Source organism: Achroia grisella, unplaced genomic scaffold (genome assembly GCF_030625045.1).
Source record: "Achroia grisella isolate CSIRO2021 unplaced genomic scaffold, CSIRO_AGI_Agris_v1 utg770, whole genome shotgun sequence".
In the NCBI taxonomy this organism is placed as follows: domain Eukaryota; kingdom Metazoa; phylum Arthropoda; class Insecta; order Lepidoptera; family Pyralidae; genus Achroia; species Achroia grisella.
The window spans coordinates 99,831-244,009 of record NW_026713016.1 but is presented as its reverse complement, the minus strand read 5'-3'; the positions used below and the strand labels follow the sequence as shown (position 1 = coordinate 244,009).

Below are 144,179 nucleotides of genomic sequence, written 5' to 3'. Positions count from 1 at the left end.
AGTTTTATTAAAACAAAAAATAATTTATTAATTTAGGATCTTAGAAACTCTTATGCACGTCTTATTATTTATCACTATATCTACATTTTTATTTATTTTACTTTAGGAAACTTCATATCATTTATATAAAATTATTGACCCTTATTATATATCTATACCTTAAGGACTAACATATAAATTTAAAAAAATATTATCTTTATGATCACCACACTCACTATGGCAATCAATCTAACGCAGTAGCGACGATACATCATTCCTTTCGGCCTGTAGTCTTTCTTCATGAAGGTAGAAAGAATGTTGGTGGGGACCCGAGCCACAAGCGCTTTGAAACTCGCATTGTAACTTGATTATAGTTCTATCACCCTTAGGTTTAGGTTACTCTTAGTCGATAGTAATGATGTCCTGTTCTATATCTTCACAAGGTTTATCACCCTTAGGTTTAGGTTACTCTTAGTCGATAGCGACGATGTCCTGTTCCATATCTTCACAAGTTCTATCACCCTTAGGTTTAGGTTACTCTTAGTCGATAGCGACAATGTCCTGTTTCATATCTTCACAAGTTCTATCACCCTTAGATTTAGGTTACTCTTAGTCGATAGCGACGATATCCTGTTCCATATCTTCACAACTTCTATCATCCTTAGGTTTAGGTTACTCTTAATCGATAGTAATGATGGCCTGTTCCATATCTTCACAAGTTCTATCATCCTTAGGTTTAGGTTACTCTTAATCGACAGTAATGATGTCCTGTTCCATATCTTCACAAGTTCTATCACCCTTAGGTTTAGGTTACTCTTAGTCGATAGCGACGATATCCTGTTCCATATCTTCACAAGTTCTATCATCCTTAGGTTTAGGTTACTCTTAATCGACAGTAATGATGTCCTGTTCCATATCTTCACAAGTTCTATCATCCTTAGGTTTAGGTTACTCTTAATCGATAGTAATGATGTCCTGTTCCATATCTTCACAAGTTCTATCACCCTTAGGTTTAGGTTACTCTTAGTCGATAGTGATGATGTCCTGTTCTATATCTTCACAAGTTCTATTAATCTTAGGTTTAGTTTACTCTTAGTCGATAGCGACAATGTCCTGTTTCATATCTTCACAAGTTCTATCACCCTTAGGTTTAGGTTACTCTTAGTCGATAGCGTTGATGTCCTGTTCCATATCTTCACAAATTCAATAAGAGAATTTCTTAATGCACTATTAAAAAGGATGCAACTATTTTGCAATTATCCACAACATGTAATAAATAAACTGAATTAATTATCTTTTTCCTGTAAGTCGTACACCACCGCGCTATAAACCAATACTTGCTAATATTAAGATTTACTAGACGGAAATCCGTCGACTATTCGTTCAAACCTTGGATAATTTTATATTACTACTATTGACACCTTTCAAACAGTTTGATAATATAATTTCCCGTGAGAATTATTGGCAATTGTCGCTAATGTAGATCATAATTTATATTCAATCAATATATATAATATTGTATTTTCTATGAACAATATTCGATCATTATCCGTTTTGTCATCTAGTGCCGTAAGTAATTAAAACTGTAGTACAACTGTGGCATGACATCCGTCATACTAGTGAACGGGTGCTGCTTGTGGGAACTGATCTGTTCGGATTACAAACAGTGATTAGATTTTTTCACTTTATTCAATATTGCCCAAATTTGATTTTAAAAATACATCTGTATTATTGTAAACATGTACAACGTTTATTTGAAAAGAATACGCGCTGAGTTTCTTGTCAATTCTATTCATCTCAAAATCAATCCGAACTGACAGTAGATTTGACATATCATAAGTAGACATTTCTGTAATAGACTGACACGAATAAAGATATTTTGAATTTAATTTGAATAAGAAATTAAAAACTCTTTAGTGGTTTTGACACTGGCAGTTTACACCAAGGTTTTTAAACCGCTAATTTTGAAAATGGAACTCGAAGAAGTCTGTTTCAAAAACTATCAAGAATATAAAGTACATCAGGCCTGCAATACTAGGAATGAATGAAATATTAATATGAATGAATCTATGTAACAATTATTTTAAGTTTAATATTTTTTAGGATATTTTCATTCAATTGTTATGTAAACAATTGAATGACTGATTTTGCAAAACCAGTTTTGTCAGCGTATGCGAGCCCACCTCAATAAAATCAAAATATTTTTTGTTTGAAATTGTGCGAATTTTTCTGTTTTAGAAGCAATATTGGTTATTACATAGAATTAATTTCGGCTCAATTCTCATTAAAGATGTGTTGACTCTAAGAAAACGTAATATTAATTACTCTGTGGCGATACTGAAGACAGCAGTAGCTACATGGTTTCGGATTTAAAACTGTTCCGATTGAATGAACAAATAAAAAAGAATAATAGATATTTGGCGGGAATTTGTACGACTCAGTAGCAGTAATTTGTTGCATTTTACAGAGAGCTATTTTTAAAAATATATATGATCTTATATTAATTTATATGTTTCTCTTTGTTTTCAGATATTTCGTGAGCACCATACTACAGTTCCAGATACACCGTGCATTGTGCGAAAGAACTGGCCAGTTCATACCTGGCGACGCGACAAGACCACTCCACAAATGTGACATCTACAGGAACCCAGAGGCCGGCAAAATATTGACGTAAGTTTTAAAAACATTTCATCTAATAGACTCTCGAAGAACGACAAAAAGTCTTGCTATTTGTACATTCGTCTGTGGGGGTATCTTTGTCGTACCTATTTCTGCCGTAAAGCAGCTTGCTTGGGATGTTATGTTTTGGTTGGTATGTTTTTCTTAACTATTCTAATGCTATTGCCGCAGCTGGCCTTTACAGCTTCACCGACCGATGCAGATGGAACTCAAAACCCGCGGAAGAGTTTATATAATTTAGTCTGAAGGCACTGCTAGGGGTTCAAAATTTGGCTCAGGTCGTCGTAATTTCCTTTCCCGTTTGAATTGGACGGGGAATCGATCGGACTGGGTTTGGACGGTGAAATATAGCAGCGAAATCACGGAGGCATTCCGTTACGCACTAATCCTCTGGAATAAGGAATACTGCAGGTGTCACATGTGCTGTGCTGTTACATGTATGGGCGACAAGAGTTGAATCTTCGTTTCCTATACATGAAATGTACAAGTACAAGCTTTAAATGTAACTAATTTAATTCCGTAATGTAAGTACCAGTATTTTACCGAAGGGACATGTTTAAACAGAACCGCCCATCTATATGAGAACGGTGAGATACAACGGGACTTTTATCCACTAATTTCCCAGGACTCCATACCGTGTTGAGTCTACTATATATTAACATTTGTATATTTTAGTACATGTGTTTGACGGCGACGGCGTCGATGGTCGAAGGTCGCGGGTTCGATTCTAAAAAAATTACGGCAAAACGTGAAAGTATGTCTATATATTATCTAGTACCCAATGGTACTGTTCCCCATGGTTTAGGAATAAAGACTGCAGTATGAATTGACCAGTGTTACTTATTACTTAAATAGCCGTTAAGCAATCCCAATGCAATTTTTATCACAACTATGCATTTCTTAGAAATTGCCATACCTCCACCGCATTTGAAGCTTTAACCTCAAAGATATAAGATTCAAAATCGCATGATACGATAAAATAAAGGACCGTACACACAATTGCCGAGTCAGATGTCCCGGAAATATCCACTTGTTATATTATGCGGGTGTCGTGTTGAACGGTTAACATCCTGAATGTGGTTATTGGTAGCTCAATACGAATTAGTTTTCTAAATAGATGAAATGACTGCCTCGATGGTCCAGCGATTTAGCACACCGCTTTATTTAAGGTCGCGGGTTCGACACCTCGCACGGTAAACTGTTGTATCTGGCTAATCGGAAATGTAAGTTTTATTCTAAATTTGTATTTAAATTTATAATTCTTTTATAGTATATTCCTTCCTTTCGTTTCCTAATATATATCTTCGTATGTCTAGTCTTTTTCTATAGTTTTCCTTTTACCTACACACATATAAACCAAAACTACAACATAAACATATTTGTATTTATGAGTATGATTATTTAATTACCTAATAGAAATAGAAATAAACTTTATTCAAATAAACTCAGTACAAGCGCTTTTGAATAGTCATATTTTTATTCTACCTGTCATTCGGAACGCAGATCAATCTGCGAACAAGATTTTTTTCAGACTACTCTAATGCTGTTGGCCGCAGCTTGCCTTTACAGCTTCACCGGACTATAGGGGGCGAATGTAGATGGCACTCCAAACCAAAGGAAGGACTTATGGAGCGGCTGAAGGCCAACTCTCATCTGACGGATAGGATTTTAGTCTGAGGGCACCGCTAGGGGTTAGAATATCGGGTCAGGTCGTCGTAATTTCGATCCCTGTTTAAATTGGACGGGAAATCGATCGGAGGGGACAAGAATAATGAGCAAGAAACTTGTATGTTGCTCCTTTGAATAGATGTTTTTTTTTAAATATATATGTATGCAAAGTTATTTTAAAAGTAATATCTAAAAGATAAAATATCTTCACGACTGTTATCACAAACGCGGTAGTCAGAGTCATTATAGTTGACGATACTTAGATGTCACGGTGAGAACACTTGTTATAGCCTAAATTTCGATACATTTCAGTCCCTCAAGTTATAAAACAAACTAGCTGACCCCAAATCGGCAAACGTTGTTTTGCCATGTAAATAAAAATCGCTATTAAAAATTAGGGCTTGGTGACAGAAGGGTAAAATATTTAGAGTTATGTGTATTTTTTAATACTACATTATAAAAACTAAACACCTAAAAATTTTATCCAAAAAATGGACAACTCTTATCACTTAGTATGGAAAATAGATAGTAGCCTATTCCAAGGCCTATTGAATATGCATATAAAATTTCATAAAAATTGGTCAAGCCATTTCGGAATGGTTGTTGAACTTGTTAGTTACAATGTACAATGTTTTGTGACACGAATATTTTATATACGAAAGTATGTAAGTATAGATGTTTCACACAAAAACTACTGAACAGATTTGGATGAAACTTTACAGTAATATAGCTTATACATCAGAATGACATATAGGATATAAAATTTCACGCGAGTAAACCCGCCGGCACAGCTATTAAATCAAATTTCATACGCTGTATATTTACGTCATTCGTGTCATAGCAGTATTAAATATTATTGGCATATAACGAGATAACAGATGTCGTGCACGAAATGACGCGTTCAGAATAACAGAATTGTATAAACCGATCGCCGCTAGGGTTCTACCGATATTGTTACACTTACATAATATCAGTTTATTGTATTTAACACAGACGTTTTTAAACGCTTATTCTTTTGTAAAACACTATAAATTCACAAACGTCGCTTCTTAGGACCAATTACAATCGTACTATAGGAAGCAGTAGGTTTATAGATAAAATTGTATACATAGACTTAATTTAAACGTTAATTAATTCTTTAGTACATAAAATTGTATACATAGACTTAATTTAAACGTTAATTAATTCTTTTGTACATAAAATTGTATACATAGACTTAATTTAAACGTTAATTAATTCTTTAGTACATAAAATTGTATACATAGACTTAATTTAAAAGTTTATTAATTCTTTTGTACATAAAATTGTATACATTCCCGATTTAATGTCTGATGGCGTTTTTTACCAGTCAACCGTTGCTTTGATCAGATATAATAAAAATAATGAATTTAATAATATATATGCTATACGGTACTCGCCTTTGTACAGGTTATATTGTGCATTAAAGAATAAATAAAAAAAAATATATATATTAAAATATAAATACAGTTAAACAAAGAGAAAATACAGTATATGCAATTATACAGGGTGTAAAAGACAGGTTGGCAAAAATTGAAACTGAATTAAGTCCGTTATTCTGAACTGAAAATCAGTGGAAATTCTTTTCGGAATTTTATAATAATACTAGCTGTGCCGGTAAACGTTGTTTTGCCTTAAAATAAAAAAAAAATTAGGGGTGGACTACCCCTAACATTTAGGGGGATGAAAAATAGATGTTGGCCGATTCTCAGACCTACTCAATATGCTCACAAAATTTCTTGAGAATCGGTCAAGCCGTTTCGGAGGACTATAAAATACCAAATATCAGCAAAGTAATAGACTCGCGAATTAGCTGTGTATGTCAAACCCCGGAAGAACTTATTGAGCACCCGAAGGATGCGACTTTAGTCTGAGTGCACCGCTAAGAGTTCGAACCTTAACTTCGCCAGCGTATACCGTTATAGCATACGGCACTATTCCATAATCGTATTAAAAAAAAACTCTATAACATAAAAACCGCTCACCGCGCTGTAAAAAGCGCCGCTGTAAAACACTATAGATTCACAAACGTGACTTCTTAGGACCAATTACAATCGTAGTATAGGAAGCAGTAGGTAAACAGGCCAGCACTGGACTTGCGACACAGAGAACTGTAGAGCTATTCTGTAAGCATCACTCACAAAGCCGAAAGCGAAATCCGCGGTGAGATTATACATTGGTATTGTAGAACTCGATAGCGAATGCAGCGCCACACGCTCGAGAGCGGGATGGAGGTAAAACAGGCACTAGTGATTGTTTTAGAAATATAGTAGTACAATCGAAAGCTCATTAATATTAATAATAATAATAATCATTTATTCATCATCATAGTACAGAGTAAAAATATAGAAAACTTAAAAACTATTATTTCGCTATAAGCTGAAAGGGCCTCGACTCAGCTAGTGCCGCAGCGTGTCACTGCAACACTGATTTTCAATGGAGCCACTCGAAAAAAATAAATAGCATTCTTGCATTCATTAAGAACTTTATATTTGACAAGTGGATACGAGTGCCTTTAGTGAAGTGATGAGTGAACGAAGTTGTTAAAACCCTTACAGAATATACTGACCGTATAAAATGCGCTGTTTGCAAACGTTTCTCCGGCGTAGCGTTATCGCTTGAGATCCTTATTTGTGTACCAACTGGTAATAACAGACTTCGTGCACTTAATGTCACATGCTATAATTAATATAAATGCAATAGTAAGTATATATAAATAGTAAAATTGTCAGTTAATTACTTTTCACGTCTTAATCATCATGAAATTAAGAATGTACGTAGCGTGAAGCTTTAAATGGCTTCAACAGCTTTAGAATAGTTAAAAAAATATTATGTATTTATAACGATGCTTTTGTGAATCATAGTCATGGAGACGAAATTTCGGGACATGTATAAAGTATAAGTTTTTAATTAGTTTCATTTTTATTGGAAATAATTTAATTAAAACATACGACGTACCTACGTTATGTTTTTCAAAAAAGTAAAATACTAGATTATCTCTATTCATAGGCCTATCTATAGAAGATAAGTTTCTGCAGCTAAGCTTTTACGGTTTAAACTGACCTTAGCTGAAGAAACTACTAAATGTATTTCGTTAAATGTTAAATGCATATATATACTCGTATATATGTATAGAGATTTAAAAAAGAGAAAATTTATATCAACATATTAAGCGTGACATCACGAGCTTACCTTAGTATATTTTATTACCTTAGGGGGCTGACCTTAGCTAGATTTTTGGACGTTTTTTATAATGGTCAAAGGTCACCATAAAAGGTCACCATCTTCCACAGATACCACTATCCACAGCTTCCTTTCTACCCATCAAGAAAATCGAATCTATATTTTCAATACACAGTTTATACGTTAAATTAATATAAAATTATATTACATTAATGCCAGTATTACAAACTCGGGCTTGTTTAGTCTGTAACTATTATACAATCTAGACATTACGACATGTGGTGGTCACATTAAATGTACTGTTCACGGTAATCTCGCCCCCGATAAATTCTATAGCTTGTAAATCCTTATTAAGCTTGAATGGGTGCTATGGACATGCGTTATAAACGAGGTATATATATATATATGTGTATACATATCTGTACTTATGTACAAAAAAAAATAATATATAATAATAATAACAACCCAGAATACAAAACAAATAAAATATATCGTTATACCCTCCGTTCGATATAAAGGAAACTAGGGAATTCTCCTAATATGTATATATTGTACACTAGCTGTTACCACGACTTTGTCCGCGTGGAATTTAACTTTATTTTTCTAAAATAAAAGTAGCCTAAGTTAAGCAGTTACATCACCTACTTGCCAAACATAGTCCAGTCAAAATCGGTCCAGCTATTTCAGAGATTAGCCGGAACAAACAGACCGACAGACAGACAAAAATTGTAAAAATTGTTATTTTGGTGTATATACACTATTTATATTCATATGCGTGTAGTAAAAAACGGTTACTTGAATATTACAACTCACTCCAATTTTATTTATATGTATATAATATATTATACGTAGAAACACTACTAACTAGAGCCAGGAAGGGAAACCGAAAAGGAATATTAATTGTTTAACCAGTTGGTTATATATTCAATATTTTTTCTATTTGAGTATTTAATTGAATTAGTGCTAATTGGTGGTTTGTATTCACACACTTAAACTTAAAAATGTAAAGTAATAATAAAATTATTTAAAAGAGCAACACGCAAGTTTCTTGCTCGTTCTTCTTGTGATGAGATAGCTTTACGAACGAGCGGTAGGTTAAAAAATGTAATGACTATTCAAAAGTGCTTCAATGTAAGTTTATTTGAATAAATGATTTTCTATTCTATTCTATTCTAGAATCATAGGAAGATGTGACAATTTAGAATTGAATTTAGTATTTGAAAAATGAAACTTATAAAATATGTAGAACATAAACTAAATAAGTGGCCTGTATTCCACGAGAGAATATTGGAAAAAGATGGAGGAGGCCTGCACTCAAAGAGGGGTCCATATCCACAAATAGTATAATTATAAATATAATACTAACAAATAGATCATAAAGAAAAAAATACTAACATTTTTTTATTTATTTTTATTTGTACAAACTTCTGGATGGATATGGAAATAAAAGGCTTTATTATTATTATTATTCTTTATTTTTTCTCAGCTTTTGCTAGTTTTCTCCACACTTACGGGCCGAAACCAAGTAAGTGCAGAGTGTGTGTATGTGTGTGCGCGTGTATGTATGTGTGAGTGTGTATGTATTTATTGTGTGCCTGGTGTGATTGGTGTTATATCATTTTCATCGATTTCGAGAAATTTTCGGACTGTAACAGGTATTTAAGATGGCAGCCTTTTGAAGGGTGATGTAAAGTGTTTTTTGTATATCTAATTGTTTCAGGCTATGATGTAGGTGTTTGGGTATGATACCTGTAGATGAGAGGACTATGGGTATTATATAAACTTTTTCCTGTTTCCAAATTCTTGTTACTTCTTCCTTTAGCTCTGCATATTTGTTTATTTTTTCAGCAATTGTCTTCTGGAGATTGTGGGTATTAGGAACTGCAATATCTATCAGGTAGGTTTTTTTATTTACTTTATCTTGTAGTATTAGGTCTGGTCTGTTGTAATGAATAGTCTTATCAGTGAGTATAGCACGATCGTGATATAGTTTATGAGATGTATTTTCTAACAGGGTTTGTGGTGTATATTTGTAGTACGGTATTTATTATTATTATTATTATTATTCCACATCCTCTAAAAAAAAGGCCCTACCGGTATAATAATAATAATCTGGAAACAATTCACTCGCCATCTAGACCCAAGTTACGCTAGTTAAATCTTGTGTTATGGGTACTGATACAAATACACAGATATATATTCTTTTTAACGTACATACATATTATACATAGAAAATACCCAGACCGCCACAAACAATCTTCATTAATACAAAAGTTTGTGCCGTGCGAGGAATCGAACCCGCGACCGTCGGAAGTCAGGCGGTGTGCTAAACCGCTAGACCATCGAATATCTACAAAGTAGTATCTATACAACTTTACGATTGTCTAAGAATCGAGAAATACTAACATTACGTTTCGTGACTTAATCCAGACTTGAATTACATAATGTCCCAGATAAATCACTACCGTAAAACAATGCCTAGGTATCGTCTAACAAAACATGTTATGTTAAGCACCGTTCACACTGACCGGTCTGTATAATTTTGTAAATACAATATAGATTTTATAATTTAACTAACAACTCGCCCCGGTTTCGTCCGGGTCTACATGTATTAAATATATAAACCTTCATCTAGAATCAATCTATTTATTAAAAAGAAACCGCTTCAAAATCCGTTGCGTAGTTTTAAAAATTTAAGCGTACATAGGGACGGATAGACAGCGACCGCGAGTTTCTTTTATATTGTAACTAGCTACTCGCCCCGACTTCGCCTGGGTCTATATGTATTATATATATAAACCTTCATCTAGAATCACTCTATCTATTAAAAAGGAACCGCTTCAAAATCCGTTGCGTAGTTTTAAAAATTTAAGCGTACATAGGGACGGATAGACAGCGACCGCGACTTTCTTTTATACTATAACTAGGTACTCGCCCCGGCTTCGCCTGGGTCTATATGTATTATATATATATAAACCTTCCTCTAGAATCACTCTATCTATTAAAAAAAATGCTTCAAAATCCGTTGCGTAGTTTTAAAGATTTAAACATACATAGGGACGGACAGACAGCGATAGCGACTTTGTTTTATACTATGTAATGATAATAATAACCAAGGACAATTCACCATCAATTCTCAAGCTAAGGAGAGATTGTAATATACACAAATGCTAATGGTTACGGAATTAAATAAAATAAAATAAATCTATTTATTTATTTATTTATTAGCATACAAACCAGATTACAGTCAATATAATAATATAATTAGGAGCGTGTAGTTCGGTGCAAAACTGGATTGTAATCCAACACTATGTATGCCTAAGAGCTAAATTATATAGACGCATTCAATATACGCTAGATAGCTAGATAAGGTTATATAATGAAAAGTAAACTAAATAGAAAATGATATATAACTACCTAATGCAATGAATTATCATGTTAACAGAATTTTATTTATATTAAAGAAAAGAAATTTGGTACAATGTTAAATATAACTAAATAATATAAATAAATATAATATCTATAATATGTGTGTGTATAAATATAATATAATATCTATTAAGTAATTAAGATAAGCACATATCACACAAGTTATTTAGAGAAGCGACCGATTAGACATATTTAAATACTATTTATTTGTAAACAAATATACATCCTATCCTATCCCTATCCTACATAATATACATCCAGGACAATATGCGTATATCGAACCCGCGACCATAGGAAAATGAGGCGGTGTTCTATACCGCTAAACTGCAGAGGTCGTCAGTGACAAGTGTCCCAGTCATCCCATATTCTACTTATCAATACACTTTGTCGGATTTCGTCGAAACCACAGATAACATAATATTACATACAGATACCCCATCCCATACAAGAAAATGGTTCCTTCCTAACTCGGGCTATTCTTCGGGCTATTTTATTTCGCCACCGTAGCCGCTAGATGTCGCTAGATCTGAAGCAGTTCGGATTACTAGTGGGTGCTTAGTAACAAAGCATGAAAATAGATGGCAGTCAATTCAGCTACATGACATCTGTTTTGCAAAGATATGTATATAATAGATATGTAGGTTACTGTATCGTGTACCTCATTAGGGACGATTCAAGATTCAATGTAAATGTGTAGGTATAATATCGTTAGCCGACACTCTGCAGATATGGCTTATGTGCCAATGTATATACCTATTATGTTATGGTTTATTTTACATTCCATGCCTATTTTTTTGATATGTTGTAACGCGTCTGCGCTATACGTATAGCCTGATTTTGATACGTTTATACTCGTACGTATCAAAATCGGGCTATACGTTTTTTATTTCAATCGTTATATGTATGAGACTGATTTTAGCTACAATTAATTTACTGGTATATACCTCATGTATTCTACGATGTACCCCTCTTTTACCTAATGAGAATTCCGCTATATCTTATATTGTTGGATCGTCATAAAAATAATTAAAATAAGTTGTAAGACTATTGCGCTGCGTGCAGTATTCAACGACCAACTGCCGCCGGCCTCCCGTTGCCCAACCGCTACCGGGGTATCCGTTGCTTAGCAACGAGCCAACAGCGCGAGGCTACCGGCGGGTGCGCCGCTATATATATATATATATCTACTTAGAGGTAGTGTATTACAATATATAAATTTTGTATCACAGTGTTAGTTGCCATATTTCTCCCATGATGAAAATTGATATGTATACTTGCCAGGTCTGAGGTAGGGTTGTTATCTATTTTTTATACCCCTAAGTCATATGGGTGGCCTACCCCGAAAAAATATTTTTTTTGTATTATGGACAATTTTTTTTTTATTTATAATGTTACATTGAAAATACATACACGCCTAAATTTTCACCCGTCTTTCACCAACCCCTATTTTTAATAGCGATATTCTTAAAAATATTATAAATGCTAAAGTAACTCAGTCTGTCTATTTGTCTCGCTTTCACGCCAAACATTCTGAATTACTCGTATATCTTTCAATATCTTTAGCGGTATAAACCAGGTTATGTACTACTACTAGTATTGTTAGTGAGGGATAAAGTTGATGAACAAAAATAAAACAATATTCGTATTAAAAATATATTCATCTAATATTTTTGGCATTATTTTTAAGTTTCTTCCAAATACAAGGGGTCTGACATGGGGTGTTATGTACCTACATTAAAAGATACTTTTTGAAATGTATGAAATGTATGTACCTACATTAAAAGATAATTTTTGACATGTATGAAATGTATGAAAGAAATACCTACATTAAAATATCATTTTTGAAATGTATGAAATGTATGAAAGAAATGTATGTATGTACCTACATTAGAAGATAATTTTTGACATGTATGAAATGTATGTACCTACATTAAAATATAATTTATGAAATGTATGAGATGTATGAAAAATATGTATGTACCTACATAAAAAGTTCATTTTTGAAATGTATGAAATGTATGAAAGAAATGTATGTACCTACATTAAAAGATAATTTTTGACATGTATGAAATGTATGAAAGAAATGTATGTGCCTACATTAAAAGATAATTTTTGACATGTATGAAATGTATGAAAGAAATGTATGTACCTACATTAAAATATAATTTTTGAAATGTATGAGATGTATGAAAGAAATGTATGTACCTACATAAAAAGTTCATTTTTGAAATGTATGAAATGTATGAAAGAAATGTATGTATGTACCTACATTAAAAGATAATTTTTGACATGTATGAAATGTATGAAAGAAATGTGTGTACCTACATTAAAAGATAATTTTTGACATGTATGAAATGTATGAAAGAAATGTATGTACCTACATTAAAAATTAATTTTTGAAATGTATGCACCGTACAATAACAATACACGTTAAACATCATACCACAGAGTCATACGCAAGTTAAAAACAAACTGCTATGATATTAATGAGAAAGAAAAATCAACTTTATGGTATTCGAGTTAGGGTCGATTTCTCTCTTTTTTTTAAATACTATTTTAATCTTACCAGTTGCCAGTATTCGAAGACAGCTACGATTCGTACTCGATATTTTAAATTATTATGTAATCGATTTTTCAGTACAAATGTAAATAACCAACGACACTAATAATGTACTACTATATTCCGTTCTTTGAAACGGAACACTGCTATAATACAAAATAATGAAAATTTACTGTTCACAACGACTCATTAAAAGCATCATCGAATAATGCGCTGTAATAAAATCCTGTTATCGATTATTCAAAAAAATCGATAATACATGTATTTATTTTTAATATGACAACACTTTATACATAAGTATTATTGGAAATAGTATTACTTGCTTGTTCGGCTATTTTTAATTTACTTAAAAAATTTTTATATGTTTAATTTACAATAATAATATATTAAGTGCTTGTTATTGGAAAATATAAAAAAGACATTTAATTAGGCCGATACAAATGACGACAATGCCATCTATGAAAGCATTTTGAAAACATTGAGCCCCATATTAGCACTGATTAAAGTGTAATTAAGTACTGGAAAATAACAAAATGAGTAAATATATGAAAATTACTTTTCTAAACGCATTATTTCATTTTAACATGTATATATAACTTTTTAAAAATTGATTAAACATTTTTGAAAACACAGTTTTGTTTTTTAAAACGTTTGCAAAACTATGAATAATTCCATCGATACCAATCACGCCATCTATATGCAACTTTTAGCAATAATAATGGCTACTTCCTCATTGAGTGCCACTGGTCGAAACTGTCGATGTTATCACGCGTCCGGTTAATAATTCGTAATCGTGTCACATAAGTAGTCATAATTTAGTCCTTACTATAAAATTATATATAAGAAAGTAACTGTCTGTCTATCTGTCTGTAAAGCTTTCACGCCAAAACTTTTGAACCGGTTTAAATTAAGTTTGGTACACAGATAATCTACTTTTAATGCAAAAAGGGTTTTAATGGGTTGAAAGGTAAGATAATAGGTAGTATGGAAGTATCATCATTTTTATATAAATACTCGTAAATATGACATTCAAAATGTCTAAAAATTGTTTGTACGGAAAAACGTCATTTATGAAGCTAAAACGTTAAAACTTTTTTCTTTGGCTTTTTATAATTAGCCTAAATAATTAAAAATACTATACAAACTCACTATTCCACACGAATGACCGCGTCTTCATCCGTGTAAGAAATAATAGGTATGTAATATAATAACAATATATTTTGAATAGTTTTTTTATGACACTAACATGAAAAGTACATATAATTTATATAATAAAAAAATATCTATCACACATGACTGACTGATATCAAAACTGAACACAACTGTTTGTACCGTGCGAGAAATCGAACCCGCGAACATCAGAAGGTACTACTGATGTTCGCTAGACCACCGTGATTGTTAAAAACGTAGTGATGTCGTATTTTCGCGAATTTACTTTCAATGTGATTTAGTCTTTACCGTTTAGATAACTCCTTCGAACTATTAACATGTCAGGAGTTTACCGGCACCTTGCACACCGGCGCGTTAGACAGATTGTCTAACAGGAAAATTTATAGAAAGTTTGTTAGGTGGTCGTGTAATATATTCTGTTTTAATTGGCAATGCAATGCAGTTAATTTCTATATCAACCAACTTTATATCTTATACAAAAATAAATTCGCTGTTTGCAAGCGTTTTTCCTTCGTAGCGTCATCGCTTGCAGATCCTTATTTGTGTACCAACTGGTAATAACAGACTTTGTGCGCTTAATGTCACATGCTATATAATATATAATAACTAATATAAATGTAATAGTAAGAATTTATAAATAGTAATATTGTCATTTTATTACTTATCACGTCTTAATCATCATGAAATTAAGAATGTACGTAGCGTGAAGCAGTAAATTAAAAAAAAAAGATTTAAATGTCAAATAAAACAGTTCCTTTGCAAGAAGCTTACTATAAATTGAATAATTCCTTATCGATAATAATGTTTTTATAGAAAACCTTTAAATCCATAGCACTGATAATATTATCTGATTACACTAATAATGAGTGCGTAGCGATTTCTATGTTGATTATCGTATGCCTCTTACTTGTTATACTGTAATTATTTGTATAAAACAAACATCTATTTAAAAGAGCAACACACAAGTTTCTAGCTCATTCTTCTTGTGATGAATCTGCATTCCGAATGAGTGGTAGGTAAATATGACTATTCAAAAGCGCTTGTAATGAGTTTATTTGAATAAAGATTATTTCTATTTCTAATGGCTGTAACAGTTTAAGAATAGTTAAAAAATATTTTGAATTTAGAAGGGCGCTTTTGTTCTGGTGAATCATAGTCATGGAGACGAAATTGCCTGATTATGACACATATAGAAATGAATGCAAGTTAATTTCAATCTCAACCAACTTTATATCTTACACAAAAATACTGGTAAATCTAAGTATATATTGCACTATATCATGTTTTCGACTGTTTTTATAAAAATAAGTTTTCAATACTACTATTTTATATGTATTATCACATGTACCTCAGAATATAGTACGTCATGAACTTATTTTGATGATTTTTTTTACGCATGACAATGGAATGCACCGCCTGCGCTAACGATTTACGCGATGTGGCACCAGTGGAGGATGTTATGATGTTAACCCATCTTAACAAATTGTCCAAGAATTTGCTATGATGGTTTCCAAGGGGAACCGCGCGGAGGTCAACCTGATATTGTACGTTACTAGTAATGGAATCAACAGTCCAGATTACTATCAATCTACTTCCGCCTTCTTCTTATTATTTGAAAGATGATTCTTTTTGTGTTCATATAAATGTGATCAAGATCTCACCGATACTGTGGTCATATAAGTCAATAGTGGTGATCAAGATCTAACCTATGCTTTCTGAGTTATCATTAATAATTCGATTTAAGTCCATTTTCTTGGCCTGTACACGGTATTATAAATAATATTTTTCTTAATATCTCAGGAGAATTCATCTAGCGTCCCAAGCTAAGCAGAGCTTGTGTTAAGCAGAGCTTGTGCAAGCTAAGCAGAGTCGTCTAATACCCATATTAGACGACTGATAGACAATATAGATATTTTTTATTGTATATATACACATAATAAACTTAGAAATGACCTAGACCGTTACAAGCACTCTTACTCATGAATACAAATTGCGAGGAATCGAATCCGCCATCATCGAAAATAAAGCGGTATGCTAAACAACTACACCAGCAAGTCCGTTGATAATGTTGATAATAAACAACCGAGAAAAGATTTAAAAGAGTGTTTATCATGGATTCAATCCTTAACTGCACCATTTGTGGTCGGATACAGCACTCATCCTGTCGAGGGTCGAGGGCCGATAGAACAATAAATCAAGTGATTATATCAGGAAATTGTTTTGTGTTGAATGAGATTTGTCACACTGTCACAATATTTCCCAGGATCTTTATTAATATATATATAACACTGGACAATTTATGCAGCGCCATCTAGTCCCACGGTAAGAAGAGCTTGTGTCTCTGCTTACTGTGTTTTTTACAAAAAAATGTCGAAAACAAACTGATACAAACAATCGTACTCATGAATACAAACGTTTGCGTGCGCGAATCGAACCCATGATCATTAAAAGTAAAGCGGTGTGCTAATACGCTAGACCACCGAGCCTGATTATCAACCACTGATTTTCTTTTTTTTGTATATTTGTCACAATATTTACCTGGTAATCTCTATTAAGAGAATAGAGAAAGAGAACTAGGTCTAATATTCTGTTTTGTGTCAAGTACATTCTGTAATAGTATCTCATTGTCTATGTATTAAACAATTTTCTCCAAAGAACATTAATTAATTTACATTTATACCATGCAATAAAAAACATATCGCAAATTAATAAACGAAAAATGTCTATTTGGTTAATTTATATACGGTCGAATCGAGATTTATACCATTGAAATCTCTCTACAATCTTCTAAAAGATCTTGGCCTGTATAAACTGCAGTCGGTTCTATATTAGAACGTGTATCTAAAGCTACAAGCAGGCTCCTAACAGATTTGACTGGGCACGGAGAGACACGAGCAGTGAAGATGAGTGTTGACGTGCCGTGATGTATTTAATTTTATAAGTAAGATCACAATTTGTGGATTTCTTATTGTACAGTAGACTGAACGTATATTTCCAAGAGACATTAATTTTTAGAGGTATACCCGAAACATTGCACATGTGTTATCTTTTATAACAAAAAGCAGATGTCCGTGATAACAACTAGCGTATTATAATTAAACCTTATTAATTTATAACATCTTAAATTATTGGATTAATTAAAACCTTCCGTTAAAGTATCTTGAACGCAAATTAAACAGATAAACCAAGCAAACTATTTCAACACGCATGTGTACTATCAAAATTATATGTTACCCCTTTACCCCAATTAAGGTAGTAATTATGAACAATTAGTGCGTATCCATTAGGACTGCAATATTGTAAACCAATTTCAAGGTTATATTGTAATCATTACATAGTATAAAACAAAGTCGCTGTCGCTGTGTATCCGTCCCTATATATGCTTAAATCTTTGAAACTACGCAACGGATTTTGTTAAATAGATAGAGTGATTCAAGAAGAAGGTTTATATATACACATGTACACCCGTGCAAATGTGGGGCGAGTAGCTAGTTAATAAATAAGAAATAAATAATCCTGGACAATTAACAGAGCGCCATCTAATCCCGGTCTACCGAGACCGGGATGGTATCTTAGTAAAGTAAATATCAACGGATCTTTCCTAATATTGACGGCCTTGGTGATCTAGTAGTTTAGCACACCGCTTTACATCCTATGGTTGCGGGCTCGATTCTTCGCACGGTGCAAACATTTGAATGAGTATGATCTGTAATCTAACAATAGATAGAGTGATTCAAGAGATGGTCATATGTATAATACATGTCGCACACTTATTATAATACTGGCTTAACTCAAAAATGACAAATTTTGGAAAGTCCACTTTATAACTGTGGTTATAAAGTCCAATTTCAAAATATTCAAATTTCTGAATTACACCAGTATTGTACTAAATATACGATGTGTGTTATAGGCGAGAAATTCAAAGATTTGTAATGCCGTGCGAAGCCGGGACCATTGCCAGTATCTAATAAATCTTTTCATAGGATATAATCTGATATTGTAAATTTTAATTTTCAGACGCATAATGGAACGTGGTTCATCAGCACCTTGGAACCAAATACTTCAAGACACCATTGGTGAGACGCGACTTAATGGAGAAGCTCTGAGGGACTACTTCAGACCTCTGGAAGACTGGCTCAGAAGCGAGAACCTGAGAACTGGAGAATATTTAGGATGGAGTTACGATGGAGATTACTGCAAATTCAGGTACATTTTTTACTAGCTATGCCCTATTATAACATATGTGTTATTCTGATATATAAGCTATATTAATGTAAAATTTCATCGAAATCCGTTTGGTAGCTTTTGCGTGAAAGGGTAACACACATCCATCCATCCATCCATACTCACAAACTTTCGCGTTTATAATATTAGTCACATGGAATGACATACAACTTACCATCAGGAGGGTGATGGTAAGTGGCAATAGTCGTCAATATGAAGGCCGCGGTGGTTTAGCGGTTTAGTACACCGACTAATTTCCGATGGTCGCGGGTTCGATTCCTCGCAAGGTACAAACATATATTCATTTGCATTGTTATTTATATCGGTCTAGGTGTTTTCTATGTACAATATGTGCGTCTTAGGTATTTATATCAGTTGTCTAGTACCCGTAATAAAATCTCTATTTAGCTTGGGACTAGATGGTGCTGTGTGAATTGTCCGAAATTAATATTATAAAATAATACATTGAAAAGACCACAGAAATCACATCATCATTTAACGACAATAATTGCATCATGCGAAAATCTATATTACTGTAAAGTTTCACCAAAATAAATTCAGTAGTTTTTGCGTGAAAGAGTAATCCATCCATACTTAAAAACTTACGTGTTTATAATATTAGTAAGATTGTTTGTGTGATTGCAGAAAAAAGAAGAAAAAATATGTTTTAAAAATTAAAAATTATATAAAAATCCATCAAGGAATTTGATATAGTTATTTTATATGTATTTTCAATTTCCTGTGGGCCATTCGTGCTTCATGACCATACATGGTAACACAGCGTGCTATATCATTTAAAATGCGTATAAGATCGTTGGGGAATTTTGAATATGAATATGTAAATTCATATTCAAAATTCGCTAACACAGCTTATACCTAAAGGCCTCTCTATACCTCTGCCTACCTATTTACCTACCTAAGATACATATCTTGGCGGATGAAATAGGTAGGCAGAGGCAGTACGCAGACGATTTTGTGAGTGGTTTATACAATATTGACATAAAAACTAACTGTCTCTTTCAAAACACTATCGGTAGCTATAATTAAGGCGCAATTATTTCCATTATATTTTAGATATCAACTAAATGAACTGTATTATTAAATTCAAATTCAAATTCAAAAATCATTTATTCATGTAGGACATTTTAGCCGCTTATAAACGTCAAATTTTTGTATTCTAATTTTATTTTTTTTCCCTACCGTCCAGTTCGGTATATAGATCCAATTGATTCGGCATATAGATGTAACGGTTGACATATTGTCTATGGCCCGCTGAAATACCGTCGTTCCAGGGTTGCTATAGTAAAATAATATATTGGGCCAAATATAGTACAACCGCGCCTGAACAAAAGTTATTAATACAATGTTTTTTTTTTAATTCCAGCATTGAAACAGCTGGCCTGCAAGTATACGGCGGTTTTTATAACTCAGCACGACGTAGCTACGATCTCAGCAGTTTCTTAATTCTGTTGCTGAGTTCAACACTAACCACCATATTTACAATGCGCTGGATACGATAATTCATAATTGTTATTTTTTTTTATCATTACCAGTCAAAGAATAAATTTATATGATATTTTTCTTTTATATAGAAATATTTTAAATTTTATTTTATGTTTTCTATTACCTTTTGTTATTGGAATTATTATTTTCAGGGTCTCTCTACATGTTAATATAATTGTATTTCTATAGAAAAAAAACATATATTTAATAAAAATTATATAAATATTGTATCTTAGAGTATAGTTTAATATTTAATGTTTAATTGTAAATAATATAGGTGTATCAATGAAAATTGTGATAACAAGAAAATAAATGAGATGTGAATTATATATTTTTTTTAATACTTTATACTTAAGCCTACCTTCAACTATATATATATATATATATATATATATATATATATATATATAAATTTCTTTCTTTAAATTTCTGACTCTCTAGCATGAGTATATATAAAATTCTCGTGTCACAGTATAAATTGCCAATTGTCTTCGAAACGGCTTAACCGACTTTGATGAAACTTTGTATGTATACACGGTAAGTCTGAGAATAGGTTATCCTTTGTTTGTAAACTAGTGAAGGTTCATCTCAATTTTTTATTATTGCATTGGGTGAATTATCCAGGGATATAAAAACAGATAACAAATATATTTATTATATTTATTTAATTGTCTTGGGACGTAATTAAATAGAATATTAATATAATAACTGTATTTTTTTTTATATTGACGACCTCGGTGGTCTAGCGGTCTAGCACTTCGCTTTACGACCGATGGTCGCGGGTTCGATTCCTCGCACGGCACAAACATTTGCATTCATGAGTATGATTGTTTGTATCGGTCTGGGTGTTTTCTATGTATAATATGTATATATTTACGAAAAAAAAACTATGTATATGTATCAGTTATCTAGTATTCATAACACAAGCTTTAGCTAGCTTAACTTGGGTCTAGATGGCACTGTGTGATGTCCAAAAAAAAAAAAAGTAATAATATGAGTTTATTATTACACAAAAATCAATTAACGATTTGCAGTTAATACATTTATTTTAACCATAACTTATATGAGTTAAATTATACTGACCTATTGTTATTGGAGTGGACCAATAAATTGTTCTCATAAAATGTCTATTGTACGAAGATACGGGCAGTCACAGTAATAGTTATTGAGGGGGACAAATTTGGTCACCCTAATGTCATAATTCGAATTTATAATAATGATGATGAAGATAGATGTTACTAGTGACTTTGTCTCTTATTTAACTTTATTTCTTAATAAATTAAACAAAAGTTAATATACCAGTCAGTTAGTTAGTATACCATTAGGTATCTGTTAGTGAAAGTCCCGTCAAAATCGGTCCAGCCGTTTCAGAGATTAGCAAGAACAGGTAGATAATTTTTTTTTAAGTACCATATATGTATACTTTCTATATATTTAGTGAATGGCTGTTAATAAGAAATTACAAACTTACACTTTAATTCTATTTGTTTATTTATATATGTAGATGATGACTAGATGTGCCAGCACATCTGTGGTAATTTTTTAAATAAAAAATAAATTAGTTACATTTAGTTAAAACAAGTTTAAAAATAATTAGAAATAGTATAATATAAATATTTAAATTATATACCTAATTATATAGCCTAGTGTAGAACTACAGTAAATTAAAATGTAAATGTCTATCATGAATAATTATTATTATTATTAAATAGAACAACCACTCCTAACATACAAGCTTTCATACAAGTATTTATAACTAGAGACTCGAACCCATGACTATTGGACTGTAAAGCAGTTAAACCGCTATACCATCGAGGTAGTTATTTAAATGACAAATAATAATCACAAAAGTGTACGTGCCTAACATATAAATGTGTTTATTATAAAAACATTGACTCCCCAATAAAAACATTTTATCTGCACTAGAACTGAATAAATAAACGCTTGCCAATATAATCATTTTAGTTAACCTTCGTAAGAGCGTCGTGGTCTAGTGGTTGTTGCGTCGATTTACACCAAATGTTCCCGAGTTCGAATCTGACCGACACCAATAAACTTGTGTTCCGGTAAACATTGTTTTGCCATATGAATTAATATCGCTGTTAAAAAATAGAGGTTCATGGTATAAGTGTGTACATTTATAAAAGTAATATTTGTGTTTTATAATTATTATAATAAATTACAATTAATTAATATAATTATAAAAAAAAAGAAACAATGTACATACAATTTAAAAAAAAAAATTTAGTACCACTACCATCTCTTATCACTCAGGGATATGAAACATAAACCGACCTACTGAATATGCACATAAAGTTTCATAAAAATCGATCAAGCCGTTCGGAGGAGTATGGTAACTAACATTGTGACACGAGAAACTAGACTAATATTTTAAATCTGAAGAGTTTGTTTGGTTGAACGCGCTAATCTCAGGAACTACTGGTTCGAATTGAAAAATTATTTTTGTGTTGGAAAGTCCATTTGTCGAGGAAGTCTTTAAGCTATATACCATTACGCTACGACCAATAGTAGCGGAGCTGCAATGCAATATTGCATAAGGTGGGGAAATTAAACTCAGACGAAGTTGCGTGGCTCAGCTAGTATAAGATATAACTGTCTTTGAGATTATATTATCTGTAAATGTAGTTACAGATAATATAATCTCAAAGAGCACAGTATATAAAAACAACATTACGAATACAAATACTGCATCCCTCATAATGGTTTCCTGTTAATGTACGTAAATAGTAAATAAAGTAAGGGGTGCCACTCGCCCCGTAGACTGTCCGCCACCGCACCCCCTCTATCCCTCTCATATATAGCCGCCATTGCGTCGCCATGCATTATTCTCCATAACAATCTATTTGGAGTAAATATTGTGCAACCGTTCTATTCCTTACTAATATTATTAATCTGAAAGTAGGTATGTTTGTTACGCTTTCACGCAAAACTACTGTACCGATCATCATGAAATTGTAATTGAATTGAAACATGAAAAAAAACAAAAATAAAAATATCAACATTTTTATTTTTTGTTTGTTTATAAAAAATATTTGTTTTTTTTTAAATAAAAAAGATGTTATGTTCATTCTAATACCTCCAAGAACATGTGTATAAAATTTCATGATGATCGGTTCAGTAGTTTTTGCGTGAAAGCGTAACAAACATAAATATAAAAATAAATATTTTTTGTTTTTGTCATCTAGCAGCCAATAAGGAAGTTATGCGAGCGGAGCCGCGGGTAAAAGCTAGTATTATATAAAATAACTGTTTGTCTGTTTGTTATCTTTCCATGACTAAGTCCAAGTCTCAGTTACTTGAGGTTCGGACGGTACGGAGTTTTGGACTGTACGATTTCGCTGATGATGTGGTTAATAATAATAATACACATGGACAATTCACACAACGCCATCTAGTCCCAAGGTAAGCAGGCAAGACATAATGGGACATTACATTGCTAAAATCTCTGCTAGCTTTAAAGCATCAGTAAAATCTCATTTCCTCTCCCTCTAGTTCCATTTTTCCTTCTTTTTCCCTTTCTTTAAATTTATGTATCTATATGTAGGTATATACATATATATGTATATTTACATATATTGTTTATGTATTAGTTATTTTGTTACTTGTACCGCCTACACTTTGTATATACCTTCACCGTCTACCTAAAGGTTGCCTGTAAGAGATTACTTAGCGATAAGACCGCCTTTGTACCTATGATTGTATGTGTACTAGCTGTCCCGGCAAACGTTGTTTTGCCTTAAAATAAAAAAAAAAGTTCTTCAATGACATTTGGTTTGGTTTTACTGTATTTATATTCAGATGCATGTAATAAAAAACGTTTATTTCAATATTACAAACAGACACACCAATTTTATTTATATGTATAGATTATGTCACATTTTACGTCAATTTTTATATTAAAAAAAATACATATATTTATAAAAAGAATGGTGAATAAGCAACACAAACTTTATACTCACAATAATGGAAAATGAAGGAATCTTTGGGATTACAATTGTCCCACGTCGAATTATTCCAAACCGCAGTTATACCCTCGTTTAATATCCTAAATGTATCTTTTAACTCAGTGGTAATGTTTTTAGTTTTAAGCAAACATTCCAATTGGACTGGGGTGTCTCCCATCCCCTAGATGCAACCCCGTCAATACGACGCCAGCTTGAAAAGTTTGTGGAGTCTAGTAAATTTTCAGATGTGATTCTATTCTAGTTGCCCGATGGTCGAAATCCTATATTACCTACCTACCTTATTTAGACCATAATTAATTTAACATTCAGTAATTCAAAATTCTTTATGTAACACAATTTTTACTAAGTTCAATAACGTTGTTAAAGCAATCCTATTAGGCATTAAAATCCCTATGTCAGGAGACTCCACTCATCCATAGCTTGTATAAGTTTATATTATAGTAATATTTATATATTATATTATATACTTATAGCATAAGTTTTGAACTAAATATTCCTTATACTATCTGTTATATTTTCTGTATTATATAATTCTATTTTGATACGGCACGATGATTTCATGAAAATTATTATTGAGGGGAAAATAGAAGGAAAGAGGGGGAGGGGAAGACCAAGGCATAGCTACATCAAACAAATTGAGGACAAAATGGGAGTCGTGTCGTATCAAGACTTAAAGAGCAAGAATTAAAGGGCATGATGGAAGATCGCGGAAAGTGGCAAGAGCTCCACCGACAAGAGCGTAGCTCTTAAATTATGAATGAATGAAATGAATGATAATTCTATTTTAAATATATACATTATAGGACTATGACGGAGAATATGAGCTTGAAAGTAACACTATAAACAGATAATATTAAAGACAAACAATAATAAACTATTCTCAATTTGACCACAGACTCTAACAATGAACAAAATGGTATATATGTATGTGTGTATGTATACATGGTACTGTATATAATGTTTTTTTTATTGAAAATGTAATATTTTTTATGCAAATTAAAAATAAATTGCGTTCTGCACTCTATATCTTACTAATATTATAAACGCGAAAGTATGGATGTATAGATGGGTGGCTGGATGTTTGTTACTCTTTCACGCAAAAACTACTGAATGGATTTTAATGAAACTCTACAATAATATAGCTCATATATCAGAATAACACATAAGCTATTAATTTCACGCGGGTTCACTCCTACCATTTTCGTAAAAAGGGCACAATGTTATTGCTTCACGTATGAATATTTCGTTTCAAACTTTCATTTGTAAAATATAATATTATAATGAAATAGATTGTAAAAACATACATATAAAGTACGAATGTTATGGATTTGAACCCGTTATCGATTATTTTTGTCACAAGCTTCACTTTATCATCTCTTGCATTCATTCATCCTAGGTTTGTTCTATCCCGAAATCTCCCAGTCGCATCTCAACTGTAATTCGGACAACACGCGGACTCTCCCGCGTTTCTGCTCGCCTAGTACTTTATTAGTGAATTTCAAACTAACTTTTGGGTGAATTATTTTATTGCGTATTAATTAGTAATTGAGCATAATTACTAAGTGTTTTTTTTATATTTTAAATGTGAGTTAAATTATTATATAATTAAATACATACATAAAATTAACTAAAATATTTCTGCAAAAATCTGTGAAATTTTAATTCGTCAGAATTCGAGCAGGTAATTAAAATAGATTTATTATATTGAGTCATTATAGACAGCGTCCCGGTTTCGTATGGATGCATTACAAACCTAGAAACGTTTTGAATAAATCTATTGCTTAAAACTGCATTAAAATCCTTTGCGTAATTTAAAAGATATAATCAAAAGATACAATTATCTACACCACCTATCGTTGACTGTTGTGTCCTGTCGTTAAGTTAAATAAATAAATAATCAAACAGACAGCGCCAGCGATTTTGGTTTATGCTCTATAAAGATACAATTAACTAAAAGTTCACAAAATCACTAGTAGTGCTACTACTACCATTACAATAAGCTGTAACTAAGTGATATTTACTGATCATATCTTGCATCCATTCATCCTAGATATGTGTTCCCGAATTCTCTCCCAGTCGCGTTCCAACTGTAATTGGAATAACACGTGGGCTCTCCCGCATTTCTGTTCCCCTAGTACTTTATTAGTGCATTTTTAATGGAACTTGTGAGTGATGATTGTTTTTTATGTTAGTTTTACACATAATTACTAAGTAAGTAATTTTATATTTTATAGTCAATTTATGGATAAATTATGTATTATTTTTAAAATGTTATGGTTATTTTTGTACTAATATTTAATAACTAAAGAAATTCTTTATTTTTCCGGATGAAATCGAGACATTAAACTATAACTATCAATGATGGAATAAAATGTCATTTGACTCTTTCAGAAACACAAATATTTCGATAACCAAACATAATATCTTATATGTAAAATTCTCGTGTCACAGTTTTCGTTCCCATACTCCTCCGAAACGGCTTGACCGATTCTCATGAAATTTTGTGAGCGTATTGAGTAGATCTGAGAATCGGCCAACATCTATTTTTCATCCCCCTAAATGTTAGGGGTAGTCCACCCCTAATTTTTTTTTTATTTTAAGGCAAAACAACGTTTGCCGGGACAGCTAGTATACCTATATAGATTCATACAAATTATAGTACTTTAATAAAAAAAATCCGTTGACTATATAAAATATTGTATTTGGTTTTTGACCACCGACGCAAAAAGGATGTTAGAAGTTTACCTATCTGTGTATGTTTAAACCAACAGATTAGAATGTTTTTTTAGTGTGATAGTTAACGTGACCGAAACGGTTCTTATATACAACTAGCTGTTCCCGCGACTTTGTCCGTGGAATTTAACTTTATTTTTCTAAAATAAAAGTAGCCTAAATTACTTCTTATTACCTCAGCTACTTGCCCAATAAAGTCCCGTCAAAATCGGTTCAGCCACTTCAGAGATTACCCGGAACAAACAGACAGACAGACAGACAAAAATTGTAAAAAGTGGTTATTTGGTGTATGTACCGTATATATATTCATATGAATGTAGTAAAAAGCAGTTATTTCAATATTATAAACAGACACTCCAATTTTATTTATGTATGGTATTAAGTAATTTAAATTTATTAATTTTAACTCTCATTTATAAACCGATTTAGATTAAATTAAAAGTTTATATATACTTTCAGATTTATTGTTTTTCTTTCAATTTACTTTCTAAATTTAAAAGAAATGCGACTAAACGCTCCATTTAGTTTAAGCTTGTTTATTGGAAAAGTTGTGTTTTTAATGGAGTTATAGTTGTAACTAAAAATAACGGTTCTACTAAACTAAAGCCAATAGTTGTAACTATAAACAACGGTTCTGACTAAAGTCAAATCATCCGAGTTAACTAATTCGGTAACACAAAGAGTGCATGTTACATCAATTAAGCCAATTGAATATTCGTTCGTTCTCTTGTGAATATAACAGATGTTCTTTAATTAACATTATATAATAGGTCATATATAAGGGAATCTCCATTAAGAATTATAACAGTCATGAAAGTATGAGTGTTCACTTGCAATCAGCATATTATACGGGTTCGAGTCCTGGCACGGTATGAATGATTTATTATTTATTTGCAGGCAAATACGGTAGATATATTGTTTCACAAAAAACAAACGTGATGTGCCATAATCTGGCATATAAAAAAAATGAAATATTCAATAATTATATAAAATAACTAGCTATTCCTAGATTTAACTTTATTTTTCTAGAATAATCTAGAATAAAAGTAGCCTAAGTTACCACTTATTACATCAGATACCTGCCAAAAAAAGTACCGTAAAAATCTGTCCATCCATCATCCATTCATTTCAGAGATTAGCCGAAACAAACAGACAGACAAAAATTGTAAAAAATGTTATTTTATATATACATGTAGTAAAAATCTGTTATTTCAATATTACAAACGTCTGTTTGTAATATTGAAACGAACCGGTAACCATCGGATATAAAGCGGTGTGCTCAACCACTAAACCACCGAGGCCCTCAAATATAATAACATTCTGAATATGTAAAAGGAAACGAGAGATGTAACGACGCACAAAATTTATCAATTTATTATCTAAATGGATCACAATATCCTCTGCAGCAATTTCAATACAATTAACTAACGACCATTCCTGTGCATTGTTGACATATCAAATATCACAATGGTTTTTTGGACACGGATGTATATTATGTTCTATTCTATGCTCTGTTTTTTTATGTTAGATACAAATTTGACATGACCTGTGTTGCCAGCTTTTTTTCCTTCCTAAATAGTGTTGTGACATAATCGGAAATTAATAATTTTTTTTTTTTTTCGGAATACCAAGGCTATTTACAAACAGTTATAAACATAATTAAATCAGAACAGCCATCTACAGGTTTTCACGTATAAAAACGTAATATAAAATCAATTACAGTACTAACACGAAAGTCGTGTTTGTGTCATAAGTACTCATAAAATCATATATCAAAAAATAACAATCTACAAAACAAACTACAAAATTCTGAAACCATAAAAAACAAATATTTTTAAATAATGTAAATGCATACAAGTAACATTAAATTCGATACTTATAAATCAAAGAATTCGAAAAACAAATCAATATCTAATACCCTACTTGATTTATTGAAATTATTACTTGCTCGCCACATATAACTGTTTTGCCTATAGTTGATGATACAGAAGATCCGATTTACACTCAAATAATATGTAGGTGTTCATTTAACACGGATTAACACAATATTAATAAAGTATTAATTTTGGATTTTAATTCTGGATTAATAAAGTTAAATAGGGTTGTTTTATCAAAATAGAATTTATTTATTGACATATGGGTTTTTCAAATAGGTAACGTGTGTATTATTATAGTTATATATATACATAAAACAAAGATTACCTGCATTTTTTTTTTATTAAAGAAATAAACTTTGTATTTCATATATAGTATGTTATATGCACACTTTAGCTATTTGAAAGAAAAATATAATTGGTTTGTAGCTTATTTATTTTTTTATTTATTTAGTATTTTTGTGTTGTTTAATTCAAAGACATTAATGGAAATACTAGTGTACGCATATTTTGAAAATATGTTGAAGAAACTACTTATAATGCTGCGGTAGAAAGCTATAAAACTAATCGTATAAAATAAAAAAAAAAACAAAAATTAGTATAGCAACACTCCCCCGTTACAGCTGGTAACATTATTTGAAAATTTGAATTTGTACTCTAATAGTGTCTGACAATTTCTTTTTAGTTTTCTTTTTATTGCCTACGTGTATCGAATAAACATTTATCTATCTTTCTAACATATAAAAATTAAATTATGCTAATAATATAGTTAATTATTAAAACACTAATTATTGTAATTAAGCTTATGTAATGTTCAGTGGATAAATAGTGGCAGTATATATAATTAATTCTTTCAAAGATTACATCATATCCATTAATAGTCGTACAATATATAATACTGTTGCTAAGGAACATTATGAAAGTACTAAATTTATGTGTTGGATATTACTTCCTACTTCCTTAAATATGCCTAATGATTATGCTATATCAGGAGCAATGTCATCATCTGCTTCTTCTTTATCCCATTTATTTATAGTCGGCGTAATATGTTTTTCTCTTCCATTCATCCCTGTTCGCAGTAATCTCGTTATTTACCCCCTTTCTTACCATATCATTTTTCACACAGTCCACCCACCTCTTTTTCGGTCCTCTTATTCTCTTAACATTCATATACCTTTTAAAATAGTACATCAGGAGCAATGTATTGTGTATTAATTATTAATAGAAAAAATCAAAATGTACTACATTTCAAAATGTTCTGTTTACTAGAAACTTTTCTATGGTTCATAGTAGAGATAATATGATCACTACTTTATTAAGTATCACTGTTTGTTAACTTTTGACAACTAAACGGTGGAATGGATCTTATTCTACAAAAAGAATCATCTGTTAACTTTCTTATCTTACTCTCCTTTTATGCATATCATCTTTTCTTCATTCGTCTTCTCCCTTTACGTCATATAAATTTGACCAAGATCACATCTCTATTAATTTTTTTAGTTATCTTGAGATACGGGACTGTCTCCGTACTCTTGATACAATCCATTCTTATTTCTAACATCAGACTGACAAACTTTTGTATTTATAACATTATATAGACTGGTATAGATTTCTATAACGAAATTATTTATATCAAATGTAAGCCTTGGTTACAATTCACAATGGATTCTTTTATTTTGTTTTAAAATGGAACAAAGATATTATCCTAAGATATTCAGGAAAGTGTCCACAATAGGTGTTTCTGCAATGTCTTTCCGCAATCTGTGAGTCTGAGCACGTCAATATTGGCGGGAAATAGCCTGCTGCAACCGTCACGGCGCCGCAGCGCCATTTTCTTTTCCCGCGCTTGCTTATGGAACATTGCTTTTTATTTTCGTGTTTATTATGTTCGACAACATCTGAAGTGCCACGTTTTTGTTTTTTAATCTTTATTTAAATATAATAAAATCGATAGAATCTATACATATAAATAAAATTGGAGTGTCTGTTTGTAATATTGAAATAACCGTTTTTACTATAAGTACATAAATATAAATACGGTACATACACCAAAATAATATGTATTACAATTTTTGTCAGTCTGTCTGTCTGTCTGTTCCGGCTAATCTCTGAAATGGCTGGACCGATTTTGACGGGACTTTTATTGGCAGGTAGCTCATGTAATAAGGAGTAACTTAAGCTACCTTTATTTTAGAAAAATAAAGTTAAACTCCACGCGGGCGAAGTCGCGTGTATAGCTAGTTAGTAATAAATGTGATAGTATACCAACATAATGTTTAGTGTTACGTAGACAATAAAATCTAAAGTGCCATTGTTATCCGGTAATCTAAAAAAAACATAATAATATATGCATACTCTGAGATTAATACATATAATAAATACATAATACATATCATAATATTAATCCAATTCGAATTCAATTTATTTACTGCAACTTATGTACGTAATCTTGAAAAACTGCATTCTGTAAACTTTCGAGAAAACCTCGGCAGGTAATTCCACAATCAAAATGTACGCGGGAGGAAGCTCCTCTGAAACCGCACTGTCCGAGACCACTTAGGTTCCAGCGTGTGGAGATGAATTCCCTGTCGATGGCAAGCGGTGCGATAGTAAAAAATTGCCGTGGGCATCACGTCCAACAATTCTTAAGAATACAGTCCGTTGTTCATTCGGTAGAACACACAGAGCAAGCATCAGTTTTGCAACAGATTTGACCAACCCACTGCCACTTCAACTTAAGAAAATACGAAGAGCTATGTCGATGATCTCTCCCCCTCCGATCGATCCCCCGTCCAATTCAAACGGGGATCGAAATCACGACGGCCTGACCCGAGGTTCGAAACCCTAGCGGTCAGACTAAAGTCGTATCCGTCAGGCAGGAGTTGGCCTTAAGTGAGCGCAGGTTTGGAGTGCCATCTGCACTCTATCGTCCGGTGATCTGTAAAGGCCAGCTGCGGCCAACAGCATTAGAGCAGTCTGAAAAAAAAGTTCTCTGTCGTATATTCCCGTCATGACTTGCGGAGCCGAAACGTGGACACTACGACGATACGACCACCAACCAAAGTCGTTCAACGATTGCACACAATTATACCCCAAATATTGTTACATCATCGCTGACTGTTATTTTTACTGCCAATTCATATTACCAATTGCGTGACGGAAGAATGTAATTCAGAGAGGGGTCCACTGTGACTACTGTAACTAGTTTAGTGTCTAAATACAATGTTATTATCACACTATTTATAAATAACGCATTATGAATTTGATATTTTAATATATAATAGTAATTATGAACAAGGGAAACAGCGCCATCTAGCAGCTAAGCAGAGCTTGTTATATAAGTACTAGACAACTGATATAAATACTTAAATTTTTTTGTAAGACAACATCCAGACCGTTACAAACAAACATATGTTAAATATAGATCGTTTACTGATAGCAGTTTAGCGCACCGCTTAACTTCCGATGGTGGCGAGATTGATTCCTCGCGCGGTACAAACATTTGTATTCATGAGTGTGATTGTTTGTAAAGATCTGGCTATTTTCTATGTATATTATGGGTGTATTTATAAAAAAATACATGTAAGTATTTATTTATATTAGTCAGTCTAGTACACATCCTCGTCCGGTGAAGCTGTAAAGGCTAGCTGGATCAACAGTATTAGAGGAGTCCAAAAACAAAGACAAGCTCGTTATCGTGGGACTAGATGACGTTGTGTGATTTTCTATCCCCCCCCCCCCCCCCCCCCCTAACCAGTATCAGTTAGATCACCAACAGTGCATTGCCGGAGTTGCTTGAATGAGTTAAGCAATAGGTCCAATTATAATTACTAATTTAACAGAAATTAATTTTGTACATGTTTATTGCTACTATAGTTTACTCTTCTGTGTATTCTTTTATATTATGTATGTTATGTCTGTCTGTCTGTCTCGCTTTCACGCCAAAATTACTGAACCTGAAAAATAAGTTTCAAGCTTCTAACTTCAAAAATGACGATTCTTCCATACAATCTTTCATCCCCAATAAATGTAGAGTGTGTTAAGGGACCGTTTTAGGTACATCGATTTTAGAAGAAAATGTATAATCCATTTTATTTAAAATTAGTGTTCCTGTTGCTAAATAACAGTTGTGTGTAACGTGCAAATATGATGGAAACCAGATTAAATTATAATAGCTGCTATATCCACTGAATGACTCCATCATTAAACCACATTTCATGCTTGTAAATCGGAGTCAACTTGCGTCGAGGGGTCGTCGGCACTATTGATAAACAGTGACGGCAATCGACGCATCCTGTCGCAGCACGCAATTGGTGCGCGCGCGCATGCGAAATACCACGCCCTCCTCGCGTTTGAGCGCATACCAGGGTTGCCAAACTGTATCTATTGAAAGGAGACACGGTTCTTATGGATGATATTGAGGCATACCAAGGTTGCCAAACTGTGTCTATTGAAAGGAGAGAGGGTTCTTATGGATGGTAATGAAGCATACCAGGGTTGCCAAACTGTATCTATTGAAAGGAGAAACGATTCTTATGGATGATAGTGAGGCATACCAAGGTTGCCAAACTGTGTCTATTGAAAGGAGAGAGGGTTCTTATGGATGGTAATGAAGCATACCAGGGTTGCCAAACTGTATCTATTGAAAGGAGAAACGATTCTTATGGATGATAGTGAGGCATACCAGGGTTGCCAAACTGTATCTATTGAAAGGAGAAACGATTCTTATGGATGATAGTGAGGCATACCAAGGTTGCCAAACTGTGTCTATTGAAAGGAGAGAGGGTTCTTATGGGTGGTAATGAAGCATACCAGGGTTGCCAAGCTCTGTCTATTGAAAGGAGAAACGATTCATATGGATGATAGTGAGGCATACCAAGGTTGCCAAACTGTGTCTATTGAAAGGAGAAACGATTCTTATAGATGATAGTGAGGCATACCAAGGTTGCCATCTGTGTCTATTGAAAGGAGAGAGGGTTCTTATGGATGGTAATGAAGCATACAACCAATGATTTGTCTTACATGATATTCTAACATAATAATTATAGCTAATCTCGTTTCACGTACTCGTATAGGATTGTGTCTATTGTAGTCTTGGGATAGATACAATAACACTTTATAATAATGTCCGCTAAGTACCATTTTTACATCCATCTATTATAAAACAAATTTTGTACTATTTACTTGTCTTTGTGCTAACTGATGAATTCTCCATAGTCTTGTGTTGTGAAAACCTTGTGAAGTATAGATACATATTGCGTAAATAAATTCTATATAATATCCGTTTAAAAACCACCTATGATAACTCAATATTAACATTTGCTGCAGGTGCCCAGGTGCATAAAAAGCCTATGTAACGTGAATTTGTGTTAATATTGTAAATAAGTAGGTACTTAGTAAACTGTTGCGTTCTGAATCATGAGTAGTATTATATTAAGATGCACTTGTTCATTACCAACTACACATATGTATATAGTTTTATATAAAAGTGTATTTATTTTTATTTTACAAATGTAAGAATGTTATGTGATGCAAATTTTTGTGATATTAATAATAAATAAATAATAATAATAAATAATAATAATAATACTAAGGTTGCCAAACTGTGTCTATTGAAAGGAGAGAGGGTTCTTATGGATGGTAATGAAGCATACCAGGGTTGCCAAGCTCTGTCTATTGAAAGGAGAAACGATTCATATGGATGATAGTGAGGCATACCAAGGTTGCCAAACTGTGTCTATTGAAAGGAGAGAGGGCTCTTATGGATGGTAATAAAGCATACTAAGGTTGCCAAACTGTGTCTATTGAAAGGAGATACGGTTCTTATGGATGGTAATGAAGCATACCAGGGTTGCCAACCTGGATCTATCGAAAGGAGAATTGGTTCTTATGAATGATAAAGGAATGGTGCACCCGCCTGCTCTAACGGTTACGATAATAGGGTAGTGGAGGATGATAAAATGAACATGAGGTCTGGTCGGTTAACCCATCGTGACAAATTCTCAATCTGACATGGTCCATCGATAGCAGTGAGGGGTCATCAGTCTAAATTATTAACAATTCTCTATCCCCCCTGCCAATTTACTCACTTCCACAATTGAGTAAAGTGATAGGTCGCCCTAACAACGAGATGAGGCCTGCCTTATAGCATCTACAGGGCGAGCTAAAGCTGTACCACCTCGTGACTCTGGCTATAGCGCTCGTAGGTACATCGTATAGTTTGTTAGTCGGTACGAATCCCACACACGCCCTCGCAGTGTTATGAAGATTTTGCAGACGTCTAAAACTCTTTTGTGCGAAAATCCTCGTGCTTTTGACATCCCTGGCGCATACCATGTTGCAATAGTACTCAGATAGTACAGTCGGATAGAATCGATTCAGGTTATCCCAATTTGAAAAAAAAACTAGAAACATTATTATGGCTCCTTTTTTTGAAATACATAGTTGCCAGGTGTAAATATTTATTCACTTGAGTTTCTTGCCAGTTCTTCTCAATTGGATCTAACTGGACGGTAGAAAAAAGAAATAAAATTATAATGTAAAACTTGACGTTCATAAGCGGCTAAAATGTCCTACATGAATAAATGATTTTTGAATTTGAAACGAGCTGTAGTAGTGTAGGTACCGTTAATTTTTTTATAAGTACGATTAGTTTCAGGATTCTATTTCGTTTCATACCTTTTTAAAATTCACATACCTACACTAGTATTTCCATTGCTGTCTTTGATCGAAATTAAATGATTTTTACCTTTCAAAATGCTGAACTGTAAAGTTTTTAAATTTTCCACAGTAAGGACGACATTTTTCATGAAAAGGCAATTAATCAGTCGGTAATTTCATTAAATATATGTAAATTTATGAAACTTGGAAAACCTATATCTATCGATTTCTAAGCCTTTTAAGTTTAGTTTTAATAAGTTTTAAATAAAGAACCATACAATATTTCAGTGTAACTTATAAAAATCTGTAATTAACATTAATTTCCAATAATGGGACAACACTTATAAGAATCTTAAAAAACTGGTAACACCAATAATTTAAATGTTGCCTCTGATAAAATAAAAGACTATAGTTTTTATATCTCTTTTGGAATCTATTGTATTGTAGTTAATACTTGTTGAAGTGTTAATTCCTTATAAATTCACCATAATAACCTGAATCATCCTCACACTATTTAAGAATAGCAAAAAAACTCTTAACACTGAAAAATTAAATCTTGTCTTAGAGATAAAAAAAATAGTATTTATGTCTCTTTTGAAACCTATCGTATTGTGTTAATTCTTCTTAAATTCGCTATGATGGACTAGCTGACCTAACTTCATGCTCATTCTATCATCCTCCGCTGATACTCCGCTAGAGTACCTTTACCGTTGATGCTGGCGAGAACCCTAGTCCATTTCCATCCATTAAAAAACCACCTCTATAACTCGCTAGTTACTTCAGTTATTTCACTCCTATTATATAAGCGTTATTAGATATATATTCCTTTACGATTTATTACATACTAGCTTTTGCCCGCGGCTTCGCTCGCGTTAATTTATCCCCTTAGGGCTGGAATTTAACAAAATCCTTTTTATTATATATCCTATTTAAAAAAGTTTAATATTCGACTTGTTGTTCAATATGAATTAAAAGAAGGTATTTAAGTATATGAGTAATATCGAAAACTGATTCAGAACTATTTAAATCAGTATCGATACCTCGTAGGAACATCGAATAAATAGAACATCGATAGGAACACCCCTAAATCCCTAAATCAATCAGTAAGATTTGATGACTGCGGCTCTAAAAAAATCAGTTCAAATTCTTGCCAGTTCTTTTCAATTGAATCTGTACACTGAACTGGACGGTAGGGAAAAAATATTTGAGGTTCTTGGGCATGAAATGTCCTACATAAATAAATGATTTTTGATTTGAGTTTCTTGTCAGTTGTTCTTATCTCGAAATCATTCTGAACTGACTGTAGATTTGACATGTCATGAGCTGTATATATCTGTCATACATCTACACGAATAAAGATATTTTGAATTTGAATTTGATGTCGCGAGCGCAGTGCGGGTACAGTTGTAGTAGAATAAAATTAAAATGACAATTCCCGTACACATGAGGAGTGGGGTCAACCAACTGTACAGGATGAGGGCTCAATAGGGGGTCGGAATTAATTGTCATAACGGCTGCGTGGTGTCTACTGCTCTAATTTCAGATGCTTGTATCATATTGAACTTCTCAGTTTTGTTGATTTCAGATACATGTATACTTATGTTTACTTACTCAGTTTTGTTGTCTTATATTTCCGCCCTATTTTACAAATCAATAAAAAAAAATGTTGAATATTTAAAATCATGTTTCCGTATAAGCCATAGCTCTGAATTGATATTTTATATTTCCGATGGTTGACTGTTAGAAAATGCCTTGTATGTTAATGTACTTTTACCTTGGTATTTTGTGCATTAAATTATATAAATAAATAAAAAATATTACATCAATGAAAAAAATGTTTAAATTTGAATTCTATGTTTCTGTATAAGTCAGAGCTCTGAATTGATATTTATATTTCCGTACTATATTACATCAATGAAAAAAATGTTCTAAATTTGAAATCCTATATTTCTGTATAAGCCATAGCTCTGAATTGATACTTTATATTTCCGTACTAGATATATTACAAATCAATGAAAAAAATGTTCTAAATTTGAATTCCTATGTTTCTGTATAAGTCAGAGCTCTGAATTGATATTTATATTTCCGTACTATATTACATCAATGAAAAAAATGTTCTAAATTTGAATTCCTATGTTTCTGTATAAGTCAGAGCTCTGAATTGAGACTTTATATTTCCGTACTATATTACATAAATGAAAAAAATATATGTATATTGTACTACTGTGTATATGTATATTCGAGAAACAAGAGCGGAAAATGGATTGTAGTAGTTATGTGTAGATGCCATCTTTACATAGTATAAAACGAAGTCGGCGCCGCTTTCTGTTCGGTTATATCTTTTAAACAACGCAGCGGATTTAATACAATACATAAATAAATAAATAAATAATATTCATACATTGTAGTAATTAAATATTTTTATCAATTCCAGAAACCCACATCACTCAACTATGAGTTTATAAACACAAGAAACTGAAGCAATCAAAAATGGATCGGCGTAAGTGGTAAAAATGTATGTGTCAGTGTTACCACGGACTATAAAGACAAAGATATGGTGTGTGATAACGGTGGTGACCGTCGGTGTACTTGTGGAAGTGGTCAGCCTCAATGGAGCCAACGTATGCATGGTCAAGCAGAAGTAAGTTTTTTTCGGACTACTCTTAATGTTATTGGCCGCAGCTGGCCTTTAGAGCTTCACTGGACGATAGGAGGCGAGTGCAGATGGCACTCCAAACCCGCGGATGTACTTATAGAACGGTTTAAGGGCAACTCCCGCCTGACGGATACGTCTTTAGTCTGAGGCCTAAGGGTTCGAATCTCGGCTCAGGTCGTTGTAATTTCGAACCCCGTTTAAATTGAACGGGAATCGATCGGAGGGGGCAGAAGTAAGTATGTCAGAAGTTCTGCTAATTGTTTACATTTATATCGTTGTATAGAAATAATCATTATTCAAATAAACTTAAAGCACTTTTGAATTCACATATTTTTTTATTCTACCATTCATTCGGAAGGAAGACTTATCACCAGAAGAACGAGCGAGAAATGCAGGAAGGAACTGATTATCAGTATTGTGGGTAATAACCTTATTGCTAACAATGTATTATGTCAGGTTGACCTCCATTCTCCCTGGTGATGAAATTCCTAGTGAATTTGTCACAAAATTTGTCACTAAATACGTAACACGTAATACGGGAAAGGAGATCGTTAGTAATGTGTACTATTCACCCCATTGATAGCAAAGTACCATGTCAGGTAGACCTCGCGATTCCCCCTGGAAACCATCATGATAAATTTCTTGTGATTTAGTACGATGGACTGACTGATCTTACCTTATGCTCATCTCATCATCCGCCAGAAAAAAATTCAAATGTGTCATAAAATATTTTCTTTGTAAAAAAGCTTATTATAAAATTGAAGAATTTATAAATGATAATAATGTTTTTGTAGAAAATATCTAACTTAGAATTCACAGCGCTGACAATGTTATCTGATTGAACAGAGATTAAGTGCGTAGCGGTTTCTATGTTGATTGTCGCATGCCTAATCATTGTTGTTAATTAAATATAAGTAAATCAATATTTATTTAAAAGAGCAACACACAAGTTTCTTGCTTATTCTTCTTGTGATGAAACTGTAGAATAAAAAATAAAAAAACTTGACTATTCAAAAGTGCTTATATTAAGTTTATTTGAATAAAGATTATTTCTATTTCTATTTCTAAAAAATCCTCCATTAGTGCCTCGACAGTGTAAACCGTTTGCGCAGGCTCCACCATTCCATTATCATACCTAAAAAAATATGGATGGTCTCCAAATACTAGCGCAACTTAGTCCAAACCCCTTTAAAACAAAAATGTCTCACTGGTACCCCACCAGAGTACACCGCTGGCGGGTCCACCATTCTATTATCATACATAAAAAAATATGGATGGCCTCCAAATACTAGCGTAACTTAGCCTAAACCCCAATATATAATATTGTCTGTTAAATATACGAATATAAGTTAAATTGGAACAAAAGCAGCAATCATGCAACTCTTTGGGGTGAAAGATCATTGCAAATTACGACAATCACACATAACACGATGCAAATATCCATTGCAGTGTTTATTACGAAACATTTTCATTATGACAGAACAGTTGCAATGCAAGATGTAGTTAGTTATTAATATAGTTGCTAACAATTCTCGTACATCTTTTTTGTAATCGAACATGATGGAATAGTTTTTATTTTTTAATTTAAAGTAATATCTGTCGCTTTCTTTGTGGCAGCACACTTTTGGATCTATTTTTTTTTTTGTACAATTCACACAGCGCCATCTAGTCCCAAGTTAAGCTATCTAAAGCTTGTGTTACGGGATAACTGATACAAGTACATAGATAATTATATATTTTTCGTAAATACATACATATTATACATAGAAAACACCCAAACAACAAATATTTGTATTCGTGAGTACGATTGTTTGTCGATACAAACAATCATACTCATGAATACAAATGTGTGTGCCGTGCGAGGAATCGAACCCGCGACCATCGGACGTAAGGCGGTATGCTAGATCGCTAGACCACCGAGGGCGTCTATGTCTTATTATTGTGATCCTGTATTATATACATTCGTAAGTTTTTTTTTATTACTCCTGCGCTAACGGTTTACGCTGGCAATAGTGGAAGATAATAAGATGACCATGAAAGTCAGTTAGCCCATTGTGACAAATTCACCAGGAATTTATCTCAATACTTTTCAGGGGGAACCGCGTGGAGGTCAACCTGTCATGGTACAATGCGTTCATTGATCCACATTACGAAGATTTCTCATAATATTTAATATAGAGTTGAAAGAACAAGAGCGTAAAAGAGTAAATAACAGCCATCCATACTCACATAATTTCGTATTTATAATATTAATCCTTACTAATATTATAAATGCGAAAGTAACTCTGTCTGTCTATCTGTCTTGCTTTCAAGACAAAACTGCTGCACCGATTTAAATAAAATTTGGTATACAGATAGTCTAGACCCTGAGAAAGGACATAGGATACTTTTTAATGCAAAGAAAGGGTTGTAAGGGGTTGAAAGGGGAGAAGAAATGTTCTATGGATGTATAGTCATTTTTAAAGCTAGAAGCTTGAAACTTATTTTTTAAGCTTTTGACTATCAATATGATATTCAAAGTTTGTACGAGTTTTACCCTGAAGGGGATAAACTAAAATAGGGGATGAAATGGAAATTCCTCATTCGTCCTCTATGATATTTATCCGTCCAATATGTATATTTATAGATATATATTGTACATAAATTTATATCTATTATGTGACCCACCTATCCTTTTCTTATCGTAACTTTCTCTATCCACCCAAAGGTAGTCTGGAATAGATTGCTTAAAGATAAGACCTTCTATATCAATGAATGTATATTTACTACTTCAATTATTAAATTAAATATTATATTGTCGTTTTTTACTATACAATTAAACTCCACGCCAATTTCTGATTGCAGATACAACATAACTAAACGCGTGAAGTATCGGGCCCCGATGTCTATACGCACTTATGAATGGTGCTTCAACATGCCGCCGCGGTGCTCCCGCTGGAACACTGAAATGAGGGATCTCACAAGGCTCGAGGTTGGGACCCGTTTTATTTTATTTTAATTTGAATGTCAAACAAGCTGGACGGTCAGCTTGCCTCGCCTATATTGTCACGGCAGCATTATTGTTATATAATTTATTAATGTAAATTCTAATTATATTAATTCTGTATATTATATTCTTTCATTCAGAATTTAAGATTACTCTCTTGTTGATTGAAGCTCTTACCACTTTCCACGATCTTCCATCATGCTCTTTAAATGTTGATACGACACGACTACCATTTGGAGCTATTCCTTGGTCTTCCTCTCTCCTCTTTCCTTCTATTTTTCCCTCAATAATAATAATAATCATCGTGCGTTATCAAGTGTCCTAACTTTTTCCTCGTCTATTTTATATTATTACAATCATTATTATTTGAAATACTTTATCTAGTAATATAAATCTTGAAATATTATTATGCAAAGTAATGTACGTTCTTTGTTAAATATTTTAAATGTGTGTACATTTTTCTTTATTAAATTAAATCGTGAAATTACTTACTTTGCCGAGATTATCCTTGAGATAAACTAGATCTGGTACGAAGTGACTGTCTTTGCTAATTGTTGTAGTTGCATTCTTGTTGCTTATTTACGATCAATTACAGCGGCTTCTGAATGTAATGACTATATTTTAAGACATACATAGTATATTGACTGGTTAACTACATATATCATCAAGATATAGCTCTTAGCTAGAGTTGCTAAGCTTCCTGTATTCCCAGGACATGTCCTAGTTTTCAGAGTGTCCTGGGAAGTCCTAAATAGTTATTTGGCAGCGTGCTCGGTTTTTAAAATTCGCGCCTCTTATTTTATGATTTTCAACAGTATAATTTTATTAAATACTTTTTATTATAAACCTGATTGTGTTAATTACTTGAGTTTTACTACATATTAATATAAATATTGCAACACTATTACTGCGTTCTGTTTTTAAACTGGATAGTCCTGGTTTTTTGAACTTTCGATCCTGGTTTTTTAAAGCGGTTTAGCGCATTCCGTTAAATCCGGTCGCAGGTTCGTTTCCTCGAGTATTATTATTTGTATCATTCTGGGTGTCATCTATATATGTTATGTATGTATTTACAAAAATATTTTTAATTTTTTTATAATTTGTTTAATGCCCATAGTGCAACTACATCTGTTGAATGAATAGCTCCGAGCTATTATTATCATATCTAGCATAGCGTGACTTACTGGAAAGAAACTGTTCAAAGGCGTCTGTAAACACATATAATACTAAATCCCTTGATAATTCACACAGCCCCAACTAGTCCCAAGCTAAGCAGAGCTTGTTTTATGGTTACTAGCCAACCGATATAATACTTAGATACATTTTTTGTAAATACATAATATACAAGATAACCAGACCAATACAAAAAATCATACTCTTGAATACAAATGTTTATACCGTGCGAGGAATCAAACCCGCGAGCGTCGGAAGTTAAGCGGCGTGTTAAACATCTAGATCACCGAGACCGTGAATATATCAAATAACGAATACAAATGTTTATACCGTGTGAGGAATCGAACCCGTGAGCATCGAAATTAAAGCAGTGTGCTTAACCACTAAACCACCAAAGCCGTTATTCAGATATTTTATAAATTATACGTGATCATGTTATTGTAATATTAATTGAATTTATGTGATATTTCAGACAGAAGAACGTATAGCCGAGGTCGCAGTTTGTTGTCCCGGCTACAAAATGCAAGACGTCTCGTGCGTCCCAATCTGTCCCAATGGAAAAACTGGACCTAAGTGCTCCAACGGTAATTTGGTTGACAATTTTTTTATCACTGGACAATTCACACAACGCCATCTAGTGCCATAGACAACTGATATAGATAGATACATTTTTTGTATATACATAGAAAAAAACCCAGACCAGACTCTTTCTATGTATTTTCTATGTACCTTACGAGGAATCGAACCACTGACCATCGGAAGTAATCCACCGAGTAGGTCAAATAATTTTTACACTGTACATAATCATGAAAGAAAAATATTTATTGAATGATTTTCAGTGAAATCGAGGTATCCAGAGATATTTTTACAGGTCGTTTTAATCATAAAAATCTAGCTATTGTATAACAACTGTTTGTATTTGCTTTCCTCTATACCGGAACTATTACTACTATTAATAAATTATTTCAAACGTTTCTCTTAACACCAGTTGCAGGTCCTATATATTTTTTTCTTACTTTCTTCTTATTTTGTTCATGAGTAATTGTATAAAGTATTTTTTAAGAATAGCAATGTCATCTATCTTTGTAAAGATTGCTTGATTTTATTTATCATTATATGAGTATTATTAATATCTACACTTCACGTTTTAATCATCAATCAAATGTTAGTTTTAACGTTATTATTATAAAAAAGATTTTGTTATACCGGTTGTTATTCTCCCGTTTCTTCTTACTGTTATTTGTTGTTCCCAAAATTAAATTTCTTTCTTATGCCCTCTGATTATCTGTCTTAGCATAGAACATCTGTAACTACATTCAATACATATGGATTTTTACAATATACAAAAAGAAATATTCACCCTTTCTTTTTTTTTCATTTTTTTAAGGGTTTTATACTAGCAACCTGGGTAGGAAGCGAGGCGATTAGGATCCCATTTTCTACTTTATAAATTCGTTTAAAATAACATTAATACAGTTACTTAATTTTGAGGTCTTTGTACTGATTATTTAAGTTCAATTTACAATACAATGGAAACCAAATACATATTGATTCAAACAAAACCTGCGAAGTTTCCCAATCGCTTCGCTTCCACTTAAGTGAACAGAGAGCCGCGGCGATTTTGTTTTATACTATTTAAATATTAATAATGAAATTTAGACGGGTGATTTCAATATTGTCATTTTTACTAAAAATGTTAGAACAAATAATGAACAGGATATGGAAGTCAATAATACATTGGTATAAATTCTCATTGCTTCATTATCAATTTGCAGAATGCCCAACCAACAAATGGGGTCCAAACTGCATACATGACTGTAAAGTGTGTTCAGATCATAGCACATGTTCCCCTGTCACCGGCGAATGCGTGTGCAGGGTCGGATGGCAAGGTGAGAGGTGGGTTACCACTTTAATTAAATTATAATCACATTATTCTCAAAAGTGTACATTTTTTTAACCCTTTGAAATTTTTTTTTTTAATTCTTTAAATTTTAATATTTGACTAAAACCAAATTCCAGTCCCAACGAATAGCTATATCACTTCAGCAGTGATCGGTTAAAACACTTTGTGGGGCACCAACTACCAGTATATTTATTTTAAATACTCGACTTCGACCAATAATAGATGTATAGATGATATGTATGAAAGGAGAGTAAGCTCAAATAGGATAGACCGATAGTGATCAGTGGAAGGAGATAACATACTGTGGACCCCAAATAATAGGATAAAAGTAAGACAACGAATATGATGTCTATTAAGTCATGGAAGTACGTAAAATAAAAACGTCTATTTCACGCGGAAAATGTTGTATCAAATTTCGGTTTATAAAATCGCAAAAATTGTTTAAAATTTATGATTTATTACATGATTACTTCTACAACTAACATGAACCAATTTTTAATTTTATGTTACAGTTGTCAAACCAGCATGTTTACAACAACTGCAACCCCCGTGATGAGGGAATTACTAACAACTACGAAAGCAACTACACAATCTGCTCCGTCTACTACTAAATCTACTACAACTACTACCACTTTAGCGCCTGTCACTACAACTGTAGCAAAAGTACCTGTAACGTATATTAGTGTTAGTACATCGACAGTGAAAGTCACATCGCCAACGCCATCAACTGTTCATTCAGTTGTAAATAAAAACTTAGAAAGTGCACATAAAAATGATACCATTAATTTTTTTACGACTTTTAATCCAATCGCAACTGAGGTAACAAAACGATTCCTCGCTGCTAATTCGGTATACAACAAGACAGAATCAACAACTGAAATAACTAAAACTATTTTAATTAACGAAGCTCCGACACCTTCAGTGCAATTAATAAAAACATTGCCTACTTTAATGCCCACTAGTTCATCTATAAAACCAGTTCTAAGTACTACGCCTAAAACGAACCTAACATTACCAATTAAGGAAGTCAAAGAGAATGTCGAAACCACAAGAAAACCTGAAACAACACTAAGATCGTATCCAACTACATTAAAGTTCAAACCAAAAGAAATATGGATAAAACCAGCCCAGAAAGGTGAATCTCCTATATTAGAAATAAAACCAATACCAAATCATGAAGTGCATCACATGAAACATAAACATATAACAAAGAAGGAACTTGAAAGTACAACACCAAAGACTATTATTGTTTCTATAATACCTACATCGGTTTCATATGCAACATTTAAGAAAATAGCATTGGCTACAGTACCTTATATGGCTCAAAAGAATAGCACTGTGATGAAATCGTATAGCCAAATAATAGAAGAATTCACAAAGTCTATGTCTGTTCAAACATCTACATCTGTTCCTTTTAAAAAGCTGAATACTTTGTCATTAAGGCAAGGGAGTTTGTCCACAACTACCAGCCCTGCGTCTCGAAATGTGACTAAATCACTACATACTACATTAGCACCTACAAAAGGAATTACGAAAGTAAATAGTAAAACTAACAGCATGTCAAGCACGTTCTCTGTTAATCCTAACTATACTCCTAATTTTCTAACAACGATCTCTTCAATTAACACCAAACCAACAACAAGAAAGCGTAATATGGTAACAACTCATATGCCAAAAGGAATTCCAAAAACTACACAGAAAATAATTACAAATAAAAAAATTGATGCTACGCAAAGAAATAAGACAGTAACGTTTATTACAAAAGAACAAAGTGATACAAAACCAGAACTGTCTCCTAAGAAAAGCACCAAAGTCTTAAAAAACGCACCTGGAATGAGTAACAATACTAAATTTAATGTTTCGAATGATTCTAACTCTAAAACTAATACTGTAACCGATCAGCCGAAAGGAGATGAAGAAGTATTTCATATTTTGACAGAGCCGGAGCACATTACTGCTGTAATGGGTGAGAAAGGGACGGATAGAACTTCAGTTGATCTCGTTTCGGTGATAAGTATTGCTGGAGGAGTTATGATGGCTATCATCACGGTAGCGGTTATTATAGTGATGATAGAGAGATGTAAGCGGCCTAGATATGAAGATGTAAGGAAAATTAATGATATAAGGATGCAAGTTATGATTGATAAAAATGATGTCCCCCCACCGTATGTACGAAGTATTTTTCATACGCCATTACCAGGTAAAGAAACAAGTAGTATATTAATATTTCACAAAATGCTTCATCGGCCCATTAGCTCAGTTGGTTAGAGCGTCGTGCTAATAACGCGAAGGTCGCGGGTTCGATCCCCTCATGGGCCAGTATGTTTTTGCACTTTTTTTTAAATTTTGTTTTTTTTTCAGATCCACCAACGTCAGAAAAATGCCATTATCAACCGATATCAACACTAGATCGTAATTTAAAACAATTTATGAGGCCTGTTGTAGTACAAACTATTTCACCCATAATGCTGGAAAACTTCAGAGGTAAACTTCACAGAGTATCCATATTTCTATCTATAAGACTGCTGCGTATTCTATTACATATATTTTTACTATTCTCAGGTATTCTAGAATGTCATTATGACCATTTACCACGAAGGGATCACGAATTCGGAACAATGCCAATCCGGGGTACAGCGACATCTATCAACTACAGTAATGAACTTCGAGCACCGCGCGCTTACTCAGTAACCGAATCGACTATAGAAGCATTGAAATGCGAAGCTAAATTGGACGTTATTGACACTACAACTAGCGAACCTCTTTATGCTGAGATTCCATGTTGGAGACCTCCATCTGAGCACGCTATCGAAGTAATAAACACCAACGGCGAAGCAGTCACTGAATTATGATTGCATTTTAGTATCTCTAGTGAACAACAGATGGCGCTGTTCCATGAAAAATTTATGTAATTTTTCTAACTCTATGAATTGATTTCTATGTGAACTAATGACATAATGAACTTGTTTGTTTATAGTGAAGTGACTCATATTTGTTTTGAATAATGTTTTATTATTGAATACAGTGATTATGTACCTAAGAATTAAATAGTAATGAAGAAAAATATACTTTTTATTTTACTTCGTTCTGTATATTAATAATAATAGAAATAATCTTTAGCTTACTGGTCGCAAGGAAAATTATATAAATATAATTTCTAGTTTAACGTTCAAGTTATTTATTCCTTGTGAGAGTCTGCAGTCGGAACTAGGTTGAAACCTGTACTACAAACATCCAGGCTTCTTCCAGTACCTTAATAAGAATAGAATAGAATAGAATAGAAAATCATTTATTCAAATAAACTTAATTTAAGCACTTTTGAATAGTCAAAATTTTTTTTAAATCTACCGCTTATTCGGAAAGCTGTCTCATCACAAGAAGAATAAGCAAGAAACTTGTGTGTTGCTCTTTTAAACAATACTTGTAAGTTCACATTTTACAAGTCGAAACGTGTGAATACAAACTACCAACCAGCACTAAGTACTATGTAATAATTCTTAAAGTATATTAAATAACTTTTAGTGGGGTAGTTACAAATTTATTATCTTAAAATGAGGAGTGTATGTATAGTTCGTATTATTTGTGTGTGTGTGTGTGTGTACCATAGAGGTATGTAGCTATGTACCATAGGTACATAATTTACACAATACATGATATTGTCTCGCTATTATCACAATAAAATAATAAATAAACAAATTTTCGTTTTATAGATAAATATCTAATAGGCCTTAATAAAACGAAAATGTATTTGTTAAATTATTTATTACCGTTTTTTTTATGGTAAATTAAGTTTAATTATATGTACATTTTATTTGCTCTTTTTTTTCGTTTGTTGTTTATATTGTATTTTTTATATTGCATTGAATAAAATATTTTTCTTTCTTTATTTCTAGTATTTTTATTATTGTTATTAAGTATTTTCTAAATATATATATTTAATCACTTATATATTAAATGTATATAGTACCAAAGTTTTTCCAAGGCCGTATAATGTATGTAGGTAAGTAAATGATATAGTATCCTATTAACAACAATATTATTATCATTATTTATTACATTAGGTACATATCTATTTTTATATATCTATACCTACATAAGATCAAAACATTGATCATAGCCTTGCACTCGTCCTTGCTTTATTAAACTAAAGCAGTTTACAGTACGAACATAGTTTCCAGTAAATATATATGTATACATCTATACATGTAAATAAAATTGGAGTGTCTGTTTGTAATATTGAAATAACCGTTTTTACTACATATATATGAATATAAATACGGCACATACCTACACCAAAATAACATTTATTACAATTTTTGTCTGTCTGTTTGTTTCGGTTAATCTCTGACTCCGCTAGACCGATTTTGACGGGAATTTTATTGGAAGGTAGTTGATGTAATAAGGAGTAACATAGGCTACTTTTATTTTAGAAAAATATAGTTAAATTCCACGTGGACGAAGTCGCGAGTACAGCTAGTGATAAATATGTCAATAATGAATTGTTAACACGAATAATATAATGGTAAATAAGTAAAGACTATATCTTATTTATTTCTCTCCAAATAACAAGAGATAGGATTTTTTTTTACAATAAATGATTGCTTGTGTTATTAAGAAAGGTTATAGTTTATGATGTAAGTAAACTATAATATGGGACCATTGTTTCGATTTGACATGTACTAAAATTTTTTTACTGTTGTTTGAGATTATTTTTCATCTCCTCTGATCGACCCCCCGCCCAATTCCAACGGGGATCGAAATTACAAGAATTACGAAATGTTAATTAATTAATATACAAACTTTTAAGTTTTTATATATTTTCACTCTAAATAAATAATAATTATTATTATTAAAACTCAAAAAGGTATTTCTGTATACTATGGTTGTGATAGTCTAGAATAAAACTGGCAATTCTTCTGATGTCAAATTACATACAGATATCACTGGCCACTATAATAGCTAAGAAGAATTATCTTAACTAACTATGACTACAACTTAAGAATCTGCTTAACCAACAATTAGATACGCAGATTAGCTTAAATTATATAATTAATTTTATTTTTGTTTTAGGGCTGGGCACTAAGAACTTAAAATATAAAAAATTTCAAGTTAAAGTACCAAAGTTTCGAGGGGACGATTGCGAAAATGCACTACCATGACGGGACTAATCACGGTTGTTAAGGAGTAACCCCTCGGGGTTTAACTGAGTAAGAGGCCGACAATATTAATTTACACCCCTTCATAAAGCGGGGGGTTTAGTATTATATAAATCATAGATAAAATTGTGGAGATAAATAAAAACGCCATGGTGGTATATCACATCAAAACTTTTACATTCAAATTTTTTTATTCATAAAACAAACAAATGCGTAACGCATTCGTAATTCTAATAAATTAGAAATAGAAATAATCTTTATTCAAATAAACTGTATACAAGCACTTTTGAATAGTCATTTTTTTTATTCTACTACTAATTCGGAACGCAGATTCATCACAAGAAGAATTAGCAAGAAACTTGTATAGACTTCAATAGATGTTATTTAAAACAAATACAGAATAAGAAGTAAGAGGCATATGCGATAATCAACATAAAAATCGCTACGCACTCATTCTTAGTGCAATTAGATAATATTGTCAGCGTTATGAATTTTAAGTTTTTTCTACAAAAACATTATTATTGTTTACAAACTCATCATTTTTTTAATAAGCTTTTTTACAAAGAAAGTGTATCGTACAATATTTGAATCTATCTTCAGACAGATGAACATTTTATATGCTTCGTAAAAAAAATAGGTACGAAAGTTTGGAAACACAAACCGAAACTACTACGTAGATGTTAATTGTAATTACAATTTAAAGTACATTTTTTGCTCAATCCCATGATCTCATTAGGTAGCAAACAATGAATGAACATGACTAAAAATTACTCATTGCTACCTACCTGACTAAAATATGAAATTATAAGTGACACGCGTATAAAATTTAAATGTGATTATTTACAAGTATATCCTTATTTTTAGCAAAATAGACACATTAATTTTTTTACCTCTATTGTCCATAAACCGTGGCATATATACCTACATAATGTTGATTACAATCTGCTTAAATATATATATATATATATTTATACATAACCTTACCAAAAATATAAATGCGTAAATATCTCTGTTTGACTGTATCTCGCGCTTTCACGCCTAAACTAATGAACCGGTTTCAATTAAATTTGGTACATAGATATTCTAGAACCTGAGTAGGCAGAGACTTTTTTAATATTGGGGTGATGAAAGGGGGAATGAAACTTGCGTGTTGCTCTATTAAATAATTGTTGTAACTTTATATTTTAAGTTGAAATATGCGAATACAAACTCTCAATAAACACTAATTCATTAGAGTCAAAATAATAAATACACAATCAACTGGTTTAGTAACTGAATAAGAGTAAATCAGCAGTAGTGATTAGAGCAGACTAGTCCCTACAGGTAGCACTCGTTCACGAGTATGACGGATGAGCATCAGCATCATTTTACGCTCGACTATATTTTAGGGACCCCAATAACCCGCTCCATGCTGCAACAAGTCACAAAAGTTAACAAATCAAAAAATCAAAACTTATGTTAACTTCAACAAGGAATACGGTAGTATGCACACATAGTGTTTACAAAATTATTTATTTGTGATAAACTTTCAATCAAAATATGCAAAACAGACTCGAAATTATCTCACCGATTCTTATTATATGACGGCACGTGAACTTACTGGAATTAGGGTCCCCTATTTATGTCTAGGAACCTTCACGGCATGAGATCATTGAGGAAAACTACTAAATATGACAAAGTTATCATTACGTTTCTTTATAAATTGTTGACCTCGCCATGAGTGTATAAATGACTAGTTGAGACCCGCGTTCATATACGTTTTAGTTTTAAAGAAATGGCAACTATACTCGTTCTCCAATCTGTCGAATCGCAACGAAATGTTTTTCTTGTTGCTCCGTTCTGAGTCTCGAATCTATAAAATAGGTGCAAAAATTTTTATTAGATATTTTTTTCAGATATTAGCGAGTTCATTCGAATAAACTATAGAATATCTTAAGGTAATATAAAAACTAGTGGTATTCTGTTCCTCATGCCAAATGTAATTGTTAGAACATGAAGACGCTCGAAATGGTATATTTAATTTAATTCTATCTAACTATATAAAAAAAAGATGGATAACAATCTTTAATTTTCATATTTTAAGCTCATTTTTAATTTTTTCGATATAGTCTAATTAAAAAAGGTAAAATCAAAGATTTAATGTGGGACGAACTTCTTAGCATTCCATGGATTCACTGTGCGGATGGATCACTGACTGGATCTACCGTGTGGCAGAGAGGGAAATTCCAAGCAGATCCCGGGACTTGTGACCTTGGGACCTTGGGAACTCCTCGGAGTGTAGGTTTAAGGGGCCCCTTGCCGACGTACATCAACAGTCACCTTCACCTCTCGTGTGTCTCTCCCTGCCCAGCCTGTGCTCCTACTTGATTCAGTGCAGCTTTAGAAATACCTTCTAGTATAGCACTTACTGCAGTTTTAGAGAGGATAAGGCCAATATCTTTATTTATTTATTAGATTCACACAAAAATTCATGAAACAACAGAAAACAATCCAAGAATATAAAAGAGTGTTCAAGGCTATATATATATGATAAATTTAATGATTAAAAATAGAAAAATGATATTTTTCAAAATTAGAAGCTAGAATTGCCTCCTTTTATATAAGTCAATTAATTTAATTAACGCCGGCTTAATCATTATCTAAATACTTTTAAAATTATATATAATACTTCTGTGTAACTTTAAAACTTTAAAGGTAAAAAAATAATTTAAATAAATTTAAAAACTTTAAATGCCTGTCTACAAGACAAGACCTAAATGTACATTTTGAATACTGCCATTTTTCTATTTAACCGACGATATCAAAATCTAAACAATATTAAAAGAATGTTCCGACACGATGCTTCTTTGTCACATTTAAATATAATATTAAATTATTTACGGAACCCTCAGCTTTATTAACATTCTATACTTCAAATCAAGTGATCTCATAGAATCTAGTTGCCAGTACAAAGACGAACGCAGAGCGAGCTAGTCACTTGGTGAGTAACAAGTAAATCTGTATATATAATGTTATTATCGAACTAGTGTCATCTCATTGGCCTAAGACCTTATCTAGATAATGTGGCCATGTAACTTAAGTAGCATGATTGTTACCTATTGACATTATTTACAATATAAATTGTAAATTGTTCTGTAATTTTAACTTGATGCGGAAATATTTTTTTTATTGGGAATTGTAACATTTAATTGTAATAACTATATTAATAAATATTAATAAAGTTTGAACACTATTAAGGTTCTATTGTTAAAGCTATACTTCTATTCATGTGTTTGTGTGAAATATATGGTGTGGCCATATATTTGACATACACATGTTATTATTTTTTTTAATATTTTAATGTTTTTTTGTATAATTAAAAACAATATGAAGTTTCTACACTCCTTCTCTGTATAAACTAAGCGAATTTCTAAAGGGGTACAATATGTTAGCTTCACGTATTAATATCATAATAATAATAATTTTAATTAATTTCTAATAATCTTAACGTATTAAATACGAAATTTCAAAAACAACAATTCCAAAACTACGGCTGGGAACATTCTTTAAACAAAGTGCAGCTAATGTTAAATTGTAAATTATAATGAATTAAAAAATATATACTTTGTAGATAATTTAATCAAAAAATCTAGATTGAAATATATACAAAATTTTGTATGGCAAAACAACGTTTCCCCGGACAGCTAGTATTATATAATAATAAGTTTTATCGCATAAGTTCTACAAATGAAAATGCATTTTTTTTAATGTAGTAATGTAATATTATACCTATATAATTATTAGTCCCAGCAAAATAAAAAAAATCTATTCGAAATTTTGGCTTTTATACTGGCGCTTAATCTGTTTGGCCACGAATTTATGGATTTACACAATGTTACCAAGGGAAATTTCGTCCCTGATGCCCCAAAGATTTTTTTTATGAGACTCAATGTCACCGTGTCGTTTAGAGCAGACTGTGTCCTTCCTATGTCCTATATCCTTTAAAACTGACTACAATTTGAAGTCTAAAGGATTGAGGTCTAGGCTAGATGAGGGCTAGTCTTCAGCTCTTATAAAGTCCGGAACGATGGTTTCAAGCCAGGATAATTCGCGTCATGTAGGTAGATGCAGAGTCCCTCTGGAAAGTTCACGGTTTATTTTTAAAAAGTGTATTTATAAAAATATACCCTGAATTTGAGGCTTGGTTGCCATAAAATTACCACATAGTACAATGATGTGGACGAAGTTCAGTTCAGTAAACAAATTAATATAGATACTGATAATTTTCTTTCAGATCAAAATGCGCGTATATATGTTATTATGCGCGCTTATCTTAGGATGCGCACGCGCAGATTCTGACGACGTACAATATGTTAAAAGCGTGAAAGGGGGATTTGGTGGCCGCTACCAATATAAAGGCGACGCTAATTATCTAAGGTGAGACTATTTTTGTATATATATGGCCCGGTAGTCTAATTTGGCACACACTTTACTTCCGATAGTCGCGGGTTCGATTCTCGCACCGGACTTTTGGTCCGGATATAGTCCGCAATGTCACAAGAAAAAGAAAATAGCAAGAATAACATTGTTAGACGTTAGTTCATAAATAACATAAGTTTCATAATTTTATAAATATCATAATTCGGAATAACTTAAATTTCTTTATTTTTCTGTATAAAATAAAAATGTATAAAATTTTACATGAGTAAATATTCAGTAAATTCGCCAAAATAGCAATCTATTTTTTTCCTGTAATATTAAAATGTTATGGCATTTAATAAATGTAAAAACTTATGATGTACCTATACTTACAAAAATTACAAAAAAAAATATTTTGTCTACAATTTTCTCTATTTCGTATTATGTAATGTTGGCGAACATATATGGATCAAAAGAAATTTGGAATATGATTCCATGGAAGGTGGGCCGGGTGCTGGTATGGGATGCAACCTGTGCAGACACGCTGGCCCCATCCCATCTACATGGAACCAACAACAGAGCTGGTGCGGCATGTGAAGCGGCTGAAAAAGCCAAAATATATAAATACAGGGGTCTAGGCTCCGAATATGAATTTGTCCCATTCGGTGTCGAGACCCTTGGTCCGTGGGGTCCTAGCGCTATAAGACTTTTCAAAGAAATAACGAAAAGGTTAGTCGACGTCACAGAAGACCGAAGAGGTGGCAGCTACCTTGGACAAAGAATTAGACTAGCTATTCAAAGAGGGAACGCTGCCAGTATCTTCGGAACGTTGCCTAAAGGGACCCCTTTTAATAATATATTTTAGTCATCATATTTTTTTTTTAAGTTTTTATTTTAGGTTCTTAGTTGTACAATTAGGTTATGTAAATACTAGTTATATAATAATATGTATATAAATATACATTTGAAATGAAAGAAATTTTATATTACATGCAATAATTAATTTCAGATTTTATAATAATACACAAGTGAACACAACGAGACACGACCCGTCCGAGAATGTTGGTGTTTGCTATATTGAAGTTCCGTAAGTATTTTTAATGTTCAATCTTTACTGTGTTCCCCCTTCGATTCCCTGTTCCATTCGAACGATGATCGAAATTACAACGGCCTGAGCCGAGGTTCGAAAATCTAGCGGTGTCATATCACAATCAGTTAGCCGCGGTGGTCTAACGGTATAGGACACCGCTTTACGCTTATGGTCGCGGGTTCGATTCCTCGCACAGTACAAACATTTGTTCATAGGTATACTGATATGTATCGGTCTGGGAGTATTATTTGTATATTATGTATGTATTTACAAAATAATATATCATATCATAGTTCTGTATTAGGTGATGAAAATAGCGATAACAAACCAAACGAAACGGCCATCAAGGTATATTTTATACAGATTGTCTGTGATACAATTATATTATACATATAAATTAGTTTTGTAATAAAGTATTCGCGTAGGAGGGCAGTGAACATAAAAACAAGGACTGATAAGGAATGGGTTGGTATGAAAACATACGAGCAATCGTCAATCTGCCAAATCTGGGGTAAAATACATTTAGTTGGCATTTAACCGATGAACAATAAAAAGAAGTGCGTGAATCCAAAACTGAAGACCACGATCATAACGTTTTCAAAGTGAAATAAATATATAACGGACATTTAGTATTGTATACGAAAGAATACTCAATACTTATTTTTACAAATATATATATACTAATACATAATAATAATAATAATCTCAGGACAATTCACACAGCGCCATCTAGACCCAAGTTAAGCTAGCTAAAGCTTGTGTTATGAGTACTAGATAACTGATAAATATACATAGATATTTTTTTTTGTAAATACATACATAGAAAACACACAGACCGATATAAACAATCATACTCGTGAATACAAATGTTTTTGCCGTGCGAGGGATCGAACCCGCGACCATCGATCGTAAAGCGGTGTTCTAGACCGCTAGATCACCGAGGTCGTCCACATACATAATATGGAAATAAATAGAAAACACGAATATTCACTAAATAACTAAAATAGAATACATCGTCAGGTAAGAGTCGATCTTTAACTCCTCCATAAATCCTTTGGAATGCCATCTGCACTCGCATATCGTTTGGCCAGCCGCGGCCAGGAGCATTAGAATAGTTAGAAAAAGAAGAGAGTCGCGAACAGCATCGCGAGGTGCAACTGGTTTCTCTGGTCGCTTGTAATTATTAAAAAAATAAAACTATACGATATTTCCAGAACTGTCAACTTGGTGTCGGATCCTTCACATGTTCCAGCGGGAAATGGGGTAAGCTGATGTACCATATTCTATTATATACTGCACCGCTCGCATTTGACAGGGAATTTAATATTCAAATAATCACACCATGCAACGTAAGTGCTCAGGTACGGTGTGGTTTCAGGAGAATTTCTCCAACACGCACTTCGATTGTCGATTTCACTACCTATCGAGGAAGATTTTTTTAGAGACTACAGCATGGTTTTAAATAAAAGATATATTGGATCGGCAACTCGTGATACCTCTGGTGTCTTAGGTGTCTATAGGCTATGTTAACAATTTTACATTCAGATGGACCGTATGATTGCCATAATTTCCGTCCTGTTAAAATTTCTCTTCAGTCACTGAAAATTAACGTCAATAGCTGGCTATGTCTCTATCTAACCTATCTGAAATTGCAAGGAGGATATTTCTACATATGTTCTTTTATATTTTCAGTCTCGACCGGAGCTCAGTCGAATCAGAACATGCTGTAAGGGTTACATAAGGAATGCTCACAACTATATGCTCTGCGAACCATTCTGCAGCAATGACTGCATCAACGCCCTCTGCGTCGGTCCAGAAACCTGCAAATGTTTCCCTGACCACGTGAAGAATCTAGCTGGAGTGTGTGTTGCTACCTGTCCAATTGGGTGCCAGAACGGCCACTGCGCTGGTGGAGAATGCATATGCAAGGATGGCTTTAAATTGGACACTGACAGCAAGTTCTGCATACCAAGTTGTAAAGAAAATTGTGGAGGATTAGGTATGTAGTATTGGGAACTTTCAGAAATGATATGTCGATGCAGCAGTACTTTTATTTTATTCCTTTTTCAAATTACACTCCACATAAATTGCGTCGTCGTGCATTCACGTCTGGTCGTCTCCGTCGCCTCGAACAAAGAGAGAGCAACCCGCTCCCTCCTTGTTCCCGGCCTCTTTATCTGTATTCCTATTGGTGGCGGCAATCCTAATCGTGACGCCACCAAAATCACGTGACTCGCTATGGTTTTAAATTTGAAATGTAAGTAACAAATTAGTCAACTGAGTGTTCTTTATGTTTTGAAGCTAACAGTAGTATAACCAATTTTTAGTATAGTTGTAATGAGGTAGACTTTGTCCAAACGAAAATCGAATCCGTGGCTATCGGAATTAAGGCGGTGTACACTGCTAAGCCGCCGTAGCTATATATTTTTGGATTAATATGTTAGGCTTATATAAAAAAAATCAGTTGACTTTCTTGCCAGTTCTTCTCAATTAAATTTATATACTGAACTGTACGGTAGGGAAAAATATTATAATAAAAAAAAAATTTCATTCATAGGCGACTAAAATGTCCTACATGAATTTTGATTTGATTTGATACAGCGTCACAACGATATACCATAGTGAGGCACCAGTAATGGATGATAGATTGAGGATAAAGACATGTTAATAAAAACATAATGGTCAATTCACCAGGAATTAACCACGATGGTTTCCAGGGGGAATCGGTAGATCAACCCGACATGATAATGCCAGTATTGGGGTCACTAATTCTCATTACTAGCAATCCCCTCACCCCGAACCATATTGCGAGAAATATTATTTCTAGACATTACATATGTTGGTAATAATTTTATACGTATTGAAATTACATTCTAGGCAACTGTATAGCACCAAACACATGCGACTGTAAGACCGGCTACAAGTCTACACGCGATGGATCTTGTCAGGCTTCCTGCGAGCGCTGTGAAAACGGTGATTGTGTGGCTCCGAACGAGTGCCGCTGCCATTTCGGCTACACTAAAGATCAACACGGCCAATGTGTTCCACAATGCAATCCGTATGATATCTGTTTCTTATTATATACTCGTACTCGAATTACATTAGTCATTACAATCAAGGTTTACAATAGACTAGTGACTTCAGACACATTCGAAGCTACAATTGATGTTAACGTACGTAGTGTCTTAGACCCATCTATTCCAGTCGCCAAACAACCTGCTTTGTAAATGTAATTAAGCAGTTACACGGTAAATTACATGTTAAGAGGCACAATATCTTAGGCCTCTGGAATGGTAACGCATATGTCGTATCACGGATGTCACATAACAACATGACGCCCGTAGTGTTCGTGTACATATATAGGCGACGATTATTAGACTAGATTAGCTTATTTGCCATCCAAATTGAAAAACATCTTGCTTTGTACGATGTCTCCTGCTTTGACATAGTGACAGTATCAGTGATATTTATAAGATTAGGCATGATACAATAGTCTTCAAGACCTGAAGCGCAGACGAGTACTATTGTACAATTGAGTGTTTGTGATTCAAAGTTCGCTCACCACATTCCATAAAATTGGCTGGCAGTTTATATGCCTTTATTATAATAATATAAATCTATTATAATTGATAATAATGTAGGTACATATGTAATTATTACAACATTTACATAATTGGGAGTACTTTACATGGAAAAATGTCATAAGGGAAGGATCTCGTAGAATCTTATTTCGAATCGAAAGCCATTGTAAAACTTTCAACACGAGCGTCTTGTGTTGAGTTGAAATTTATCAAACCCTAGCAGCTTGTTTTGACTTATTTATGGAAATAATGGAAGAAGCTTCAAGACGAGCCAGATCAGATAATAATATAATGGTTCGAAAATAATTGTTCGAGGCGACTTTTATATCTATTGACTTGTAATAATGCCTGTAAGAGCCTAATTACAAAATAAATATTTGAATTTGAATATACTTAATACCAAAGTATACTTATTAATGAAAGAGTCAACTGAATAAATTGTTAGTCATATGACTAACAATTTATTCAGGGAATATCAAACCGAAAGCCAGTAGTAGTAATATTGAAATTTGAATTTTCAGTGGAAAATAAACATTGTTTTACATTAATAGAAACTGCGCAGTAGTAATATAAAAGTTCAAGTTTTATTTTCATATTTTCAATTTATTTCTCAGTGTCAACGCGTCAGTTTCATTATTATATCAGCTAGATTACGATATTACTAAAAATTACTCTTTATTCTAATTTTAGGTCCTGTGGTTCCGGTAGCAGCTGCGTTGCCCCCAATGCCTGTTCACGTCCGTCAAACTCAGACGATGGTACACATTTACAAGTGACTCCTATAAGATATAGGCCTTCGTATCCACAAAATCAAATTCAAAACGGATCAGCACCCTATCCTTATAATCAGACTGATTATCATCAATATTCTCAGAATCAGGGACAGTCCCAGTCAGACTATGGACGGGGAGACATCGAATCATACAATTCGAGATACCCAACAAATCAAGGAGGAGATCAATATTCTATACACCAACGCCACAACATTAACAATACAGTACAAGAATCTTCAAGTGATTCTCAGTACTATTCCACCCATTATGGCATATACAATCCACAGAATCCATCGCATGGACCAAATTCTTTTTCATTACATGCTATCTCCAACAATTCAGATAGTCAAGGATTTAATGGAACTAATAACTTACAGCATTCTAGTAATCAATACCCAAATAATCCTAACTCCAATAACCAATACCCCAATAATCAATATCCTAATAACCAATATCCCAATAACCAATATCCCAATAACCAATATTCAAATAATCAATATCCAAGTAATCAGTATCCCAATAATCAATATCCCAATAACCAATACCCTAATAATCAGTACCCAAATGGTCAATATCCCAATAACCAATACCCCAATAGTCAAAACCCAAATAACACCAATACAAATCAACAGAGACATACTTACCCACCATCCTCTCCTAGATATGGTCCAAATTATGATTCGAATCAAGACACGACTACTGAGCAATATCCTCAGAATTCACCAGGACGACATAATCCAAATGATAGAACCCAACATCCTAATAATCCTTTGTATCCGAACCAAGGGTCTGATAATCCGCAATACTCTGGAGGATCTCAACCTAACTATCGTCCCTCCCAAGGAGGACCTTATCAAGGACGGAATCCAGGTTATGTTATTAACATTGATGAAGCTTACGGTATCCCAAATCCAACTGGCGATCATAATCGACCACTTAATACCTACAACCAAGTGGGTCAGGATCAAACGCAGTCACGCAACAGTTCACAAGACATAAATCAAGGGTCATACTCAGATTACGAACAAAATCAACAAACAGCTGAATTTTTGCCCGTATGTTCACAACCTTGCATCAACAGTCACTGCGTAGAAGGAAATGAATGTAGATGCAATCCTGGATACATTCCTGACAGAAGTAACCCTAACAGGTAAGAATAATATTATACTAATATCGTCTTTCCTAAATGTAACTGAATTGATTATCACGGAGGTGAACTTTTACTTTAGGTGTCGCGGCTTACTGTTATCTGATTTACCTATTTTCTCGTCTGGCAGCAATAGTGGTGAAATTATAAGATACAAAACCATGACCTAATTCCTGACCATCATCGTATTCCTTAAACTGAATTGGCTGACTTACAAAAAATCAATTGCTTAATTCTGCTGATTCTGATCTGATTGATCATATTATGAACGGTAGGGAAAAAATGTTAATGCCAATCCTTTACCTTTATAAGTTGATAAATTATTTTTGACTTGATTTGATTTGACTAGAAATGCATTAGACAAAGTATACTACTTTCTATATGACGAACATAAAGCAATTGTAGTTACATTAAAAGTAATTCTTGGTTTCAGGTGCTTGCCCAACTGCCCAGGTGGTTGTCCCAATGGCATCTGCTCTGCTCCACACTTGTGTCTATGTAACGTGGGATACTATAAAGACACTAGCGTAAAAGGCCGACAAGTTTGTATTAAGCGTTAGATATAACGGATTTTTTATATGTTCAACCTACATTGAAAAACATTGAGTATTTGAAAAGCAATTTTTAATATCAAAATTGGTTAAAATTATAACTTTTAATAAATATGAAACTATTGTATAATTTATTTATTTTCTGCGGACTAACGATGTCCTATACCAACAAATAATCTTTATCAATTTCATTCATTCATAATTTAAGAGCTGTGCTCTTGTCGGTGGAGGTCCCGCCACCTTCCACAATTTTCGAATTTTGATATTGATACGATATGACTCCAACTTTTTCCTTAACTTGCTTGATCTAGCTGTGTCTTCCTTAACTTGCTTGGTTTCCTTTCCTCTCTTTCTATCTATTTTTCCTTCGATAATATTATTAATAAGTTCGTCGTGTCGTATCAAGTGCCCAACATTTTTCCCCACCTATTCTCAATAATATTTATGATCTGTCTCTTTTCTTTAACACTTTCAAGTACTTCTTCATTTCTTATTTCATATTTCCAGCTAATTCTTTCCATCCTTCTCCAACACCACATTTCAAAGGTTTACAGGTCTCCTAATGTACGTCGTTTTCAATCATCTTCATCAATAGTATTACTAAATAAATTTTATTTTTTATTTAAATATCCAATCCACAGTAACATATGTTATAGTGTCATACTTATAATGAAATAGAGTAATCCTTACTTAATATTATAAATGCGAAATTAACTCTGTCTGTCTATCTATCTGTCTCGCTTTCACGCGAAAACTACTGAACCGATTTAAATGAAATTTGGTACCCATATAGTCTAGACGCCGAGGAATGACATAGGCTACTTTTTAATGCGAAAAAAGGGTTGTAAGGGGTTGAAAATGGTAATGCAAGGTTATCTTTATGCGGTTGAATACACACTTATTATAATAATGGCTTAACTAAAAAATTAGATATTTTGGAAAGTCTACTTTATAATTGTGTTATTAAGTCTATTTTCAGAAATTTTTAATTTCTGAATTACACCAGTATTGTACTAGATATGCGACTTATTAACGCTCATATGTCATAAATAAACAATAAACATATATGTCATTTGTATAAGCAGAGCGCATGCGATGTTGCGCGCGCAACTGATTATTGTCAATCCGTTGTCTCCTTATGAATTTAAATGAATAAACGTTTGCTCTGCAATTTTATTTTATAAATACATAAATATAATCCTGGTATAGCCTATAACTGATGACCCTGCTCTTGGACAAGAGCGTAAGAACATATTATTAATATTTTTGAAGAATAAAACAACATATAATATTAAAAATGTTGTCAATACATATGAACAACATTTCCTTGGAAGAAACAACATCTACCGTTCCATCCGAGCTATTCAGGTTCGGAATACGCGTTTCTCCATTCTGGCCAGTAGAGTCAGAGATATGGTTCGCGCAAGTAGAGGGATAGTTTGCAATTTAGAATATCACATCTATTATTTTGATTTAACAAAATTTTATTATGTTATTGGCCAACTGGACCACCAATTTTCAAAAGAATTTAAAGAAATGTTTAAACTGTTTATTAAATATAAATAAATATGACATTTAAATTTGTAAATATCATATTGTCACCATTCAAGGGGTAAAATAAAATAGCAGATAAAAGTTTTTATGGAAATTCGTCATATTTGAAGCTAGAACGATGAAGCTTTTTTCTTACGCTTTTTTGGGTCAGTTTATTTAATAAATACCTTACTAATATTATGAAAGTGAAAGTGACTCTGTCTGTCTGTCTTAAAAGCCAAAACTTCTGAACTGATTTAAATGAAATTTAAAGTCTAGATCTTGAGATAGGACATAGGTTACTTTTTAATGCTAAAAAGGGTTATAAGAGACTGAAAGAGGAATATTTTAAAAGTTTAAGCTTCAATCTTATTTTTTTGCGTATTGATTAAATATAATTAACGAAAATGGGTTGTAAGGGTCAAAAGGGGTTAAAATGTTGTATGCATGTATTGTCATTTTTTAAAGCTAGAAACTTGAAACCCATTTTTTAGGCTGTTGAGAAAATATCAGTACCTACCGCCACATGACTCAGCCTTAAATGGTTACAGTATAGCGACATCTTATCATTGGTACATGATGACACTAATATAAGTAGCATTAAAAAAAACAAGAAAAAGGGTTATAAGGGGTTGAAAGGGGAGATGTAATGTATGTATGGTATGTATGGAAGTATCTTCATTTTAAAGATAGTAGTTTGAAACTTAGTTTTTGGCTGTTGATTGAATTGTATGGAATTATGTATGGAAATTTCATTTTTGAAGCTAGAATGATGAAACTTTTTTATTGGGTTAGATTATTAATATATATTTTTTATTATTTGCTCAAGGTCACTGTTTTACGCGGACGAAGTCGCGGGTACAGCTAGTATACCTATAAGTAGTCATGACAACAAACATAATATTATAGAGATTAAGTATAACTATATACATTAAATAATTTATTATATGAGTTTTTAACTGGGAAAGTACTGTATCAAAATAGGTCGATAACAAGGCTTTAGTAGTTTGTAAATATAATTGTTTTATAAAATGCATTAACTGCTCTTTGTTATTATTATTTTAAAGACTAAACAAAGAATAGAATATAAATCGATATATTAATAAATAAATTAGATGAATCATACTGATATATTGTGCTTATAAACATACCTATGTCCATGTGATAACATTTTATTGGGTTATAAATTGTTAAATTTTTTAACTACATTAAAAGTTCCAAAGTATGTAATTACTGTGATTCATGTCTATTGTTATAAATGAATAATTTGAACTTATTATTAATACAGAACATATAAAGATTCAACTGTTTATTAGCACGGAAGTTATATTATAAAATTTAGTGCTAATAAAAATGAGGCTGTGGCTTAATAAATTAATGTACATTTGTATTACTCTATATGTTCTCTTATATGAAGCTCTCAAAAATTATAAAAATATCAAATTTTAATCCATCTAATCGTATAGAAACTTCTAACAGTATTATTCTTGAAATAGAAATACTCAAGATTCTGGATCGTATTGAAAAATCCATACATTTATAGTTGCTTTACAAGCAAGTGACACAGATATATAATATTATATATAGCACCTCGAGATTCAGCTGGTATAATATAACAAAATAGTCTTAAATACCAAGTACACAGTTACACATTTTGAACAATAACAAGTAATAATAATAAAATTTTAGCAATTACTTACATTTTAATGTGAACACAAAGATCTTATAGTTAAAATTATAATATAGACTACGGCATCAACAAAATATTTCCAGCAGTATATAGTTGCAGGGTCATGTCGGGCCCCTAGGTCCTCGATTCCTGTCTCCCATCCTAAATTCTCCGATCGTAAATTCCTATCTATAAAAATGGTTTACAGCTGTTTGAAGATTATCTAATCTTAATGATATGATAAGTATCAAAGGCAGAATTGATCCGCAATTGCCTCCCATCCTAAATTTTCTATTTCTAAATTCCTAACTAAAGAAGGGTTTGCAGCTGTTTGAAGATCATCAAAGGATGAGTTTCAAAGACAAAAGTGTTGATTATCCTAAAATACACTGTCCAATCATATTATTAGTTCTACTACTCCATTTTTAAATCAGACAGACTGATGGCAAGAGTCCAAATAAAGCAAAAATTAACTTATTATAATTTGGCATAAAATTGTATAGGCATTTACGCTTATACAGTCTGGTTCTTAGTCAATAGACCTGCTAGGTATATTGCCAACAGTGGCATTTTACATTTTAGGCACTGAGCTCATAACCCAAATTCATGAAGGGCCCCTAGGTACTTGCATACTCTATTGTTTAATCCGGCCCTGTGTAGTGGGATCTAGTGCTGAAACATTCTAATTTTTATAAGTTAGTTGTTACTAACTTCTTTACAACCTATTTCGGCGTAAAGACTCTCTTCTTCCTCTTGTCTGTTCCTTAAAATAGAAGAAAATTCAATTCGACTGAAATCAAATTGATCACCGACTTCATCCGTGCCTACGTTATCTGGAATAGTTTAAAAAGTTGTTAGTATTTCTATATACCAATACTATAAATACTACAAGGTAATTTTAAATAGCTATGACGTAGAGTGTCTTGACAAGTGATGCGCACTAAAATGTCCAGACATGTGGCGGCGTGGTAGACTGGGATACCTAAAATATGGTCGATCGCAGTGCTAGCCGACTCATAACTACCACAAATGATTTTAAGTAGCTTTGACGTGGCCGAGTGTCTTGAATAGTGATACTCACTAAAATGTCCAGACATGTGGCAGTGTAGTGGGTCGGGTAATTTGGATCCCTAAAATATGGTCGCGCTCAGTTGTGGCTGGCTTATCCGCCATACTCGTGAACAAGTGCTGCTTATAGGGACTGGATTGATTAATCTTATTGTGTATTTATAGTGATTATATCTTATTACTGTGCGTCGCCATATCTGTCTGTTTGTTTGTGACAATCTCAACCAATAATCGGAGTTTCAGGAGATTTTCATGAGCAAAGTGTTTTCTAAAGAAGCCTTTGGTATATAATTATAAATAATAATAATGTACCTGGACAATTCACATGACGCCATCAAGTTCTAACTTAAGCAAAGCATGCAGAGACTACAGCAAGAAGCAACGACATGGACTTTTTCAAGAAGAGGTATATTAAGGATACGCGCACGTATTAGCTCTGGTATTCCAGCCGTACATAGGCAATGGTAACCGTTTACCATCAGATGGGCCGTATGCCGTTTGCTTTGGCAGTTTGCCACCATTGTAGTATAAAAAAGCGTATTAGGGATACAAGACAACTAAAAACTTATTTTATTTGTAAATACATACATATAATACAATAAGAATAGCATAAATATAATAATAGTAACTCTAACTTATAATACACCTGGATAATTCACACAACGCCATCAAGTCGCTATACTGAACCGATTTAAATAAAATTGGTACATACACAAATAGTCCACTAATAAATACTAAAATAGAACGTAGGCTACTTTTTAATGCGAAAAAAGAGTTGTATAAGAGAGATGAGAAGTTATATGGAAATATCGCCATTAAAACTAGAAACTTAAAATTTGTTTTTTAAGTTGTTGAATAATATATCAATAAATATAACATTCAAAGTTTGTAAAAATGTTACCCTTAAGCGGGTCAAAAAATATGCCATTCAAGGTGACTATTCCACGCGGACGAAGTTGCGGACACAGCTAGAAATTTCATAAAATAGATTTTCGAATTGAAGTTCCGATTAATTTACGACTAGATATCGCTGTGGGAATTATTTCAGAAAAAAAAACATAGTATAATGCTTACCATCGACAACGTAAACAGCTCCATTCATGTATCTACATATATGTTTCCGATATATTATTACAATTATAATAATACTCATACAACAGAGCAGGACTACAGCACCTACTATCACTCCGAATAATTTCCAGGACCTGTAATAATTCACTTCAATAAATGTAACAAAATAAACGTTATAATTTCATTATTACATTATTTTAGCAGTTTTTCTTACTGCTTCCTTGAAATATATAGCGTAGAGGTTTTAGTATTGATTGCTTGCAATCATTACATGCTTGACATGATAATTTTAAGTAGCTATGACATGACAGTGTCTCGAGTAGTCATGCTCACTAAAATATCCAGACATGTGGCGGCGTGGTGGGCCGAGTCATTGGGCTCCCTAAAATATGGTAGAGCGTAGTCATGACTGGCTCATCCGTATTTTTCGAGAACTAGTGCTTGCATTGTATTTAATATTTTAACTTTAATAAATTACTTAGTGTTATTTACTAACTACACTACATTTTTAAGCTGAAATGTGTAAATACAAACTACCAGTCAACTTAAAAATGTAAAGTTATAAAAAATATTTAAAAAGAGCAATACGCAAGCTTGCTCGTTCGTCTTATGACGAAGATAGCTTTCCGAATGCGCGGTAGGTGAAAAAATTATTCAAATGTGCTTAAAATTAAGTTTATTTGAATAATCAATTTTCTATTCTATTCATGCAATCTCGTTCATAGATGCTGGTGCCCATATTTCGTTTGCGATTCTGGTATGAGACAGGTTTCCCAAAGAGCGGTAGAATAAAATAAATAACTATAAATATTCAACAGTGCCTAAATTAAGTTTATTTAAATAATGGATTTTCTATTCTGTTCTGTAAATATCATTTAATACTGTAAGTGTTATCTCACAGTGGTTTACTATACCCAAATAATATGTGGACACTATAAATTGTCAATAACTCGTAAGTTATGAGATCGTACAGCCAAAGCTGTTAGTAGGTAGCTAAAATTTGGAACACAGTTTCTTTATAAAGTAAGCAAGCATAAGTTTCACCAGAAATGTAAGAATTACTAAGAAATACATTATCACTCCTCTTTTAGACTTAATTCACGACGCGACGGTTCGGAAAAATTTCATCGGCGCTAAAGAAGCAATCCTTGCGTATGAAAATACATGTCTCGTTACAATAATAACGAACTATGTTATCCAAATGCTAATTTTTGTTTACTCCGAAGTACATTAGTATCCTAGCATACCGTTCATGGTCGATACAGACGACTTGAGGAAAAGCTACCGATATAAGATCTTTATGTTAATTTTAAAGTAATTTAAAAACATATAAACTCACCCTATTTCTTTTGACGTATTGGCGGCATTGGACAACAAGAAATTAGTATTCGTAGTTGGTGTAGTTACTATAACGCTTTTTTCTGTTGTATTATAATCTAAATCGTCATTAGTCGACGATGTATAATCAGCATCTGTAAATTCTTGTTCTGTTGAAGTTGCATCCGTTTCAGTTGAAGGGCTGGTAGTCTCAATGTAACAAATAGTGCGATCACATGTTTTATTGGCAATCGAACAGTCGGAAACACAGTCGCACTCTTCACCATCATCTCTTACAGCTTTTGCCGTATACGGTGGATCACAAACACATTCACCAGGCGCTACACACACACCTTCACAATTACCACAATTAGGAATACACATGTCTGTTTCTAATGTATTATCGAAATCAAGTTTATATCCTCTACTACAATCACATTCGTCTGGTCGTGTACAAGTGCCATTACCGCACGGTCTGCTGCACATTGGCTCACAAGAGTTTGGAGTTTTTAAATTCCAGCCAAACTCACAAGAGCACGTCTCGGGATTGGTACATATACCTTTATCACAGCCTTTTGAACAGTAAGGAACGCAGATTTTGTTTTCTGACATCCTAAAACCATTAAGGCAGGTACAGGTTTCTGGAGCTTCACACACTCCATTCTCGCATGGGTCAGAACAAACTGGTTGACATTGACGATCTTGTAGCTCATAACCAAAGTCACATTTACAAGTATTAGGTTCTATACATGTGCCGTGTAAACAACTCGGCTCGCAAATTGGAAGACAAGTGTGGGGGTTACTAGGGTCAGGTGAGTAACCTTCATTACATGCACATACACCTGGCGATTCGCAGTAACCGTTTTTGCACGCTGGTAAGCACTTTGGTTTACATTTGAAACTGAAAAAAAGAGGTATTGCTTTGTCAAAATTTCTTCTGTGTCCCGTTTGCTCTTATTTTTTTTTCTACCATTAGTGGAAGAAAAGTATATCTAATAATCTAACACTGATATATCGTTTGCAATACAACTTCATGTATACTACTTTATATGTATCGTCATCATTATCATCATCAGCCCACTGCAGTCCACTGCTGGACATAGGCCTCCCCAATTATTTCCTGGTTAGATTATTATTATGTATTTATGTATGGTTAATGGATACATATATACATTTTTAAAGTTAGAAGCCTGAAATTTATTTTTAAGCTGTTGATTAAATATAAATATAGAAAAAAGGGTTAAAAGAGGAGATGGAAGTATCGTCATTTCTAAAGTTAGAAACCTAAAACTTATTTTTTAGTCAGTTGATTAGATACAAATAAAGAAAAATTGTTGTAAGGCGTTGAAAAGGGAGATAAAACTTTGTAGAGAAGTGTCGTCATTTTTAAAGATTTTTATAATATACCTAAAAATAACATACCTAATAAATAAGTTTCCACTTATTTTTTAGGCTGTTACTGATTAAAGATTAAATATAAATAAAGAAGAAGGGTTGTAAGGGGTTTAAAGAGGAGATGGATAGTTGTATCGTCATTTTTAAAGTCACTATTCTAGAATGCTAATATGTTTTTTAAACTAAGCTTAAAAAACATTATTCCAATATACATATATACACTAACACGTTGGTGTTATATATATACCTCTTAGTACTACCTATTTTGATATATGCTTTGTATATTTATTATTGGTTCAAAAAGCTTTATGTATTTAATAAAGTCGAATTTCGACCTTATTAAGATACATAAAGTTAGTTATACATACATGAAAATATACATACGGTTGTCCTTCTATATATATAGTATCATAACCAGGGCAGCATTCTCTAATGTATTCCACAGTTGTTTCCTAGAATTCAAATATTCAAAGATTTAGGGCTCTAAATGATTTACTGTTGAAAAATAAATCGGCTGGTTAAAACACAATGTAGAGACTTGAGACTAAAGCCACAGATAATATAATATTACATACTAAAGCTAACCAAATTGAAACCTAATATAAAATTTCAAGTAAATCCTTACTTACTCACCAAATTAAAATAATAAATTTATACAGAAATATCAATTTATTTTTTATATTAATTATTTGGAATTTGATTTTCAGAATTCCTTTAGGGTTCAAACATTTTCTAGTGTTAGATTTAACGATCATAAAAAATAATCTTCGGTTGTGTTCAAGGATTTATCCTTCCGAACACCAATCACTTCGTTCACATTTCGAAATCAACTGCCCCAATCAGTTTTTTTTAAGGACTACTCTACTGCTGTTGGCCGCAGCTGGCCTTTACAGCTTCACCGGACGATAGGGGGCGAGTGCAGATGGCACTCCAAATCCGCGAAAGGACTTATGGAGCGGCTGAAGGCCAATTACCGCCTGACGGATACAACTTTATTTTGAGGACACCGCTAGGTGTTCGAACCTCGGCTCAGGCCGTCGTAATTTCGATCCCCGTTTGAATTGGACGGGGGGTCGATCGGAGGAGTTCCCCATTCAGCTTCAATTTTATTGGGTCGTTAAACAACTTATTTCGTTTAACAACTGAAATTAATTTACAAAGCTTATAAAGTTTTATAAATATCTACATTAAATAATGAATATGAAAATATAATATAATATTACAACTCATACCTACTAGGTAAATACAGATTCTACAAATAAACTATAAATAGTTATTTCACAACACTTCTTGCAAAAGTCAATGTATACTTTCTAGATCATATTAGATACTCAATTACATTGTTATTTAAAAATTACAGTTCATATTAGATACTAAATTACGACAATCTTACACTAGTTTTATCTTTCAAAAACCTATCATTTAACTGTCTTAAGTGAACAATTCAATTTTAATAGGTATTAAAAATTAAGCATTTTACAAGAATTTTAGAAACGCTAAAGTGGCATGGCATAAAAAAGTTAGGAAAGACTGCCCTAGATAATTAATTTTATGAAGTACTTATGAAGAAGGGACTTACCGGAACCGTCTTATACGTCGTATACGTCTTTATCCTGGTTGCTGTACATCGAAACCAACAGTGTTCTTTTCTATATGTAGCCCGATAGGTATGGAAATAAGATTTTTGTACTGTGATGATCTTTCTAAAACAAAATGGCGGTAATAGACAAATGGCAAGCCAACTTATCGACAATTGATCATGCTCTGCAGAACCCTCGAATAGACTAAGACGACGGGTGTTGCTATCTCGTTCTATCTCATGTAAACGATGGGTATCCATAACTGTTCCGTATTCCGAACCTCCGTAGTCTAAGCAGGTTGTATCACCGGCTTGCTGACTGAAGCAAAGGGCGCTTGATACTGACCACATATAAAAACATGTGGCCACTTAAATTTCGAAAAAATAATAATAAAACAATCGAAAATAAGAACTGGAATTAAAAGGACGCTCTGTATTTTTACCTATATAGAAGATAATTAATCATTTATTTAACACAATATAATTGTTTTTGATGAAAATATACACTCTAGAGTGCGTGGCCACTAAACAGTACTACACATCGGGACGTTCCTGAGCAAAGGTGAGTAAGTTTGGTGTTACATTGCTTACTTTGGGGTGTTCGGAGTGTGGAAGACGTTCTTCCAGGTCAAAATCGTATTTTTACTTCCTTTTCCATTAATTATTTTCTTTTCAATAAATACAGTCCACTCTCTCTTTTATATATTAATTTATAAGGATTCGTAATCCAACACATAACATTATAATTTCATTGGCTTAATTTGGTTTGTATTGCTTGTTCAGTCTTATTAGACAGACAATATCCTATACTGACGGTGGATTTGTATTTTATTAATTGTGTATTATATTCATACATGAATAAAGACATATTGATGTTAAGTTGTGTTGCCTCTGTAGGCAATGATAACTTATGTAAATCTCTGGAATTTCTGTGCTATTTCTCGTCCATTAAACCGAAACATAACTTTGGTGGAGGAAAGTTGCTGTCTTTATAATATAATAATAATGTAGGTAACTAAAATATTAATTCTACACTGAATTCATAACAGAAACAAAAAGAATACCAATCGACGCAGAATTAATATATATATATATTTTTCTCTCAAGGGGGGAATATCTATGGGACACAGTCACCTAGATACATCAAAATAATAATTGCATTTAATAATGTCTAGTAAGACAAATTCAATATTGTCTACTAAGCACTACTGTGTCTAAACTGTGTCACCCCACCTTACATTTTCCTATTGTTATTTAGTATATAAGATCATTATTTCTATGTACATATTGTCAGTCTATTATCATCTGTAATATACATCGTCTCGACCAACAACATCGTATCATTTACCCGCAACATTCTACGAGTGGAGTTCTATTTTCAAATTATAAAATTTGACTATTTTTTCTCTTCTTTTAGCTCTTTTGAATTTGAATTAATAAGAGAGAACGAAGAATATTCCTAAAAATACACACGTTCTGTTTTCAAATTGTATAATTTTATTTTTAAAAAGCTTTAATAATAATATAAGGCTGTTTGCTATTGCAAGCAACAGCTAACAACTTCGTGGCTGCAGAAATAGGTTAACAGAAGCAGAAACAGACGATTTGTAAAGCCTCGGCTAATAATAATATTAATAAGATAGTTACAGTTACTGCTTATTACAAACAAACTTCTTGTCCACATTACGCTTTTAAAATACAATTTGTAATTATTATTATTACTTACTCAACTCTTCTTGGACATATTTGACACTCAACGAAAAACACATTTAGACAAAGAAATAGTAAGACCAAATTAAACAAATGACATCTCGCCATCGTGACACAGATATATCAGTTCTTCACTGTTTGTACTAAATTATTTAACATCAGTATCATAATGGCGGCTTGTACCGTACAATATCCATATGAGTAATATACGTGTAGTTAGGGTGTCTATAAATATTAATTACATGAGGACAAGAATAAAAAATGTTAGAAATTTATTTAAATATATTCTATATTTAAATAAATTTCTACTAGCTAACTTCATGGCGGCTAAAAAGGCGACTAAAGTAGTAACCGTCAGGAGGGACTTAGCCTTCAGTCCCTCCATAAGTCCTTCCGCGGGTTTGCCCCGTATGGTCGGGCGAAGCTGTAAAGGCCTACTGCGGCCAACAGCGTTAAAGTAGTCTGAAAAAAAAGAGCCGAAAAGAGTATCGGAGCGGACGAGTCGAGAGCAAGTATCTTACAATACATAATTACAACTCTTTGTTAACACGTAATTGTATTTTCATCAGTTATAAATATGTGTATCAAATATAAAAAAAAAACAAACTGGCGAAACTATCATAAGCGTCTTGTATTACCCATATGAACAAACGCACACATAATACTGTAGTTCAATTTTATATTATTTGAAAAAAAAGTAGTAAATTTACTTTAAAGTTGAAACCTTAATTTCTGTACAAGCAATTGCAATAAACATGTTTTCTTAGTTAAGAGCTGAGAGCCTCTAATTCTTGAGGAACGTATTTAGAAATATTTATTATTTAATTAAAAAAAAAATTATCAATATCAAATTTAAAAATCAAATTAATAAATTTATCCACATAATTTGAACACAATTTGTTGTCATCCTCTAAACCACAGAAATCATAATATAATAGATTATTACATGACGAATCGTGACATCCGTTTAGTTATTTATTATAATATGAGGATTTTATAATTATGATCCAACATCTAAATTAATTATTACTATTAAAAAGAAACAATATTTGTTAATATTATTTTTATTTTTTTCTTTTGTCCCTCTCAATTGAATATGTATATTGAACTGGACGGTGGGGAAAAAAATATGATATAAAAAATTGGACAATTTCATAAGCGACTGAAGCATCCTACATACTTAAATGATTTTTAAATTTGAATTTTGAATTTTAGATAATTTAGTATAAAATTAAGATATACGGTAAGTTGAATAAATGTCGTAATAAAAATTGACCAAAATGGTCTAGTAGTAATTTTTTTTTTATTATAATATCAAAGAAGCCCTTCCTGGTATCAACCGCCGAACTTCCTATATATATGAGAACGTCACGGTCATCACGTCCTCAACCGATCGAATCCGATCGGTACCCGTCCCATATAAACGGGAATCGAAATTACGACGACCTTTGCCGAGGTCCTCTCATAATAAAGTCGTATCCATCAGGCCAGAGTTGGCCTTTAACCGATCCATAATGGAGATGGCACTCTATTATGCACTTGCCCCCTATTGTCAGGTGAAGCTGTAAAGACCAGCTACGGCCAACAGTTTTAGAGTAGTTCGAAAAAAAGACATGACATCATCATGCTGCAACAATCATGTGTTGCCATTCCGGACGTCTAAAATGTTAACCCTCCTTACCCTGTAATTTCTCTGACTCCTACGTCGTTGACTGCAAATTGGATTGGACACAACGTTAAAATTTATATTGTACTACTATGAGTACGCGTGTGTAAATTAAGTACATACAATTGGTAAGATTGAATCCAGTTTTTATAAAATAATACATTTGTGTTTTGTCATCGCTGCGGAAGATTATTCTGACTTTATTATCCAGGTGTCGATTTTGTTACACAGGCACCTCTGTCTCACTTATACAAGCTTATCATCGCATCGCTCGCCATAGACAGGGAATTTATCCCCACACGCTGGAACCTAAGTAGTCTCGGACAGTGCGATTTTCTCCCGCATACACTCATATTGTGGAATGAACTAGCTGCCGAGGTTTCTCTCTTCAGCTGAGTAGGATTGGCTAACTGAACTGACCTCATATTTATCTTATCATCATCACTGCTTATCACTGGTACCCCGCTAGCGTAAACCGTTAATACAGACGGGTGCACAATTCCATTAGCTACTACCATTCCATTAAAAGAACTACTTCTGTAGTCAAGTTTTGTAGGGTGAGTGAGATATGGGATGGAGACAGGGTACGGCGGCATGTCATGTTAGTAATAGTCGGTAATAGAGTACATGAATAATACTTGAATAATTCAAAAGTTTAGAAATCCGATCAGACTCTGCCACTTTGATTTGATATGTAAATTTATAAAAAAGTTAAATTCGTTTTTTCTGTCATATTGGGTAGTCAGAGAAGTTATGCCAAGCCGAGAGCTAATGATAGTTCAATCAATTTTGTGGTAAAAGCGATTCTGATTTATATGTATTCTACCTGGTTTATGTACTATATGCATATACACGTACCATTACGACTAACATAGTATAGAATGCATACTTACCTAGAATGCATATTTTAATTATAAGTTCTGTAGTTCCAACAGCATCTGCGTTGCCCTTAATGCCTGCTCATTTCTATCGAACTCTGACGATACTACACTGCTACAAGAGATCCTATTAGATATGTGTCCAAAATCTTGGTCCCTATTTAGTCAGACTATGGACGAGATAGACATACCAGCGGTTGACTGGTAAATGTCACCTGGGCGAATAACTAATTCTCACCTAACAGCTGCTTCGTAAGGTGCATTTGGTGTTAGGGTTAGATTAGGCAGAGTATTTAAAGGATAAAAGCTATGTTGTCCTGGTCCTCTGAAATAGTTACATGAGTGGGAACACTGGTCACATGATAATGTGATGTTCGCAGTGCTGTTCATGTATATAGGCGATAGTTACCACTTGCTACAAGATGAGCAGTCAGCTTGTTTGCCATTACAATCACTAAAACAGATCACTCATCATTAATTTCTTACATTTCTACTGTTTAATCGCCGCATGTGAGTTTATCAATAAAATTAAAATTATGCTCATCTACATAGTAGTAGTCAGAAGTGCACGTACAATGACTAATGCTGACTTAGGATATTTAAAGTATTTTGGGTTTCCTACAGGGAAACATAGTCGACAGTCATCTGTTATATTTAGTACTGGATTTGTTTTTTAATCTTTCGACTGTTAGCTGTCAAAATGACATTGACGCCCCATTTGTGTCCAATCCAATTATAGGACTTCTCACAGATTAGCCCAACCTATCTGGAAAAACCTCTTTGAAACTTTTGATTGGAAAATTATTGGTTGCTCCAGAGATGGAGCTAATGATGGGTTAAACTAGAGATGTTACGGGTTAAACTGGGCTTTATGGAAATGGACCTGCAATTCCTTTAGCTATTCCGATGACTTGGTGTGATGATCCCGAAATGATGCCAAGCTTAAGAAAGCTTTTTTAGATGTACCTAGGTTTAATTATGTAGGTATTCAATTATTTCTGCAGTCAAGTTTTGAAAACTGTATTTTGCATAGAGAATGCGAAAAGAAGAAAGAAGAGAAAAGAAAGAGTAATGCCTCTTGACCTCTGATATAATACTTGCTTACTGAAACAAGTAAATCTTTGGAAATTCGTTATCAATCATAGACTCACATTAAAAGGCCTTGGATGGATATATCAATGTCAACAGTCAGTTCGGAATGAAGTTCAAACCGAAAAGAAATCTGCTTTTAGTAATTTCAAATAAGATCGTTACTCATAATTATAAATATAGGTGTAGGATGAAAGGAGTGATATATTTCGTGAAGGTATTGTTTGTCCTAACTTTTAACGCACAGCGAAAACTACTAAGTCCTAAAAAGCTATTAGAGACACAACATCATTCATTATCTAAGAAATCCCAACATTATCTAAGAAAAAACAATTCATTTAAAAATACTATCAATTCAAATCAAAATATATTTATTCATGTATTATATATTACAGAATTTATAATAAGTGAAATCAACAGTCAGTTCGGAATAAAGTTCGCGCAGAGAAGAACTGACAAGAAACTCTGGTCTTAGTCATTTTGAATAAGATCGTTACTCGTTATTATAGCGTATATTATAACATGTAATGAAAGCAGTGAGCTCTAATATTTGCTGTGAAATTAAGGTCACTTCAGGACATAACTTTACAATGTCAGTCCCCACATGTGGCAGCCGTTCACGAATATTTCCATTATACTCATACATATTAGAGTGAGTAAAAGGCCCTGGCATACCACGCCGCCATAAAATTCTCGTAGACTATTCCCGCTGTTCTTAACACACAATCCTGTATTAGATGTCGCATTACGGTGATATCCATCATGGCATTCACATATCTCAGGTCGTACGCAAGTGCCATAACCGCATGGACTGCTGCAGATTGGCACACAAGTGTTTGCAGTCGCTAAACTCCACCCTGGAAGACATGAACACGACGATGGTGACATACATGCTCCGTTAATGCAGTGAAACTCGTTACCGAAGTGACATTTACAAATATTAGGTTCTACACATGTGCCTTGTACACACGTTTGCTCGCAAACTGGGATACATATATGTCGGTTTGCAGGGTCAGTTTCGTAACCACTATTACATGCACATACATTTGGTGCCTTGCACTCGCCATATACGCAGGCTGGCTCACAGTTTGGTACACACTTCAGTTTACTGAAAAACAAAGGACATATAAGAATTGTGTTGTTAAAAATTACCGCAAGTTTAACGGAGATTTGTTATTTTCATCTTTCTGTGCCCTAACACACAGAAAGACGAAAATAGCAAATCTTCACGTCAATATTATAGAAAAATCCGATATTTTAAAAAGATATTAAAATAAGATAGTTTGTGTATAGTACTAATGAAAGTACCCAATGTAAAGTTTATTACAAATATTGTAAATAGCGCCATCTAGTATTTATAGACCGAACTAAGTTGTTTGTCATAAGATAACCGTTACCCCGCTTCTCGCCTTACTACACTGATTTCGGTCTATAAATGTGGAGGTCCGTAGTTGAATAATCCTCTTTCGTAGGGTGAGCGGCGACATTCAGTCGACGAGCGCAGGGCGTGCCGGTTGTATTTTCGATACTAAAGTACATTTTATTAGAAATGGGTTTATCCCAGACTTAGTTGGGCCTGGAAGGAAGCTGCAAGCAGTGAAGGTAAGTGTTAATGCATTCTAAAAGGGCCTTTTAAACCTACACCCGTGTCATAAGTCACGGGCTCTACTTGGGATTTCTCTTTCAACAGCCGGCATCATATTAGGCACATTGATTGAAGTAGAAAAAGTATAATCCATCACATTTAAAATAAGTATTGTTGCTAAGTAACAGTTTGTATGTAACGTGCAACTGCAATCGGAACGAAGTAAATTATATTTACAACTGTATACGTAATCCACTCAATATCTCAATCAGGTTATGGACTAGCACTAAAGTGAATATAATTTAGTGAATTCTAGAATATAGTGGTGAAAACAAATCAAAATTCTGAAAATGGCAGATGACGATACGTCGAGTCATGGAATGTACGGTATCATGAAACTCAAGGGTGCTTCGGACTTTCCCAACTGGAAATTTCAAGTACGTAATTATCTTGAAAATAAGGATTTATGGAAGATAATAGAGTTGGAATACTTTGATGACAAATTCAAAGACGACGACCGTAAAGCCAGTACTACGATTTGTTTATTATTAGATTCCTCATGTTTTACTCATGTATATAATGCGAAGACTGCTAGAGAATTATGGTTGAGACTCTGCAGAGCATTTGAGGATAAAGGTTGGGGAAGACGCATCACGTTACAGCGACAGCTTTGGCAATGCAAACTTGAAAATTTCGACTCTATGAATAAGTATATATCGCAAATAATATACTTATCGCTGCAGTTAGCTGATATTGATGCAGAAATATCAGATGATTGGATTATTTCCATCATGTTAAGTGGTTTGACTGCGGAATATAACCCGCTCATAATGGCTGTAGATAATTGTGGCAAAACAATTACTCTTGAGCAAATAAAAACCAAACTGCTATAGGAATCGAATAGACAGTTGGAAGGAAACTCAAGTGAAGTACAAGCTCTATCTGTAAATAAAGCACGAAAATCTGCGGGATCATATAAAAAACCAACCGATCGTAACCAGATGACTTTTAAGTGCTTCAAGTGTCATAAACCAGGACACAAGGCATCAGAATGCAAAGAGACAAAGCAATATACTAAGAATGTCTCTGGGTTAGTTTGTCTGAACATGGGAGAAACTAATTCGAAAAATTGGTATCTGATGGTACGTGGCTAAAGTCACGAACATATATGAAAGGACCAAGGACATCACGTCATCATGCATGCATGGGGCGTATGCTATCATTTATTGCCATTTTGAAGTACTAAAATGTCAGACCATGGACCACTGTACCAGGATACCCCTTTTTTTAACATGTGGAAAATCTTCTAGAGGCATCACCCCGCCGGAGGGATGGCGGGGCTATGTTATTATTACTTAATTACTTTTCTACTGCATTAGAGAAAATCGAAGCGGTATATATATATACGGTAATAGTATTAATTGTGAATCTACTTGATTTAAGACTTCTATTTTATATATATATTTTAATCATCCATCCAATATTATACCCAGTTAAAATTACCAAAAATATACGTACCGGAACAACAAAAATCCTGTATATGTAGCTTCATAGCCAGGACAGCATTCGTCAATATATTCCACCTTTGTATACTACAATTTCAATAATATATAACATTTAGTTTCATTCCAATCAATTCACAAACAAAATTCAAAATCTTACTAATATTATAGAAGCGAATGTTGATGAGTATGGATGGAACTAAGTATGAACCGATTTTTATGAAACTTCACAGTAATATAGCATATATATCAGAATAACATATAGGCTATAGTCTAAAAAGATACTATGTAAATTGGGCGATGTACATATAATGATAATTATCAAGTAAGTGTGATGCAGACAAAGCTGCACGACTCAGCTAGTATATCATATAGAAAATCGGTCCTGTCCTGTAATTAAACTTATTCTTGCGTACTCTAAAGTTGTACACAGCATTCATAAATATTGAAAACAAAAATAATTACCCAGGACAAACCCAAGTATCGTTTAGAAAAAGTCAATAGGTCTTTTAAGGGAATAGGTATAAAAATTTACAATAAGATACCAAAGGATATGTTGGAATTACCCTTAAATTAATTCAAAACATCTGTTAAATCATATTTATTGGGCAAAGCCTATTACTCACTAAACGATTACTTGAATGACGAGCGTGCATGGCAATAGTTGTTCATGCACTGTATGCATTTAATATTAGACATAGACACCAATATAAATATACATTATAAATAGACAGGCTTTTAAAAAAAAAGTAATTCAATTGAGTTTCTTGCTAGTTCTTCTCAATTGGATCTAGGTATATACTGAACGGGACGGTAGGAAAAAAACTAAAATTATAATGTAAACATTTGACGTTCATAAGCGGCTAAAATGTCCTACATGAATAAATGATTTTTGAATTTGAATTTGAAACCCATCTATGCCAATATTCACTCTTAACACTGAGAGATATAAAAATAGTTCACGTACAATCTCAGACTTTTTAAATATACACACAATTTTATAAGAATCGGTCAAACTATTCGGAGGAGTTTTATTACAAACACTATCACACTAGAATTTTATACATATATTATCCTTGCCAAAATATGAAGAAAATACTTACCGGAACAATTTTATAACCCACAAACGACTTGGTTATGGTTTTTGTACAGTACACCCAACAATTTGGTTTAGTATATGTAACCGTGTTGGTTTTGATTACAGTTATTTTTTTATCAATTTTTTTTCTAAAATATAAAAGACAGAATAAAGAAATAGGAAGAAATTCTATCAACAACATATCGTGCTATACATCTATATATCGTGCTATACATATCGCAGCATATGCTGGTGGTCATTATATTCTCCCAAATTTGTTTTTAAAAATTAATGTATATTATTGTAAACATGTACAACATTTATTTGAAAAGAATACGAGCTGAGTTTCTTATTAGTTCTTCTCATTTTGATATCATTCCAACTGATGGTAGATTTGACGTATCATAAGAGTCTGTAATAGAACTATATGAATGAATATCCCAATTAAGTAATTTTCTTACTCAATTGGGATATTTCATAAAAAAATTAAGAGAAAAATTAATAACAAATTTATGGAGAAATTAATATTATTACATACTTTTCTGCTCTTCGACATATTTGACACTCAACGTAATATACATTTAGACAAAGAAATAGTAAAACCAAATTAAACAAATTACTTCTGGCCATCGTGACACAGATATGTATATCAGTTCCCGTGCTTCACTGTTTTGACTAAATTATTTAGCAATCACTATGGTAATTGTGGCTTGTATAGAACAATGATTAATATACAATAGTTAGGGTGTCTATGAATATTAATTACATGAGAACTAAAAGAACTAGTGGTCGTCCAATGGTCGAAATTCGACAATAACTAATTTAAATTATAAATTTCAACAGTAATAATGTTCGTATTAGTACAGTAGTAATAATTGACGTAATTAACTCTTACTTTATTTTAGATTAACCAATGAGAAAGTGTAAGAGTAGAAGATAGTGTTGTGTGGACTGATGACTGATATCTGGTTGTGTAAAAGAAAAAAGATAGGTGGCTATCTTTTTTCTTTTTTAACATGAGGCAAATACCTCAAGGATCCATCTCAGTGGTTGGACGGACGAGTACTGTGAGTATACTATTCACTAAAAATCCCAGGGCATTCCTCCTCGCTGCTATAGTGCCGGGGTCGCAGGAACTAGTTTGCAATCAACTGCGACCCCAGCAGCGCGGCGGTTGCCCTCAAGCGGGACCTCCTCAATGTGTGGGCGGAACTCTTCCTAGTTCCTCCTATGGGAAACGGAATACGGGACGCGCCTCCCGCCACCCCATCTCGGCTTCTGTTGTCTTGACGGCAGACTTGAACCCACACAAGACTGCCGCCCACACTGGGCCGCGCACGCTTCGCACGTTTTCTACAATAGGTGTAGTCTCGGCAGGAGCGGGCCACCATTGCCACGGTTGAGGAGCGGGACGCGCCCAACCTGGACCCATGGTCCCCAAAAAAATTTCTAAGTATTTATCAGTTGTAGCTCAGGACTAGATGGCGCTGTGTGATTTGACCTGCGATATTATTACTATATTAATCCATAAATTTTGGGACACAATTTGTTGTCATCCTATAAACCACCGAAACCATTTATAAAAGATTATTATGGAAATACATACTGATTAATCTATTAGATTTATTAGTTATGTTGTATATTAATAGCTTTATAAGATAATGACATAATTATGATTCAACGTCTGTATCTTGAAATCATAGCTTCTATAACCATAACTTCTTCATATGATGAGACAGCTTCTCGAATTAGCAGTAGATTAAAAAAGTGATGTCTATTCAAAAGTGCTTCAATGTAACTTTATTTCAATTAATGATTTTCTATTCTATTCTATTTATACATACTATGAGAACTGTCGTAGTCTGGTCGCCGAACAGTCAAAACTAGGCTTCGAAACTATCGTCGAGATTACGGAAGGCTGTTCGCGGTTTCCCGTAACCCTGGCAGTAGGCGAAGAGAGGGAAAACCTATGGGTCATTAGCACCTTAAGATCCAGTAGTACCCATTTACCTCCCCGGGGAGGATCTCCATGAGAATTTTCCCCAAGTAAAAAAAACTTCCAAACTATTCATTATCTAATGATGCATCGTTGAAATGTAAAACACGTGTTGTAATATGGATGTAAATTCAATAAGGGTCAAAATTAAGCTATAAAGTAATATAGCTTATGCATCAGAATATCTCATAGGCTATATTTTTTATTGAGATTTACACATTGAAATATAACGCGAGTGAAATCGCGGGCACAGCTAGTTATAAATAAGTTTGTTGTGAATTAACTATGTGTGTTATAATATTATAAATTGTCTCTGTAGTCATGGTAGTGACGATGGCAATCTGCAAAGGTAGCGCCGATACACCACTCTTTTCAGCCAGTAGTCCTCCTACATGAAGGATGATAGTATGTGGCCGGACCAAAATTATCATCATTACATAGTATAAAACAAAATCGCTGTCGCCGTCTGTCCCTATGTATGCTTAAATCTTTTAAAACTGGTTTTTGAAGCGTTGTTTTTAATAGATAGAGTGATTCAAGAAAAAGATTTATATATATAGTACGGGTACATGTGCGAAGCCGGGGCGAGTAGCTAGCTACTACATGTTTTTAACTAGTTAAAGTATAAAATGAGAAAAAGAAAACAACGTACTTTTCTCTAAGTTTTAATATTCAATATAATTGGTTTGTACATAAAAAAGATGGCTACATTAATCTCTTGGAACACGCACTCTAGCATAGTATGACGTTAGATTACAAAATATAAATATTATATGTAAAGCCCACTTTCTCTTCTCATCAATATTACTAATGGCCGTTCATCTCGAAATTTGACATATCTGTAAAAAATACAATGTTATATATTTAAAAATTCACATTTGCACATTCACATTGCTATTTATAGTATATTTATTTATTTATTTATTTAATTTTAATTCGATTACATCCATATTGTGTTAGTAAAAACTTATAAAATTATGTTAGTATTTAATATATATAAATGTATAGTACTGTACCAAAGACCGGAGCTAGTTCTAGATATATCCTACATCCTCATGGGCGGCGGTAATCACTTACCATCAGGTGAGCCGCATGCTCGTTTGTCCCCTGTGTTATAAAATAAAATAAAAAAGAATCCTATCCTATACGTAACTGAAAGCCAAGGATAGTACTCATATAAATATGTAGGTATATTAGGTACTAAGGACACGATTACTTGACAAAACATTCTAAGATAAAGTAGTTTAGGCAGGTATTAGAACTTAGACAAAAATGTACTATACTAAAGTGAGCTGTTTATAATATTGAAATAACCGTTTTTACCACGTGCACATGAATATAAATACGGTACACACATCAAAATAACATTTTTTACAATTTTTGTCTGTCTGTTTGTTCCGGTTAATATCTGAAATGGCTTGCCGATTTTGATGAGACCTTTTTTGGTAGGTAGCTGACGTACTAAGGAGTGACTTAGACTACTTTATTTTAGAAAAAAGCTTTTAATTAACAAAAATAAAGTTATATTCCACGAGGACGAAGTCGCGGGAACAGCTAGTAAATAAATCTTAGAAAGTCTTGGAGAGAATTGAAAAATTATATTAATATGAGATAGCTCATTTGTCGAGGATATAAGCTATAGAACAGGACTCTACGCTATATAACATTACGCTGCAAGTAATCGGATTACTTGTAGCTCAGCATCAATGAAAAATATTGGAAAGTTCGAGAACATTTTGCGAAGACGAAGTTGGGAAAGTTAGCTAGTATTGGTAATAACCATCGACATAATGCATTCTATTGTCTATGACTGTTACCTGTTTCTTACCTTTCCCTGTTTTTGCATGAAAATTATTCTTACTAATATTATAAAAAGCGAAAGTTTGTAAGTATGGATGTTTGTTACACTTTCACGCAAAAACTACTGAACGGATTTTGGTGAAACTTTACAGTAATGTAGGTTATACATCAGAATGACATAATAGGCTGATAGTATGTAAATCGGGCGAAATCTAAATATATATAACTCAAAAGTGACTGACATAGTGATCTATCAACGCACAGCCCAAACCACTGGACGGATCGAACAGGTAGATGTTATGACGGCATCCGATAAGAAAGGATTTTGATTAATTCTATCCCTAAGGGGATAAAAGTTTTATTAAACCGATCGGGCATAGTTGGCATTAAACTACTATAACGTCATTCATTTTTGTCATTCCAAAAATATATTAACATCGCCTCTTATTATGATAAATGTCAATTAAGTGTGATATTTAATTGCGCAGGTCAACTAGTAGTGCATATAATTGTATCATCAAAACATGTTAATATGATTGATGTATAATATTTTACCCGACCAAGTTTGTCAATTTGTATGGATGTATGTTTCTCTTTCACGTAAAAACTACTGAACGGATTTTAGTGAAACTTTACAGTAATATAGCTTATCAGAATTACAGATAGGCTATATTTTATATTGAAATTTATGTACTAAAATTCAATGCGAGCACAGCTTGTAATGCCCAATTTACACGAACCGCGGGCACAGCTTGTAATGCCCAATTTACACTCAGCCAGAGTGGGCAGGGAAGTGAGCAGCGCGAGAGTGTAAACACGAGTGGAAACACTTCCCATGGCATTGGCGCTACCACTCGCGCTGCCCGGCGCTCCCCCGATTGCGCGAGTCAAAGGACTGGCAGCGCGAGTGGCAGCGTGTTTTTACATTCAGCCCTCTCGGTCAGTTGTCACCCAGCCATATTTCCGGCAGCGTCAGAGGCAGGAAGCGACTGAATGTAAACGTAGCATAATATAAAGCAGACTTGTTAGAGGCTGAAAGATCTGAGGCAGTGGTTGCAACTATATATAAAATATAATAAAGTTTATTATTATTACTGTAACTTCTTCTGTACTTCGAGTACATATATTTGCTGACTGCTATGACACATGCAGCGGCAAATAATGAGCCAAGCAATATCAGAATTATCCTTTTCTCACGCTCCCGCCGAATCTGTTTTTCAGCTTCCGATAATTTGTCTCTGAAAATTTAAATTTATTATTCTCAAAGTGAAATTGAAAAACATTTCCTTATTCTACACACCATGGGAAAATAACAGACATATCTATACATATAAATAAAATTGGAGTGTCTGTTTGTAATATTGAAATAACCATTTTTTACTACATGTACAATTGTACATAAATACGGTACATATACCAAAATAATATTTTTCAAAATTTTTGTATGTCTGTCTGTTTGTTCCAGCTAAACTCTAAAATGGCTGGATCTATTTCGACATTTTTGTTTGTCTGTCTATCTGTTTGTTCCAGAAACTTCGAAATGGCTGGACCGATTTTGACGGGATTTTTTTTGCAGGTAACTAATATGATAAGGAGTAATTTAGGCTACTTTTGTTTTAGAAAAAAAAGTTAAATTCCACGTGGACGAAGTCGCGGGTACAGTGGTAAATATGAGACGAGCTTATCTGTAAAAAGAGATTTTTCCAGAAAACATAGAAAATGTTATAGAATAGTGTGTCAACTAGAACATACAGATATTGTCGTATATATAACAATAGAGAATGTGTAATAATAGTGTTGTACATTCCAGAAGAGTCCAGAACAGACCAGTCCCTTAAGCACCACTCATTCAGGAGTCTATACTCCTGAACGAATGCTACTTCAGGGACTGGTCCGTTCTTCTCACTGCGACTAATTTAATCTTATTTAGTTACTTAATCAGTTGATTTTGCATTTAATATTTTTACACTAATGAATTAGTGCTAATTAATGGTTTGTATTAACACATTCCAACTTAGAAATGTAATTAAAATATTTATATAAAAGAGCAACACGCAAGTTTCTTGCTTGTCCTTCTTGAAATGAAACTGAGCTGACTGACTGAGGTTTCCGATTGAGCGTTAGATTAAATATATAAGTATGACAAATTTGCGGTTTCCACATAAAAATTCCACGGGTTTATTATTATTATTATTCATTTTACTAACATAGATCATTCTCAAGGCAAATTTAAAAGTAAATGAGCTCCAGGAGCCCTACTACCGAAGTCCGAAACAACCCCCAACAACAGCAATGGAAATGGCACTCAACATAACGCCCTTTGACCTATATATACAGCAGGACGCAGTCACGGTTGCCATCAGATTCTACCATCTTGGTCTATGTGGTAAAAAGAATAACGTTGTGATAACTAAACCTTAAGGAAAATTATTTAGAAAGAATAAACAATTTATAAATATTATTTATATAAGTAAATTAATTTATTTATGTAAGTTTGTTGTATATAAAAATAATATGATACATTAAAAGCATATTGTCTTTTAGTATATCATATTATTAATATATTATATCATAATAAACATATAATATTTATATAATAATATTTATAAATTGTTTATTCTATCTTAAAAGGGCGGCATCGCACTTGCAGTTACCCTGGTGTTTTGGTCCTCATAGGCGGTGGTAATTTCAAACCTACAAGTGCTTTGCTATAAAAACATACTCACGACGACTTTGTAGGTGACGTCGATGTGTTACTTATTTCCGTTGGCGTTAATCTGAAAGATATATTTTGCTTATTGGACTAATAGGTACAGTAACAATATTAATAAGAGGCAATTTAAGCAAAGGTGGACTTGGCCCTAAAAGAAATCTCTTCCACTCAACACAACACAGCCCGTAGTGAGTAGGTAACACTACGCAACTAACATTTGGAAATTGAAATGCATAAATTCAACAAAATATAAATAAAAACATACATCAATACATATATACTGAAATATAATATAAATACAAAAATAATTGTTACAAATAATTACACAAAACAATTTGGAATACAGAAAGCTTTTCATTCTAAAATGTCCTACTTGAATAAATTACTTTGTTTATTTCATTTGATTTGAAGAAATACAAATAATTTAGTATAATTTCAGTTTTTCGGTTGGTGGGTGAGATAATAACGTGGCAGTGAAATTACTAGTTATGTTGTATTAAAATCATAACTTAAAACAAAGGGAATAAATATAATATCCATGACAACGTAGTTGATGACTTAGATGTTATTTTCTCACATGGAAACTTATAGAAATAAGTTTTAAAATTACAATACTGAAGTTAATTGGAAAAATATAGTCACAGCAATGGTAATACATAATTCTTGTTAATCATATAATGTATTATGGAATTAATACTCACACACTAGTTGGGATCGATGTGGACCTGCCTTCCTCTGGCGTTGTTCTGAAATGTAAGATTTTTACGTTGAAAATATTTTTTTACTTATAGTAAAAAAGTCATACTCACAATGTGGAAAACAAAATTTGCGAACAATTCTACAGGTTTCTTATTATTATTTATTTACTAACATAGATCGTGCTTACGCTAAACTGAATTCTGAATGTTTACAAGCAAAAGATCTCCAGGTGCCCTTAGACTACCGAAACTCTTTAACACAGAACTTAAACTAAATAAATAAGTCAAGTATCTGGGAGTTATACTATATACGAATCTTCTCTGGAATTAATGAATGGATGCTAATCTAAGGGGGTTTGGTTTGGTGGACTAGGACGTCGCTCAAGACCTCCATCAACAAGCTAAAGTGTTTTCTGAGGCTTGCTTCTTCATCAGTTACTGGATGTATGGAAACACCAGGAATGTAAATGGCTCTCAACATAATACCCTTCAACCTATTATATATACAGCAGGAAGCAGTCATAGCTGCCATCAGACCCGACCATCTTAGTCTATGGTGTAAAAAGCATAACGTTACGATATCGTAACCTTGAAGAAAATTATTTATATAATATGCTCTTAATTTATTACAATATTTTTGTGTACAATATTCTTATACAAATCAATAAATTCACTGTTTTACTATTTATAAATTGCTTATGTCCTCTTAAAAGGGCGGCAGCGTACTTACAATTACCCTGGTATTTTGAGTTCTCGTGCGTGGCGGTAATTTCTTACCATCAGCTTAGCCGCAAGTTTATATACTGTGGTATAAAAAATATACTCACGACGACGTTGTAGGTGACGAAGATGTCGTTTCCGTTGGCGTCGATCTGAAAAATAAATTTTCTTTATTGGACTAGTAGATACAGTAACAATATTAATTAGATGCAATTTGAGCAAAGGTGGACTTAGCGCTAAAAGAGATCTCTTCCAGTCAACACAACACAGCGCGGCATAGCCAATAGTGAGTAGATAACACTAACGCAACTAACAGTTGGAAATTGAAATGTACAAATTAGACTAAAAATAAATATAGAATATATATGACTACATATATACCTACATATACCCAAAAATAACATACATACTAAAAGGTTTGCATTCAAAGGGTCTATATATGACTACATATATACCTGAAATTACTTTGTAGTTATGACGTAGGCATAAAATACAAAAAAAATACATATATTAAACAAAAATAAAGAACATCAATACATATATACTGAAATATAATAAAAATGCAAAAATAATTATTACAAACATCTATACACAAAAAGATTAGGTACTAAATCGAATAAATATTTCATTTTTTTACAAAAAATTTAGTATAATTTCAGTTTTTCGAGATAATAAATATGCCAGTGAAATTACTTTGTAGTTATGACGTAGGCATAAAATACAAAAAAAATTCGCAACAGATGAGGGGTACAGTTCGCATTAAATAATGTTGCCGTGAGTATGAATATCTATACAACACGAGTATATCCATACTCACGGCAACAGTGTAGGTGACGTCGATGTGATGTTAATTTTTGTAACTATGGATCTAAAATATAAGTTTTTTTATTACAATGGTAGATAATTTGACGACCGACCTGACGGTAAGTAGTAACTGTTGCCTATATACCTGATTATCTCATCCTTCAAGTGTAACATATCTTACAAAACAAGGTTCCTGGCGGGCGAAATATGTAGGTGAGACTGAGGTACCACCTGACCTGTTGACGACTTTTTACAAAGTTTTCCTCAATTGAAATGTAAATAATTTACGACTGATTACAATATTATATACAGAAATTTCACTGATACATACTTATTATTACTAATTTATATTTTTTTTAATAAAATCCTAACTTAATATAATGGGAATAAAAATTATATCCACGACAACGTAACTGATGATTAACATAATTTATTATTATTATTATTAAATATGTATTAGGGTATTAATACTCACACAGTAGTTGGGTCTGAGTAACTACTTTCCTCCGGCGTTGTTCTGAAATGTAATATTTTTATATTGAAAATAATTTCTAACTTATTGCAATAATACATGCAGGAATCGATATTAAGATACCTGCTGTTTATTGATGTATTCAAATGTTTTGTTTAATTATAATCATTAGTTTATACAGAGAGTCTACAAGCAATATCTACAAAGCAATATCTACAAGCAATGTCTATAATAATATCGCGGCAAATGTGTGACTGATGAATTAGTTGTTATTTACTTTAATATAATTAAGTGAGTTATTTAATTATATTTTCTTGTAAATAATATATACATACAGAAATTTGACTGATGAAAGGTATTAAAAATGATATCCACGATAACATAGCTTCTGATTGACATAATTATTATTAATTATATATTAACTATATTAATGTATTAAAGAATTAATACTCACTCGTTAATTGGGTCCGTATAACTGCTTTCCGTTGTCGTTGATCTGAAATATAAGATTTTTATGTTAATATTTTTCTGAGGCTTGCTTACTCATCAGTTACTGAATGTATAGAGACAACCTGAACAACAGCAGCGGAAATGGCTCTCAACAGAATACAATTTGACTCATAAATACAGCAGGAGGCAGTCATAGCTGCCATCACACTCTACCACCTTGGTCGAATATCGAAACTTTGAAGATAATTATTTATATATCTATTATTTATACATATATAGTATTTATATAAATCAATAAATTTACTGTTTTACAAATTTTAAATTGCTTGTTCTTTCTTAAAAGGCCGGCAACCCACTTGCAATTACCCTGGTGTTTTGAGTGTCATAGGTGGCGATATTTTCTTACCGTCAGGTGAGCCGTAAGCTTGAATGTTAAGCTATAAAAAACATACTTACGACGACGTTGTAGATAACGTCGATGTGCTACTTGCTTCTGCTGGCATTTTTCTGAAAATTTTTTTTTTTCTTTATTGTATCAGTAGATACAGTAACAATATTAATAAGAGGCAATTTGCACAAAGGTGGACTTAGCATTAAATGAGATCTCGTCCAGTCAACACAACACAGCGCGGCATAGCCACTGGAGAGTAGATAACACTAACGCAACTAACAGTTGGATATTGAAATGCACTAATTAAACTAAAAATAAATAAAGAATTTATCAGTACATATATACTGAAATATAATATATATAGAAAATATTACAAATCTATACACAAAAAGATTAGGAAGAAAGATAAATATTTATTATTGCTATTTTATCAATGTTATATTAAAATCATAACTTAATACAAAGGGAATAAAAATAATGTCCACGACAACGTAGCTGATGATTGACTGATTGATTATTATAATTTATATATTAGGCTGTTAATACTCACATACTACTTATGTTGGAACTGGTTTTCTCTGACGTTGTTTTAAAACGTAAGATTTTTATATTGAAAATATTTTCTTATTTATTGCAATAATACATCAGGAATCGATATAAAGATACCTGCTGTTTATTGATGTATTAAATTGTTTTGTTTTATACAGAGAGTATACAAGTAATACTCGCGGCAAAGGTGTGATTGGTGAATTAGTTGTTATTTACTTTAACAGTATTAAGCGAATTATTTAATTATAACATTAACACAACTTTGGAAACGATTAAATGTCAAACTTCAGATTATCTTATAAACTTGCTCCTGTTTAGTTTTACAGTTAGTAAAAGAATAAAAGCATAACGTTAAGATACCGAAAACTTGAAGAAAATTATTACTATACTATGCTTCTAATATATTATATCATTTTTATTTACAACATTCTTATATAAATCAATAAATTTACTATTTTACAATTGATAAATTGCTTATTCCTTTTTAAAAGGCCGACAACGTATTTGCAATTACCCAAGTATTTTGGATTCTCATGGGTGGCAAGGATTTCTTACCATGAGATGAACCGCAAGCTTGAATACCATGCTATAAAAAAACATACTCACGACGGCGTTGTAGGTGACGTTGATGTGTTACTTGCTTCTCCTGGTATTACTCTGAAAAACAATTTTTCATCAGTAGGTATAGCAATAATATTAATAAGAGAGAAATGGACTTAGCCCTAAAAGAGATCTCGTCCAGTCAACAGTCGATATTGAAATGTACAAATTAAACTAAAAACAAATAAAGAACCTGTATCAATACATATATACTGAAATATAATAAAAATGCAAAAATAATTATTACAAACATCTATACACAAAAAGATTAGGAATACAAAAAGCTTTTCATTCACAAGCTTTTGAAATGTCCTACATGAATAAAAGATTTTTTGATTTCATTTGATTTGAAGAAATACAAAAAATTTTGTATAATTTCAGTTTTTCGGTTGGTGGGTAAGATAATAATATGGCAGTGAAATTACTTTGTAGTTATGACGTAGGCATAAAGTACGAAGATTTTTTGACAACGCATGAGGGGTATAATTTACATGAAATAATGTTGCCGTGAGTATGAATATCTATACAACACGAGTATATTCATACTCACGGCAACAGTGTAGGTGACGTCAATGTGATGTTTGTTTTCATAACTATGGATGTGAAATATAAGTTTTTATATATTTTTATGTAATTAGAATGGCAGATAAGTTAACGACAACTTGATGGTAAGTGATAACTGTTGCCTATATACCTGATTATCTCATCCTAAAACGGAAACATGTCTTACAAAACAAGGTTTCTGGCGAATGAAGTAAATGAGACTGAGGTGCAGACGACTTTTTCCAAAGTCTACTTCAATTGAAATGATAGATACTTATTATTGCTATTTTATTAATGTTGTATTAAAATCATAACTTAATACAAAGGGAATAAAAATAATATCCACGACAACGTAGTTGATGATTGACTGATTGATTATTATAATTTATATATTAGGGAGTTAATACTCACATACTACTTATGTTGGAACTGCTTTTCTCTGGCGTTGTTCTAAAATGTAAGATTTTATATTGAAAATAATTTCTAACTTATTGCAGTAATAAACGCAGGAATCGATATTACGATACATGCTGTTTATTGATGTATTAAAATGTTTTGTTTTATTATAATTATTAGTTTATACAGAGAGTATACAAGTAATACTCGCGGCAAAGATGTGACTGATGAATTAGTTGTTATGTTATATTTTCTTATAAGCTATTTGCTGTTTACAGTACAAATTTCGAAATTCTAAATGTCATAGAAATAGAAATAATCTTTATTCAAATAAACTTAATATAAGCAGTTTTGAATAGTCAAATTTTTTTATTCTACCACTTATTCGGAATGCATATTCATCACAAGAAGATTAAGTAAGAAAGTTGTTGTTAATTAACAAGGATTAGGCATACGACAATCAACACAGAAACCGCTACGCACTTAATCTCTGTTCAATCTGATAACATAGTCAGCGCTATGAATTTTGAGTTAGATATTTTTTACAAAAACATTATTATCATTTATTCAGTCATTTTTATAAGCTTTTTTACAAAGAAAATATTTTATGACACATTTGAATTTTTTTTCTGGCAAATTGACTACAGACTCTGGGAGTTTGCTGTAAAATCTTACGCAATTTCCATAAAACGATTACTAACTTTCGTCAAACGGCACTTAGGTAAAACTAGTTTGTTGACATTACGTAGGCTTTTATTAGTGTAGTCACCTACTTTTTTAAAACTGTTAATGTTTTTCCTGTCATACATAATATTTTCGTAGATGTATTGAGAAGCAACGGTGAGGATATTTGATTCTTTAAAACATTCACGCAAAGACTCCTTGGAACCCATACCGTAAATGGAGCGGATGGCCCTCTTTTGCAAAATAAATACTGTATTTATATCAGCCGCTTTGCCCCATAATAAAATACCGTATGACATAATGCTATTAAAATAGCTAAAATAAACGAGTTTAACCGTTGCCAGGTCTGTTAATTGTCTAATTCTTTTTACCGCATAAGCGGCAGAACTAAGTATATTCGCTAATTTAGAAATATGAGCTCCCCATTGCAGTTTGGCGTCTAATGTGACACCAAGAAATACAGTATCATCAACAAAGTTAATAAGTTTATTGCTCAGTACGATTTTTTAATCAACCTTGCAGCAACCATATAAACTTCCTAAAAGGACGGCAACGCACTTGCAGTTACCCTGGTATTTTGAGTTCTCATGGTCGGCGGTAATTTCTTACAATCAGGTGAGCTGCAAGCTTGAATAATGAGGTATAAAAAATACTCACGATGATGTTGTAGGTGACGTCAATGTTCTTTCCGTTGGCGTTGATCTGAAAGACATAGTTTCTTTATTGGACTATATAGATACAGTAACAATATTAATATTAGGCAATTTGAGCAAACGTGGACTTTTTTTTTTATTGGGTTGTTTGGGCTATTGTCAGATGTTTGTAGCACCTGTAGCACTGCGACCTACATAGATCTATTGTGCTCGAAACGTGGACTTAGTACTTTGCTATAAAAAACATACTCACGACAACGTTGTAGATGGCGAAGATGTGATAGTTGTTTCCGCTGGCGTTGATCTGAAAAATATATTTTTTTTATTGGACCAGTAGTTGCAGTAACAATATAAATTATAGGCAATTTGTACAAATTTAACAATAATTATTTGAAATTCGAGAAATTAAACAAAAAATAATAAGCACGTTTGTCAATAGATATACTGAAGTATAATATAAATATAAACATAATTATTGTAGATAGTGTGGATATAATTAGCATATACATATATAAATTTCCAATTTATAAATATATGTACGTTTTGTATAGTATAAAATAATTTATATGCTATCTTTAAAGCGAAACCCAGAGCACAACATATCTCGATATATATGTTTTTGCGCGTGAATGGATTGGAGGACTATGCGAATTCGGATCGAAATAACGACAGCCTGAGCAGAGATTCGAACCCCTATCGGTGCACTCAGGCAAAATTCGTATCCGTGAGGCGGGAGTTGGGCGCTCCATAAGTGCTAGGATTTGGATAAGTGCGTATTTGGAGTACCATCTGCACTCTCCTTCTATCGTTCGGTGAGGCTGTAAAGGCCAACAGCATTACAGTAGTCTGAAAAAGGAATCGAACTGGCGACCACTTGCCGCCGCTAGTGGAACGCTGTATGATTTTTAGTGGCTAAAAATCCCACAAATGACTTGACCACTCTTCGACGGGTCTATATTCTTTGGAAGTTTTTCCACACATAAAAACATACACATATCGTTTTTAGAATTTGGAATACCATCAGGTACCGCAGGTTTGGATTACCATCTGTAGTCGCCCCCTATCGCCCGGTAAAACTGTAAAGCCCAGCAGCGTAACATCATTAAAGTAGCCCGAAGATAAAATATATTTAATACTCAAAGCGAAATCGAGTGCACCACATGTCTCGACATCTCGATATATGAGCTTGCGTGTTAACGGATTGGTATGGAACACCGGTTTTGTTTGAATGCAAGCTGGAGGCGAAATAGGCTACCAGACCATTCAAAATTCAAAATTTTCGGTTTTAAATTTTAGATCGGTTCACGCCGCCATTGTTTTATCAGTATCAAGGGTGAATGCGTGCTGCTTCCATTTGCTTATATTTATTATCTCATAATTCTACTGTAAATTTCTTCTTCTCTTCTGTTCTAGCTTCATACTATCATAATCTGTATAAACTAGTTGTCTGCATTGTATAATTGTATCTGTGCTTCTTTTTTTTTTATTAATATGTTTTACGGCTCTGGAGACAAGTCCTTTTTAGCCCAACTTTTAGAAAAGGTGTACAGTGTAAAAAAACAAGTTTTTAATTTGGATAAAACTCTAATTCATACAAGCCGTTACATTGTTATAAATACATGAATAAATAGAAATACAAAAAGCGTTTCATTCATAAGCGTATAAAATATCTTACAATACAAGGTTCCTGGCGGATGCAGTAGGTGAGACTGAGGTACCCATGTAGACAACTTTTAACAAAGTCTACAAAGACCTCAGTTGAAATGTAGATAATATATAACTGATTATAATAATAGATACAGAAATTTTATAGATACATATTATTATTATTTTATCAATTAATCAAGCTGTATTAAAATCATAACTTAATACATAAGAAATAAAAATATCCACGACTACGTAGTTGATGATTTTGATGTTATCTTCTCTCATGGAAACCTACAAAAATAAGTTTCTAAATTATAATATTTAAGTATTATATTTTTTATAAGTTAATTTAAATATAATATAGTAACAGCAATAGTAATATATATTTATTAATAATCATATATTAAGGAATTAATACTCACACACTAGTTGGTATCGATGTGGTACTGCTTTTCGGCGTCGTTGTTCTGAAATGTAAGATTTTTATATTGAAAATAATTTCGTATTATTGTAATAATACATGCAGGAATCGATATTAAGATACCAGCTGTTTATTGATGTATTATTTTAATATAATCATTAGCTTATACAGAGAGTATCAACAAATTTAATGTTTTAAAATTTATAAATTATTATTACTTCTTAAAAGGCCGGCAAAGCACTTGAAATTGCATGGTTTGGGTTCTAATGGGCGGCGGTAATTTCTTACCATCAGGTGAACCGTAAGCTTAAATACTCATCATCATCATCATCTGCTTCTTCCTTATCCCATTTATTTGGGGTCGGCGTAATATGTTTTTCGCTTCCATTAATCTCTGTTCGCAGTCATCGCGTTATTTACTTCCTTTCTTACCATATCATCTTTCACACAGTCCATCCATCTCTTTTTCGGCCTTCCTCTGCCCTTATAACCATCCACATTCATATGTAACACTTTTCTTAAATACTATGCTATAAAAAACATACTCACGATGATGTTGTAGGCGACGTCAATGTTGTTTCCGTTGGCGTTGATCTGAAAGATATAGTTTCTTTATTGGACTATATAGATACAGTAACAATATTAATAAGAGGCAATTTGAGCAAACGTGGACTTTTTTTGTTATTGGGTTATTTGGGCTATTGTCAGATGTTTGTAGCACCTGTAGCACTGCGACCTACATAGATCTATTGTGCTCGAAACGTGGACTTAGTACTTTGTTATAAAAAACATACTCACGACAACGTTGTAGATGGCGAAGATGTGATAGTTGTTTCCGCTGGCGTTGATCTGAAAGATATATTTTCTTTATTGGACCAGTAGTTATAGTAACAATATAAATTAGATGCAATTTGAGGAAAGGTGGACTTAGCACTAAAAGAGATCTCTTCCTGTTAACACAACACAGCGCGGCACAGCCGGTAGTGAGTAGATAACACTAACGCAACTAACAGTTGGATATTGAAACGTATAAATTAGACTATAAATAAATAAAGGACATATATCAATACATATACTGAAAAATAATATAATACAAAAATAATTATTACAAATATCTATATATACACAAAAAGTTTAGGAATACTAAAAACTTTTCATTCACAAGCTTCTAAAAGTCCTACATGAATAAATTATTTTTTTATTTTATTTCATTTGAAGAAATACAAATAATTTAGTATAATTTCAGTTTTTCGGTTGTTGGGTGATAATACTATGGAAGTGAAATTACTTTGTAGTAATGATGTACGCATAAAATACTAAGATGGAATATGCAACATTGATTTGTATGTTTTTCTTATAAGCCATTTCTTTCTGTTTATTTACAGGTTTTATAAAAATTATACTCACTAGCTTGTTAATGACTCAATTAGGTCCTCTGATGTAATTCTGTAAAATATATGTGTTCTTTTAATCAACAAACTATAATATTTTAAGAACCTGTTTTTCTACCAAAAGGTCTAAGTTCGTTGTAATTGACCTTTTATTTTTTTAAATCTTAATATATAGATTGAGATAATTACACTCGTGGTTTTCTTTCCGTTAATATTAGTCAATAATATAAAATTTTGTATAAAAATATAAATAATTATATAGTTTTAAACTCATTGTGAATAAATTGTGTGTATATTTATTCACAATGAGTTTAAAGCTGTAAATTAAATAGATATATGTACTATACGAAAATATATAAGGATAAATTATATGTGGAATGTATAATAAATAATTGCTTATTTATATTGGATTAAAATGTTTTTAGAAATCTATACATATAAATAAAATTGGAGTGTCACATACATATGAATATAAATACGATACATACACCAAATTATTATTTCTTTAATTTTTCAAAATATATTTTTTTTTATTAAAAGTTTCATCAAAATCCGTTCTGTAGTTTTTGCGTGAAAGAGTAACAAACATTATATTTATAGAATGTAAATGTATGGTACTGACCTTGGCGTCGATGTTTTTGTGTATCTGAAAAATAAAATTAAAAAATAAATAACATTTAAAAAAATCATTCTCCTCTCCAAAAGTTCAGAATATGTCCAATATAAAATAACAGAATGAGAGGCATCATGAGGTAGACAAAGGGGTGTGCGATCATACGTATAATAATAATCAGGACAATTCACACAGCGCCATCTAGACGCAAATTAAGCTAGCTAAAGCTTGTGTTATGGTATTTGTACTAGAGACAGATAACTGATACAAATTAATAAGATTATTTTTTTCGTAAATACATACATATTACCTATACATAGAAAACACCCAGACCGATACAGACAATCATACTCATGAAGAAATGTTTATGCCCTGCGAGGAATCGAACCCGCGACCATCGGCAGTCAGGCGGTGTGCTAAACCGCTAGACCAAATAGCCGTCGTATACGCAAGGAACCAACAACTTTATAATATCCAAATTATATATGTATATCTTTAACATATAACAAGAAGCCCTGTATCCAACATGTATCAGTAAATGAGATGAGAGAAAGCGACTTATGCCTTCAATGTTCGGTTTTATAACTATATTAGCTACTCGCCCCAGCTTCGTCCGGGTGTACATGTATTACACATATAAACCTTCCTCTTGAATCACTCTATCTATTAAAAAAAACACTTCAAAATCCGTTGCGTAGTTTTAAAGATGTGAGCATATAGAGGCGGACAGACAGCGACAGCGACTTTGTTTTATACATGTAATGAAGTTACACTTTTTAAGTAAATTTACTTACGACTTTATAAATATAAATTCTACTGATATGTAGCATATTAGTTATCAATTTGCCTTAATATGACTAACTTTCTGTACACCTGCGAAAAAGGTGAAGCGTAGCAATCAAGTGGAAATCAGAATCCATGGGAACGTTAGTCGCATTTGAACAACCTGACAATTAACCGACTGTATATCAACAGCCTAAGTAAGCTTCGAAATGCTCACACATATTCAATTTTTATTAGGATTTTAAAGGGGCAAGTCATATTATTATTCTATATTCTATAATCTATAAAGTTCAGTTTGCAATACATACCCCAGATTTTCGCAGACTCTACAAGAATTTATTTTCATTGCTCTGAAAAAGAAAAAAACAAATTACTTTAAGTGATAAACGTTTTAAATTCAAATATATTTTTCCATAGTTACATTACTAATAAGTAAAACTTGAATATATTTATACCTGTTTGATATGCTCAATTTTTCAATATTGAATGGCTGGATAAAGATGGCGACTCGCCTAATTGTTCCACCACCTGGTACGTGTCCCGGGACTAAATAAAAGACGCACTCACAACATTCTGATGTTATTAACACATTCACGGACAGTAGAAACAAGTGAAGTTCGAAAATTAACTTATTAATGATTTTGTAATTTTTAGAATGTAATAAGTATAGTTTCACCTTTCCTGATTAAATAAACTTAATTTTGACACAATTCAAGAGAAAACACGATCGCACTACTCCCCTCGCAACCACGTGCATACTGAAGCTGCAAATCGTGTAACAGGTGGAAAACAAAATTCAACCTAAACAATTGTTTCCAAAACATGACACTAAGCTTCTACTTATACGCCGGTAAGTGCGCATTTGTGCCGCTATAGCCGCTGTGTCCAAAACTGACCGTTTCGTTTTAGACGGCTATTACCGTCATGCCTCATAGTGAATTTCGCTTTGACGGCTATAGACGCAAGTGTCCGTTTCTACAGTTAAGTACTCAGTTTCGATCACTTTGTGATATGTATTAATTATTTAGCCAAATTTAGACAAACTCGCATCCGCATTCTCGATGTTCATGTTCAAGCGACAGTGGCGATTGCACATGCGGCCGCAAGCAGAATCTCTCGTGCAAACGTTACTCCGGGTGCAGGTGGGGGGGGAATTTCTAAAATCAAGTCATTACAAAAACCCAACATGTCCCACACTGAATTTCGCCAAGATTTCCCAGTTACACTGTTCCAGTCTTGGTACCCTAGAGGACCTTAAATTAATTTATTAAAATCCCTAGTATGTACATTATATAAGTATATAATATTTGTTTAAAAGAGCAACATATAAGTTTATTCTTCATTCTTCTTGTGATGAATCTGCATTCCGAATGAGCGGTAGAATAAAAATAAATGCGACTATTCATAAATGCTTATATTAAGTTTATTTGAATGAAGATTATTTCTATTTCTATAAATAAATAAGTTGTCTACATAAAATAGAGTTAAAATATCTAATGTATAAATATACCTCGAGATTAGTGGACTGTATAATATGTGTAATGTGAATAAATTTTATGAAGAAATATAAACATTTTGTTAAATTATTATTTAGTATATTAATCTGAATCCTGATCCAACGGAAGTGGAACGGTGGAACTTTAGAAACCGGACGAGTAAACTCGGGGTTATTAGCTATACGTATAGTGATCACTCGTACTATGTATCAGGAACTTTATGCAAATTTTGAAACGCGACCCAAGGACAATTTCGATGATAGTGCATCGCAATTTGTAAGTACAAGATCACCGATATTCAGATTTCGACAGTTGGTAAACCACTTTTGTAACCACGATTATGTAAAGCAAGTGACCTTGTATCCAGAGTTTCCAAAAATGCTGTGTATTTTCACTATTCGCGCCATTGCCAGAGAGAAAAATGGTCGACTATTGGAGTAAGGTCTGGCGAGTATAGACGTGATCCTCTGGTTTCTAACTGCAGAATTGTAATTGTAGAGCTACAAAGGTTTTACATACAGTGAGAGGTCTTGCGTTATCGTTCAGCAATAATGGTGAACATCGATTCGAGTCAGTGCTGTTTCACTGCCAGTTTCACCATTATTATTCGAAGTTCAACAGTAAACTTCTGTTGCTATTGCTTGACTATACCTGAGGAAGCTACAGTCAATAACACCATGATGAGACCACCAAACAGTTACCATTACTTTTTTCGGTAAGCTTTGCTTTAAGGTACAGTTGCGGCGTTTGACCTAAGGTCAGCCATTGCATTTTTCGCTTACGGTTATTTTAATGGATTCACTTTTCGTCACATGTCACAATTCGATGCAATATTCCTTCATTTCTGTACCGAGTCAAGAAGGCAACACAAGTTTCAACACGCATTTCTTTCTGTATATCAATCATGGGTAAACCATTATCAATTTTTTTAAATTATTGATTTGATGCAAAAGATGTCAAATATTATTATTTATTTCCGGCAACTAGACCCATATTATAAATACCTTATAAACTAAGATACATATGAAATAATATTTAAAGACTAATATATTGATATTGTCTGTGTGGTCGGCACTGACAACGGCAATCTGCCACGGTAGCGCCGATACACTATACCCTTCGGCTAGTAGTCCTCCTTCATGTAGGTATAGTAAGTATAGTAGTAAGTAAAGTAAACGTTAAAGCATGCCATTAATTCCTAGTAGTTTGACTCCACCAACTTCATCAATTCAGCGTTATTCACCTGTGTGGTCACGTGATTCGTTGCAGTAGAAGTTAACACTGCGAAAGCGTTTAAAGCAAAAAAGCACGATGCTTTCATTAACAGTCTCCTCTCTAACGTGACGTTGATTTTGCGAGAAGTTTCTGCCGTGTTAGTTCACGTCGGAATTCGTTTAAAAAATGACTCGGATTGTCGAAGTATCTTTCACGTATAAGCTGAATAAAAAAAACAACTGAAAGACGAAAATTTTGTTTTGCACATTTTTGAAAAGAAGAATCTCATATGTATGCAGTGAAAAAAGTTTCACTCGAAAATATTACACAATGAAGGTTATATATCACTTCAAAATATCTTTTACTGTAGAACAGCTAATTTCATACTTTATTAACCCATATTATCTAGTCTCAAGAGATATACTTACAGGTTCGGGGTAATTGTTACACAACGTTCCTGGAAAAAAAAGTGGTTACTAATGAAACACATTTTTAATATTTCAAGATATGTATAAATTCAATCAACACAATTAGCTCGTACATCGTATGTATCATCAGGCTGGTATAGACACAAATAATAGTAAGCCTGAGGGCGGAAGGGATTGTTAGAATACGAAGGTGACAGCCTCTGATCTAGTGGTTTAGAATATCGCTTCACTATCCTATGGTCTCGGGTTCGATTCCTCGCATGGTACAAAATTTGTATTCATGAGTATGCTTGTTTGTCAGGGTGTTTTCTATTAATAATATGTATTTATTTATAAAAAAAATGCATCCATATCAGTTGTTGATTTAAGATTGTTGTATAATATGCTAGCTACTCGTTATATATGGGGGAAAGAGAAGCTGTTTATCTTAATAACGTAAGATAGTGGCGTTATTTGTCAAGGAAAATGATACAACAGTAGTAAAATTTACAAGAAGATTACATACCGCATTCATATGCAAGTAAAAATAATGGCAATAATTTTACTTACCGTTGAAAGCTCCGATGTTATGGAACTGAAAAAAGTAATAAATAATTAAAACAATATACATATTCATATAGATCTATTACAGGCAATATAGAGAACTGACAAGAAACCGTGTACTCAATATTTACAAATGAGATTGTACATTATTATAAATAAAAAAATATATTAAAGTTTAGGATTAAGAGAGATTAGAAGTTCAGGATGAATTTAGTGAGGAGCATCATATGCTATTAAGTTTTGTGTTGTACATGGAATGGAAAACAAGCTGACCTGACCTTATATTCAGCTCCTTCTCATCGTCCTCCACTGGTGTTGCGAACTATTTTTATACCTTTTTCCATCCATGTTTATGTTTATATAATACACAATTATTTTATGACTGTACCGGTGCCGTTTTCTTTGTTCGTGGTCTTGGTCTCCATCCTTCACAACTGGTACCCCGCAAGTAACCCCGTAAACCGGTAGCACAGGTGGGCGCATCATTCCATTATTATGAATTAAAAAATAAAACTACTTGAGGGAAAATGGATTGTTAGTAATGTGAACCCCATTCACGTTCATAAGCGGCTAAAATGTCCTACATGAATAAATGATTTTTGAATTTGAATTTGAATTTAGCAATGTATTATGTCAGGATGGAGGTTATCCTGACAAGCGGTTCCCCTTGAAAGTATCGTGGTAAATTCCTAGTGAATTAATGATGAATTGACAAACTGACCTGACCGTATGCTAATCCTATCATCCTCCACTCAAGGGTTTTATTTTATGGATGACTAGCTTTTGCCCGCGGCTTTGTTCGCGTTAGGAGGATTTATCAAAATCCTTTCTATGGGGATGCCTACGTCATAGTAAGTTTATGCATGCAAAATCTCAGCCCGATCGGTTTAAAATTGATAGAGTTTCATACAAACTTTCATCCCCTATTTTATCCCCTTGGGGATAGAATTAATCAAAATCCTTTATTATCGGATGCATACGTCATAACATCTACCTGCATGCCAAATTTCAGCCCGATCCGTCCAGCGATTTGGGCTGTGCGTTGATAGATCACTATGTCAGTCACATTTGAGTTATATATATTTAGATAATAATAATGGAATAAGGACTGTGCCAACAGTCTAGGCTGCCGGAGCACCAGAGGATGATAACATGAGCATGTAGTCAGGTCAGTTAGCTAATTTTGGCAAATGGCAATTTACCACAATGGTTTCTAGGTGGAGATCAACCTGATATGGGACATTGTTAGCAATAGGGTTATTAATCCACATTACTAACAATCCAATTCTGTCTCATCCTCACTGGTGCCTTGCCAACGTAAGTCATCTACCAGGCTGGAGGCTGCAGCGTACACCATTCCATTATCATCATCGTATACATACGTTATTCCCCAGACAAATGAAGTTAGTCATTAATACAAATATAGAATATTATTATTATAAGTAATATATTAATATTACTATTTACTATTCAAACATGCAATAGTGCTTACGTAATTTACACTGAGTATTTTGAAATATTTCTATATTAATAAATAAATTTGTGGTTACAAAATATACCTATTAAAGTCAACTATTTTCGAACGCATTATTCTCTTAAAACAAATAAGTTTAATAAGTTTATCCTAATTAACACGCAGTACAATACAAGAGTACTTTCTAGAGACTACGCAACTTCATCTGGGTTATATTTTCTGGGTTTAGCAACATTTTTCATTGTAGCCGCTCCTAATGGTCGTAGCGGAAGGCAAAGGAGATTGTTAGTAATATGGACTGATGATCTTATTGCTAGCAATGTACCATGTCAGGTTGACCTCCACGCGGTTCCCCCTGGAAACTATCGTGATAAATTCTTGGTGAATTTGTCACGATGGACTAACTGACCTGACCTCATGCTCATCTTATCATCCTCCACTGGTGCCCCGCCAGCGTAAACATTTAGCGCAGGCGGGTGCACCATTCCATTATCATCCATAAAAAAATGGTCGTAGCGTGACGTTACAGCCTACGATATTCATAAATAACGTGTCTTTTATTAGTAAAATATGTTTTTTAATTGGTTTAGTACATTACACCCCACAACCTCACAAACTTTATATTATTAATGAGAACCTAACAATCAATAGCATAAAATTGATATAAGAATAATGAAAAACACCTAAAGAAGAAAGCCTCCAATATAGACATATACACTAAATTATAGTCATATTGATGACCCTGGATTTTTAATTCTAAAAACGATATGTGTATGTTTTTATGTGTGGAAAAACTTCCAAAGAATATCGACCCGTCGAAGAGTGGTCAAGTCAGTTGTGGGATTTTTAGCCACTAAAAATCATACAGCGTTCCACCAGCGGCGGCCAGTGGTCGTCAGTTTGATTACATTTTTAGACTACTGTAATGCTGATGGCCTTTACAGCCTCACCGAACGATAGAGGGCGAGTGCAGATGGTACTCAAAATACGCACTTATCCAAATCCTAGCACTTATGGAGCGGTTGAAGGCCAAGTCCTGCCTGACGGATACTTTAGTCTGATGGCACCGATAGGGGTTCGAACCTCATCCCAGGCCCTCGTAATTTCGATCCTCGTTTGTATTGGACGGGGGATCAATCAAAGGAGACTTGATTCCTCGCACGATGCAAATATTTCTAAGTACCATTGTTTTTCTATTTTCTATGCATATTATTAATGCGTTTACAAAAACGTATATATTTATGTCAGTTGTGCAGCACCCATAACACAAACTTAGCTTAACTTAAGAAGAATAAATTTATTTAAAATTAATTTAATTTACGCAAGTTTCTTGCTCGTTCTTCCTGTGATGAGACAGCTTTCCGAATGAGCGGTAGATTACAAAAAAATATGATGACTATTCAAAAGTGCTTTAGTGTAAGTTTTTTTTAATATATGATTTTCTATTCTATTCTTAGCTTGGGACTAGGTGTCGCTGTGGAAATTGTCTTGGATTATTATTATGTTATAATTATTGGTAGTACTCACAGCTTATCAGTTTCCAAAGGGTCTTCAATGCAGTAGACATACCCCGGCGTAATCTGAAAAATATAACAGAAATAAATTATACTAGCTTATCCCGGGACATCGTTTTTATAGCATATAGAGCAAACGAGCATCCGCAACACCAGGTGAATTGCAAGTGCAATGCTGGCCTTTTAAGAAAGAGCTCTTTTCTTGAAAGTTTCAATATCGTATCGGTTCGGAAATATCACTGCTGGAAGGTGATATTTCCGAACCGATACGATAAATTATATACTATACTGCAATATGGTTGTTTCGCAAAAAGTTTATGGAAAAATGCACTGTGGAAGACCACTATTTATCCAGATGATCAGAAAGGTAGTTTAATTTCTGGCTGGTTGTTTAATTCAGTAAGAAAGGCACATAAATAAACTAATGAACTATGTGTCGAGGTCTTCTCTAGGGACTATAGAATGGGATTTTTCAAGAAGGGTATATTAACATTTCTTAAAAGTCAGCAACGCGTTCCAGATGCCCCTGGTATTTCAGGCCATAATATATAACATAATATTTTAGGTACTAGTATACACACAGTACCATCTAGTCCCAAGTTAAGCAGAGTTCGTGTTATAGGTACTAGACAACTGATATCAATACATAGATACTTTTCTTTGTAAATACATACACAATGTATATATAAAACACCCAGACCAATACCGTGGTTTTCACCCGTGTGAAAATAGCCTATGTGTTATTGTGATGTATAAGCTATATTACTGTAAAGTTTTATCAAAATCCGTTCAGTAGTTTTTGCATGAAAGAATGACAAACGTCCATCCATACTCACAAAATTGCGCATTTTCGGATAGTTTTTAATACGTTTATTTGTATAACAAAGTGACTATTAATAAATTAACTACTGAACCGTTAGTTCAACAAGAATTATTCAATTGTTATGGAATTCAGTCAAACAAATATTTTGTTTTACTAAGGAAAACCACGACATTATTCATAATATATTGTTAAGGTAGTTTACGTGTACATATATATTCAAACTAACTATTACAGATTAAAACTATTACAGACAACTTTGACTCTTATAGTTAGTTTTTTAAATAAATTACAGCATACATAAAGGGTGAAAATTTAGGGTTGTATGTGTTTTTCAATCCTAAATAATAATAAAATGGAAATAAAATAAAGGGTGGATATCCCTTACCACTTAGGTGTATGAAAAATAGATAGTAGCCGATTCTCACACCTACTGAATATGCATATGCATATAAAATTTCATAAAATTAGTCAAGCCGTTTCAAAGGAGTATGGTAACTAACATTGTGACACGAGAATTTTATATATAAGATATATTTGACAGCCTCGATGGCCTAGGGGTTTAGCACATCGTCTTACATGCGATGGTCGCGGGTTACTATATATAATATGTATGTATTAAAACATAATATATCTATGTATAATATTTGTATTAGTTGTCTAGTACCCCATAACACAAGCTTTACCTAGCTTGGGTCTAGATGGCGCTGTGTGAATTGTCCTGAGATTATTATTATTATAAAAACGGCTTCGTAATAAGCTCTTTTAATTTTCTTTACATTTTCACAAATTTTTATTTTCTTCTTCTTAGTGTATTATTAATTACCTAATTATTTCTTCAAAATACACTTTTAATTAAATTAAAAGTGTTAATTGAAAACTTAAAAATGTAAAGTAAGAATAAAATTATTTAAAAAGCAACACACAAGTTTCTTGCTCGTTCTTCTTGTGATGAGACACTTTCCAAATGAGCCGTAGATTAAAAAAAATGTGATGACTATTCAAAAGTGCGCAAAGTAAGTTTATTTGAATAAATGATTTTCTATTCTATTCTTATGGCTTTATACTTTATTTTGTTTTAGTTTTTATGAGCGCCTTTACATGTGGTTTAGGTAGGTAGTAACTGAAAATCAGTGGTTTTTCTCCCACAGTATGCAATACATTGAGTCACTATCTTTTTGCATGATCGCGGTACATATATAAAGATAAGGAAAGCAAGTGAAAGTGAAATATATGAAATTTTATATATATATATATATATATTGTATTTACTATTTTTATATTCTCGACTTTTTTTTTATTGTTTGCTGTGTTTTTATAATTTGAACCAACAACCATATCACAGCTTGCTAATTAAAATAGATGTACCTCATGCAGACCACTTTGTACAAAGTCTACCACAATAAAAATTATGTTTATTTTCTTTATAAGCTATATATATCAGCCATATAAATGTAAAGTATCATCAAAACCACTACTTTTTACGTGAAAGAGTAACAAACATCCATACTTACAAACTTTCGCGTTTATAATATTATGAATCCGTGGGATGTCGGGGCGGAAAGCTAGTTATATATAAATATATACATGTAATTTGTTATTCGACAGTTCGTATACCTATTTGAGTTATTAATAATGTGATTTATTCTTCGACTCAAAACGGGACACAATTAACAGACAGCCAATGAAAAAAACTCTTTTTTAAAATTACCTGTTCAGAAAAAGTTGTCAATTAAGAAATATATCCGATAAATATATATATAAATATATATTTATCTGATAAAAATAATTTATATTTATATATTTATCGAGGAACAAATTTGACTTTTTAAGAAGTATTTAAGTAAGAATGACCTATTTTTTTTAGTTATTAATTACCAACAAAACAATCTACCCAAAATTTCGAACGGTTACCGAAAACGGGACAATCTTGCGTCACAGAGTCTGTTTCGGGGACATCGGGACTCGTATTTATAAACACTGTCCCGCTCAAAACGGGACGCCTTCAGATAATTAACATTATAAAACAATACAACCGGAAACACATTTATCATTGTGTGCTTTTTTATAAGCAACATTGTGTGCTTTTTTTAAGATAATTACTATGTCTGTTTACGTTATAGAATCTGTCTTCTGCTACATCCCACTGCGGTTCACGACTGGACATAGGCCTCTCCTAGGCCCACCACTGGACACGATCGTCAGCCCTTCTCATCCCGTCCAGCCATCACCGCTACCCTACGTATGTCGTCGCTCAACTTAGCTGCATCTTCATATAAATTTTAATAAGATCCGTTCAGATGTCCTGACGTGTACCATTCATCTCTATTCACAGTTATCTCGTTATTTAATCCCTTTCTTACTATATCATCTCTTACGCAGTTCATCTATCTCTTTTTCGGTCTTCCTCTGTCTTTATAACCATAAAGTAGCAGGACGACCTACTGAGAGCCGTAATGATATGCATAATAAGACTACGTCCCTAATTTGTAAATAATTACTTTCTCGTCGTTAATGTGATGTGTATTGAATGTGACTTAGAAATTAGGGATAATGAAAAACTATGGACAATCCATATAAAACTTGAAACTAATTGAGGATAACAACAGATTCAATGTTAAAAAACAATACTATTACCAATTGGGAACGAGTGAAACTTAAAACAAAAAACAATTTGAAACTAAAATGAATGATTTTAGAGGAACCATCAAATTATTTTCAAAATTGATGTCAAAATCACATTCAAAACATATAAAGTCAGTTCTTTGTTATATCAAACACGATGAGGTTACATGTACATAATTATGCTTAAAAATGCACCTCACTGAAAAACAATATATGCGGCCAAAGAGAAAGTATATCCTTTCATATAAAAAAAATTATTTTCCATTACGGATAACAATTGACGATCTTCTGAGATTTATAAAAAATACAACTAAAACAATAAACATCTGCTTTCTTTCGAGTGGATTAATAAAATAGTGAAAGTCCCTTTCAAATTATATGGTTATTGGTAATTTAAAACAACAATTGCGACTTACCATTGCTAGTGATATTACAAAAGCTGAGAGCAACATGTTGGATGATGTTGTAGCCGGCACCGCGTCGTTAATTAAAATGTCCAGTTAAAACTAACTACAGGTTTTGTATTAATAATTATATTAATAACCGAATAAATATAGCTCCGGATCACTATATTCCACTTTTCCTCTTAACGCTACTAGGAACTATATGCGATAATTAAAGGTCATTAATTAGGAATATTAAAATATTTATATAGTCATATATACGCGACTGTAATCACGGGTGGACTAGGCAGAGCCATTGTCAACTTTAATATGCACATTTCTCTTGATGTATTTTAAATACATCATTATATATATGTGATCTAGCATCGTTTAGCTGAGTAGTTTCTTATTACAGGTGTTTACATCGCCAGAGAGTCAGTCGGAAATACATACTAATACACTGTTAGCATTGGTCAGATTCGAACTCACGACCATTCTAAGTCGTGTAGGTAACCACTAAGCACGGTATTGTTCAAATAAATATTACTGTAAAAACCAATTTTCCTTTCAAACTAGTAAAAATAAATATAGGTATAAAAATATATTTATAAATATAATAATCCCATACAAATATTATGAATGCAAACGTGTGTCTGTCTGTCTGTTAACTAATAAAAATATATTGTAGTATATTTTAGTAATAATGCAGACAAAGTAGCAGGTAATAGCTAGTTCTGTACTTCACAAGGATCTTCGTGACATACAAGATACGAGCACTACATAAAATGTTAATATATTAAATATAACCACATTACCAAACAATTAATACAGTTATGCTAAAATTAGTTAATTAAATATGAAATATTATTAACAAAACCTCGCTGAATACTTCCAACAGGATATTTAAACTATAATATTAAACTTGTTTTATAAACTATGTTCTGATAAATTGAAATATGTCGGTTAACTTTTACGTCACTGATAACGATTATTTAAATGGATTTTAAAATAATGTGAACTTGAATTATGGATCGCACCGGGCACCAACGTGTCCCAAACTGCAACACTAACTGATAAGGGAACCCAATGATTCATTACACCATTCCAATCCTGATTAACAACTCAGTAATATAAATTATTTTGAAACATTGAATAAATTAAAATCACTATTTAATTAATAGTATTTAGAATGATTTGAGCATGAAAAAAAAAATGTCGTTTTTTTTTTTTATACTTTGGAAAAAATAGCCTCGGAAAATGCAGGAAGTCCATTCCAGAATAATTATATATATAGTTGCATACGCCCTTCTGATGGTAAATAGTTATCGTAGCCTATGAACGCCTGAAACACCTGAAAAACCTTAATATAGAAAAAAACCCACTGTTCGGAAGATTCCAGAATCTAATTGTTCCAGGAAGCTTAGGTTCCCAGCCAGTGTGGGGATGAATTCCCTGTCGATGAGAGCGGTCAGTGGATTATTCATAAATTACGTCACAGTTTCATCCCTCCCCCCCTAACTTCCCCCTCAGTCACATATCACATTCTCACTCACATGTTACACCCTAACTCACATGTGGGTGTGACATGTCACTCACGCGTCATAGCAGATCACATTAAAGTTAAAATTTCAAGTTTTTAATCCAAATGCTAATGTGATACCACAAACTATGAGACAACTCTTAGGAGAGTGGGAGAGGGCATAGATTTCGTGATTTGACTATGTTGTTGTATCTGTTGATAGTACGATATACGAACATACAGCTGATACCAAGCTTTTGAAGTGTCCGGAATATGACCGACGCTAACGGCTCCATACCCACTTTCTCATGGCGATCATTGCAATCCTATTTTATACCCCATTCCTTATTATAATTTGATAATACAAACTAATAACTATAATTTGATAAACACAAAACATATGTAAAATGACGCAAGAATACACGTGTTCTAAATTCAAATAATTAAAATCTTGAAAAAAAAGTTTTCATGAAGCAGTATTTATGGCCAGACTAGTTATATATACATATATTCGTACATGTTCACGTTATGTGTGGCCCGTGATATCATGCATGCGCTGCAATTCCGGAGAACTATGGTGATTTCATCTGTATTTATATTATTTATATGGAAATTGCGTAAGTTTGTTGCGTTTTACAACAAACTGCCACAGTCTGTACTCAATTTGCCAGAAAAAAGATTCAAATGTCTTATAAAACATTTCCTTTGTAAAAATGCTCATTATGAAACTGTAGACTTTATAAATGACTAAATACTCACCCTGGCTTTGCCCGGGTGTACATGTATTATACATTACGTTCCTCTAGAATCACTCTATGAAGGATTTCTATATTGATTGTCGCATGCCTAATCCTTGTTAATGTAAATCTACTTAAAACAACATTTATTTAAAATAGCAACACAAATTTCGTCCTCATTCTTCTTGTGATGAGTCTGCGTTCCGATAGAGTGGTAGAATAAAAAAAAATGTTCAAATTTTTCAAAAGTGTCTATATTGAGTTTATTTGACTACAATAATTATAAAGTAAGTACTAGAAGAAAGAGCAACTTATGTGTTGCTGTTTTAAATAATAGCTGTACATTTTTCAAGTCGAAACGTGTGAATACAAACTACCAGCTAGCACTAATTTATTAACATCAAATATAAATACACAATAAGATTAAATCAGTCGTAGTAATTAGACCAGATCAGTCCCTACAAGCAGCACTCGTTCACGAGTATGACGTATGAGTCAGCCATCACTGCGCTCAGCCATATTTTATTAATCATACCAACCATTAATAGTAATTGACGGCATTTCAAATTAATTTTTTATACATATTAGGTAAGTCTGTGAATCTACCAACATCTCTTTCAAATCCCCTAAGTGATAAGGGTTGGCCACCCCTAAATATCTTTTTTATTTTTTTGACATAATATTTTATTTTTATTTTATTATGCTTTAGCATTGAATAATACTTATACTTATACCCTAAATTTTCACCCTTCTATCGTATGATAGAAGGGTGAAAATTAGGGTGTATTGTATACCCTATTTTTTTAATAGAGTTTTTAATTTATATGGCAAAACAACATTTGGCGGGGTCAGCTAGTATAACATATAATATATGTATAATGTATACTCGCGTATATAAACTACGATAACCACATACAAACAGGGTGGGCCGTCCACTTGTTTACTTTTACATTTCATAATAAAAAGGTAAGTTTCAAAGAAAACGCCATGTCACTTGTAAAAACTTTATTTTCAAACTTACAATACCTTATTAAAATATTATATTAATTTGTGAAAAAAACTGTCATATTTACATCCATAAATTGGTAAACCGATTATGAGTAATCCTAAAATACTGTTATTCAGCGGCGTATACAGCTTAAAATGAACCGCCCAGGAGATGTACTTATATACCTAAGTCTTCTATCCACTAATATTGGACCGGGTGTCCCGTGACACAGGTTCTTCGTACAGTACCAGTTCTCCAGAAATATTTACTTTAGCATTAAATTTGCATATATCAGTGCTTGTGGAGAAAATAATAATAATTATTATTATTATTATTATTAATACTGGTAATAATATTAGTAGGCAGCGAAGGCTTCCCTTTATACTTAAATTAGGTACATAATATTTTAGACAATTTTTATGTGTAACAATTTAGACATACATAATTTTGAATCTCAGCATAAAAATACATTTTGTTTTCAAACATATTAATACATATTGCTGACTGGTCTGACAGTTTATATCATTTCTTATGTTTATTGTAATATTTCTTTTTTATTTATATATTTTTGCTGGATGTTGTCAAGAAATATATGATTGAAGATATTTTGGGATTCTTCTTCATTACATAGTATGAAACAAAGTCGCTGTCGCTATCTGTCCGTGCCTATGTATGCTTAAATCTTTAAATCTACGCAACGGATTTTTAAGCGGTGTTTTTTAATAAATAGAGTGATTCAAGAGGAAGATTTGTATATGTCATACATGTACACCCGTGCGAAGCCGGGCGAGTAGCTAGTTATATATACATAGAGTTAACCTTAAAGTATGTAACAAGCAGAAATTCAATATATGATTATAATACTTATAAACTGCTTTCGCTTAGAAACAAAGTCGAATCTCAAATTAAATTTTGAAATTTTCATACAAAATTGATGAGGGGACGTTTTAAAATTTATTATACACTTCACACTTCGATGAAAGTTGCTTACTTTCATATGTACAATAATAATATTTCAGAACAATTCTACACAATTCCATCTAGTCCCAATCTTAACATAGCGTGTGCTATGGGTACTAAACAACTTATATATATCCTTAGACATTTTTTTATAAATACATACATAATATACACAGAAAACATCAGTCTATACTAGACAACTGGCATAAATACATATATAATTTACTTTTAGTAATTATAATGGTGAAATACATAATATAATTTTATTTATGTCAATACATATATATAATAAATAAATACATAATTAATAAATTAACGTTATTCACAGTATATATATATATATGCTGTTGGCCATAATGCAAGAAGGAATAAAACATATATATAACTGTAATTAACAATAATTATGTTGTAACTGAATCAGATATGTATTTTATATTCTAAATTTGTTTTAAATATAAATTTAAAGTTCTGTTTTTGATACTATTATTCTTTCTGTTCCTAATATGTTAGTCTATTATTAATATACTTTCTCCGTTTTACCAAGTCTTTTTTCTTATTACTACAACACGTTATCAGCACGATTTCAACAAGTACATATATATATCTATAATGTAAGAAGAATAAACATACATACATAACTGTAATTAAAATAATTATGCGAGTCACTGTTATTAACTGTTTTACTATTATTTACAATGATATCATACTTCTTCTAACGAATATTTACCACATGTCACGTTATATACTCTTTGTCACATGTCGTTGCTGAATGCCATCCACATGTGACGTAGACTATATAACGTGACCCATTATTAATATATAAGATGTAAATAAAAATTGAGATGTAAGTAAAATATACTGTCATAAATATATAAAAAAAGTCTAAATTGTATAACGCATATGGAACAGATTTTTTTCGACGCATAAAGCAAGCGCTTTGATATTTTTTTGATGTTTCTGTGTATCTATGGCATCGCATCTCCTAAATGAATGAACCGATTATGATACAGTTATTTTGTTTGATAAAGTTACATTACATTTTTAATGTTATTATTATTGAATACTTTATTTATTCAGCGAAATTTAAAAAAACTTTGTAAATATATATGATACTTTTTACAGTTTTTAGACTATCGTGGCCTTGTGTTTGACTACCCCAACATAGACTGAGAGGTCGTCAGTTTGTATCTGGCTGACATCAAAAAACATTATGTGGCAATTTACATTTCTGACGGACTCTCTCGTTATGGAAGCCAGAGACGAATATTAAAAAAAAGAATAAGCCTAGTTTCTTGTCTTTTCTTTTCTGTTCAAACTACATCCCAAAATAACGATAGATTTGACTTATCCTAATATATTAATAAACAAATTTCGATTTATCTAATTAAAACACTTTTAATTAAGAAAATATTTAAACGTATTTTTACAATTTCTGTTTAGAACATAATCACAGTTAATTTAATTTATTATGCTTATAAATTAACAATAACATTATTTTTAATAATATTTATATACTTTCTTTAACAATATTTAAGTATATTAGTCAAATATATAAAAATCAACACGTTCGTATTTTTCTGTGAAACTGAAAGTATGAGAATGATCGCAGATTTTGCTTTCTAGTATAATTTATTTAAAATATCTACTAAAAATATATAAATTATATTAAATTTCAATGAACAAACGAAACAAACAAACCTGTAATTCTCGGTATCTAAACAAATAAAATAAAACAAAAACGAACATTTGAGAAAGGTCAATAACGATTCCTTATTTTATTACTTAAGTAACTCTTTGTTAAATAATTCTCCCTTTCCTAATAAAGTATATGTATATATATCTGTAATTTAATTATACAGGAGTAATACACATATTAATCCTGTAAATTACGATTTTTGTTAGTTTACAGTCACACAAAATCTTAAAAATGTATACTTAAACAATAAAACAATGACTATCATTAAGTTTATTTTTGTTGAAAAATATATGTATTTTTTTGTTTGAATATTTATTTTTTTATTATGGATAAACTAAAAAATATTTAGCCAATTTATATAGATACTATGAGAGAGCTACATTATAGTTTGGACTTTGACTTAGTTACTTAGTGAATGCATCAGACGATTGATAATGTAACGATGTAAATCTGGTCTCACATTAGTAGGTACAGTCGAATTATTGCCCCTAAATGGCTACAGTTTCATTGGCGAAACTGATCCTACGCCCCGCCCCTTTTCTAAATGCGCCAATTGGAACGTAGTAACTTAGGACAATCGTCCGACTGAACCTAATGATGTGAAGCCAGGTTAAGAAAAGTATTAAGTGAAAATGTTATTAATTTATGAAGTAGTCTGTGTGCTCAGCCCATTTATGACAGCTTGAAAAACGTATTTTTTAATCCTGATAATCTACAAATGGACGTAATAATAACAAATAAATCACAAACAGTACCAAATCAAATTAAAATGCACTATAATCTATTCTAATATTACAAAGCTGAAGAGTTTGTTTGTTTGAACGCGCTAATCTCAGGAACTATCAGTTCGAATTGAAAAATTCCTTTTGTGTTGGATAGTCCATTTGTCGAGGAAGGCTTTAAGCTATATAACATTACGCTACGACCAATAGAAGCATCAGTGAAAATATTGCAAAAACGGGGAAAATTATTCAAATTCGAGGCTTCCGTTGCGTGCGCTGCGCAAACGGAAGTGAACGCAGTCAGCTAGTCTATTATAAATGAGTACTATTTTTGAACAGTTGTTCTTGGGCCTCGTCTTCTACATTCTCGTAATTGGATATTGTATCGCATTTGAGTGTGCTCATATTGTCCATATCGTTCCATTCCGTATCATCTTTGTAACTGCAGTTGCTGTGACCACGCGTTAGTGTATTAGGAACAGTATATACGATACTAGGTTGGCCAATATCTGAAAGAAGGAAAGATAAATATATGTATAATAAAAATAATCTCACAGCGCCATCTAGACCCAAGTTATGCTAGGTAAAGCTTGTATTTTTTTAAAGGATGATAATGGAATGGTGCACCCACCCGTGCTAACGGTCTACGCTGGCGGGGCACCAGTGGAGGATGATAAGATGAACATGAAATCAGGTTTGTTAGCCCATTGTAACAAATTGACCAGGAATTTATCATAATGGTTTCCAGAGAGTACCGCGTGGAAGTCAAACTGACATGGTACATTGCTAGTAATATGGTTATGGGTTATGAGTCCACATTACTAACAATCTCCTTTTAGCTTTAGGGGGGTAAAGCTTGTGTTATGGGTACTAGATAATTGGTACAAATACATAGATATATTAAAGAGTAATGTTTATAAAGAAATAAATGACGGTCTCGGTGGTCTAGCGTGTTATCACACCGCCTTACATCCGATGGTCGCGGGTTCAATTCCTCGCACGGTACAAACATTCATGAGTATGATTGTTGGTATCGGGTGTTTTCTATGTATATTATGTATGTATTTGCAAAAAAAATGAATCTATGTAGTTATAGAGTATGATTGTTTGTATCGGTCTGGGTGTTTTCTATGTATATTATGTATGTATTTGCAAAAAAAATGAGTCTATGTACATAGTTATATCAGGTTAATTGTCCAGGGAAAATAAAAAAAACATTCATGTTACATCCGATTTCGAAAATGCAAGTTAGATCACTACATATGACATTTTCGCAAAACGTTTCAGTTTTTCTTTATTAATATCGTTAATTAATAAGTTTTTTAATCAGTTTTATATCAGTTGAAAAATACTTATATCGAAACGTGACAATATTTATGTAAATATAAACTCTTTCAAAAATGTTAATTAATAACTATTAATTAACATTTTTTGAAAGAGTGTATTTTATTAATAACTATTAATTAACATTTTTTGAAAGAGTGTATTTTATTAATAAATATTAATTGACATTTTTTGAAAGAGTGTATTTTATTAATAACTATTAATTAACATTTTTTGAAAGAGTGTATTTAATAATAACTATTAATTAACATTTTTTGAAAGAGTGTATTTTATTAATAACTTTTAATTAACATTTTTTGAAAGAGTTTATTCTATTAATTAACATTTTCTGAAAGAGTTTATATTTACATAAATATTGTTACGTATCGATATAAGTATTTTTCAATTACTGATATAAATCAAATCAAATCAAATCAAATTTATTTGCACTAAACATAGGTTTACATTGGTTGTTATTGTAATATAATGTCCCATTATGTTTTGCCTCATTAGGCATGCAAAATATATAAATATTAATATTATTTAATTATTAAATCAATTGTCATCAGAGAATTATAAATACATATTATTATTATTACATTATTATTAATTTAAAAACTCGTTTACGGAGTAAAAACATTTGTCGAGTAACCAACTATTTAATTTATATGTCAATCGTCCTCGTGGAAGTGTCTTTATATCATCTGGTATTTTATTATACATTTTTATCGCCATATGGAAGACATTATTTTTGACCATACTTAATTTCGTTCCATGTATGTACAGCTTCGTTCCTACTCTAGATCTTTGATAGATAAAAAAAATCTTTTGGGTTTCAAATGTGTAATTTATTCAGGTATATTTTTTCTTATTGTATGACAACCAAGCATACGGCCCATCTGATAATAAACGGTTACCGTAGCCTATGATTCTTTATGTATTTACTTTATATTAATGCATGCACCTACATTATTTTTACATACTATGAAAGAAGTCGCTTCTGCTATCGCTCTCGCTCGCTATGTTCGCTTAGATCTTTTAAACTACAGTATTTAGGAATACATAAAGTGATTCAAGAGAAACGTTTATATGTATAACTAGCTACTCACCCCGGCTTCGCACGGGTGTAGGTACATGTATTATATATATAAACCTTACTCTTGAATCACTCTGTCTATTAAAAATAACCACTTCAAAATCCGTTGCGTAGTTTTAAAGATTTAAGCATACAAAGGGACAGACAGACAGCGACAGCGACTTTCTTTTATAATATGTAGTCACGTGTACGTATACCCGTGAGAAGGCGGGATGGGTAGCCAGTTTGTTTAAATAACCTTTTTTCTTTTTTTGTTGGTTATAGTGCCTGTAAGAAAAAAAAACTACTTCCAGTTTTTTTTTCTTTGACTTGTCGATATCGCAGTTGACATTCCAATAAACGATTTTGATTGTGTCAATCAGTGTTAATCCCTCGGTATATAAAAAAATCAAGGTTGCTCAAGTTTAACACGCATAAAAACCAGAATTTGGACGGGAAAATCTATGTATATGTATACATCCTATAATAAAGTGCGTATATATAATAAATATTTCTCAGGTCAATCGATAATCATAAATCAATCGATCAGTCGATGATTTCTTTCTATAAAATGTCAGTTGTACAAGTAACATTATGTAAATATAATAAATATTTAAATACTTAAGAAATCTATATATATAAATAAAATTGAAATGTCTGTTTGTAATATTGAAATGACCGTTTTTTACTACATGCATATGGATATAGATACGGTACATACACCAAAATTACATTTTTTACAACTTTTGTCTGTCAGTCTGTCTGTTTGTTCCGGCTAATATCTGAAATGGCTGGACCGATTTTGACGGCACTGTTATTAGCAAGTAGCTGATGTAATAAGGAGTAACTTAGGCTACTTTTATTTTAGAAAAATAAAGTTAAATTCCACGCGGACGAAGTCACGGCAACAGCTAGTGATAAATAAAAATAATCTTTATTTACCACTCATAAGGATAGTTACAATATCTGGCTAATTATAATAAACGCTGAAGTTTGTGTCCCGTCAAAATCGGATTTTATTTCAGTCATTTCAGAGATTAGCCGTAACAAACAGACAGACAGAGAAAAATTGTAAAAAATGTTATTTTGGTGTATGTACCGTATTTATATTCATATGCATGTAGTATCAAACGGTTATTTCAATATTACAAACAGACACTCCAATTTTATTTACATGTATAGATTTTTTCCCTGCCATCCAGTTCAGTATATAGAAACACACAGCAATACAAATAATATATTTAAATACTTACACTCCCCGGAAGGCTTGCGGTCAATTTTCTTCGTTTTCTGCCAAATCCTTTGCATGATCACCACTCCTAGTGTCACCAGAAGTAATATTACAACTCCAGCCAATATCCAGGACAGTTGCAGGCTAGCCAACCTGCAAAGCATTTAGATACGAATTAGATAGATGTAGATAGATGGAGTTAAATTCTAAAACATGACGATGCGAAGCTTTCTTTTTTTAATAGATGATAATAGTACGGTGCACCCGCCTGCGCTAACGGTTTACGATGGCGGGGCACCAATGGATGATAAAATGAACAATTAGATATATTATGTATATGATATGTGACAAAGTTTTGTTATGTTTAAGGGATAATCGAATGGTGCAACCGTCTGCGCTAACGGTTTACGCTGGCGGGGCACCAGTAGATGATAAAATGAACCATTAGATAGATGTAGATAGATAGAGTTAAATTCTAAAACATAACGACGACAAAGCTTTGTTATTGGTAAAGGATAATAGAATGGTGCACCCGCCTGTGCTAACGGTTTATGCTGGCGGGGCACCAGTGGATGATAAAATTAACAATTAGATAGATGTAGATATATGGAGTTAAATTCTAAAACATGATGATAATAGAATGCTGCACCCGTCTGCGCTAACGGCTTACGTTGGCGCACCAGTGGAGGATGATAAGATGAGCATGAGGTCAAGTCAGTTACCCAATTGTGAGAAAATCGCCAGGAATTTATCATGATGGTATCCAAGGGGAATAGTGTGGATTTCAATCTGTGATAGTACATTGCTAGGACTGGGATCAACATGTCACATTCCGTTAGAAAACTTTCTTTATCTGTTTATATATTAGTGTGTACATTACACACTATCAACGAAAAAAAAATAGGATATTTTTATCATCTACTATTATAAAGCTGAAGAGTTTGTTAGTTTGACCGCGCTAATCTCAGAAACTACTGGTTCGAATTGAAAAATTCTTTTTGTATTGGATAATTCATTTATCTAGGAAGGCTTTAAGCTATATAACATTACGCTACGACTAATAGAAATGAAGCAACAGTGAAAAATGTTGGAAAAAAGGGGAAAGGTGAAGTAAAGGGGAAAGTTGTAAGATAATCGCGATAGTGTTTTTGATAACCGAAGTCGCGGGCACAGCTAGTTGAACATATATTTAAATATGGTTCAAAGTATAAATCTGAGAAATAAACTACAGTAATAACAAAGTAGGCAAATAATTAATTTTATAAATACATATTAATTTATAAATACATATCACATATGACGCCACCAGATATCATTCTTTGAATTAAATTAATTATTAATAAACAGATGCCTATATGTTTTATTTATTGTTGTCGTCTGTTTGGTGTAATAGGTGACGTTTTATGACATCATACTAATTTATTAGAAAGTAGCTGTGCCCGCGATTTCGTCCGAATAGAGAGTTTGGATAACATTTTTAATAAATAAGTTTCAAGCTTCCAGCTTTAAAAATAACAATACTTGCATATAACCCTTCATATCGCCTTTCAATCCTTTACAACCCTTTTTTTCGTAATAAAAAGTAGTCCATGTTCTTTCTCAGGGTCTAGACTATATGTGTAACCGCGACGCACAGACAGAGTTACTTTCGTCTTTATAATATTAGTAAGGATTGCGTGTTCCTGATAACTCCAGCGATGTTCTGACATATATAATAGATACGGTGTGGTACATAACATTTTTACCACATGTTTATAATAAAGCAAATTTAAAATTTGGCATGACATGTCTGTAAATATTTTAAAACCGCTAGCAGATTGAAAGCAGATATTAATAAATAGACCGCTTTCTTAAAACTTTAATTGGGTTACTTTTTTAACAAACATTACACTTTGCTGCGTTAATAATTATAGCATGCCTAATAATAAATGCATTAACTTGGATAATACAAATTTTGTAATTTCTACCTTGTCACAAAACTTTAGAGTCTATATTCCAAAATTTGGAACGTCTGAGTTAATGTTTATAATATTAAGCGTACAGTATTAAAAAAAACTATACGATTACAAATCAGTTACTGAATGTACTTATTTAAACGCTTTACAAAGGCAGAACTCAACTAAAAATATTACTATTTTTTAGTTGTATTTAGACTAAGTTGTATTTACACTAAGTTGTATTTAGACTAAGTTTGTATGAAGGAAATTGAGAGATAAATCAAGTGTAAGATTTGGGATGAAGAAACTTCACAAAGGATGTTGTCAGAACTAACAGGTAACATTAGAAACAATACTTTATTGCACTTGTAACAATATCAAATAAAAAAATGAGCAAGGGTGGGTTCCTCTAAAAGAGATCTCTTCCAGCCAACCTAACACTGTGGCAGAGGTTGTAGTTAGCAAACAGTGATAGTGCTCGAGTTTAAAAAAACATAATATAATATAATATAATAATACTCACGTTTTGTTCGAAGAGAGTTCTGACAGTTTATTGACTTCGTCCCTAGAATATAAAAAAAAGACATTAAAATCATTTATATTCAGTTTGTAAACTTACAGCACAACGATTATTTAAAGAGTACACACAAGTTTTTTGCTCATTCTTTTTGTGATGAGAGAGGTTTCCGAATGAGTGGTAAATTAAAAATGTTTGATGACTATTCAAAAGTGCTTAAATGAAGTTTTCTATTCTATTCTATTCTATTCTACTTTTATCTCACTAACAAACTAATAACCGATAGAGCGCCTCCAAAGCCCTAACGAACTAGGTTGCAGATCCTCCGCTCTTTAAGTTGATTAGTTCGTTTAATATAATTTCAAAGAGGTCCTAAAGAACTACACTTTTGCACAGAAAAGTGCAATTCACCACAATAGGCTGACTGACCTGACCCTCATCTTTTCTATCTACTGGTATCGGGCCACCCTGTACCTTCAGTTAGCACAAGATGGTGCACCAACCCAGTAATTCTTCAAAAAGATCATTTCCCGAAGAATCAAAGTAGAAAAATTTAAATGATTTATATGGCCTCTGTGATCTAGCAATTTAGTACGCCGCTTTACTTCAATGGTTGCAGTTTCGATTACCGCACGGTGCGAACATTTGTATTCATAAACATTGTTGTTTCTATCGGTCTGAATGGTTTCTATGTATATTATATGTATTTTTTAAATAATTGTGTCTAAGTACTTATATCAGTTGTCTAATATCCATAACACAAGTTTTACATAGCTTGGGACTAGATGGCTCTCTGAGTATTGTTCTGAAATATCTTAATAATATTATGCACGCGGAAGTTTGTAAGTATGGATGTTTATTACTCTTTCACACATAAACTACTGAACGGATTTTGATGAAACGTTACACTAATATAGCTTATGCATCAGAATAACATATGGACTAAGTATTACATATTAGTAATTATTATATTTTTAAACTATATTAAATCATTCAAAAAGCGTCGTTATTACGTGATTTAGTTAATTATGAAAATACCAATTTCTAGGTATCTTTAATTTATGTCATATACGAATATAATTAATATAATTTTAGTAATTAATGTTAGTCAGTAATTACCCAATTTCATAGTACGTCAATAAATACCAATCTTATAAATATAATACCATATTGTTTACAAGAAACGTTATAATTAGAGTTATTTTATATAGAAACGATATCATCACAACAATATGTTTTGTAAATGTTGTACTCTGCGGTATTTGGTACTCGTCTGTATTATAACCTATATCAATTATCCTATTACAACTTAAAATAAACTCAAACTAAAAATATCTTTATTCATTTAGGTCCATTACAGACACATATGACAAGTCAAATTATTAAAAAAAACCGCTTCATAATCCGTTGCGTAGTTTTAAAGATTTAAATGCATATATAGGGACGGACAGACAGCGACAGCGACTTAATATATATATTTCTATTTCATTTCACTAGCTTATCTCACTCTTCTACTGAAATAAATGCTAGCAATTGAAATAAGTTTGACAGAGGTACATATGTTTTTTCTTTTGTCAAAGTTTACTCAGGTAATTGAATAATTCCCACAGCGCCATCTAGTCCCAAGCTAAGTAGAGCTTGTGTTATGGGTACTAGACAACTGATAGATATACTTAGATTTTTTTATAAATACATACATAATATACACAGAAAACATGAAAACCGATACAAGCAATCGTACTTATGAATACAAATGTTTGTACCGTACGAGGTATCGAACCCGCGACCATTAGAAGAGAAGCCGTGTGCTAAACCGATAGACCACCGAGACCGTAAATAATACAATTGTAAAAAGTTGTGAAAAAAGTTTAAAGTGTTTATCGGATTTAAACCTTAATCTTATTGTATATATCTTATATTATAACCGCGAATTTTTTTTTTGTGATGCAGGAATGAATGTTTGTCCTGTTTCACACAAAATACTAATTTGATGAAACTGTACAGTAAATTAACTAATATAATCTTATATATAAAATTCTTGTGTTACAGTTTTCGTTCCCATACTCCTCCGAAACGACTTGACCGATTCTCATGAAATTTTGTGAGCGTATTGAGTAGATCTGAGAATCGGCCAACATCTATTTTTCATCCCCCTAAATGTTAGGGGTAGTCCACCCCTAAATTTTTTGTTATAGTCTATAATTTCAAAAGATATTATATTATTTGCCGAATATCATGAGTAATATAAAATTCTATGTGGTATAGGCTATAATTTCAAAAGATATTATGTTATTTGCCGAATATCATGAGGAATATAAAGTTCTATGTGTTATAGGCTATAATTTCAAAAGATATTATATTATTTGCCGAATATCATGAGGAATATAAAGTTAGTGTGATGTAGACTAGTTGGTTGAGTTAGCTAGCTGTAAATAATCATAACAAATGTTCACTTACGTTTTAATCAGTTTGCAACTGTCGCCGTCAAATTTAAAGCCAGCATCACAGATGCACCGTCCATGTAGGTCACAATTCCCATAATTGCAAATGTTGTTACAAGGTTTGTAACATATATGGGGCGCGGTCAAATTATTTCTGTAGCCTTCCCCACATTCACAAATGTTGGGAACTATGCAAAACCCGTTAACGCATTCCTCTTCACATACAGGGATACATTTGCTTCCTTTCCGGGTATATCCTTCGCTGCATACACATACGTTTGGTGATATGCATTCCCCGTTTTCGCAGATCGAACATACAGGTTTACATTTATATTTGCTCTGGAATTCGTATCCGGAATGACAAGTGCATTCGTTTGGGGCCACGCATTCCCCATTCTCGCATTCTTCTTCGCAGACTGGGAGACATTTCGTTTCGTTTGCCGACCACTTGTAGCCATGTTCGCAAATGCATTTTAATGTATACGGGTCATTCACGAAATGGGTGGGGCATTCTGGGGCGCAGTGGGTTTCGTTTACCCGTCTGTGGCCAGAATTGCATTCGCATACATCGTTGTCACCGCATTTGGAGTTTACACACAGTCCATTGCAGGGAACGGCCGGTTTACAACCGTCAGTTTCGGCATCGTAATTCCAACCTGTGCAGCAGTGGGGCACTGTGCTTATGTGTTTCTGTAAACAAAATGCATTATTTTAATATTAATTTATACATACATATATATATGTGTGTGTGTGTGAATTGTTCTGAGATTATTATTATTATTATGTTTTCTTTTCACAGCTCTTGCTGGATTTTTACGCTTTGCGTATTCCACACTTACGGGCCGAAACCAAGTAAGTGCAGCGTGTGTGTATGTGTGTGTTGTGTGCATGTGTGCGTGTGTGAGTGCGTATGTGTGGGTACTCATTATTATTATACAAATTAGATAAAAATAGTACAATGTTGTTATATCTAGTTGTGTCGGTGTAATTAAATATTTTATCAGGGAACATTCAATGAGCCTTTTGTTGCTTTTTCCCATTGATAACATACATACATACAGTCATACACAGGCACATTGTATTGTTATCAATTATCAAATTCATAATGAATTCTTAAATATAGTTCGTGGTTACATACATACATATAAATATATTTATTAAATATTTACAGTCATGTTTTATATCGTTTAGATCAATTGCAATTATTTTGTTGCATGTAAATTATAACCTTCATTTCATTTTTTTATGATACAAGTAATAATAAATCCTTACTAAAATTTTAAATGCGAACTCTGTCTGTCGGTCTCGCTTTCCCGCCAAAACTACTGAACCGATTTAAATGAAATTTGATACACAGATAGTTTAGATCCTGAGAAAGGACATAGGCTACTTTTTAATGCGAAAAAAGGATTGTAAGGGGTCGAAAGGACAGATGAAAGATTGTGTGGAAGACCTCCTTTTTGTTCAGGATTAGAAATTGTAAGGTTAGTCTGTTTAAGATCTTCACGCCTAAGGGGCTGAACCAATCTTCATTAAATTTGACCTTTGATCTTTATCTCAAAAAAAGAAGACAAAGTTATTATTCGAAAAGATACTAGCTGGAACCCGCGAGAAGAATGTAGAATGTAACCCGCAACGCAACACTTAATAACCCCACTATTTTGCTGGGTATATTTTGAATAAAACGTCACAGGCGAGCCTGCCGCCGCCATTTTATTATCGGTGTTTCCTTCACCGGCGAATCAATCAAAACATAAATTGTAACAAAGAGTTTTTGCGTTCGCCAGATTTGAACTTGTTACATTAATATTGTGTACATGATGTCTTACCACTCTCTTTCCATATTTATTAAGTTTGCTCGTCCTGGAACAAAAGAAATCACAATTTTAATATGTATTATAAATTTAATATATTCATACTATTTTAAATTAACATCCTGTAAAGTAATAACATTATTTATTTATTTATTTCTAAGGATTACCAACACAAGATACAGCAATAAAAAGAATTGTCATGATTCTATACAATTATAATGGTCTTAAACTGTTCTCATAATTATATGTAACCACAGCATGCATTGAATTACAAGATTATGTCGCTACTATTACAGATGTTAATAATATTAATTAAAGTTGATTGCCACTAATAATAATACAATAAAACATACATATAACAACGTTGTGGTGTGACAAAGAAACGTCACCTTTTGAGCTTAGTTATGAACTGTGATTGTCAATGAGAATACCAATTTCCGGATTTTCCTGCAAGATCATTGTACAGGCGCGACAAACGGACGACAGGTGGACAACATTAATATATAAATAAATTTTATTAAGCCGCAATCATATATAGGTCTTAAATCATTTTCATAAACAATTTGTTGTGATTGTATGAGCCTGGGAACTGAACTAGGTTCGAAGCATGTATGACGGTAGACAGTACTACCGTCATACATGCTTCGTACCTAGTACTTCACCCCTCGGTAGGTTCTAGATGGGTTTATACAATAAGATTATAGTAGTTAAAATCATTGCCTATTCTCATTCTACAACCGAAATTATCATGCAAAGCTGACCTATTCTGTAAAATCACTGCCCATTCTCACCCTTCAACCGAAATCATCATGCAAAGCTGACCTATTCTGTAAAATCATTGCCCATTCTTACCCTTTAACAAAAAACATTATACAAAGCTGACCTATTCTGTAAAATCACTGCCCATTCTCACCCTTTACCCAAAAACATTATTCAAAGCGGACTTATTCTGTAAAATCATTGCCCATTCTCACCCTTTAACAAAAAACATAATGCAAAGCTGACCTATTCTGTAAAATCACTGCCCATTCTCACCCTTTAACCAAAAACATTATGCAAAGCTGACCTATTCTGTAAAATCACTGCCTTTTCTCATCCTACAACCGACGTTATCATGCAAAACTGATCTATCCTATAACATAACTGCCTATTCTCACCTATAACCGAAATTATCATGCAAAACTGACCTATCCTGTAACATAACGGCCTATTCTCACCTATAACCGAAATGATCATGCAGAACTGACCTATCCTGTAACATAACTGCCTATTCTCACCCTACAACCGAAACCATCATGCAAAGCTGACCTATTGTGTAAAATTCACTGCCTATTCTCACCCTTCAACCAAAATCATGCAAAGCCGACGCAAACGACTTTTTACAAAGTCGAAGATCGAAGTGATATGGTACATTCCAAGTATGAATTGCCCTTGACTAACAATACCAGTGATATAAAGGTATCTACAACTTTATATACCTCGATCTCTTATAATTACGGATGATGATTTTTGCTAAGGCTAATAGAAATTGAAGTATCAACTATACAACAACAATAAAACAAAAAATATATTTAGGGGTGAGTAACCCTTATCATTGAAGGATATGAATATAATAGATGTTGGCCGATTCTTAGACCTACCCGATATACACACAAAATTTCATAGAAATTGGTAAAGTCGTTTGAGGGGAGTGTAGTAACGGACATAATTTGAAAATAACGACCTTACATAACAACACTAAAGAATAACGTCCATCCAGATTCAAATATTTGTGTTGTAAATTAATAAATAATTTTCAATTAGAAATTAGAACAATATTTCTCTATAATACAGCAACATTCTACAAATATATGCATTGAATATTAAATTGAAATTGAAATCAAATTAATGAAAAGTAATTAACGAATTACACTCATTGTTAAATAATTTAATAAGTATTACTCACACATTTTCAATTAATAAAAAAAGAAAATTGTACAATAATAAATTAAATACATAAATAACATAACAAAATCACAACATTCAAATTTGGAACATCATTTTGAATTAAAAACGTAATAACTATAAGTACAGAAGATAATAAATTAAATACATAAATACCAGAACACAATCAAAACTTTTAAATTTGGAACATTATTTTGAATTAAAAACGTAATTATTATAAATACAGAAGATAATAAATTAAATACATAAATACCACAACACAATCAAAACATTTAAATTTGGAACATTATTTTGAATTAAAAACATAATTATCATAATTACAGAAGATTTTTGAACACTATTTAAAAAGTAACTTACGTAACATTTCGAACACAGACACCATCATCCGTTGTTTTCAATGCATGTAAACCATTACACATAAGAAAAATCAATATTACCAACACATGCGTAAACGCAAACTGAATCATTTTGTTTAACAAACGTACGCGCGCTTCAACCCATCAAACGATTATACCGTAGTTTCTTGCCAATAAATTATTGTTAATATTGTATGTATTACGATATAAAATGTGGTAGCGCTCCGCCACGCGTAGGATAAAATTATCACTTCCTCTACCCGTACTGTAACAGAGGCGCCCTTTTCCTCACAATGTTTTTTATGGATGTGTATGCTGCACTTGGTGTAGTCTAGCGGGATGCCAGGGAATAATAATGGGATAAACATGAACTTAGACGAAGTAGGTCAACGTGACGATTTACTTGGGAATCAACCACGACGGGTTCCGTATAATCTACTATTATCTAGGATATATTATTAATAATACTATTTGAGAAACAGCTAAAATATTTCAAACAACAATTAAATAAATTAACATATATTTGAATACGTAAGAAGTTCTTAAGAAGTTCTTAATAAAATGAAATGTTTGATTAAGCAATAAAAATTAAATTTACATGTTACTTAGAAAAATAAATATTTAGAAGTAAATATAATTTAATAACTTTAGAAGAAAATATAACCAATAAATTTATTATTGTGTATATTGAATGGTAGATTTATAAACTGTGTGTTCTATTTACTAACGTATTTTTTTAAATTTGAAAATCGAACGATTACCCAAATGAATTCCTACAATATGCGATGTAATCGTATGATACTATATATACTAGGCATGTAGCATATTTATTATTTGGACTTTTAATGTGTTTAAAATTTAAGCAAACATTTGCACATTGCAAATGCAACTTTGTACGTCCCGTATCGCGTATTGACCGCATTTAAAAGCGTTCAAAGTTCAAAGATGCTTTTACGAAGAGTCCACTATAAAAGCACATGTTTGCAAAGAATGTCAAGCAACGCTTTTATTTGCACATAACATATGCTCAAATCTTTGTAATCGAACATTACAATACATCAACACTATATTTTAAAACGACGCCATTTATTCCATTTAATATTCGATAACCAAAAAAACATTATCATATTATATAGTCACATTAATTAATTTACGGCCAGTTATAAAACGCGCACTGTTTAAAAAAAAACACCGAACTATTTTGATAGAGACGTCGAGAACGTGGCGATTAGACGCGTATCAATTGCGAAATAATCAAATTAATGTTTGCACTATTCTAATTTCAAATTCCGTTAGTTACCTATAGAATGTCACTTTTACCGCTCAAATTGCGTCGGCCTATAAAACATGACGCGTTTGGGCTGGAACAATGACATTTTGCATTCATCAGATAGTTCTGAAGCATCCGGCGAGTCATAAAACATCGTGACACGCGCACAAGAAGCGAATAGCAATTAGACATCACAATCACTTTAATTAAACATTGTTTATCATAAAATGTCACGAATAAATCTTTTCGAGGTCCTATATTAGAGATAGCAAGTCGTTAATGTTTTTGTTTTCAAAGTTTGACCTCAAAGTCGAAGAAAATAATTTTTTTTAGACATCACAATTAAAAGACAAAATAGGTGACGTTTTACTTATAATCATAGACAAATTTGACATTATAATGCTTTATAGTAGAGTTGCCAACCGTCCTGTTTTCCCAGGACATGTCCTAGATTTTGAAGTGTCCTGGGTTTATAAAATATGCGCGCCTCTTAATTACTGATTTTCAACAGTAGCATATTAATATATTAATTACTTGAGTTTTATTACATATTAATATAACTATTGCAACACTATTACTGCGTTCTGTTTTTAAACTGGATAGTCCTGGTTTTTTGAACTTTCAATCTTTTTTAAATGTAGGCTTGGCAATCCTACCTTATAGTGCTGAATATGTATGCCAGTATTTTGCAGTTCTTAAATAGTGTTGTGGCGCTATCGCAAATTAATATTAATTACCAATTTTATAGGTTACTCGGAAATAATGAGAATTCAGATAAATTAATAAAGTATGGGTTTTAATAAATACAGGATTGTTATATAAAAATAGTTATTTTAAATTGGTTTACATTTCACTAAAACAAAAATTATCGTAGGTGTCATAAGATGTAAGTCTTATGACACCCAGATGATAAAAGTTATAGTGATACTGTATGGTATAGAATTTGGTAGGTCACGGTGATGGCAAAAAACAAAGACTTTTAGACAATTGGATTTTATTTACATTTACGCTTACAGATACTTTATACTCTTCATCATCAATCATCTCCCTCCATCCACTGAGATGTACACACATTAATTACCAAAAAATAATATTCATTACTTATATAATATTTTTTGATAAGCATGCAAGTTTTACGACACCCTGATGATAAAAGTGGTGATATTGTATACTCTTCATCATCAATCATCTCCCTCGATCCACTGAGATGTATACAAATTAATTACCAAAAAAATATATTCATTACTTATATAATAATTTTTGATAAGCATGCAAGTCTTATGACACCCTGATGATAAAAGTTATAGTAATACTTTATACTCTTCATCATCAAGCATCTCCTTCGATCCACTGAGATGTATACAAATCAATTACCAAAAAAATATATTTATTACTCATCTAATATTTTTTATACGTAAGCAAGTTTTATGATACCCTGCTGATAAAGTAGTGATACTTTATACTCTTCATCATCAAGCATCTCCTTCGATCCACTGAGATGTATACAAATAAAGTACCAAAATATTTATTACTTATCTAAATTTTTTTATAAGCATGCAATTTTTATTGCATTAATAATATTATTATGATCTTGAACTTGCGTTATCAAGTGTGTAAAGTCATATAAGTCGACGCTTTATTATTTTTATGATTGTAAACTTATATAAATATAACTTATTTATAGTTATCGGGTTATAATTATTTGGGTTATTTGAGACTAACTGTTTCTCGTTACTTCGTCCACTTTTTATGATATCATTTTTTATGTCATATTTTCACTAAAGTTCATTCAACGGTTTAGTGGTGAAGTGGTACCATATAGACAAACAGATTTTTTCCATGTATAACATTAATATATTTACATAGTATAAAATGCAGTCGCTGCCGCTGTCTGTACGCTTAGATCTTTTTAACTACGCAACGATTTTAATGAAAATTTTATCAATATATAGAGTGATTGCTGTATATATATATATATGTATATTTGTCTTAATGTCTAATTGTGTTATATGAATATGTCAATACAATGGTTGTCAATATTGATGGCTTATGGAGGAATGTAGAATGCTAATATTTTTTTTAATCATTATTACATAGTATAAAACAAAGTTTGTCGCTGTATCCGTACATATACTTAAATCTTTAAAACTACGCAACGGATTTTGACGCGGTTTTTTTAATATATACATATATATAGTGTTATAAATGTAATAGTATAAATATATCATATTTTAAAAAATACATTAATTTTAAGATATATAATTGCACCATATTGTTTGTTTAATTATTGTTGCCTGGTTCAAAATATTTTGTATTTTATTATTAAATTTACTGATAATTTATATACTAGATGTAAAATTCAAAATTTAAAAATCATTTATTCATAAGTAAGACATTAATATGTCAAAATTAATATTTTATTTATATTATAATTTTTATAAGTTTTCCCTACCGTCCGTAGTTATTATTATTATTAAACATAAATATCTAGGTATTAATTAATTAAAGAGTAGTGTGTTATATATAATATATTACACCTTGTAGCAAGTTCTAGTATGTTATCTATAAACAGGAAAAATGTTATTGTTTGTTTGTAATCGCACCTACATCGTTTATTATAAAATTACAGTTATTTAAAAATAACGTTTTATAAACTTAAACGGATGTGGGTGCATTACAAACAAACAATAACATTTTTCCTGTTTATATTTTTTACAGATAACATACTAGAACTTGCTACAAGGATAATATATAATAGTAAACACACTACTCTTTAATTAATTAATACCTAGATATTTATGTTTAATAATAATAATTATACGGACGGACATAGGGATAAAATATAAAAATTATAATATAAAAAAAAACTATTAATTTTGACATATTAATGTTTATTTATATAAAAAATGATTTATATAAATTTTCAATTTTGCTCTTAACACCATGCGTTACCGAATGGTCGAAAATCTGCCAAAATAATAAAAATACAAAAATATATTTGAAGCACTATTACATTTAAACAAACATATATATGTATATATAACTGCCACCTTTATTGATTTCATGTATATTTTTATACATTAAACGTTCCTAGTTCACCCCGAAAGAAAATCAAAATCATCAACGACTGTACATGTATTATACCTTAAACCTTCCTCTTGAATCACTCTATCTATTAAAAAAACCGCGTCAAAATCCGTTGCGTAGTTTTAAAGATTTAAACTTACATAGGGACGGACAGGCAGCGACAGCGACTTTGTTTTATACTATGTAATAATGATTAAAAAAAATATTAGCATTCTACATTCCTCCATAAGTTTACAAAATTTCATATATAAGTCACAATACGCACTATCTTCAGACACACACACAAGCCGTCTTACTACCAATGGTCGCAGGTTCGATTACTCGCATGGCCAAAACATTTGTATTCATGAGTATGATTGTTTATATCGGTCTGGTATATTCTATGTATAATATGTATATTTAAAAAAAAAACGTATTTTTATGTACTTTAACATAATCTTTAGATAGCGTAACTTGGGTCTAGATGGCGCTTCGTGAGTATTATTTATTTAATTGTTTATTTATTTATTGTACAATACAATGTTACATTTATCCTTACTATATTAGGTGAAACCCTGCTCTCTAAATAGAAAAAATCCTATACTTTAGGTTACTATATTATTATAGTTATTTTTAAACTTTCGTATTTACTATACATTATTTATATTATTAACTGGGTCTTGAAAGGGTTAAAGAAAAGAGACAGATTATAGATATTATTGAGAATAGGCGGGGAAAATATTGGGGCACTTGATACGACACGACGAACTAATTAATAACATTATAGAAGGAAAAATAGATGGAAAGAGAGGAAGGGGTAGACCACGACAGAGCTGTATCAAGCAAGTTAAAGAAAAAGTTGGAGTCGTGTCGTATCAACAGCTAATAGGACTGTTGGAAGATCGTGGAAGATGGCGGGAGCTCCACCGACAAGAGCACAGCTCTTAAATTATGAATGAATGAATGAACCTGGTCTAATAATAATAATAATAATAATCTCAGTTGGTTATATATTCACACATTTTTTCATCTAGATTTAAGTGAATTAGTGCTAATGCTTGTGTTATGTATTCACACACTAACTGATACATATACATAAAATTTTTTAAAATACATACATATTCTCGTTCTTCTTGAAAGACACTTTCCGAATGAGCGATACAAAAATCATACTGATGAATACAAATGTTTGTAAGTTTATTTGAATAAATGATTTTCTATTCTAAAGCTATTCTTAAATTATGACCACCGAGGTCGTCAAAAGAAATAACGAACTAATTTTAGGGTAAACGAAGGTATTTACCTCTCTCGACGTTTCGACTAGGTTGCACTGGCAGTAGTCAGCGGACCACGGCTAGTGCAACTATTTACCTTTATTTGCCATTAAATTAGTTCAAGACCCGGTTTTTTTTAAAAATTAAATACTGTATAAAACATAAATAATATACTGTATTATTATTCTGGTAACACATGGACTATAAATTTGACGCGAGTGTAACCGCAGGCACAGCCAGTCTATATATATATATGTAACTCAAAGGTGACTAACATAGTGATCTATCAACGCACAACCCAAACCACTGGACGGATCGGGCTGAAATTTGGCATGCAGGTAGATGTTGTGACGTAAGCATCCGCTAAGAAAGGATTTTGATTAATTCTAACCCCAAGGGGATAAAATAGGGGATGAAAGTTCGTATGAAACTTTGTCAACTTTAAACCGATCGGGCTGAGACTCTGCATGCATAAAGCTGCTATGACGTAGGCATTCCCTAAGAAAGGATTTCGATATATTCCACCCCTATGGGGATAAATTAACGCGAGCGAAGCCGCGGGCAAAAGCTAGTTATTATATATACTAGCAAAGCGCCCGGTTTAACCCGTTACAGTGTGAATGCACTTGACGGTAACCGTTAACAGGAAAATAGATTATTATATGAGGAATTATTCTAAAAATACACGTACTTATTGTGTACAATGTGTAATGTGACCATTATTCTTTGACTCAAAACGGGACATTGGTTTATTCATAACTGGCTACTCGCCCCGGCTTCGCACGGGTGTACATGTATCATTGCATAGTATAAAACAAATTCGCTGTCGCTGTCTGTCCCTATGTATGCTTAAATCTTTAAAACTACGCAACGGATTTTGTAGCGATATTTTTAATAAATGGATTGAATCTAGGGGAAGGTTTATATGTATAATACGTGTGCACCCGAGCGAAGACGGGGCGAGTTGCTAGTTATATATATAATCCTTACTCTTGAATCACTCTATCTATTTTAAAAACCGATTCAAAATGCGTTGCGTAGTTTTAAAGATTTAAGCATACATTGAGACGGACAGACAGCGACAGCTTTCTTTTATACTATATAATAACAATTAATAGACAGGCAATGAAAAAACAATTTCTTAAAGCTTAATTCAGAAAAAGTTAGCTTAAAAGTTAAGTATTATTGGATGAACAAATTTGCTTTAATATAACTACTGAGCTTTTAAGTAAGACTGAAAATCTTGGCACGTTTTTTTATATTCAACTTCATTATTAATAACTAGCTGTACACGCGACTACGTCCGCGTGGAATTTAATTTTATTCTTCTAAAATAAAAGTAGCCTAAGTTGCTCTAATACATCAGCTACCTGCCAAAAATAGTTCCGACAAAATCGGTCTAGCCATTTCAGAGATTACCCGAAACAAACAGACAAAAATTGTAAAAAATGTGATTTTGGTGTATATGTATTTATATTCATATGCATGTAGTAAAAAACGGTTATTTCAATATTACAAACAGATTCTCCAATTTTATTCATATATATAAACAATAATCAATATCACAACCGGCCTGCTCGACCTCACAAAATTTCGCGAATTTTCCGATAACGGGACAATTGCGTCCCATGTCCATTTTTTCCTCAAAATGGACATTAGGACTGGACGTTGGGACGGGACTGTTCTTTTTTATAATTACGAGTAATTATAAAAAAGGACAGTCCCGTTTAAAACGGGACGTATGGTCACGTTAACGATGTAACACTGAACAGATATTAAAGGAGTGCAGAAAATATTACAATTAGTACGTCGAGACTAAATCATCGCGGTCCGTAGAAGATCTGGGGCAGCCGCCAATATTATAAACACGAAGATCGGTCTGTTTGTTTGTTAGTCTTTACTTCTAAACAAAAAAGGGCCGATTATTAAAATATAACTAGAATATTTTTAAATCATCCCGGTTCATAGAAGGGCCGATTATTATCTGTTTGGTTGTTAAATAAACAAAAAAGGGCCGATATTAAAATGTAACTAGAATATTTTTAAATCATCCCGGTTCATAGAAGATCTAGGGCAGCCGCCATTGCTATATTGATCTGTTTGTTTGTTAGTCTTTACTTCTAAACAAAAAAGGGCCGATTATTAAAATATAACTAGAATATTTTTAAATCATCCCGGTTCATAGAAGATCTATTGCTATATTGATCTGTTTGTTTGTTAGTCTTTACTTCTAAACAAAAAAGGGCCGATTATTAAAATATAACTAGAATATTTTTAAATCATCCCGGTTCATAGAAGATCTAGGGCAGCCGCCATTGCTATATTGATCTGTTTGTTTGTTAGTTTTTACTACTAAACAAAAAAGGGCCGATTATTAAAATATAACTAGAATATTTTTAAATCATCCCGGTTCATAGAAGATCTAGGGCAGCCGCCATTGCTATATTGATCTGTTTGTTTGTTAGTTTTTACTACTAAACAAAAAAGGGCCGATTATTAAAATATAACTAGAATATTTTTAAATCATCCCGGTTCATAGAAGATCTAGGGCAGCCGCCATTGCTATATTGATCTGTTTGTTTGTTAGTTTTTACTACTAAACAAAAAAGGGCCGATTATTAAAATGTAACTAGAATATTTTTAAATCATCCCGATTCATAGAAGATCTACATATTGATCGTTTGGTTGTTAACTATTTATTAAAATATAACTAAATATTTTTAAATCACGAATATTTCTAACACGAATATTGGTCTGTTTGTTTGTTAGTTTTTACTACTAAACAAAAAAGGGCAGATTATTAAAATTTAACTAAAAGATTTTTAAATCACCGCGGTCCGCAGAAGATCTAGGGCAACCGCCATTAGAAATAGAAATAAAAATAATCTTTATTCAAATAAACTCATTACAAGCACTTTTGAATAGTCATATTTTGATTCTACCACTCATTCGGAATGCAGATTCATCACAAGAAGAACGAGCAAGAAACTTGTGTGTTGCTCTTTTTAATAGATGTGTTTTTGCTATTAATTGCTACTAATATTATGATCACGAATGTCGGTCTGTTTGTTTGTTAGTTGTTACTATTAAACAGAAAAGGGCTAAGAGAATAATCAAATGTAAGTAGAAGATTATGTTACGGTAACGAAATTAAACTGTATAATACCCTAGTATAATTCATACAAAGCCATCTAGTTCCAAGCTAAGAAGACCTTGTGTTATGGGTACTAGATATCTTATATACATAGGTACATAGACTTTTTTTGGAAATACATACATAATAATTACAGTAAAGAAATAATCCACACCAATACAAAACATCACATTCATGAATACAAATGTTTTACCGTGTGAGAAATCGAACCCGCGACCATTGAAGTTAAGGCGGTGTGCAACCGCTAGATCAAAGGGGGCCATTAAAACAACGATATCGTCAGTATAGATGAATAGATTCACATTACTCGCAAATGAACGTTTCATTTCACTGCAGGTAAAACTGAGGGGCGGAACTGGTTGGTATAGATGAACAGATTCACATCTACCTTTCTTTAACAAAACGAAACGTACGAGGCGTTTCGTTTCATTTCACTGCGGGTAAATCTTTACTCGTAAATAAACGTTTCATTTCATTTCACTGCGGGTAAAATCAAGGGGCATAACTAGTCGGTATAGATGATACAGATCTGCCTTTCTTTCCTCGCAAATAAAATTAATTTCATTTGCATACACATCGTATCCGGTGTTAAGGCGCCGCGCCGGTGGTAGGTCTGTCACGTTCATAGTACATATGCACAGTAAGCAGTACCTGACTTGTATTAGGACTCATGACTCAGAACCGCCATGTTGGTGCATTGGTGGTCTAGCGGTAGCGCCTTACTTCCGATTGTTGGATGGTGCACGTTCAGTTCCTCGTACGGAACGAACTTTTGTATGCATGAGTATGTTTTTATTGGTCTGGCTGTTTCTTAGATATATTATATTAGCTGTACCCGTGACTTCGTCCGCGTGAATTTAACAGAAAAGTAGTTAGAGATGTTTTACTAAAATAAAAGTAGCCCAAGTTACTCCTTATTACATCAGCTACCTTCCAAAAAAAGTCCCGTCAAAATCGGTCCAGCCATTTCAGAGATTAGCCGGAACAAACATATAGACAGACAAAACGGTTATTTCATTATTACAAACAGTCACTTCAATTTTATTTATATGTGTAGATGTATGTATATTTATATCAGTTATCTAGTGTAGTACAGATAACACTAGCTCTGCCTAGCTTGGGACTACATGGCGTTGTGTGAATCAATTGATTATAATTACTATAATCTGTACTACATATCTAAATAATGTCTGTTTGTGATTTGAAGTTAAAATATTTTCACTAAATGCATATAAAAACATATACGGTATTTCTAAAAAAAAATTTTTTTCGGGATGAATCTGAAACGTTTGGACCTATTTTGACGTTTGCCTTAAGCCGCTCCTAATAAGTTCCTCCGCGGGTTTGAAGTTCCATCTGCACTCGCCCTCTATCATTCGGTGAAGCTATTAAGGCCAGTTGCGACCAACAAACAATATTAGATGTAAGTAGAACATTTTACCAACTTATAAACGTCAAGAATTTTGTATAATTTCAAATCTTATCAAGTGTGAAGAACTGGCAAGAAACTCAACTGTATTTTTTAAGGCATGGCATGTTTACTTTGTCGAAAATCAAAAAGAAATAGAAAAAAAATATAGCCAAAAAGCCTCAACGTGTGCATATAGTTAGAGTGACTTAAAGAGAGAACGGCTTCTGTTATTGACGGTCTACTGACCGACCGGTGGCCGACCTGACCTGACGGTAATGGTAACCAATTGTTAATTTTTAATAATAATAATCATTTATTCAGCATCATAGTGCAGAGTAAAAATATAGAAAATTTAAAAACTAATATTTCACTCATATTTTATACTAAGTATTAACAGCACCATACAGCCATGAGACTCTCGTCGTCTGCGCGCTGTGCAATATTATGAATCTGTGACGTATTTCGTTTGCGCGGGAAATAAAAAAAACTATATGTATACATACTGAGTTGATTGTCAGCTCTTAACTTAAAATTACAGTCTGATATGAGTTATCGTTAGTGTTTATTAGACCTATATTAATAAGGATATTCTTTATTTTGATTTGATTTGTTAACGATGATAAACAGTAATGCGGAGTACCTCAAGGAAGCGTTCTTGGTCCCTTGTTATTTGTGTTATATATAAATCATCTATCTAGTATAATTAATGATAATTATAGCTTATTTGCTGAAGATACTATATTAATAATATAAGACGAAACTAAGAGTACAATTGAATTAGAAAATAAAATTAATAGAACATTCCTAACAGTAGTAAACTGGTTAGATATGATTAATTTAAATATATTAAACATTATTATTATTTTTGTAATGACACATACAGCACCGAGTTTTCTCGCCGGATAAAGGGTGATACTATCCCATTCATAACATCATATCCTGTTATTTTAAGCGTAAAATATCTGAATTCACATGTTTTTAATTCATGTGTTTAGTAGACCTATATTAATAAAGATATTCTTCATTTTTATTTGATTTGTTAACGATGACAAACAGTAATGCGGAGTACCTCAAGGAACCGTTCTCGGCCCTTTGTTATTTGTGTTATATATAAATCATCTATCTGGCATATATGTGGGTATATTGTTATTAATATTTTATGTTCACCGTCAATATAATAAAGACAATTAATTATATATCCTAGTTAACAGTTGTGCTGAAGATATTATTATATAAATTGTTCATTGATATTATAATGACAAATGACGAAGGATATTGGCTACTTGAAAGAATAAATACATGTGGATCGGTGGCCCACCTACATGAACTTATTAATGATGTGAAATAAAATTAATAGAACATTCCTTATAATCGACTTATGTTATCCGGAAAAACCTGAAAACGTGTCAATTGAAAAAATCGAATCATATAAATATATTAAACATTATTATTATTTTTATAATGCAAACAAACATACAGTCAATAAGCGATTATCTTGTAAAATTGAAGAAATTTTGTAAATTTTCTTCGCCGGAAATAAAAGAGAATCTGCGAGATCACGTTTATGGCATTCATAACATCATATCCTGTTATTTTAAGCGTAAAATATCTGAATTCACATTCATATATTTGCTTGTCGTCAAGCGTATTTGGATTTCAGACAAGTGTTCGTATATATTGTATAAAAAAAGGGCATATAGCAAAAATGAGGTTCTATTCACGGGGTTAGAAAGCGGTTGACAGCCACCTCGTCAGATTGTTCTGATTCCGAGGACGGGGCCCCCGTGACAGTTTTTAAGTGATGACGACTCAGACGAGAAGTGGAACGTTTCTGTTCACATTGATGTGCTTCAGGCGAATGCTAGTGGACGAGGAGGCAATAAGACGTTAAGTGATTGCATTGTTAAATGTCAACAAAACGTGAAACTATGTAAGTTCCATGTTAGTCGTTATAGATAATGAATTCAGTCCATCTTTATTCGGTCGAGATTTCAGGTATTATTTTTCGTCTACCTTTATGTCACCACAAAGTTAATATACAAAAAAAATGTATCCTATATAATCGTGTAGGTTTTTTTTATTAGAATTGTATATTTATTGATGCTGAGCTACAGCGGCTTCAGCATGAAGGCATTATATCACCAGTAGAATGGAGCAATAAGGTTCGTTCTTTTATATGGTATATATACATCGACTATTTTCTACATATACATTCGCAAAAATTGACCTTTCTATTCTAATTAATTTTTAGTGACACAAAAATTTTTGTTTTAATGTACTCTGTAATTTTATTGCTCCAAATATACACAACTGAAATGCAATTTATGGATGCATGATTTAACATTATCAGATATGGATTACACACCTCCAGAGAAATGTAGTTTTTTTCACCATATCGTATTTTCATAACACAAATCGATGCGGACGGGTTACACACGGAAACGTCAAAATTGATGCGATCAACAACACAGCAATTAAAAGAGTTAAAAGCGTTTCTCGGATTGATAAATTATTATGTCTACGGTATTACTTTCCCTTTATATCAATTATTAAAAAAGGCCTTACAAGGCTTATAGCATTCGAGCGCATTATCTTTCTTCTTCAGGTATCCATCGAAGCACGAACAAACATTTGGCGCTGTACAAACAGCATCGCGCATGCTCTGCACGCTCACCGCGCCAGAAAAGAACTCTGGCTGTTATTTTTGCAGTTACTAAGTTTCATGAGTACATATATGGTCGAGAATTCACTTTAGTCACAGACTGTAAACCGCTCGCGTCTATTTTCAATGAAATAAGGGAGTCCCATTGATGGCATCTTCAGCGCTGGGCCGTAATACTAGGCGCGTACAACTATAAAGAAGTGTATCATTAAAACATTTTCTTATAACCAACAGAAGAGAGTACGCGGATCGATTCAAATATTTTACCAACACAAATTCCGTCACAATCAAAATCAGCATCCGATTTGGGTGAACAATGCGTATCATTTATTTGATTGTATCCTTCCCAACATGAACAAACATTTGGTTCAAGAGAGGCTGCAACGCATCAGGGTGCATTAACACATTATCTCGCAAACTGGTTGTGTGGCGCGTGCGGGACGTGCGCCCAATCTTGATTTACCTCTTGTTTAGAGAAGCCTGGTAAACAAGTGCACACGTCTGGCTCCGTGCATGTTCCGTTTTCACAACCTTTCGTGCATTGAGGTTTACATTTGAATGTCGTATCTATAGAGTAACCAGCTTCGCAATGTAAACAATGAGTGGCGTTGAAAGAAGTGAAATTCTTCAAACAATTGCATGTGTTATTGAGAGAGTACACCTTTTAGTTTGTTACAGCATTAACGCAAACAAAGAAAACAGATTGAATATAAAAATAATAATACCTATAGACAATTCAGTTGGTTTAATTGCAGCGTAATATTTCTGTGTTCAGGGTTGACGTACATTCAAGGAGGGTCGCATACGCATACAACGTCGATGGGAGCTGTACATCGTCCTCCGATATTGAATCCCGTGCTGCACTGTGGTATACATAAATCTTTATCACTTAAATATTCCCAGCCATTGCAGCAGACTGTACGCAGCACCGTCGCCAAGTAGGTCTGTAAGAACAAAATAGTGTATATATTAATTTTAGTTATATATTATATATTTTTTTTTGTTTCAGTGTTTTATATATATAATTGAACGTTTTTATATATAGATGATAGCGTACAGGTCATTAATTGTATTTACGAGTCTACAGCATTTTTATTATATATTACTTTGTGTATATATATTTTGATTGGAAGAAAATAAACGGTAACCATCACTTATAGATATATATGAATATATACACTATCTAATATAATTAATGATAATATCACTTATAACAATCCTTTAATAATGAAAGACGAAGCTATCGTTAAAATTAATAGAACATTCTCAAATGACTAGATATGAATCATATAAATATATTAAACATGTTATTATTTTTATAATGACACATGCCAATCTGCGATAAAGCTATGATTCATAAATCATATCCTGTTATTTTAAGCTTATCAAAGTCAAGCTATATGGCGGTATAAGCTTTTGTGAGTTCCAGACCAGAAATTCTGTTAGGTTCACGCAAACAGGACGACTTGTTTCTATCACTGACAATATGTTAATATCCAAATTAAAAAACAAAAATCTTCCTACTAAAATATATTATATAACGTATTTTTTTTTATTAGAACATTTTATTACGCGAGTGATGTTTTTTATGTATATATATATTTACATAAAAAAACGTCTACATCAATATGTCTAGTTTATATAAATTCAATGAAACCAGCAAAACTAAACTGTCTTTAGTCAAATAGTTACCATTTTTGTTTACTAATTTTATTGATATATGAAATGTAAACTGCCTGTTATATCTGACATTAACACACCAACACAAAAAACTTTGTACTAAAACTAATTTTCATAATAAATATAAATTACTCACAGATATGTGAAATAACAATTTTTCTCGATGCATTCGTCTACTTCTTACAATTGGCCTTACAGTGTGTTTTATCTTTCTTCTTCAGGTATCCATCGAAGCACGAACAAACATTTGGCGCTGTACAAACAGCATTCTGACACGTCTCGTTGCATATTGGCGTACAGGAATCATTAATTTTCTTATAACCAACACTGCATTCGCAAATATTTGGACCAACACAAATTCCGTCACAATCATCACATTTGGGTGAACAATGCGTATCATTTATTTGATTGTATCCTTCCCAACATGAACAAACATTTGGTCCAGTGCAACTTGCATTAACACATTTCTCGCAAACTGGTTTACAATCTTGATTTACCTCTTGTTTAGAGAAGCCTGGTAAACAAGTGCACACGTCTGGCGCCGTGCATGTTCCGTTTTCGCAACCTTTCGTGCATTGAGGTTTACATTTGAATGTCGTATCTATAGAGTAACCAGATTCGCAATGTAAACAATGAGTGGCGTTGAAAGAAGTGAAATTCTTCAAACAATTGCATGTGTTATTGAAGGTACACTCAGCATTAACGCAAGGGGGATCGCAAGTTGGTTTAATGCAGTTATTTCTGTGTTCAGGGTCGAGGTACATTGGAGGGTCGCATACGCATACATTGGGAGCTGTACATCGTCCTCCTAAGCATCCCGTGCTGCACTGTGGTATACATAAATCTTTATCACTTAAATATTCCCAGCCATTGCAGCAGACTGTACGCAGCACCGTCGCCAAGTAGGTCTGTAAGAACAAAATAGTGTATATATTACATATATTATATATATTACTCAAATATATATAAAACCATTATATATATTTTAAAAGATGATAGCGCTCATTAATTGTATTTACGAGTCCAGCATTTTTATTTGTGTATACATTTTTGATTGGAAGAAAATAAACGGTAACCATCATCTATAGATATATATGAACAGCACTACGAATATCACCTTAACACATCCACAATACCACTCATCGTTGCCATCTCAAAGGACTAAGCAGTCTTGTCTGTAATTTCACTGCCCAATCTGCGAGCTGTGACCGAAACAGAGCTTACAAAGTCAGCTACATGGCGGCTGTAGTAGACCAGAGGTACGCAAACAGACGACTTGTTTCTATCACTGACAATATGCTAATATCCAAATTAAAAAACAAAAATCATCCTACAAAAATATATTAAAATTCTTCTAAGG

General features: G+C 32.6%; 7 protein-coding genes, 1 long non-coding RNA gene and 1 other non-coding gene across 14 annotated transcripts in view; 3 read left to right on the top strand and 6 right to left on the bottom strand.

Annotated features, from left to right (window-relative positions):
- The first annotated feature begins 25,923 nt into the window (after positions 1 to 25,923).
- Positions 25,924 to 47,469, top strand: LOC131850473 (mucin-2-like). Of its 5 annotated transcripts, none has more exons than XM_059200697.1 (8): positions 25,924 to 25,983; positions 38,101 to 38,307; positions 41,167 to 41,293; positions 42,954 to 43,065; positions 44,257 to 44,377; positions 44,897 to 46,584; positions 46,746 to 46,868; positions 46,947 to 47,469. In XM_059200697.1, exons 2-8 carry the CDS (start codon positions 38,180 to 38,182, stop codon positions 47,234 to 47,236), a joined length of 2,589 nt encoding a protein of 862 aa, XP_059056680.1. In that variant the 5' UTR covers positions 25,924 to 25,983; positions 38,101 to 38,179; the 3' UTR covers positions 47,237 to 47,469. The 5 variants fall into 5 exon arrangements, with proteins under 5 accessions (XP_059056680.1, XP_059056681.1, XP_059056679.1 ...); XM_059200698.1 differs by lacking the exon at positions 25,924 to 25,983 and adding an exon at positions 25,988 to 26,080; XM_059200696.1 differs by lacking the exon at positions 25,924 to 25,983 and adding an exon at positions 26,479 to 26,564.
- Trnai-aau (transfer RNA isoleucine (anticodon AAU)) lies at positions 46,630 to 46,703 on the top strand. The gene has a single exon. It is a non-coding gene; the product is annotated as a tRNA-Ile (tRNA).
- Positions 47,470 to 52,494: 5,025 nt separating the features above from the next.
- On the top strand, positions 52,495 to 61,328 carry LOC131850489 (uncharacterized). The gene is made up of 8 exons (XM_059200721.1): positions 52,495 to 52,520; positions 53,814 to 53,956; positions 54,948 to 55,025; positions 56,243 to 56,291; positions 56,721 to 57,027; positions 57,906 to 58,086; positions 59,300 to 60,532; positions 60,963 to 61,328. The coding sequence occupies exons 2-8, from the start codon at positions 53,820 to 53,822 to the stop codon at positions 61,087 to 61,089; spliced, it is 2,112 nt and encodes a 703-aa protein (XP_059056704.1). The 5' UTR covers positions 52,495 to 52,520; positions 53,814 to 53,819; the 3' UTR covers positions 61,090 to 61,328.
- A 3,650-nt stretch (positions 61,329 to 64,978) lies between these two features.
- LOC131850565 (delta-like protein 1) lies at positions 64,979 to 77,594 on the bottom strand. The gene is made up of 6 exons (XM_059200848.1): positions 77,470 to 77,594; positions 76,976 to 77,163; positions 76,645 to 76,912; positions 67,761 to 68,639; positions 66,425 to 66,555; positions 64,979 to 65,115 (listed from the first exon to the last, which is right to left on the bottom strand). The coding sequence occupies exons 1-6, from the start codon at positions 77,592 to 77,594 to the stop codon at positions 64,979 to 64,981; spliced, it is 1,728 nt and encodes a 575-aa protein (XP_059056831.1).
- A 5,282-nt stretch (positions 77,595 to 82,876) lies between these two features.
- LOC131850564 (uncharacterized) lies at positions 82,877 to 87,972 on the bottom strand. The gene is made up of 5 exons (XM_059200847.1): positions 87,935 to 87,972; positions 87,431 to 87,475; positions 86,743 to 86,793; positions 85,112 to 85,254; positions 82,877 to 83,055 (listed from the first exon to the last, which is right to left on the bottom strand). The coding sequence occupies exons 1-5, from the start codon at positions 87,970 to 87,972 to the stop codon at positions 83,024 to 83,026; spliced, it is 309 nt and encodes a 102-aa protein (XP_059056830.1). The 3' UTR covers positions 82,877 to 83,023.
- A 1,454-nt stretch (positions 87,973 to 89,426) lies between these two features.
- Positions 89,427 to 91,470, bottom strand: LOC131850560 (uncharacterized). Its single transcript, XR_009357848.1, has 4 exons — positions 91,420 to 91,470; positions 90,330 to 90,380; positions 89,878 to 89,919; positions 89,427 to 89,468 (listed from the first exon to the last, which is right to left on the bottom strand). It is a non-coding gene; the product is annotated as an uncharacterized LOC131850560 (long non-coding RNA).
- A 2,185-nt stretch (positions 91,471 to 93,655) lies between these two features.
- Positions 93,656 to 110,095, bottom strand: LOC131850559 (uncharacterized). Of its 2 annotated transcripts, none has more exons than XM_059200843.1 (11): positions 109,920 to 110,095; positions 109,076 to 109,261; positions 105,228 to 105,280; positions 102,233 to 102,257; positions 101,684 to 101,712; positions 98,853 to 98,894; positions 97,771 to 97,794; positions 96,556 to 96,606; positions 96,307 to 96,351; positions 93,943 to 93,993; positions 93,656 to 93,738 (listed from the first exon to the last, which is right to left on the bottom strand). In XM_059200843.1, exons 2-11 carry the CDS (start codon positions 109,109 to 109,111, stop codon positions 93,690 to 93,692), a joined length of 405 nt encoding a protein of 134 aa, XP_059056826.1. In that variant the 5' UTR covers positions 109,112 to 109,261; positions 109,920 to 110,095; the 3' UTR covers positions 93,656 to 93,689. The 2 variants fall into 2 exon arrangements, with proteins under 2 accessions (XP_059056826.1, XP_059056827.1); XM_059200844.1 differs by lacking the exon at positions 109,920 to 110,095 and adding an exon at positions 109,858 to 109,877.
- Positions 110,096 to 119,257: 9,162 nt separating this feature from the next.
- Positions 119,258 to 128,484, bottom strand: LOC131850558 (epidermal growth factor-like protein). Its single transcript, XM_059200842.1, has 5 exons — positions 128,304 to 128,484; positions 126,018 to 126,051; positions 124,205 to 124,878; positions 121,754 to 121,795; positions 119,258 to 119,446 (listed from the first exon to the last, which is right to left on the bottom strand). Exons 1-5 carry the CDS (start codon positions 128,411 to 128,413, stop codon positions 119,266 to 119,268), a joined length of 1,041 nt encoding a protein of 346 aa, XP_059056825.1. The 5' UTR covers positions 128,414 to 128,484; the 3' UTR covers positions 119,258 to 119,265.
- Positions 128,485 to 141,545: 13,061 nt separating this feature from the next.
- The window catches only part of LOC131850562 (von Willebrand factor D and EGF domain-containing protein-like), a 9,901-nt gene continuing 7,267 nt past the window's right edge, over positions 141,546 to 144,179 (bottom strand). The window contains exons 3-5 of the mRNA XM_059200846.1: positions 143,011 to 143,727; positions 141,946 to 142,083; positions 141,546 to 141,764 (exon numbers count right to left, since the gene is read on the bottom strand). Of these exons, the coding sequence (XP_059056829.1) occupies positions 141,546 to 141,764; positions 141,946 to 142,083; positions 143,011 to 143,727 (1,074 nt within the window). The remainder of the gene's footprint in view (positions 141,765 to 141,945; positions 142,084 to 143,010; positions 143,728 to 144,179) is intronic.

Excerpts from the sequence above, each read along its gene's own strand:
- LOC131850558 (XM_059200842.1), bottom strand. The coding sequence starts at position 128,413 with ATGATTCAGTTTGCGTTTACGCATGTGTTGGTAATATTGATTTTTCTT. Across the intron at positions 126,052-128,303 it reads GTCTGTGTTCGAAATGTTAC|GACGAGCAAACTTAATAAAT; the intron begins GTAAGTTACTTT and ends CTTTTGTTCCAG. Across the intron at positions 121,796-124,204 it reads AGTTGCAAACTGATTAAAAC|GGACGAAGTCAATAAACTGT; the intron begins GTAAGTGAACAT and ends TTTATATTCTAG.
- LOC131850489 (XM_059200721.1), top strand. The coding sequence starts at position 53,820 with ATGCGCGTATATATGTTATTATGCGCGCTTATCTTAGGATGCGCACGC. Across the intron at positions 53,957-54,947 it reads GGCGACGCTAATTATCTAAG|ATTTTATAATAATACACAAG; the intron begins GTGAGACTATTT and ends AATTAATTTCAG. Across the intron at positions 55,026-56,242 it reads GTTTGCTATATTGAAGTTCC|AACTGTCAACTTGGTGTCGG; the intron begins GTAAGTATTTTT and ends CGATATTTCCAG.
- LOC131850565 (XM_059200848.1), bottom strand. The coding sequence starts at position 77,594 with ATGTACTTTAGTATCGAAAATACAACCGGCACGCCCTGCGCTCGTCGA. Across the intron at positions 76,913-76,975 it reads TATTTGTAAATGTCACTTCG|GGTGGAGTTTAGCGACTGCA; the intron begins GTAACGAGTTTC and ends CATGTCTTCCAG. Across the intron at positions 65,116-66,424 it reads AGCTGTTTACGTTGTCGATG|ATAACGTAGGCACGGATGAA; the intron begins GTAAGCATTATA and ends AAACTATTCCAG.
- LOC131850473 (XM_059200697.1), top strand. The coding sequence starts at position 38,180 with ATGTATGTGTCAGTGTTACCACGGACTATAAAGACAAAGATATGGTGT. Across the intron at positions 44,378-44,896 it reads GTCGGATGGCAAGGTGAGAG|TTGTCAAACCAGCATGTTTA; the intron begins GTGGGTTACCAC and ends TTTATGTTACAG. Across the intron at positions 46,869-46,946 it reads AATGCTGGAAAACTTCAGAG|GTATTCTAGAATGTCATTAT; the intron begins GTAAACTTCACA and ends TACTATTCTCAG.
- LOC131850559 (XM_059200843.1), bottom strand. The coding sequence starts at position 109,111 with ATGTTGCTCTCAGCTTTTGTAATATCACTAGCAATG. Across the intron at positions 105,281-109,075 it reads TTGTAATATCACTAGCAATG|ATTACGCCGGGGTATGTCTA; the intron begins GTAAGTCGCAAT and ends TATATTTTTCAG. Across the intron at positions 97,795-98,852 it reads AGAGTCTGCGAAAATCTGGG|ATACACAAAAACATCGACGC; the intron begins GTATGTATTGCA and ends TTTATTTTTCAG.
- LOC131850564 (XM_059200847.1), bottom strand. The coding sequence starts at position 87,972 with ATGGTCGGGTCTGATGGCAGCTATGACTGCTTCCTGCT. Across the intron at positions 87,476-87,934 it reads AGCTATGACTGCTTCCTGCT|AACAACGCCAGAGGAAGGCA; the intron begins GTATATATAATA and ends CTTACATTTCAG. Across the intron at positions 85,255-86,742 it reads ACGTCACCTACAAAGTCGTC|AGACAAATTATCGGAAGCTG; the intron begins GTGAGTATGTTT and ends TTAAATTTTCAG.